The following is a 144,179-nucleotide window of genomic DNA, read 5'->3' as shown; positions in this document are numbered from 1 at the left end:
ATATGACATTTTCTTAACTGGTGTTTTTTTTTCATATACACAACCCACTAACCGAAAAGAGGTTTTTAAAGCATACGACATTTGACTAAAATTTAAAATTAAGGTTTTTTTAAATCAACATTGTGTATCTACATTAAAAATGTGGAAGTTTTGCGAACGCGCCAGCACTAGAAAATCGACCTATGCATATGTGACCAGATCAAATGAGAAAGATAAAATCGTGTTTTTTATCCAAGGGCTTACATCCATACATTTAATACATATTATTATATTTTTACTAATAAGAATCACAGCGAAATTCATACGAACACAGAAGCATCCGGTGTATATTTTAATACCATATCTATGTCACGCTCATAAGCGCTTCTGAGCGCGAGGGAGACAAATATTATATTCACAATGCGTATGCCGTGCGATGTCATACCATACACTATACACTTATTCACAGATACTACACAATGCGTTTGTGTAAGTTTTACGCACGCGCCAGCATAAGATAATCGACCAGTAGGTACATCTAAAGGAGTAGAAAAAGTCGTACCAGCACGCTAGCGTTAAATCGGTAAACGCGCATTTGCGGTCGCAGGCCCTGTGCAGCTGTGGCGTGAAATGCTGTCCCAACAGAAGTCCGAAACTATGAGTGTCAAATAAGATTTCGGCAAAAACATAAAACCAGTATATTATCTAATTCATTTGAATAAATCCTTTATTTATATTTACCACGTTTTATCTACACAAGGCAAAGAAAATGAAATACTGCGTAATATCGTGTTTGATACTGATATTTGATACAATTTATTGATTGAATTTTTTAAGATCCTCATGACTTTTTACTATGTATTTTTTTAACTTGTTTTATTTACTATTTACACTTTTTTTTTCCCTCTTTACCTTCGTTTTTTTTTCTTTTTTAATATACACATATTTTTATTACACAAACAACAACAAACAAAGTGGTAAGCAGAGAGGATAGAACGCTATATCACTTTATCTTGGCATACAGACCTCGCTTCTTCTCTACATTCATACATCTTCTCATGCACGCACGCCGATTATTCCTACTTTTGACATGTCCATCTTCAAGTATTTGGTGGACTTGCTCGTGCCATGTCTTTCTCGGCCTTCCCCGTTTTCTGCATCCAACAACATTCGCATCGTTGACCCTTTTAGCCGTTCTTTCGTTGTCCATTCGCTCTACATGTCCAAACCAACGCAGTACCCCTTTCTTGATTCTGTCGATAATGCATATCTCAGCCTTACATAGTTTTTTTACTTTTTTTTTACTATAACTATAAATATGTTTCTTATTTTATATTTTGGTTTTACTACGTTTTTAACTGGGTTTATAAATATGTTTATTTATATGTTTCATTTCATGTATTCTGTTATTACTACGTATTTTACCGTGTTTTTAAAATATATTTTTTGATAGGTTTTTTACTATGTTTTGGAACTAGATTTTTTATTATGTTTTTCACTATGTCTGGTACCTTTATTATTGTTTCTGTATATTGATTACTGTTTTTTTAAATATGTTTAACTGCCTTAGAACGGGGTAAGTAAAAAAACCCTAGTTAGATAGTCAAAGCACTGTATATTTTTTCATTTATTTTTATGATGTGATAATAAATAAATAAAAAAAATATAATCGTACCTGGCTTGTTCTTTCCAAACGCGCTGACTACTACACCACTTCACCGACATGGTTGCCAAGAAATATTTATACAAAAACGTATTTTCCGTATATATTTCGTATATTCCTGGACTGGCACCTGAAGCGTAAGACTGATCATCTTACCTTCATGTAATTAAAAAATATCAATATACGCTGCAATTTGTGTGCCAATGCAGTGCCATATGCACCATTAGGTGCGGAAAGGGAATGACGATGACGGTGATGTTCTTCTCAAATGTACCTACAAACTCGAGTGAAACCAAAATAATAATATCGAGAAACTGTACGTTATCGGAATAAAGAATATGGACGATTTTCCACTAAGTAGGACTTGAAGTAATCTTTACTTGGCAAATAAAATGCGGGGGTGACGATAAAGTCGTAAGTGGACTCGGCCGTTTGAAAGATCAAGTCTCGCATCTCGGACATGTTATTGTAAATTAAGCTCGGCTTCTGTCTTACACAGGCCTATGATTTAGGAATATTAAACTGCTGCCTACGCTCGCTCGTAGCGCATCTTGCTTCGCTAGTGGCGGCGCGTCACGGAAGGCATTTGCTTTTCATTTTATAAGGTGATGTAAGCCCATCGGATATTGTTAAAGTTTTTATTCTCACAATGACTTACGTGATAATCACTATAAAATATTTTATTTTTAATGGTGAGTATTTAAGTATACCAACACAAAGCATTGGATACAAAGTATATTTTCTTACACGCGGAAAAAATTGGAGCATTAAAAATATTTTTATAAAAACGAACTGCTTTGAATGACGTCACTTGTTTATATGAATCAAGCAATGACAAGACAGTTGTGTAAGATTCCCGGTCTACTTACTGTCAACGGACCAATGGCAGAACTGACCGAGAAGAAGCGGAAAATAACTTAAGACGTCACACGCGGAGTGATTTCAGGAATACAAAACTTTGAAAAATCATAGCGCCGATAATACGATACAAAATTATTATTATTGTTTGGCTAGTATATTAACGAATAATATTTTTTTAACCAATCAACTTCTAGAGAGGCCTTCTCACTAGAATATCCTATTCCAAAGTTTGGTTATTTTTAAGCATAGGTATCTGAACATCATCCTTGAAAAAAGCGACAGTTAAAGTGCTCGGCATCTATGCGTATTATAGTTATTACTCTAGAATTTGTTGGTTGCATCTGTCACTCATTCTCGCGCATATGAATTTGAGCCTTATTGTCGTGATATCAACGATAAATCTGAATAGTTATCGTCTTTAAAAATTTGTGGAATTGCGGCCCGAAGGGCCGATCAACTGAGACTGGTATGACCGGTAAAACGAAGACGAAGGACCGATTATACGAGACCTTAGCATTTCTTAGCATGTAACAGTCAGCGGCAGCCGACTGTCGCATGTCGCCTGCTAGTTTAACATTAATACTATCAAAAATCAAGACTGTGAAATTACATAACATGTATTTATATTACATAACCAGAAAAAAACAGCTACCCCTTCTGAAATTTAAACCAGGCTCTTAAGCCTTTGCACATGTAGAATCATCAAATCTGCTATTTAGCAAAACTTTCAATATCTTCTTGTTAGTGAAAAACTACCAACTGTAGTGTTTATTGCATACGAATTTTACTTTTTTTTTAAAAAAAATATTTTTCTATACATATATTTACATAGAATTTTCATTACAAAAATACACTTTTAAAAATACATCTTAAAATAAAGCTATACCGTAATTTAGAAAAAATGCCCATAAAGACTTCAGTGTCTGAGCATGGGCCATTCCTTTTTTAATAATTTATAAGTTTATAGTATATAAATATGGTATGACATAATTAAGAAAAGAAAATCAAAATTAACATAATATACTGCTATTACAAAAACAGGATTTATTTACAATACGTATTTCATTTTAAGGCGGCCTCCGTGGTGTAGTGGTCAAGACGCTTGACTCACAGACGGAAGGTTCTGGGTTCGATTCCCGGTGAGAATACTAAAATTAAATGTGATTTTTCTCAAGCCTGGGTGTTCTGTGATGTAATTCACCGCTGTAATTGGGCCTCCTGGCCTGTTGTGGTGCAAAAATAAAATAAAATTAAAAAAAAAAAAAAAAATTAAAACATTTTTTTTTAAAGCTGTTTATCTGTTCCTCTTATGCTTATCCAAGACCTCAAACCTACTTCAAACTGTATAAGAGATTTAATGTTTTGTAATTCCTTAGGTAGAAGATTGAATGAAGATAAGATTGGACGATTTCACACATACCAAATGTCCTGGGGTGTATTCTGAACCTCTTAAGCTTTCGTGGCACGAGAAAACAGTTTATTTACATACAAAATACACGAGATAATACGGCCGCGAGAGCGTTTGGAATACCACCCCTGGATAGAGTACTTACGGAGTAAGAGAGGTCCTTCCCTGGTCGGAAAGTAATCTACATACGCAGACACTAAATATTCATAATGCATACACACATTCACACATATATAATAAATATGCCCACGTTCATGAACGATCAAAATTAGACAGCTGAGAGATTATCCTACACTCACGCTTCCGTTAACTGAACTCCATAGTCCTAACTCTAGCGTTCTACATCGTCATGTTTTCTTTGCGCACCCAGTAGTACATAGAACTCTGCATCGAACTATCAAATGCAGCGTTTCTCGATCATATTTACGACAATTTAATGTGATCAGTCTTACGCTTCATGTTCCATTCAAGGGAAAAAAAAGGCAGTGTAGAACCATATTTTAAACCAACATTTCACGTCCATTCTGTCAAGAATCGAACACAGGACCCGAAGTATGGAAGGAAAACGAGACAATCACTACCTACTGCACGAAGAGGACTTATCTTCACCAGCCTGGACACAAAGAAAATATATTTTCTATTCAGCAACTATTTGTATAGCTAGTTTCTTAGTATGTCGAGTTTTAATCGAATCTGACGCACCGCCCTTTGCTGAGTATCCAATTTCTCATCGCTGAGGTAGCGAGAGCCGCCTGAACTCACTTGTTTTTCTTATGATTTTTTAATTATAATTGTCCATCGAACGATTGGTTCAACAAATCATTTCAGAATTCCTCTACACGCTGTAGTTAGGGCCACTCACTACTGGCAGCCTATTCTTGATTGCTATCACTTATTATAAATAATTATATTATATCTATACACACAACTAAATACTTGCTTTAAAACTGTTTTTAGTCAACTCAACCATGGGATCACTAGAGGTAGTTTGTTATTTTTTATTTTTTTTATGTATACGGCCTAAGCCAATTACAACAGTTACATGAAGAAACATAAATGCAAGAAACTAAACAAAAAGAACATAAAACTATTTAACAAATACAAACAAGGGCAAAACAATAATGGTAAACAATTTATTCATAAAAACGAAAGACATAAGACTTTGAGCTAAATAATAGTCATTAAATTGACCGAAATCTCAACAGAGACAAAGAAAATATCATTGATATCTTTATATTAGTCCACAAAGATTTGGACATACTGAAAATATTAAATCCGCCTTTAGTGCAGTACTTTTATCGCTTTTATCTGCATTAGGTATATTGTTCGATCCCCAGCAAAGTTGGCATGAAATACTGCCTGAAAAAAGACTCTGATAGCACCTGAAACGTAACAATGGCGGTCTCCATACTGTAAAGGCTAAGACGTTTGCGGATTTTTAAATTCAAATAAATAATTTAAAATCCTCAATTTTAAAAACAAATAAAATGATCTTACCATCATGCCTTCATGTGACGGATGATTTGGATTCACTACATTTAAGTCGTAATTGAAAATTATCCACGGAATATTTATCAGACGTGAACTCCCGACGAACTGTCAACCGTGGAAGTCTAGGACGACGAGAACCCGATGCCTTGTAAATAGGCAAGCATGGTCAAGTCAGCCGTTAGGACAGTCACTGTTAACATCCGAATACTGAAATAACCGTCAAATGTATTTTAGTTCAACACCCGCAATCGGTTAGACCATCGATATCGGATCGGTCGCGCAAGGATGTTTGCCGCCTCAAGCAGATTATTATATTTATTATACAGATAGGTACCCAATTTTCAGAACGGGCCCCACGATCTAAAACACGGTTCAGACTTTAATTTTTAATGGCCGTTGTTCTTGCAGTTTGATAGTAGGGTTACGCGGTACGAACATACATTCGTACGAAACAAAAACCCGTAATTTTAAAGGTTTTATATTAAACACCTTGAATTTTATTTTAAAACCAACCAACGTTTCAAAATATAATACAAACGATAGATATGCACATTTGTTTTTGTATTTTTAAAAAGTGGTTAATTTTAATAATACCGCTTTACAGAACACAGGAACAATGTTTTATTTATCATTGTATTACTTACACAATACTGTAAAATGAATATATCCAACAAAAATAGTACAGTAAATACAATTTTATTGTTTTAAACTGGTCTTTTCTGGTCAAACAACAAAAAGGTTAAGAAAATACTATTTAACTTCGAAGAGAAAAACTTTTAGAAACTATTCTTACAAAATATGTACATTTATAATTTACCTAATCTTATATATTACTATTCTAAAAACGGTTGATAGTGTATGTCATGTACGGGTCCATTTCACACGTATCATGTCAATCCACTCGATCCGGTAAAATAAGGGTGGGCGGATATTTATTTATTATTTTCATTTTTGGTTTTTATGTATTTAGTTTCTTCTCGCGGGTGAATATTTGGCTATGGGAAATCGAGTGAACATTAGTCGGCCTCATGGTGTACTGTTTCGTATGTTCACCTACCTATTGGGATGAAATAATGGTTAATTAATCCAGCCTTTGTTATTTCATAGTGCCGTGCTATGTTGAAAGTTCGACTAATTTGGCAAATAGGAGTTATGAATAAGACCTCTATTCGTAAATCGTACTAATTTTCGTCTGATAAACTTTGTCGTTTGAAGCTTATTCAGTATTGCACCGTCTAAACACTGTCTATAAGGAAGAAAGAAGTTTACATAACTCCAACAAAATTCATTTAAATTTTACAACATATTGAAAAAAATCACATAATTTAAGTAATATATATCATTTTGCTCGAATTTTAACTGTACACCGTTTAAATGTCGCATTGTAAAATTTCAACCTTTGAATTCAATTACAAGTTTCGCGTTTTGAGGTTACAAAGTTTCATCCGGCTGTCAATTCTCGAATAATTAGCCATATTAATATTTTAAGGGGTAAGTAGTTCCTTTTTTCTGTTTGTATATTATCATTTATGAGATCTCTTGAATGTAATATTTACATCATACATTTTTTACCCGTTATTCTTTTTTTTATTTCCACAAATATTTATATTCTCAGGGACCACTTGGACCTTTGATCTGTGAGTCCGCCCAGAATAGCACAACCTAATTCTGTTTTAAAAAAGGAAATATCTTCAATAGTGTAAACAATAAAATGCTTTTTTGGTTAACATATAAAGCGCAATTTTCGTAATTTAATTTACTATCTACAGTTTCAATTGGTTATTTATTCGTATAATAAGTATCCTAAATAATTTTACTGGCCTTTTTAGATTTCCTTATACTAAGCTTATACCACGGAGTAACTAAACCCGGTATAACTTATTTACACCCGGTATAAAAAAAACGTAACATACAAAAACATTTGCTACCTAGAATAACTATACCTACTAAGCTTATTTTATAATTTATTTTTTAACCGTGCATCATTTTAGCGTACATTTATGAACAAGCTGCGTGCGTATGTGCAGTTACAAATATTAACACGTTATTCGCATTAGTACCAAAGAAAACAGAACAAACTAAACTAAGTTCCATTATTTTAAGAATTTCCAAATAAACCAACCAGCCGCGTGATATCCGACGGAGAATAGCCTTTTTTACACATATCCTATTAATCTAAACGGCAAGGTGAAATTATAGAGGTTTGACATTTATTAGATTCATTTGTCTTCTTCTTCTTCTTCTACTTATTAGCCTGTTTCTCTCCACTGCTAGATATAGGTCTCTTACAAATGTTTCTATGTTTTTCTGTCCTGGGCACTCTGTTTCCATCCATGGCCCACGAGTTCGAAGACGTCGTCAGTCCATCTCCTCTGTGGTCTGCCTACTTTCCTTTTACTTTCATGGGGTCTCCAGTTTAGTGTTCTGGGGGTCTACCTATCGACTTGTTTTCTCGCCACATGACCCGCCCACTGCCATTTTTGTCTTCCCACTTTTTCTGCGATATCGGTCACCTTTGTACGGCGTCTTATCTCCTCATTCCTTATTCGGTCACTTAAGGAGACGCCCAACATTTGTATTTCCATAGACCGCTGAGTGCACTTAATTTTGTGAACACTTCTAGCAGTGAGTGACATGGTTCAAGACCGTATGTTGCCACCGGCAGAACACAATTGATTCGTTTGTACCTATTTAAATTAAATAATATTTATATTTTTCGTGTTTTTTTATAAAACTCCGTAGTTAAAAAAAAACACCTCGGTAATATATTATTCTTTTAAATATATATATATTCATTAGCGTTCTTATAATTTACCAAAATATTAAAAAATTTAGGACCATTTTCAACGAGTTAAAAATAACTCACTATTAGAAAATGGAAATCCAGTTGGGGTAGAGTGGGGTTCGAACCTCGGACCTCTGATCCGTGAGTCCGCAACACTAGCCACGGGACAAGAATCCAATTTAAATAATATAGTAGAACTTAACAAAAGAGATTTTAATGATAATTTTATCAAAATCATTATTTAAATTTAGGGAGTACTCTCAGGTAAAAATCCTGCATAAGGAAATCGACTGGAGATTAGTCGGTCTCATGGTGTACTGGTTATTGCGTTTGCCAGGCATGAAATAAACAAATAATTGTAAAACAATAAATATCTCCCACCGCATTGTATTTTATCATGCCGTGTAGATTTTTGCCGTGGTGTGAAATGGGCCAATCATGCGATATCACGCAGTGGACTCGTGGTTTGCACGTGCACAGCGGTCCAGTCTCCGTGAATGTACGGTATACGAATTTATTTACACTCATAAACAATATTTTACTTTAAAATCTCTGGAAAAAGAGCATGTGTTATAAATGGTTTACATTTGAGATAAATACTATCTATTTTACAAAAGAAAAATTTGACAGATGACGGATCGCGGGTTTATTCCAGCGGTTTACCACGCTGGACCCAGGTATAAGCGTGGAATAAATAACTATGGTTGCTATCACAGCTTTAACCGAGTAGAACTTTATGAAAGGTTTAAGAAGTTTTACTTTATCATCCTTATTCTATCACTATACCTAGGCGTTATTTTATACTTGGTCTATAAATAAGACCCTACACACTTCTTTTATAAATAATATTATTATGGATAACGTGTATAGCGCCATTTTCGTAATGTAATCCCTCGAGGGTGCTTTACAAAGTGATTAATAAAAATGTGTTTTTTTGTATTATGGATAACTTATACAGCGCATTCAATAAGTTATCGATCCTAATTAATCAAGGCCTTTTTAAAAATTTCATTAAGGCCCGCAGGGCTAATTATCTGAGGCCCGATGGGCCGAATTAATTAGCATGTAATAGTCAGCGATGTGACAAATTTAGATTGCTCTGAAAAAAAAAATGCAAGACCCAAATGGGCGATATTTCAAGGTGCTTAAGATCCTAACCAACCGAGGCCAGAATTCCCCATCATGGAACATTCTGTTGCCTGCTAGTTCTGTATTATTATTATTATTCGGATCGAAATAGCACAACATTTTTCAGCAATTTATTTTCTGTTCAAGGTGCTAGACTTTGGAATGAGCTACCTCTTCTTACAAAAATGCACCTTCTCTGGCCGCTTTCAAGAAACGCCTGACACATGACTATATATCTTAAGAAACCTGACCTCCCTTCATTTTATTGCTTTTTGAAAAAATATTTTTATTTATTTTCTTTCCCCGGTTTCTCTTTCTCTCTCCTTCTAAACTCATCTGATTCAAGATTCCTCATCCTTTGTTTGTACAACAAAATGTACTTTTTTTTAAATTTACATGTGCAAGCCTAGTCTCCCCATTAAAATACAGCTGTAATTTCGAATTAATTGGGTGTTTTCATGTATGTATCTTTTGATGTATATTTTGTTTTTTAGTACAAATTTGTGACCAACTCTTCTTTTAGACAGACATTGCTTTTGGCAATAATTTCGCACAAACTTCTTATTCTATGTTCTCGAGGATTTGAATAAATATTAATTATGGTGCTTTCACGTGTACATATTAGGTATACAGAAAGGTTCCAAGCTTTATTATTTTTTTGATAATTTATACTAAATTTTAAATAATATTTCCAAGCAGTCTTTAGGATGAAATTCATTTGGGGACAGGCATTGCATGGGGATTACAACATTCAAACTTTTAACTTATCGAGTTGCACAATTTTAACCTGCGCTGTGCTAGCGGGTATCCTGCGAGACAACGAACCCTCGAACTAACAACAGTCACATGCTTCAGATATTTATACAATTTTTATAAGAGTGAAGTCGTCTTACCTCTTACAGGGATTTGGTAGAATGAACCTTTCTGAAACTTCCAGATGTAGGTTCTGCAGTGCAAGTGATGAAACACCTATTCACATTTTATCGGAATTTGATGCTTTATATCACAAAAAAGCCGCATCTTCGGTACCACTGGTTAAACCTGAGGATGGGAGAGCACTGCCCTCTACACAATAGTCCGATGCTTTTAAGAACTGAGCTTGGAGGAGGGGATTTAGCCATATATATGAGAGCTCTCGCCCTTCACTCAGGCTCTTTTAAGACTCAGTCATGGAGGACCAGAATTAATTTACGAGGATTCGTCACAATATATTCGTATCTACACAAGTCGCAGTGATATCAGTAGCTTATTTATCTCTGACCCCTATATACAATAACAATAACAATAACAGGGTTGTTTTATTGTTTGTCGACATAATTTCTTGAAAGAATTACGTTACATAATTATTATGTAGTTTTACTAAATATTATTAATTATTTACACTGAATCAGAAAAATCACATAATTTTCGTTTTATAAATGAACCATTATTTATTTAACTCTTACTGGAATCACACCTGATATCCCCGAACAAAATGCAAGTTTTTTTTACCACTGCACCACGGACATGCGACCCACCTACTCTCGCAAAGAAATCAATATGATAAAACAAAAATTTAGAAAAATTGTTAGGGTTTATGATATAACTGTCTGATTCTGAATATCCTTATTTATCTTCAATAATTTTGTTAAGTCCATGACCGAAATGTCGTACTTTCCAAATACTTTTCTAATATTACCCTGTATTGTTATCGGACATACAAGTGGTACATGTTTCGTACACTGTACTTCCAATGTTTAGGGTTCAGTCTCCAGAGCGGCGAGCGATGTTAAATGTCCATCGAGCACCTTTAATAAAATCGATAAATTCCACCGGCCACTGTCAAAATAAAGTACAAAAAATCCCGACAACGATACGCAACGCATGGACATGAGGAGCTTTTTAGCTACCGGCGTTTTATGGGTCACGCCTCTACCCCATTCGGTTGTTCGTCATCACTACTCTTTTCCCGGTGTATTATTTATTTGTCGTATATATTAAATAAATATGTTAAATAATCTGAAACTGAATATTCTATTCTTCTTCTGATTCAAATGAAGCCACTTTCTAACATTTAGTCCAATCTGCATACATAGTGTATATTTGTATGTATATTGTTCAATGGACGCTCAGTGACCTTGTGTTATAGTGTACTTTATTTTGTATATTATTATATTGGTTCTTATTTTTGTATTTTTTTATTAAGGTAATCTTAAAATAATCTGACCTGTAAAATCAACCATGACTCCTGAGTCCTGAGTGGATAGTTGTAAACTGTTGTCAGAAATAAGAGGAATTAGAAAACTAATATTTTGAAGGGTGGGTACGTAGAGTGATAAATGTATTTAGTGTTGTTTTATTCTCCTATTTACGTGCTATCCTCCTAAACAGCTTTACCTATTTACGTGCGGTTTTCAGTTAAATGTAGATCTTTAAGCTGCGCGAATCTGTAAAAAAAAAGTTAGAAGCATAAATCTTTTTTTCATCGACCTACCGGGTTCGACCAGAATGCATATAAACAAAAAATGGAAGGATGTTGTTTTTTGTTAAAAAAAAAGTTTGTTTTTGAATGCTTATAAATAACATTCGCTTTTATGGATTCCAATCAGATTATTTCCTTACATTCCTTATAATTTCTTCCCATTTATTTCATTTTACTGGATTTTTAGTAACAGGTACTAAAATAATATTGACTGACATTCAATACTTTTTTGAAAATCACATTCATGAATAAAGTGCACCCCTGTTGGTAAGAAGAGCCGATTGCAAAATTATTTCAATATTTGAATGTTAATAATTTTGCATTTTGGAATTCAATCATATACAAGAACCTACGTACCTACATATTAATGAAAAGTCTTTTTCCGAGGTAAAAGCAGGCAAGCCAATGTTTGGGCAGGACAACGTCTGTCGGGTCCGCTGGTAGACTCTAAATATGTGAATTTGGGATACGTTTCAGAAATGTTGATGTTCAATATCTTGAACAATAATACGTTTAAATTATTGATATTTATTAATATTTAAAATGCTATAGGGTATACTTTATCTAAGGTGCTGATTTCAAACCTCGCTTTAATTCTCAAATAATCTAGTGCAGTATATCTACCAAAACATATTTTAAAATGTAACTTTGTATATGTATGATACATATAAATGTTTGTATAAGTGTTCGAATGTTTAATAAGCCTATTTTAATGTGGTAGTGCCTTTCTTAAACTAAGTAAACATATAATTTTCGCTTGTGTAAGCACACACAATTTAAAAACATTTTATTTTATTTTATATATTACAATAATTAAGGTAGATTTATAACTGTTTCATTACAAACATAAGTTTAATATATACACATATATTTTTAATGCTGATAACCGTATTTGATTGATTTATGTGAAAATATTGTACTGGGCACACATATGAACGTCAAGTTTATGAAATATTTGAATGGACTGAACCAGCTTTCGATGTGTTCACAAATTAATATTGTTGGAAAAAATATAAATTAATTATGAGTGTGTCCGAATGTGCGTGTACACAATGACAGATTGTTTGAATATAATGTTATAATATTTATTTACTGTTTTAAATGTATTTTTTAAAATATCACTAAAACTCTAAACTTCATTGTCAAGTAAAAATTTCAAAAATGTAAATAGGGGCTAGATTTCTTACTGTCCATGAGCTCTGTAGCTGCAAGACGTACTGTAATCTATCTCCTATATATCATAATTAGAGACGAGGAACTAGAATCCCAACCGTCCATGCGCTCTGAAGCTGCAAGATGTGTTGGGATATTTATTTATTGAGCAGCGCCCTTGGGGTGATTTTCACAAAAATGGCGCTATTTGAATTATACAAATATATATATACACAATACGTCCATTTTATGGGCATCAACAAAAATAACACGGGTAAGTAACATAGTAAGTAATCATTTTTAAAAAAACAACGTAATTTTTTTTTTTAAATAGATGTGTAGGAACTAAAAAAGCATGCTTCAATCTGCAATGCCAATGAAAAGTAACTCAGCGTAGCAAAGAAAAAGAAAACAAAAAAAAAATACAAACACATAATTAAAAATGTACAAAAAGATAATAAATTAAACAACAAAAAAACAGTATACATATAAAGCGAAAATAAAAATGTTCAAGAACGACGTAAAAAAAAGTAATAAGAAATCATTTTTTTTAATAATCATTTTAACACATATTAGCTATCAAAAATAAAAATTGAATTACACCTTGTACTGTTTACAAATAAATTTTAAAAAAATGTTTGCACTGTTCTAATTTCTAATACAGCGATGGGACGATGTCGGTTGATGATGGTGGAAGGAGGAAGGACTGCGACGCGCGATCTGCTCCACCGGGTCGGCCCCGCGACCGCGCGCCGACCGCGGGGCGCAGCCGGCCCAGGCCGCAGTAATTTAATTCGGAAGGCGGCGGACTGTAATCTAGCGGCCTCCCGCGCCTCCGGCCGGGGCCCCCGCCCCGAGGGGGGCGAGCGCCCATCGCTCAGGCCGCGTCCCCGGCGAGACCACCGCTCTCTCCAGCCCTCGCAACGAGGTAAAAAAAACAAATCAGAAATATCAATCTCAATAATATTTCGAGTAAGTTAGTAGACATAACATTTTGTAACAGTAGGTACTGGATTTACCCTTAATTGATTTTTAAAAGGTATTTGAAAAGGTAATCTATGTTAGCGTAGTTGTAATATTCTAGGGTGTAGGGACATAAATGGCAATTGTGGTACCTAAATTATTCCAAACAGATGTAGGCATAATGGTGAAGCGGGTGAAACAAAGGTCATGAGCCCTTAAATGCCTAAATCCATCCACCCTCCTCATAAAAGTTCGTACATCACAGTTGAGGTACATTTCATGTTATTCGCTTTTGATTAGTTGGTCTGAATTTAATTTTTACTGTCCACTCGCCATCGCCAACTGGTCGCTTCATCCGACAAATCGTACGGCATTCCGGTGATCTTATCCGATTCTTATCCGAAGGTCCCTTGTATAATCGATCTAATTACGTATCTGCTTAATCTCCTTGCACGCTCCGTTAAATCGACACCCGTCTCGGTGTCATAAAAAATGTAAGCCATAATAATATATATAAAGTTATTGGTTCAATTCGTACTGCGCGTTGGAGCCGATTTCTCTATGTCTTCCTCAACAAATTATGCTTTGTGCTTAGTACAATTTTTATTATTTTTATTTTCTTTTATTTAGGAAACATACAGTACAGTTACAAAGTTTAATATTTTGCACAATTAGACTTAACTCTAATGGACCAGTGAAGTTTCCATATTATATAGCAATTATGTGTAAGGTTAATTATGAAAGTATAAAAAAGAGAAGGAAAAAAACATAAATGAGGTGGTTTAAAAATTAAAATTTAAGTAAAAAAATATATTTTAAAGTTTGTAGTTTGTAGTGAGTATTTACAAATGGAAATAATATTAAAAATGAAGAAAATTTGTAAGAGTAATTAAAAGTTAAGAATTGAAATAAAGAATGAAAAACATGCACAGATGTAAAAATAAAATAAAATAGTAATAACATTTAAAAAAAAAAAAAAAAACATAAATATACACATACATATTTTAAGGGACACATTATAGTAAGAGCAGCAATATATTGATTTTATATTTGTACATATATAATGTAAGTAATTAAAAGTAGTTTAAAAGTATAAAGTTTAAAACTATATCTCGCAATAAAGTCATCCGTTTTACGACAGCAATAAAAAAACATCATCATCAGCACGTCCTTATCCGTACTTAGCCGTGCATAGGATACTTCGCTGGTATAATATATACTATAAATTGATATTTTTCTGTGGTTCTGTGTGATACAACAACTCTCATCCACGAAATCAACTCAAACTATGTAACTTTGTTATATATTATATTATATAGATATATTATCCAGTATTTTAATATATAATTCATTTTTAAAAAATACCACTATGAATTCAGTCGATATTAGGTATTCAATTGAAATGTCAACTAGCTGCATTGTTCTAGTAATTAATAGTGCTAAAAAACGGCCGCGTGGAGCGCTATATGTCCTGCAATATGACACATGAAAGTAATTATGGTCTTATGTCAAAAGTACCATCTCAAAGAAAAATAAGAATAATAAAAGAAAAAACGTTTGAGATACTGTTTTCCAAATCAAGAATCTTCAAATAATTTGTGTAATCTGCAAGTTTAATCTAGAAGAAAAAACCCGCACTGGGGTTAATACATTCTATAGTATACTTATTTGTATAAAAAATAAGCTGGAATAATCGGCGAGTTTCTTGGCTTACCGCAGGTGCTGGGCGCGCTTTATTAAACTTTATATTTATATTAGAATAAAAATACAAACGGTGGAAATGATTTAAAATAAATATTAATTATTCATTTGTTTTTCTGTAAATAAAGTAACAATAAAACATCATTACGATAAGTCAAATATAATGGAAAGCTGCGCATAATCGCTTCTATACACGGTTCGCCCCTGGTATCTAGATCATTTGATACATGAACATGAAAGCGAAAAGAACAACGCTTCAGATCCATCCAAAGTCCATGAAATTTCACAATGAGAATCATCCTTTTAAATACATATTTCATATTGACGTTACCGGAAATCGAACCCGTGACCTCAAGCATGGTAGGCGAAAGCCCTAACCAGTAAATCACCAGGTGGACTCAAATAATCTCCATTCGATTTCATTTTTCTGCATATTTACCCGAAAGAAGCCATCGAGTCGAAAATTCTCATTGGGGGTTTTGGTTCTATTTCATAAATGGCACTGTAGTCTTTACTCCGCTCGGACACGGAAATATTAAACATGGTACCTGCATTATTCAAAGTAATAAAAATTACATTGGATATTATTAATTATCTACGTTTGTGAATCTAACTGTACACGTTAGCGTTGTTCAAAAACGGAAACACCTAGGGGGGAATTATGAATCTTCTCTATCCCCTGAAGCAGTGGTAGGCAATCTCATTAGTCAAAAGAGCCAAAGATCAGCGGTACAAGAATTACGATTTCTTCAAATTTATTTTCGTATTAAAAGTATTAAAATTCCTCAAAACCAACGGACCTTATTATGTAGTAGAAGATGCACGTATTTACTTTCTGTTTTAACTACGAATTCTTTGAATTGGCCATAATTGACCGATTGTATTGACAATCTTGATTACCAATTCCAAAATATAAAAATTCTTCTGGAAATGTCTTCGGACAAAGCGCTCCTTGGTGTATGTTGCAACGATAAACAAGTAATCCGTGATCATTTTTTCCCTCTAAAATAGAAACCAAACCTATTTTCGTTCCGGTCACACTTTTTGTCCTATCTGTTGAAATTGAAACAATTTTATCGAGTGCAAGATGATGTTTCTCTGTGCATTTAATGCAATATTCTCGCCACGTGTTTGGCCTTTCAGTAACAATAATCCTAAAAGTTCTTCATTGGGATCCGTTGACAGAATAAGAAAAGAGAGAAAAGAGAAACTTGGGTTGTGCGAGCCGCTCTCAAGTGGCTAAAGAGCCACATGCGGCTCGCGAGCCGCGGTTTGCCGACAAAGTGGTTAATTTGGGGATTTTTATTATTTCCATGAGCTAATTTTTGCTTCACGTATGGCCACACTGATGATTAAAACGTCAAAAAATACGTGAAATCAAACATGATGATCTTCATCTAGAACATTCTTGCGACCTTAAGCATTACCCAAAACACTTAATTAGGTTGAATTGACGAACACCATTTGACGTTTAATCATCAGTGTGGCCATTATATGAAGCAAAGTGTTGGCGCATTGAAAAATTAAAAATCTTTAAATTAATCAACAATATTTTGGGTTTGTCTAAATTTTTGTAGACATGGACTGGATTCAACTCCCTGGGGAGCTGTTTATATTAACATATTTTAACAGAGATGAAGAAAATTTAAAAGAAGGTAATATAGAAGTCCTTGTCTACAAAAAATCGGACAAACTCAAAATGTTGTTGATAAATTCACCTGGCCCATGAAGAAGTATAGAAATTGAAAAAATAACGTTTTCAGGCGTTGCCTAGTATGTAGGTGAAATGATTCAATTACACGAATCTCCCAGTTCCGGGTTCAATTCTCGGTGAGATTATAATTATAAAGATATGATTTTTCGCAAGCCAGTGCTGTAATTTACTACTGTAATTAGGTGTTTTAGTCTTTAGTGTTGCAAAAATTGGTATAACGAAATCAAGAAATTTTTTTTATATAAAAAGATGTTCCTGCCTAAGCACAGAAACTACCTAGCTCGTCGGAAGCTGAACCAAAAAACAAATTTACGTTTTAAAACTGTAAAAAAATATGTTTAAATATAAAATAAACATCACGTATGCTTGGCGTGTAGAGTGTACACATTTCAAATATGTCATTCTCAAATCTTGTGTCCTAAAACAATGATTTAACAATAAAAACAAAGATAAACTAAAACAGGAAGTATTGGTGGTCCTTCGTGTTTTAATAGTTTTTGAATTATTTATCAATGAATAATTTTGTATGGCTAAATAAAAGTGGCCGTATTGTCGCTTCTGTGTGTGATCGTAACTTGGAGATTGTCGTAACACATTTTGTTAGTAGGGGGTGGAATAAATCAGAATACCAAATGTGTGATCGTACGTCTATCAACGTAATAAATATTCCATAATATCAGTGACCAACAAATCAAATGTCACATCGGAGATTATATCAATCCTTGCCTTAGGATTTTGTGTAACGACGTATTCACCGGGGTTCATAAAATCACGAAACATTTATGTTTTTGATAAACAAATCAGATAAAATAACATAAAGACAATGTCGGGATTAAATAACGCAATGCGTATTAAATAAGATGAATAATAAATTACATTGACGAATGACAATTGAGGAAGTTCAGTGGTTTAAAAAAAAGAGTTTGTTAAAAGACCTTCTAACTAAGCCAATTTGTTATTTTTTTATTTGTACTATCGTTGCAATGTACGCAATGACTCAATCAGTTTTGGAATATAGGATAATTGGATGGGGATGTGCAAATGACACACTGATCAAGCAAATAATAATTGCACAAAAAGCTTTAATAAAAGTTATCTTAAGAGTCCCAATCAGAACTAGCTCCCTCGGTATATTTGAAAATCTTAATTTAAAATATATAAAACAACTTTAGGTTAAAACTTTGTTACTATACGCACATAAACATTATTCTCTACCTTCCGTTACAAATACAAGAGTTACTAGATACTCCACCCTGATGCTGCAAAAAAAAAATACATCGTTCGGTCAAAGAGGATTGGCCTACAACTCGGTTAAAGTGTACAATCTACTTCCATTATCCATAAGGACACAATATAAAATTGCTATTAAGAAATGGATAGAGGAGGTGGGTTGCGCACGGATCGTTGAGTGGATCAAGCCAAATAGGTAAAATGTGTGTACTGTTTATGATTTTTTTTCTATTTGTCTATATAAATTGGTTATGTTTTTTACGATTATTTTGGTTTTTTGTTGTTTTTTATGTTAATGATAATTAGGTTAATTAGATTAATTACGTTTTTTTATTGTTATTATTATGTTAACTTTGTTAAATAGCTAATCTTAGGCATGTTTCACATTTTGTAAAATGTTTCCCTTGGCACGGGACACCCCAGTGTAAATACAAACAATGTAAAAGTATAAATAAATAAATAAATGATTTTTTAAGGTTCTGTAATTTTAAAATTACTTCACCCGTGACATCACGAGTTGTCGTCGGTTAATTAACCTGAATTTTAAAAAGAGAACCTCGTACGTATAAAAACACGCTAAACATGGCTTCCCGGAAACCAAAATGATTGTTTGGCTGTACAAAACAACTGCTGAGCAGAACCTATGACGTTTTAAAGTAGTTCATTTGTATCAAAACATTTTTTTTTCCTTAGTTTTCGAGAAACTTCACCGTACAATTAAATGCTCAATTTTCTACTGTGTGTAAGAAAACATTTTTTGCATCCAATTTCATCATTCAAAACTTCACTTACATTGTTCTTATTGTTAAAAAAACAACTTTTCAATAGAAGGTGAATCATTTTTGCCTTTAAGTCACCTAGAATTACGAATGTCGGGCACGATAAAGATAAAATAATTAAAATCATGCATGTTCCTGAGTTAGAACTCAATCATTTTGTCACCAGCAAATAACAGTCGGCTTTATACTTACGATAGCCTTGTACAGTGCATTCGAATGTTTAGTGTTTAGATTACGTTCGTAAATTTCTTACGCACACTAGAATATTTTGTTTTGAAACTTTCTGTTAACCGCACAAAAACAAAAGCTATTAGAGATTCGAACCCCTGTACTAGGTCTAGGTGTGCAACGCGTTGTTATTTTATTTTAAATGTCTTCACAGGGGACATAACATTATCTGATTGTCAGTACACAAAAAATAAACTGCCAGGCCGCTTCCCTCTATGGGTAGATAGAGAGGATAGAACGCAACGTGACTCTGTTTTTCCATACAGACCTCGCTTCCTCTACATTCATACATCTTCGCATGCACGCACGCCGATTTTTCTGACATTTGACATGTCCTATCTTTGATATAGACATGCCATCTTTCTTGGTATTCCTACTTTTCTGCATACATCAAGTTTGTTTGATATTGTCAGTGTGCCGGTATTTATGTATTTGTTTCATTATTTTTAAGTCGATATAACGTCTAATGAGAATGAAATAAAAAAATATGTACCTGAAATCAATTGGGTTATTATTTTATAGTATATTTATTTCATTCAAACCTGCAACGTGTATTCCTACTATGGAATATATACGCTTACACTCTGTGTCCAGAGGAATTAAGAAGTTCTGTGAGTGAAACAGAACCAGAACTCTGGACGAGCGCTTTCGACTCGATAGCTACTCTCGAAAAAGAAAATCGAGCGGAAAAAAACCCGTATCATAGGCTAGAGGTTCGCCTACCGTACTCGAAGCCCCGGGTTCGATTTCTTGGATGGTCGAAATGTAATATTGATTTAAAAAGTTGGTTCTACACTGATGATGTGTGATGCTTCATAACTACTTTGGTGCTACTTGTGAAAACCTGTAATTGGTATATTTGTAATCTGTTTTGTTTTTTTTTTTATGTATGATAAGTGTAGCTGTTTGTTATCCGAATAAATAAAATAAAAATTTAAACTTTGTAAATTTTTATAACATTTAATTTAACAATATTGATTTTCAATAAAGGTGTGACGGAGGCATTGAGGCATTGGGAGACTAGGGTAGAGGAATCGTATATTGTATTTTTTAATTGCGTATTATATTCTGTTCTGCCCTAGTTAAGCAAGAAAAACATTTTTCAAAAAAAAATGTGTGTAGAAATTACATTGATTGAAATATCGTAGCTGACAGAGAGTCCTTTAGGACTCTATAACGGCTGCGGGTGGAGGAGAGTTTTTTCCCTTACTTGTTCTGCACTGCAATATTTCACGTTCATGGACTGGCGCCTAAAGTGTTAGGATGATCACTTTACCTTCATTCAACAGATGATCAATATACCCTGTATTTGGTACACCAGTACAGTGCTCCATGCACCAAAAAGCGCGGATAGGGAAATGATGATGATAAAGTATAAGCATAATAGTATAAGTTTCCAATATTAAATTTTATTGTGTGACGTGTGACTATTGTATCAGTTGAATTATGTTTATATCTATTTATTTATTTGTGCGCTTTAAAACTTAACTATTTACACATCCATGGTATGCATGAAATATACATTTTTATGTGTGATAATATAAACATAAATATAAAAATACATAAATATGTAATGATGTTATAACTCATATAATATAAGTTATTAATTTAAAAATACTTGGTACACTTCCACTTATTACCCCACCAACACATTTCAATAATTTGTCTCACTCTGTTCTATTGAAATATTGCGTATTGAATCTTTTTCAACTTATTTTTAAATGTACCTACACTTAAGATAATATTTAGTTTTATATAATTTATCCTTACTCTGTATAATATTCACCAGTCGGAAGATGCTCATTAGAGGGTGAAAGCGCTAATTGGTCAAATAAATAAGTAACTTATTTGTAAATACAAGTTATTACATCTTTACAATGGAATTCTATCAAAAATTGACAATAAATAATTTAAATAAAACATAAATATGTATTTTTAGTACAAAGCCCTTTGACTGGTACCTGAGGCATGAGATAATCACAGTGTTATCAAATATACCAATGCGGTACTCTTTGCAATAATAGGTTCGGAGAAAGGTTTGAATTAGACGAATTAATTCATTTGGTTTCCTTCATTTTTATTGCTTAAAATTAATTGAGATTAACTTATGCATGTTGGCAATCATCGAGATGTTCACTGTTAAACGACTGAACTCCCTACTGTCCAACTTCGTCAAGTCAAAGAGCTTTGAGTTTATAGTAATTTATTTATTGTATTTACGATCTAAGCCAACTACAACGGTTATATGAAGAAACATATGTACAAGAAACTGAACAAAAAGAACAAAACTATGTTGCGGAAACAAACAAGGGCAATAAAATAATGGTATATAATATATTTAAAAACACGATCAATATTGCGCTCACCCAAGCCAATTTATCTTCATCCCGCGCTGTTTTAGGGGCGAAGAGATCTACGAAAAGCCGGAAGATCTATCCCGACAAAAGACTAGTTGTGGGACTAATTAACTAATCTTCACATTCTGGACATTGGGGCATAAAAACAAAAGTTATTATCGGAACATTTAATGAGTGTCCTGCGCTAATATAAAAAGAAATTGTCGCTTTTTCTGTACATACTGTTTGTTTACCCAATAAAATAAATAAATTGCAGATTTTGACTACTGGTGACACGGTTAGGAACACGAAAAGAAAATCATTGCAACAGAAACGGGACATAACTTGCAGTAATGACAGAAGTTTTAGAAGTACATGCGCTTGTCCAAGCCACAACTTAATTTCGTATACTTAATTGACTGCCAAGAACACGCTAAAGACATTATAGTGCCCTATGTGAAACATAGACAGAGAACATTTTATTCCCCTTCATTGAATTATCCTTTTTTCCTCTTCCATTATTAAATTTTTCCCATTGAAGACTAGCATCGATGTTAAAGTATTTTTTAGATATTTTTTCTCATACCCAGGTATTGTATTTTTTTTTAAATGGCTGCTTTTATTTTATTCATCGGTCGGAATAAATAACCATTTGACAATAAACCTATCAATGTGCAAATTTTAGTAAATACTGACAAAGAAATAAAACTATAACTTTTGTTCCGAACGCTTCTACTCGTATGTACCGTACCTACTTGGCATTTTTTTTTACTATAGAAAAAACAACATGGCAATAGTTTCAGTTAGTAGATTTGATCTAATCGTGTCAGTTTATTGATCATCCATTTGAAAATGCGATCGTTTGATTAAGCTCGATAAAGCAATTTTTTATAATTGATTTAAAAATATTCATCGATCCCGAAGGGTTTTATTTATAGCCGAATCTATTTTTAAAACAATGTTATCTGATTAAGTTCTAATTTCTTACGAACAGGGTGTACCGTAACATATAGTTCCCAGAGAGTGTGTTGAATGAATAATTGAAAAGGTGATGGTAAGTAGATGTATCTGCATCGTGTTTACCGAATACAAATTTGTCTCTGTTAACATACATTAACTTTATCGCCACCCAATTGAATACGTTAATATAAAAATGTTGGAGAAAAACACAGTGATACCATTTAAAATCTCATGAATAATTCTTGTTAAGCATTTTATAAACGTAGATACTCAAGCACTAACATACGTAAGAGAATATACATTAGGAAGTATATGTGTATTGATATATTACTAAATGTTATTACATATTTGCATATTTTTTATTTTATTTTTTATTTAATTCACATAAAACTTTTTATTTTTTATTTTCTTCAAAACCACTTACCGTCTTTTCTATGTCTACTGGTTGTGAGACGTACCCGTCTCTTCGTTAACACACCAATTAAACCAACATGCAAGACCCACTATACATCTTCACATATACTTGAAACAAAATAGGTTCCAAACGATGAGTTTATACCTATAGAGTTGGGGATACGTCATTTTTTGTAATAATTTTGTAATTTTGTGTCCTTAAGTATAAGAATAAATAAAATAAACAAATGTTGTATAAAATCATTTAACATGTACGTAAACACACGTAATGATGAAACTAGCATTAATGTCTATATTGTAATACTCAATTAATTGATAAATAATATATCTAAATGCTCTATGCTCGGGATCGAGTTAAACTCGATGCTAATCGTTATAAAAATATATTATCCTGTTCTGTGTGTGAAACAGAACCAGAACCCTGGACGAGTATTTTTAACTCGATGGCTGCTATCAGGTAAACATCCTGAATAAGAAAATCAATCGAAGATAAGTATAATAAAGTACTCGTTCGGTAATTAACGCGTTCGTCCACATTCTTGATGTCCTGCGTTTCATTCCTGGCAGCGTGGACTATTAATTATGATTCACTGTTTTTGAACTACAATATTAATTGTTCCTGGACTTGGAGCTGAAGCGTAAGACTTTATTTTCATGCGGCAGATGATCGAACTACGCTGCATTGAATTTATATATCTTGTATTATATATCTAATTCTCTTCATCGACGATTTACCAAACTTTTTTCCTGAAATTTTGAATGTTATTTGAACTACAATAATTATTGTTCTTGGACTGGACCTGAAGCGTAACACCTTACTTTTATGTTACAGACAATCGAACTACGCAGCATTAAATTTGGTTCCCGATGCAGTGCCAATTGCGAATGTTGGTATTATGATGAGGATTGTATAGCCAATATTCTCCATCGACGTTTTACCCAACTTTTTTCGTGAAACTTTGATAATAACATTAAAAATAATAAAAAGATGGGTAGGCAGTTAAATATCTAAATTATATCATACATTCATTCTCTAATTAATTTATTTTTATTGTTTCTAGTCAGGAAATGAGAATAAAACAATTTTTAACAGTCCGTTTCGAAGTCTAGTGATCAAGGTGTTTGCCTACCATGCAAGACATCTCAGTATTGATTCCCGTCACGACATGAAAGAACTATATAAATTATGTTTTATGGCACCTGTAGCGTAAGACTGATAATATAGCCTTTATGTTATAAAAAATATCGATATTCGTTGCTGTTGAAGTGAGTAATAACCTTGTGCCCTATGCACTATTAATTCTATTAAATGAAAGAATGAAGGGAAACTTTATAACGTTAATAAAAAATAATGCTGACGTAACACTGTCCGTATCTGGGCAGATGAATGTAATTTCGTGTGCTAAATAGAACCAGAATCCTAAACCAGTGTTTTTGACTCGATGATTGCTCGTAGTGTAGTGGTTGGCGCGTTTGTCTACCAAGATTGAGGTCCTGGGTTCGATTCCCGGGAGGGACATAAAATATTGATTTTAAGGATGGTTCTACACTGCGATATTTCATAGTTCCTGGACTGGCACCTGAAGGGTGAGACTGATCATCTTACTCTATGAAACAAAAATGTTAGAGATACGCTGCAATTGGAGTACCTATCAATTCAGTGCCCTATGCACCATGAATATGGAAATTATGAAGGTAATCCAATAAATGTATTTTAGATTTTTCATCGTTGATTTTATCCAATACTAAAAACTATTAAAATACTGTATATAAATTGAATCGAAATTTGATAATCAATTTCTGAAATTCTTTTAAAATTTATTTTTCAAAAATGCACATTCATTAAATTGTTTTATAACGGTATACAAAAATGACGATTTGTTAGATAATGAGTTTTTGTTTGGAACCGATGATTTATTTCCTTTTATGAGTAATTTTTTTGAACGCTTTTAATTGATTGATCAAATCGTCGAAATTGTTTAGAGCCTACGGCTTTAGTAATACCCTCAACCTAAACAATGCCGTTATTATTGTGTGAATAAAGTGAAAAGCGACGCCGTTACTCAAATCAAATCACATGTCGATATGAACAAAAGCGTCACTTGAAATAAATAGCCCATCATTAAAAGCGAAAATAACATCAGGTTTTGAACGTTGGCACGCGTAAGGGAGGACATACGCCCGACGCGACGCCGACGCGCGACGCTCTTTAGTGCAAGACATACGCCAGATTAGTTTTTCCGTCTTGCTGATTTTGAATTATAAACCGTATTTGACAGATGCAGTGATTCGAACAAACGATCGGTTGAGAACGCTTGACATTGAATAATTTTGACACCGAAAACGAAAAAATATTTGATATGCTTTCCCCTAAGTAAAGCGCCCAATTATCAGTACTTTAAGGCATCGCCTTACTTCAGAAATTTTTCGAAAAAAAATAATATTTATTTATTTATACTCTTACATTGTTTGCATTCTTTTTTTTATTCAGAATAATGTTCCCTCACTGGGGTGTCCCGTGCCGAGGGAAACATTTCAAATTAGTTGTTTAACAAAGTTAACATAATAATAATAATAATAATAAAAACCTAATTAATCTAATTATCCTAATTATCATTAGCATAATAAACAATATAAACGAAAACAATCATTAAAAACATAATCAATTTATATAGACCAAATTTCATAAACAGTGCACACATTTTACTTATTTGGCTTGATCCACTCAACGATCCGTGCGCAACCCACCTCCACTATCCATTTCTTAATAGCAATTTAATACTGTGAGTACTTATTAATTGTCCTTATGGATAATGGAAGTAGATTGTACACTTTAACTGAGTAGTAGGCCAATCCTCTTTGAACAAAGGCTGTATTATTTTTGTGCATAGGGCACTACATTGGTACACCAATCGCAGCGTATCTTGATATTTTTTTTACATGGAGGTAAGATGTTCAGTCTTACGCTTAAACAATTTATCAGTAATAAAACTTATGGACCAGAAGAAATAATAAAATATTAAAAAATAAATTGCTTCTCCACGGAGCTTTTCTCCCTCTGCAATGATTGCATGTTATCATTTTGAAAATCGAAAACAAATATTTTCTTTCAAAAGAATTCTCAAAAACTCACCTTCTGTTTTTAACATTTCCTTCAGCTCTGTTACAGCGTAACTTTTTATAATGCGTTTTGAAATCTTTCCCAATATACTCTCAATTTTTTCTTAATTTATTTTTCATTGCATTTACATTCACATCACTCAAACTTACAGAAGTCGGGTATTCTTTATTCATCTCTTGATTAGGTGCCCTTGAAACATATTTTAATAATATCTTCCATCAGCGCGTTCCCCTGTTCTATTTAACCATTTTTTCAATAAAAATTTTTCGTCTGCACATAATACATATGTTATATTGTATCTCTTTCCGCTTATGTTATTAAATGTTTAACCTATATTTTAGATCAATGTTCGTTTTGTATAAATGATCCGCACACAGTATAATATTTACCAGTCTGAAGATGCCCATTAGAGAGAGAAACGCTAATTGACCAAATAAATAAGACGATGTGTACCAAGTATTTTTGATTTATAACTTGTATTTGAATATAAATTATTAAATAATTACGATGGAATTCTAACAAAAATTGACAGCAAATAACTTAAATAGAAACATGTGTTGTCGTTTTGAACATCGCTAAAAATGAAATTATTTTGCATACCGATTTTTAAAAAGAAAACGTCGTATTAATTTTGTAATTTAGTTAACTGCTTGCTTCCTGCTTGTGCTCAAAATATGTTTAGGCGTAATGAGAATCATTTTTTAATTTTATGTTTTGGCATCGACATATTAGCATTAATTTTTGTTTTATTAAGTCACTTGAAATATATGTGTTCTCTGCCTCGATACCTGACTCCCTTTTTATTATCATTCCATGTCTGCTCCCTAGTTGGAGCATATGGTGTCCACAAAGATCCTCGTGGTACTCTGTAGGCTGTCAGCACCTGCGTATCCTTCCAAGTCTGGTTCGCGTCCCTTAGTTCTGACATGAACTCCGACGAACTGTCAGCAGTGGAGCAGTGGGGAACCTGATGCCTTGTACAGTAAATAATCCCGGTTGAGGCTCTCAGGAAGCATATTGTAGTCACTTTATTACTTTGCAAAATGTTTGAGTATTCGAGAATATCTTAAAGCACATTAAAAAAACGTGTTGCCTATGCGTAATAAAAATACTTTATTTAAATAAAACTTTCCAGAAGTCGTCCGGTTCTTCCATTAGACAATTGTTTTAAAAATATCATGTTCAGATATAGTTTTAAAAAGCTAAATCAAGTTTCCGTAGTGAATTAAAATTAAATAAAACATACTAAAATATTTTACCGAGTGATGCCTCTTTTCTAATACTAACCGTCCGGGTATTATACTTAACCGCAATCTACACTAACCTACACAGCCGACACTAAATACGGAGTATTCGAAAGTATGTTACACCAACGTAAGAAGATCACTCTTACGCTTCAGGTGCTAGTCTTCATACAATGAAATACTGCACTGATATATTGCATGTCTACCATGACCAGAATAGAACTTGAAACCTACTTAAAACCGAAAACGTGTGTTTTCTTTAATTTATTATTATAAAAGAATCAATAGGTATTTTATTATGTATATCCACCAAACCATATATTGAGCCTTACTCATAAACTTGGCATAAAGTTACGCCTAGGTATAGTGGTAGAATACGGATGGGAATACCAATACAATCCTTATTATAGTGGTAGAATTAAATTATACGAAAATCTTGTTTGTGGAACAATAAAATCTAAATATTTTAATGGTACCTGTTATTTAGGCGAGGGTGCCGATTTAATTTAAAGAGTGTGATAAGACGTGATTTTTGACAAATTTGAACGTCAGCTCGGGACTAAGGATCATGTAGAGATGAGTATCGGGTGATTCCCGCGTCCTGCTCACCAACCGCACCGCGCAGTATCGGCTCCTCGTATCAGGAATATAATATACCTGCAGGATATTAATGTCCCTCAGTAGGTTCCTGTAAACACGTGTTATCAGATCCTCTCATCTCGCGGCAGACCGACCCGGACTACCGTCACAAAATTCTTTCATTATCCTTTGAATCATTTACATTCGTAATTTCTGCATTATTCTTATTATTTTTTTCACCAGAACAGGCCAGGAGGCCCAATTACAGTGGTGAATTACAGCACAGAACACCCAGTCTTGAGAAAAATCACATGATTTTTTTTGTATTCTCCGGAGCCTTTGGTGTATTTGTAATTTTCTATTACATTAATATTTTAATCAGAGGCCCAGATGATGTTGAACTTTTACACAAATAACGCCAAATGTCCATTTTTGTATGGTTTCTTCTAATATCTCCCTGTATTAGCTTTTATCTGCTTATCTGGGCTCATCGCTATCTATTGAATTATCGTATTGAAAAAAAATAAAAAAATACAGTTCTATAAAAAAAGGTTTTAACTAAACTATTTCAAAATTTTTAAATTTTTTATGGTATTACTGATTGCATAATTTTACGTAGAAATAAAGGAAAAATTTATGTGATTTAAAATGCTTATATTTCTTTTCAAAAACAAAAAAATAAGATTCTGCCGCGGCCATCTCCTTTTAAAATTTATTATCTTCAAATCATCGTTAAAAATTTAAGTTCAATACTTAGTCTTTATTGAGATCCCAGATTAATAAGCTTAGTCTTAATTTGAAATGGCGTAATCTGCCGGTCTAAAAGTAACTATATTTTAGTTATATGAAACTTTGAAGTACATTTTTTGATAGAAATACCTATAAAAAGTATTGTTTTTATCTAATATATAATTTTTAATTTTTTTTATTGCGCGATTTTTAACAAACATTCGTTTTAAAATGGCAAAATCGTATGATTTCTTAATTTTGCGTTCGTTTTACCAGACTACAGCCTTAACATCGGCTCGAGTCTAGCTAGAGTCTGCTAATTTATTACGTCAATCCGTGTTATATGTAGATATATTATCTATAAGTAGGTTTATAACATTATATAGGTATTCATATTTTGTTTGAAATAATAGTTCATATCCCAGCGTAATAGTGTCCGAATATACAAGAATTGATTTAAAAAATAAAAAATAACCTTAGGCAAAACCATAGAAGAATCGTGATAAAACTATTAATGTCATATATGTATAATAACCTCAAGTTTTTCGAACATGGTGGTTTCAAACATCTTGAATATTTTGTTGCTTTTTTGATAGAGCTATTGATATATTTTTTCTATACTTTTTTCAATAACACTACAAATTCGATTCATTGAGAACACTGGTCAACGTGATTTTTGCCTCATGAGTATCAATAGGTGCACGTAATTCAGTTTTTTATCCGGTTTTCAAATACGTTTTCGGGATTTCTCCATCACATACAAAATTTCGTCTAAACCGTGGACAATACTCCTGGTTTCATGTACCTCATACAGAAGTTTCCTAAAATTGGGCATGCAAAAATTAGAGGGAATATTTGTGGGTCCAAAAATACGATCACTAATGCATGATTAAAAGTTTAACAAACTATTGAATCCACTGGAGAATGCAGCTTGGAAATCATTCAAAAATGTTACTCACAGTTTCTGGATTAACCAGAATGTTTAAATATTGTGCAGTTAAGAAGTACCTATATATTAAAATGTTTGAAATTATAAATGTCTGTATATTGGAAACGTTGTGTGTGGGTGATGGGGAAAAACCAATATCATATTTGAATTTAGGAGAAAAAATACCATCAGAATCACATACTTTTCTTTTGAGACAAAAAAAAGTTACTACACCACTCATACAATCTATTTATATTTTCATTTAAAAAATGACAAGCATTTTGTATAATCTTATACATTTTTATGTCGTCGACAAACAATTAAATATAAAAGTCTTTGAAAATTTTTATTACGTCATTTTCAAACATACGAAACAATATGGGTTCAAAATGGGATCTTTGAGGAACCCCGCTTGTCGCCAAAAATAATTGTGACACAAAATCATTAACTTTTACTGTCATATAGTCATATTTTACTTTGAAACCAATTCGGAATATTTCCACTAACTCCTAACAAATTCAATATCTTTATCAAAATTTTAGGACAAACCTTATCAAAAGCTTTACTAATATCGGTGTAAATGGAATCTACTTGTGATTTTTTGTGCAAACCATTTATTATATCATTTTAGTAAATTATAAAATTTGTCAGAGTTAAACCATGTAGAACTGGTAATATTGTGTGTCTTATTTGAGAAATTATCTTTTCGAGTATAAGACTTTCAAATCGTTTCATAATAGTCGATTGAATGCACTAGGTCTGTAATTTATTTTCATTTTTGCAACCCTTCTTTTATATTGTAGTCAAATAACTAATTTTTCATAGATCAAAAAATATATTTAACGGTCATCAGCGATTTAAACACAAAACACAATGATTTCTAAATCAATTATAGCTGAAAATTAAGAAAATATATATTTTTAAATATGCATATATTTGAATAAAACAACTTTGTTTTTAACAACAACTTTTTTTTCACCAACCGGTTTCAAAGCTAAACAAGCTTCTTTCTCAGAGTATCAGTTCAACATAGTTTAACTCTGACAAATATGGTAATTTACTAAAATGATATAATAAATGCTTGTTTAGCTTTATTTATTTATGCTTTATTAGGTTAGTTCAACTTTTTAAAATATTACAATTTTTTATCAAAAATTGTCAATAACATATTTTTTCAAATTAATTTAGAATATTTCGATCTTTTCAATCTCCTTTATTTCTTCAAGTAACTCATTATACAACTTCAATCCCTTGTACAATGAGTTTTGATATTCTGTTTTTCTCCTCATTGGTAATCTTATCCTTTTTTTATCCCTTGTTTCATATGTATGACATTGTTGGTTAAATTTTATTATTGTTTTAATTTAATTCATCCCCTTAATTATTTTATGTATTAAAATTGCTACATTATATTTAATTTGCTGCTTTACTGTGAGCAAGCCAATTTCTTTGTGCATTATTTTTAAATTGGAATAGATATTTCTTTTGAGTGCAATCCTAATCACCTTATTTTGAATAATGAAAGAAAGAAGCTTTGAAACCGGTGGGTGAAAAAAATAATTATGGTTAAAAACAAAGTTGTTTTACATATTTTATTATAGTGAATAAACACAAAGTTAGTGCTTCAACTATATAATTTATACATTTATTGATTTAAACAACGACCGAGAAAGAATAAATAGGTATGAAGTCAGTATAATATATTTTCAAGATGATTCGAAAAAGATGAGATCCGTATAATAATCCAGGTCTTCTATTTTAAACACGTTACATTAAATCATTTTATTTTACTTAACTTTAATTTAGGTTTTTTTATGATGACCAATTTTATCCTTCATTATTTGGTTGAAGAAATTCATTAATGTGCAAAGGACCTAAGTCAATATTGCTAAATGAGATCAGACCTGCTGACACAATGGAAAGTGAAGATATAAGATATGGGGCAGTGCTTTCAGCCAGGGTGCTGCGCGCTGTGAGCTGTGCCCCCCGTGGGGCGAGCGCTTTGCCAATAAAACAGACAGCGATAAATACACGCATTTCAAATTCAGGTAGGTTGATGATTAATAGAGCTGCATTCCTAAAATTAAACGATTTAAACCATCGCTACAATATTTAATCTTGTTTTACCATCACATCGTCAAGAAACATAAAAAGTGTAAATAATAAGTAGGTATGTTAAAGTACAATAATAGACGAAAGCATACTAAATTTCAAATATCTAAGTAATACACTTAGGTAATTGAATTCATGTTATAATATGATATCTACCAAGCAAAATATATTTATTTTATAAGATTTTTGGTGCAAACGTTTAACCTATGACATGCGTCACCTAAAAATCATAAGCACCAACTTAATTGTCATATATTCAGCATGAATTATGCATATTTCAATATGTCCGCCTCGTGGTCATATCTTTAGCGTGTTGTTCTACCATGCAAGAGGTTACGGGCTCTTATTTGACAAGGTGTTTCTGAACTGGAATATTTCATAGTCCCTGTACTGGCACCTGAAGCGTAAATCTGATAATCTTACCTTCAAATATTTAATAAACGATCACGATTCACTGCGATTGGTGTACCAATGCAAAGCGAAATAATGATGACCAAAAAATTACAACATAATTCAATAATAACGTCAATAATTTTACTTGCACCAAACAAAATGTTTAGTTTGTCCAAGTGTTTGTAGACATGAACTGGATTTCACCCCCTAGGGAGTTTTTAAGATTATCGTATTACAACAGACATAGACATAGAGAACATTTGAGCAATGGGAATATGGAAACCGATAGGGCTAACGATCTTTCGTTGGCTGGTTTAAGTAGCCTTTTAAATAATATGTAGCATTCACCATTATGTCTATATTAGAACATCTATATTTCTTCGATTCTTTCATTTGCTGATTTCTTGTTAAGTCAAAGAGTTGAAACCTTTATTGATGTGGGTGCGATTCACCCGAATGAATAATCTTACATATTAGGCAACGCCTGATTTTTTTTTTAGTTTTTATAGTTATTTATTCTTGGACAAGTTGGTTTGATCGATAATATTTTAAGTTTGACAAAATGTTTGCAGCTAAGGGCTGAGATTTACCCCTAGGGAGTTTTCAAGATAAACATATTACCACAGAGATGGATAACATTTTTGAGAAGGGGATATGATAAATAAATAATATAGATAAATGAACTCTAACTGAATTAATATAAATGAATATTTAAGTGTAAATTTGTTACCATAGCTACGACACTAAATGAATTTTTTTCTGTTGTTATTTATGCTTTGAAAATGTACTTTAAAATATATCTAATAATCTCATTATCATCATCATCATTCCTCTTTCCGCACCCTAATTATGCATAGGGCACTGCATTGGTAAACCAAATGCAGCGTAATTCAATCGTCTGTTCCTTGAAGGTAAGTTAATCGGTCTTACGCTTCAGGTGCACGTCCAGGAACAATGAAGTATTACACTTTAAACGACCTTTAACATCAATAGTTCACGTCCATCCTGCCAGGAACCAAATCAAACCTGCTCCTGGCCTGACCTCAAGTCTCAAGAATTTTTCCTTTGGCAGCCGTAGTAATTAGGTGGGTAGGTACTTACTCAGTAAAAGATTCAGCAAAATTACACAGTAAATTAAATTTGAACAATATGCCTGGAGATAGATATAATATTTTATGTTTTGTTCAGTTTATAGTATCTGCGGATTTAAGTGTTAATATCATATATATATATAAATATATATATATTTATATATTTTTTTTAAATGTTTTTAATAAATACGTTCATTTTATTGACCCAAATATTTCATTCTGAGGGCCATTTTTAACGAGTTGTAAATAACTCACTATTAGAACATAAAGATCAAGTTAGGGTAGAGTGAGATTCGAACCACTTGCATGGTAGACTTTTGAGCCGTGAGTTCGAGACACTAGCCACGGGACCACAATCCGATTAAATAATAGGAATAAAGATAATATACATTGTAATTAGTATCAATGCCATTTTATATTTACTCAAAATATTGTAGTATAAATCAGAAAAATAAAAGGCACGTTATAAAATGAAAACAAGAAACAAACATAATGTTGATGTGCCACATTGATGGCTAATTTATTATTATTATACAATTTTATTAAACTGGCTTATTTATTCATCTAACGAAATTCGAAGTTCGCGGCAGTTAATGAATTCAGACGCGACACAGGAAAGTTACCACTATAAAAAAATATATCATTTTAGGTAAATACATGTAATTCGGGGCTTGTAGTTACATTTTAAAACATAAATTATTGTAAATTACGATTATTTTTTTGTTGCAGTTGTATTTATTTTCATTCATCATGTGCATTTTTTATCAGTACCTTTATAAAAAGAAAAAACTAATGTCAACAAATGTAAGTAATACAAATAATTGCGTAGGTGTTTATTATTTGTGAAAAATTTCATATTTCGGTATTATCGACATTTAACTAGGCCTGCACTGCAGACTACATGAGATTCGTACAAATATGCATGTTAGCGTCAAGCGCCAATTCTATTATTTTGTATTGTAAATAGACATTACTTTATTTTGAATGAATCTTATTTTTTCAAAAAAAATTTTCTTTTTCACTTTAAAAATACAAACTAAAAATATTTTTATGAATCTTTGTAATCCTTGTAATTAAGGTATCGGATTCTACCCTTGATTTCCTACTAAAAAAATATCTTGAATTTTTAGTTAATACAGCAAACTTTCATTAATAATTTAAAATTTTCATTGCTAATCACTATAATCACCTAAAAAATACACAGAAATAAGTAGAATGAATGTAAAGCATTGTATTGGTGCTTACACTGTTGTGATGGTTCTCACCTGTTCAAAATCCATATCCGGGAATCGGCCATGTGCGAATGTTCTCTTGAGGAGGAAAATCGAAATCGTATTTTTTTTGTATGCTCCATAATTGTCATCCTGTGTTCCTATCCGACCTCTCCGATATTAACGTCCCATTCCTTATTCATATTGTTACTCTCCTGTCTCCACCCAAAAAACACGTTTTAAATTTTTTACGTAAATTTGCTGTTATAAATTGTACTAGGTTGTAAATTTAGAATAAAGATACTCTAAGGTTGTAAATAAGTTGAATATGTATAGAATATGTTATATTAACACATGCGTAAATATTTAACTAAGTATAATTTGAAACTCGACACTGGTTAGAACACCCAGTTGGCAGGTGAAAAAGCCAATATAAAACTAAAAAGAAGAAGAAGTATTGGTACCTACTTTTGAATTTTTGTTTATGGCAAGTATTTTTTTGTGTACATCGTTCTGTTTCCGTTCATCCAAATCTCTTTTCCGTTTGTGTTTCCAAGATGGTGAGTGACAGTTTGTTATTCATAAGAATCTAATGTAATCTAACTAGTATTTGAATATTTCGAGTCATTGGCATATTCACAAAATAATTTATGATTTATTTCTGTGTTCATTTAGTGTATTATCTTCGTCAGCGGTGTAAAATAAATATTTTGACAGCATGCAATGTTTTCTGACATATCCTCGTAAATGTATTAAAATTCGCTCTTCGGAAGTTTACTTTTGAAGTTAGATCGAAAAGGCTTGTAAAGAAACTTAAAATGTTATTTCATGTAATTTTCAACTTCCGTATCTTCATTTCGCTCAATATGTTTTTGAGGTTATGTGACTGTCGGTCACTTTGTCGGGGAAAAATAAAAACCTAAAATTTATACACCGCCCTTAAACAGTGAGTTCTTCTTGTGAAAATACGTTACAATTTTCAGTCTAAGTTTTCTTTATGATCCGGAGTTCAAAGAATCGCACGACAATTCAGATTTTATATTATGGCGGTTTGTGGTAATTGTACAATATAAATCATTGTGGTGTAGAAATAACTTTTGTCTGAGAACTATTTTTCTATTGAAGAGCGTGTTTATTGGTAAATTCTAGGCTCGAGGCCCAAAGAAGCACTTGAAGCGTCTGCACGCCCCCAAGGCATGGATGTTGGACAAGTTGGGGGGAGTGTTCGCCCCCCGGCCGTCCACCGGCCCCCACAAGCTGCGGGAGTCCTTACCATTGGTCATCTTCCTGAGGAATCGCTTGAAGTATGCCCTGACCAACAGTGAAGTCACCAAGATCGTCATGCAGCGTCTTATTAAGGTTGACGGCAAAGTCAGGACTGATCCTAACTACCCCGCCGGCTTTATGGGTGAGTTTATTTTTAACTTATTTCCTCAATTTACTGTGTAATCTTTTAGATATGATTGGTGCTCACTTTTCAAAAATTGTGTTACTTCTAATTTTCATTATCTAAATATTCTACTTAAAGTGCTCTGTCTGCAACTTTATTACGTACTTTTCGGAAAAGATCTTATAAGCATCATGTTTTAAAAAATAAATAAATATCTCAAAATTGTCAACAATGCTGTTAGAATAGGGCATGTCACAATATGTCTTCTACCTGATGCACTGGCTACTTTTTTTTACATATTTATCTGAGAATGTAGCCAGTGATACTTAAAGTGCTTTACATTTATCATCAATTAAATTCAACGATTCAAGAGTTTAAAATGTTTATGGTCTGTTGAACAATATGAATTCACAGTGATATTTTTTTTTTCATCTTTTATCTGTTTTTTAAAAATGGCCATTCTATTTGTATCAAACTCTCTTTTAGTCCAATAGCATTATTTGTGTAATTTAACCGGTTGTCTGCTGATTACGTGTTGGTGCATGATGGTTTTTTAGGGTTAAGAGTTACAACAGTATGTTATTCATATTCGCTTGAACGTTATATTTGTCGCTATTAAAATATTTGACTTAAAACGACATCATTTACGCGGCATTCCCTACCGCTCCATCTCTGGCGGAGCGGCAGTCAACCTGTTAATAAACACAATTGGATGCATTCCATTTATTAAAAACCCGGATGTTGAAATCATCAGTGTAACTGTAAACCAGCGAATGACAGGTCATAAGCCCTGTAAATGCCTATTCCCTTCTCAAAAATATTTTCCCTATGCTGCAACAAATTTCAATATGTAACGTTAGAATTTAAATTCCCACTAAAGATAAACCATAATTTGTGTATTTGTACTAAATGTTTTATTATAATTATAGATGTTGTCAGCATTGAGAAAACCGGAGAACTGTTCCGTCTTATCTATGATGTCAAGGGACGTTTTACAGTTCACCGCATCACTCCAGAAGAGGCCAAGGTAACATAATGTTAATTTTATTTTTATTAAAAATTAACATTTGCGTTATTGTAATTTAACCGAGTAATATAATTTTATGCGCTGTTTTTTTAACCAGTTGTAAATAACTCACTATTAGAAAATAGGAATCAATTTGTAGAAGAGCCAGGTGTAAACCTCAGGTTTCTGATCCAAAAGTCCGTGACCACAAGCCACGGTACCACGACCAGATCCTGATCTAAAATAATTGCTAATTTTTCTATTAGTACAAAACGTTGCGAAGATCTTAAAAATGCATTATTCTAATGTTCATGTAAAGAGAATATTTGAAATTACAAACCTTTTGTCAAAATTGACATGAAATTAATGTAGAGGCTTCACTGACTAATTAAAACAAGTTTCGAGATAATCGCATTTGAGGCTTTTTAATTCTTTCAACGCATTATTCCTCCCACAATTTTCTTTTATTTAAATTTGTTTTAAAGCTTCGAAAGAGTAATCTTCATTCTAGGCATAGCATAAAATTTGAAATCAACATCTTGCACCTATATTTAAAAATGTTTGAAATATATAAAGGCTGTCGACTTAATGCTGTCTGTCAGTATAGCCTCGATATATAAGTACTGCAGTTCTATGCTTTTTTTTACAATTTTCATACGTTAATCAGTTGTCCATCAAATTATGATAACCGATGAGTTCCCTTTTTATGAAATGTCTCAAAAGGCCTATCTTTTTGGCCTTCTTGCAATCTAGCGATAAATCGGATGTACTGACAAACATCTTAAAGTCATCTAAACTCTTGACAGCTCACATGTTTGTTCTAATACTCTCATTTTTGTAATCTCATGGCTCAATTTAAAGTTTACTTTGCTTTACATAGTATAGAGCATTATCAATGTATTGCGTTAGTTTTGCAAGTGTTTCAATTTTGTAAATATTTCCTGAAGCAGATATTCATAGGCTGACTTAATATACAATTATCCATTTTGTAAAAAAGTTAAGATATAAGTGGACTTGTTTATTTTCAGTAGAAGATAACATCCAGCACTAATTCTTGGTCAAATAATCTCACTGCAAAATTTCATAGGGCCGCTTTTCGCTTTATTACTTTATAATAATAAATATATTATTTTTGCTATTTTTAGTACAAGTTGTGCAAGGTAAAGAAGGTACAGATGGGACCCAAGAATGTTCCATTCCTTACCACCCATGATGGACGTACCATCCGCTACCCTGATCCCCTCATTAAGGTTAATGACACTATTCGATTAGATGTTGCCACATCTAAAATCATTGACTTCATCAAATTCGATACAGGTAACTCAAAATATAAATTTCCCTTTAGATGTAGTAATCTTTCAAAATGAATTTTCAATACCTAGAATTCATCGTCATCATTATTATATATAGTGACATTTTTATTTATTTGTTATTATTTACACCCAGAGGGCTTTTACAATTAAAATTCAAGGCCTTCATGGCATAACCAGACAATATGTAGGTCTAAGTAATACAGTTTTTTTTTTTAAAATTATGTATCAAATAGCATTTTGCTTTATAGATAGATGTATAACAAGACAATATGTAGGTCTAATTAATAAACCGTTTTTTTAAATTATGTATCGAATAGCATTGTGCCTTATAGATAGATGTATTTATAAATAAGATTACTGAAGGTAGATACATATATAAATGTTTTTTTAAATAATTATAACAGTTTTGGGCAAAGAATTTAAGTTTACGGTTGGTATTATTTAGGTGTAGATAAGTAAAATACAAAAAGTCAAAGTGATTTTTACAGTGTTCTAATAATTTGGTCATTTTGATTTTATCGCCATAAAAATTTTTGATCTATAAAACGGATGGTGGAGAATGAAATATATCAATTTCTCAATACTCACTTCTGAGCTAGTGTTGTATGACAATGAGGAAGTTCAGCCCTACGGAAAATTGTATTCAAAAATGTTTTCTTACGCATGGTAAAAATTCGAGCATTCAATTGTATGGCAAAGTTTATTTTAACTGTATGAAGTATGTTAATTGTTTAGAGGGGGAAAATAAAATATTTAAAAAAAATGTATTTTCTAGTTGGTACATACAGAAAAAGCTATTTTTATAATATAATAAATATAAGTATATTAACAAAAACTAGAATTATGATTATTTTCAACTTTCTTTTATACTTGTAATGTGCATATATTTTATGAAATGCATGCACAATAAGAGCCCAAATTTCACGTCTTTGTAAAGTGATGCAATGGCATTCTTTAAGTGTCAATAAAAAGACTACGGGTGAGGGTTTTTAATTGATAACATGACAAGAAGTGCTTGTGCTAGGAGGTAACAGTTTTAATGTCTCAATTTAGAAAAATTGTGAGTGTTAAAAATTTGGTGAAGTTAGTATAGGTATCAAAATTTATGCTAAATCTCTTGTCTATAAGAAAATATCGTCATTGGGCTTGTAATATCTGTAAGTAATCTGTAATAAGTAACATTTTTTTAATGAGGAAGTTCAGTGGTTTTTTTTTATTTGTTAATAGACTGTTAAACAAAGCCAACTTTTTCTTTTTTAATTTCTATATATCCTATTATCAGCACTTTGATTTTTTAAAGTTTAATATTTCTCAAATTACTCTGCGTGTGACGTCTCATTCCGCTTCTTCTCAGTCAGTTCTGCCAACTGGTCCGTTGACTGTAAGTAAAACGGAAATCTTCCACAACTCTCTTATCATTGGTTCACATTGTTCAAAGTAGTTTGTGTATATTAAATATTTTTTCATACATTTTCAAGAAACTGCTGTATAAATGCTCTAATTTATTTTTTTAAAAACAATTTTTGTATCCAAATTCCCATGGGGCTGAAATTCCTCATTGTTCAGGAGATAAATAAAACAATATATCTTTTGATGACAGATATTGATTTTTATTTGATTGATTACAAAAAGGAAAATAAAATTATAAAAACTCCAACGAGAAAATAAAAATACTTCATTTGACATATATTATTGGCACAACCACGAATACTGAATAATTAACCGTATTCCAAACAAAAAAAAAACTTCTAAAGTCATAAAAAATATGATTTGATAAGTTTAATGGAACTTATTTATTAATTGAACCAGTATAAGAACCATTGTTTCAAATATACAATTGTATTCTAAAATTATTAAACTGTTACAGAATTCAAATACATGTTCATAAACCATTAAAACAACATAAAAAATTTCTAGGCAACTTGTGCATGATCACCGGAGGACGCAATTTAGGGCGTGTGGGCACCATCGTGTCCCGTGAACGTCATCCAGGATCCTTCGATATTGTCCACGTTAAGGATTCTCAGGACCACACATTTGCAACCAGGTTCGTCACTTTCATTTAATTATATCAATTGCGGAACAGAAGAACTAACTTATGTTTTTAAGTTATAAAAAATCTCAAATTTTTTAAAATTTTATTTGAATTATGTAAGAGTCACACCAAAATAATATGCATGTTTGAGATTTTTTTATTCATTTAAATAAAAAACAAACAAACCTGCAATTGGCTCTTCTGTAAAGTTGCTACATGTCACTTAAGAACATTTTCTTTAGAATTTCTTTCTTTTCTTAAGAACCTTTCCACCGTCGATATATATACTAACACTTAAATAAATGCCAATCCACATACATAGGGTTTGGATACCAAGATATTGATATCTTTAAATTGCTGGATTTAAATTCTGCACAATTTTTAATAACTGAAGAGAAAGTTACGAGGTGATGCCTATTTACATCCATTTATTGTATGTGTGCATGTATCTTTTATTTTATTTATCAGTCCACGTTATATGCATATACCGTAGAACTTGGTTATTACGAGGAAGGATGGAACTGACTGAATTTGCTCGTTATAAGCATTACTCGTTATACGGCGGCCTCCGTGGTGTAGTGGTCAAAACGCTTGATTCACGCACGGAAGGTTCCGGGTTCGATTCCCGGTGAGAACACAAAAATTAAAATGTGATTTTTCTCAAGCCTGGGTGCTCTGTGATGTAATTCACCACTGTAATTAGGCCTCCTGGCCTGTTGTGGTGCAAAAAAAAAAGTAAAATACCTGAAAAAGGTTTTTTTTAATCCAATCGCCATTGCATATTGGCACTAAGTAAACAAATAAATATACGTACTTATAATAATATAGTTTACAATTCAAAGGTTAGGTTTTAACTTATCTTCAGCATCATCCGCTTGTAATATTTATTATACATTGACCATAGAACGTAAAAATAAAACATAGTAAAAATCCCGGAAATAAGGATGTCATTCATAAACCACAAAAGAAGTTGTAAATTAAAATTAAAAAAAGCCTGTACTTGCTGAAAACCTTAGATTTTTTACACACAATTTCAACCGTACGTGTGATCTTTTGTCAATGTTGTCCCCGAAAACACCAATTACATAGCATCATAAATGTAATCAGATCCCAATCCCCAGCGAAAATAATACCATTATAGTCCCCCATTTGGATTTTATTACTTAGGTTCTTATTTTGAAAATTATGTTTTTAAATGATCAAAGAGGTTTTGCTCAACTGTGACAATATGTTTTTTCGGTATGTCCGAGAAGAAGCTCATTATAAAAGTGAATAAATGTATGGAAAACCACTAACTACAATGTCAACTAATATTTCCTCATTATATCTGAGATCTCGCCATTTCCGTGATTGTTCGTTAACCAAGTTCAACCTTACGACCTTATTCCATTCTGTCAAATAAAAGAGGACTATTTTCAAAAATAAATAATTTGTTTTTGAAAAAATGGTATCTTAGTAGAGTAAAAAACAAGTACAGTAAATCTTCAATTATCCAGATAAACGAATGCCAAACTTGATTGATTTTGAAGTAATATAGCGAATTGGAATCACATTAAAAACTTACCTAAACATGTCCAGCGACGGTAATTGCGCAATGAAATGAAAATGAACATCTCCTTTATTTTGTTTTTTCTGATAACAATCTGGATATTTGGCAATCCGGATGACTGAAATTCGGATAAATTGAGTTCTTCTGCACTATTAAAATGAACAATTGTGCTACATTTCATTACTAAATTTAAAAACATTAATGTTTCTCTTTTTCTTCCCTTCACTCTTCATGTTTATTTTCTATGGGTATGTGGACATTTTCAGTAACATTTTTTGTTCCTGTTATTACATTTAATATGTAACACCAAATAATAATTTCCAGATTGAACAATGTGTTCATCATTGGCAAGAGGAAGAAGGCTTATGTGTCCCTGCCAAGAGGAAAGGGTGTGAAGCTGTCCGTGGCTGAGGAACGTGACAAGAGACTAGCAGCCAAGACATCCGCTTAGTTATGATAAACCTATATTTACATCAATAAAACACCTCAAATATATTCTTCTTTCATTTTAGTAACCTTTCTTCACTTGAATATTTTATAGCCTTATATTTCAAATGTGCATGTAGGTACTACACGTTTGTCTCCATTCAACGTAAGTCACTAAAGCATTAACTTTATTTGCTCTGCCTATAAAACCATTAAAGGAGCATACATGTATACATATTTATTATTTTATAAAATTAAAAAATACAGGTTTTTTTATTAGGTGTACAAATAAACAAAAGTTGGCGCCACCAGTAAATTATGGTTAAAGTTGTCAAACTAAAAAGGCCATTAAACATGGCCATCTGTCACATTACAAAGAAATTGCGTGCAATAATTATGAGTTTTGAGCCGAATAAGAGTCATTGGAAACTTTTCATTTACTTCTTCAATTTAAAGAAATCCCCAACTGAGGCGCATCAATTGCTTGTAGAAGCATATAGTGAAACTGTCATTAAGTGAGAGAAGTTGTCATGAGTGGTTTCTAAAGTTTAAGAACCCTGAATTTGAAATCAAAGAAAAAAAACGTAGCAGAATGCCGAAATTGGACCAAGATTTGCGCCAAACTCGAGAAGAACTTGCATTTCTATTATGCATGACTCCACAAGCAATTTCACATCGGTTGAAATCATTGGGAATGATTAAAAAACAAGGAAATCGGGTTCCATAACTGTCGCCAAGAAACGTTGGATGCCGATTTTCCACATGTGAAATGCCTCTCACCAGGTATAAACGAATGGCTTTTCTGCACTGTATAGTCGCTGGTGATGAAAAATGGATCCACTATGGTAATCATAGTCCCTGGTGATGAAAAATGGATCCACTATGGTAATCCAAAAAAGATGAAATCATACGGACCACCTGGCCATGCTATAAGATCTATCTGAATCAACTCGTCTTTATTGAACATTCAGTACTTAGCTTACAGATACCGGGCACTATACTATTCAATATCCGTCCTACAAAACAAATTATAAACATGCAAGAGAATAATAATATAAATGGCGGCTTTTAATTCATATCTAGCACAGCCGGAACAATGGGCAAAACCTGCGTTGAAACAAATATGCACAAAAGTAAACACTGGAACCTCTTTACATGGTTTCGAAATAACACTACAAAAATTCAATGTAGGGAATTTCAAAAATGAATAGTGTAATTATACAGTATCTACTCCACAAATTAAGAAAATGAGTGTTGGTTTTGGATTTTGCACTTTAACGCAAGTAAATTGTATGAAATTAAGATTTTAAAAAACATTAATTGTTTTTAGATATCTAGATATAATAACAGTAGAACTCCAGTCACTCGGGTTGCCAAATATCCAGATTGTTATCAGGAAATAAAGGGGAAGATTTAAATTTAATTGTGCAATTAACTTTGCTGGACATTTTTAGGTAGAGATGTGAGGTGTAAGTTGGATTCGTTTTGGCTACCGCTACAGGAGCCATCTTCAGGGTAAACTGTGTTTTGTAAAAATAAAAATGTGTTTATGTAATCGTAATTGATGGTTGCATAAAAATATAAGGATGTTGAGTGGATTCAAGAGATTCTAAAATTTTAAATAATTTTGGAGCTGTTAATTTGCTTCATGTTGCTTTTAGTTCATAGAACCATTTACAAAATATAATGGGCCGGGTCCTTGGCTCCTAATACACAACCATATCATAATAATTAGGAGGTTGTTTTCCTGTTTTTAATATGAATGCTTCATCATAACATTTGTGTGGTTATCTGTGAACATATTGGCGACATTCTATTAGAGCTTTCAAATGTGATCCATTGCTAAAAATGAAATACAAGCAAGATTTTTTTAAATATGTGCATCAGGAAACAATCACTTTTCCTTTTTTCAGTTTTTTTTATTACCGTTTGCTAATCCTTAACAGTACTTATACCGTTAGCTCTTAAGCTATACGTAATTAGCCCACTGGAGCCTATACTATTTCTTTATTTTTAACTTAAATTTGGGTTTTTTAGCCGGCCATCTGCGCTTCATGATCGCCTGTAAAAATTTCTTATTGTGGGCGTGGCATTAGTAGATCTTCAATGAAAATTAAAAAAATAATTTTACAGCAGCAACCAAGAATGGCCATTCTTTGGTGATTATGTTCTGTTTTCCAGTAAAGATTATGATCGCAAAAAACCTTAAAAAATAAGTATCCACGGGAAAAATGCTCGGCAGTTGGGGCGCATTTTGCGTCCTGCTAAGTTTACATTTAGTCGGTTAAGAGGATGCGCGGTCTGACTTTTCTTCATACAAATATATTTTCTCCCTTGATTCTGGCCCTAGAGTGGTGATTTTTTTAAAATACCGGATATGTACCATTGGTATGTCCCTATGGTTTTTTTAGTCTTATAGAAACTAGGACCATCTGAAAATACTTATTTAAAGCGCCTAGTTTTATCTTCCATCTTCGGACTTATGGTCAACAAATTATGATAACTAATTTTGAAAAAAGCAAAACGTTTCGACAATTTCTACCTAATAATTTTTTTAAATAAATTGGTTCGGTTTTTGAGTGCGGAAAATGGGATTATGAGACCTCTGTTTTATCTATTTTAGTTACGCATAATCAGTCTGATGTGCAGTTTTCTTTTTTGCACAAAAAAAGCCCCACCTACTTACCCGGATCTGTTTTAAAGGTCTTGTGGCCTCTTCTAAGATCCGCACATTGCAAAAACAATTATTTTTTTAGCTGTAATGAACGGTAAACTATTTTTTAATTTTTTTAATATTTGTTTACACAAAATTTTTATTTTTTGAATTTTCATTTACTGCTTTCAATGCCCCTAACGCCGTCAGAGCAACCAAAGTATATACAGTCAGTTTGTCTGTCACTCTCAATGAAATTTTACCAATTCTGACAGTGATAGGGTATTGTTTTCTTTTCTTTTTTTTTAATATAATTATATGTTTTTACAATTTTTTAAAAATTTCAATCGTTATATTTTTACTAAAACTAAAATCCCACCAAGCCACTTTCTGTAGCTTGTTGGTGGAGATTATATTTATACTAACTTATATAATATTATTTACTTTTATAAATACAATGAATAATATATATAAACTAACAGCCGGAAAGATCAGAATATACATGTATATACAAATAATAATATATAAAATTATTTTTTAAATACAAGAAAATATATGAAAAATTAAAATGTGTGTTAGTTCATTAGCTTGTTAATAAACCGGAAGAATCAAGTCCGATCATATGAACCAGAACCGTTACCACCCCTCCACCGGCCAATAAATTCATACCTAATAAGACCAAAAAAGCCCATAAATTCTCTCTATTCCTAGCACCACCCTTATTCAAGACGAAAACCTAGCATCAACCTATTCAAAATCTAGCATCCTAATCAAGACCTAACTAATCTATCAACTGACCTATCATCCAACCTTATTAACCACATGCAATATGAAAACCCAATCCTACCTAGGACAGCGTCCCCAATAACCCACCACGGCGGCGAAGGAGCAGCCCAGCCCGACCCACGACCGATACACACCTCAGCCCGACTCGTTGATGTCAGTTGATGTATTAGTAGATAAACCCTCTTCCCTTTTACGGAAATAGACAACTCATGACTTGAATTCGGTTCGGCATTGCCATGAAGATCATCATATTTAAAATCCCATTAGAGCCAAAAAAAAAACAATGCTTATTTAGATTCCTCAAAGGGCATCCCACTTTTCTACCCATGCGCTAGCAAATTTTGCAAGTTTACTAAAATTGTTCCAATTACAGAAGAAATCGAAATTCAAAAGTTTAAATACCTGTTCTTATAAAAAATCATATTCCTCCTGAAGGTCATAAATTAGATAAACTAGATGCAGAAATACTTCAAAAAAATTATCAAATTTAATTACTATTATATAAATTTGAATTCTTCGGGTATCCTAGTGATTTTTATGTTAATTGATTTTTACTTGAAAGAAAACAATCTTAAAGGTGTTATCTAAGTAGTAAAACCACTTACTGGTTATTTGAAATTTGTAGATTTCAGTATCACTCTTCTATACAGTAAGTTTGTTCCTACATACACACTAGGATTTCTGAGTGTAATGTGATGCTTCTTCTTCAGCTGTTGCATTTTATAATCGAGAGTATAAAAATAATACTGTATAAATATTAATCATTAACTACAGGTATATTGGAATTAGAAATAACTTCTAACATCACCAAACTTACCGAAACAATTAGGGGGAAAAAAAAATTGTTTATTTTTACTCTTCATGTTTTCACAACAGTCAACTTATTGTCGCATTGGGGAAACAAAGTTCTATGTAGATTCAAGATTTTTTTGAGAAATGAAAGTTTGAAATGAAGATATTGTTTTATCTTACATTTTTTATGAATATTGTCTTAATAATAATCAGAGATTGATTTTGTTTTTCTTTGAAATTTTGATGCGAATAGAACCGATATTTGAATATAAATACTATAAAAGTAAAAAAACATATTTTGTTTGATAGAACCTTGTTTCCCCAATGCGATGTTATGTCCAGAGGTTGTTTATTTTGCGCATGGATACACAAGTTTTAAAAGGGGCTTAATAAGTTCTCGCTGTTTCCTGGCAGATGGTGTTATCTTCGTCTTTTTACATATGGCAATATCACGGCCAACTTTATCGTGAAGCTCACCATTGGGCTTGAAATTACAGTGTATGTTATTTTTCCCAAGTGTATACAACATATTTCTTTATAGCGATAAACATGTCGAATTTCTTGCCAATAAAAAAGTATTTGTGGAGAATTTTACTGCATTATTTTTTTCAACAAAATTTTGCATCTGAAACACAGAATTCTTGTGGAAACTTATGTTGACCGTGCTCTTTCTGAACATCCCCAAACACCATCATCATCTCTGCTCTGCACCATTATCAGCTGGATGTTGAGTATTTAGAGCTACTCAAATCCAATGAAACTATCACGTGAGATTGTTATTGACTACAATTGATGTGTTTGAGCTGAGAATTGAAGGAAAAACGGCCAGATACGAGGAGAGAAATGACAAAGTAATTTTGCAGCATGTCAAAACTCTACCACACGTTGCAAGGCCAGTCAAAACATGCTTCAAAATGCTCAAATGGGAGGTTTGAGCATTTTGAAGCATGTTTTGACTGTTTTGACCCCACCTGCTGTGTTCGCCAGACACTGCTTCTTTTGATTACCACTTGTTCCGACTGCTCAATTCGTGGATAACCTCAAAAGATGAGTCGTTCTTTCGAGATGATATTCGTATGCTGCCGGAAAGATAGGAGAAAGTAGTCATTAGCGATGTACAATCCTTTTATGACATGTTCTTTACAAATTTGAAATATAAAGCATTGATTTTCATGAAAAAACAGCAAGAACTTTTTCATGTCCTTAATAAATATATGTATAATGCCCTATGTACTGTATAAGATATTTCATATTGATTTATGTAATTGTTCATTAAAAATATATCTTCATTGAAATATTTTTTTAATAAAATATTTATTACTTTCAAAAAATTCTGATCAAAAACATAAAGTGACTCAAAAATGCTTTAAAAAATATTATCTAAAATTATCAAATCCTATTTACCAATTACTTTTTAATAAAAATATTTGTGTAATTAAATATCATCATCATCCCCCGTTCTGGACCCAGTGGTGCATAGGGCACTACATTTTCAAATCAATTGCAGCATAGTTTGATCATCTGTTATATTAAGGAAAGATTATCAGTTCAGGCGCCAGTTTGGGAGAAATTAAATAGTGCAGTTCTTTTTTATCAAAGAAAATTTCTCTGTAGGTACACTTAATTTTAATAATATATTATAACAATATTTTGAGCATTTCACAAAAACCAACAGATGGAAGAACTGAACAAACAGAAAATAAAAATATGAAACATATGTATGCAACTTTGTGAATGTTAAAAAGCGTGTAAAGTTATCACTTAAACGAGCCAATGACTATATATATGTCTATACTTCTATATCCCTTCTCAAATTTTTTCTCGTTCTCTGTTAAAATATTCATCAGTCATGTACGAAAAATAATGTACTTGTGTATGTCTTCAAAATAAAACATGCGTCTTAAATATTATATTTTATACAAATTTATTGATTACCAAATACACATATTTTTGAATTACAAAAGATTGAAATCAATATGTTGACCTAGGTTAATGACTTTTTCTTTTAATCTAATCAATATCTATATTATCACTGGAATAACTATCATCGCTTCCGTGATGCGACTTAATGTGCCTTTCCAAGTCCCGTTTCCGGACTAAAACCTTTCCACAAAGAGAACACATGTAGGGGGTCAGTCCACTAGCATGTAATCTCACATGCTTGTTGAGGTTACTCGGGTCTCCAAACGGCCGCTGGCAGAACTTACATTTAAGGGGCTTATAGCCGGTGTGCGTTCGGATGTGGATCTTCAGCCCGTACTTTCTCGAATAAACCTTCCCGCAATATAGACACATATGCCCTTGCTTCATCTTTCCCCAGTTGCTCGCAAACAATTCAACATCTGCCGCATAATTGCTTGTTAACTCTTGTAAGGAATCCGTAACTCGTAATTCTGATACTTTATTAGACAATAGGTTTTGAGTAATATCTATTTGATTATGTTTGTATGTAGGCTGCCCCTGTGACATACAAAGGTTGAGTGGTTGTATTCTTCCCAGAAGTAGCGGAGTTTCTGTACACTTTTTCATTTTTAACATATCGTAGTTAAGGGAACTGACTGCAGATTTTTTATATGGTAAGAATGCTGATATGGGCGGTTCTGATAAACATCTGATATTTTCATTGCCTGTTACGGAAATGTGCGGAACGTGCGCACTGTTTGGTCGCTCCACACAATGTTGGATGGATTTTGATTGAGGACTGGCCGTATTGTGTTTCCTCCACATAATTTTGGCTATCTTCTGCCACAATTGTGCCATGGATTCACGTTCACATAGTAACAAAAGATGAATCTTTAAAGGATTGGGGTATTCACACGTATGGTCGCAAATATGGCAGGTGTACTTTTTGTGTCCTGAAATATTTTTGTAACATTTTAATTTTATGTTATGCTTAATTAATTTTAACATTCAATTGATTAATAAATAAAATAAACATTGTGAATATTTATATTTCACTATGGCAACTGATTGTAATAAATAAATAGATTTGTGTCTATTTATTATATAATATTTTGGTTATTGATGAAGAAGTTTTATGGGGGAATAGGTTTTACTACATAATAATTATATTGTTATATTTATAATAATGCATAAGCTTTACCTGATATATTTTTTGGAGTCAAAAAAGGCATGTCAATGATAGCTAATATCTCCTCTGAAAACCACAACAGCATTTCACCGCCTTCCTGTACATCTTTAATTACTCTCAATACAAAATGATTTGCCTTCTTATTGTCTCTGGTAGGGCAAACTTCTACTGAGATATTGGAACTCTGTATATCTGGTGCAAAGCTAGGTAAATTCTTCCATACTTTTGGAGATTGCTGTCCGTCTTCAGTTAGCATTTCGAGGAAGCCATAACTACCCACACTAATATGCACCTAAAATGATTATGGTTAATTAGTTGAGTGAAACTTTTTGCCATTAAGTTACAGGTATTATTTATGTCTCTTATAAATATACTATCAAAATACATAAGTTTCAGTTTGGCGGTCTTGCCCTGTCCAGATATGTATGTTAATCTGTTTTAGTAAATTGCTAAATAAATAAATTAAATACATAGCGACGGTCCCTACGTATACTATCGAATCTGCATTTTGCGAGGTTACAGGAGAGCAAAAACAAAGTTTGATATTTTTTAAAGAAACTATCAGATAAAATAAATGTAAAATTGCTAAACATGTGCCTATTGAAATACAGTAGACAGATTCGACAGTATACGTAGGGGCCGTCGATTGGTTCATCTCAACTCGCATAATGTAACTCGCATGCGCCAGCAGTATCTGTTAGGTGATTTTTCTTTTTAATTTTTCTCATTAAGGTTACCCTTTTTAAAAAAAAAAATGCACTTAAATATTTTTTCAAAATCTAATTACGCATTTTTCATTGTCAAATAAAATAATATATGTAAAAAATTATGTTTTATAGTGAAATAAATAAATTGTTTCAGCACTAAGTTGTTTCGCTTTTAAAGGACAAAGGACATCGTCAAACTTATAACTTTTAGAATGTAGAAATTAGAAACACTTAAAGATGTGCTTGATGTGTTTTCATCGTAGAATTAAGAATATTCCAGAAACCGCATACGCGCATCAAACAGAAGGCGACTAAACTACTCATAAATGAGAAGGTTTACGTTTTGACCCATTAGTTTCTTTGTAGACGTCGCTCAGTACGCAACTCCTGATTTGAATTTAACTATGCCGTGTTGTGTCCTTTTAAAGTGTAGAAATACTGCTAGAATCTTAAAGAAACAGGATGGTATCACATTTCATGTGTAATTAGCAAACTAATGTTTAAGTAGCAAATGCATTACTTAAAAATTGAATTATTTTTCCATCTGTCAGATTGTCGAAGAAACAAAATGAGAATTTCGTTAGTGTTGCCAGGGTTCATTAATTCAATTACTCTTATTAAATGACCCTTTGCTTATCTACTCTGTTGTGTCAATCAATGTTTCCGCGTGCACAATAAAATTTTAGAGAAATTAACCGATCGCTTTTTTTATCTTACATTTGTGTTATGATTAGTTTTTTCCCATCAAGCAACATTACGCGGTGACATCACGAATGCGTGCGGTGAAAGTAAAGCATAGTGGGGGGATTATTGGACACAGTCCGATGTATTCAAATATGATTCTACGCTCCTTCTGGACTATTTTTAATTCTATGGTTTTCATATTTTAGGTGTAAAAAAGCCTGAATTTTATTGGAAAAATACGTTTTGAATTTGGCTCGTTGTTTATGGCACTGCTCCGAAAAACAATAATCGGGTAGGTACCTAATGTAATATTGGGGATAAAACCAACATATTTGAATTAGTTATTTAAATATGCATATTATCATTCCTTGTTTTCTAATATATTCAATAAAATACAATACTCTATTAGTCATTGAACATTATTATTATTGCGATTTACACTCGATTTTCATCTACACCAATTAAAAAAAAACATACAAAGTCTTAATAAGGAAATTCAGCGGTTTTTTTTATTTGTTAATGGACTATCAAATTAATCCATTTTCAAAATAAATATTTTTATGAATCGTATTATCAGCGCTATGATGTTTTTAAGTTTTTTAATTTTGAAATTACTCAGTCCGTCACGTCACAAGTTCTCGTCGGTGAGTTCTGCTGATGGTGAGTTGGCTTTCTGGAAACCGGAAATCTATCACTATACTATATCATTAATTTATTGAAGAACTTGTGACGTAGTTCAAATTTGTTTTTTTTTTCATACGTTTTCGAGAAACTTCGCCGTACTATTAAATTCTCTAATTATTACCGCGTTTAAGAAAACATTTTTTGTTTACAATTTTCCATAGCACTGGACTTCTTCATTGAATATTATAAAAAAACTCAATCGTAATTTTAATTAGCCTAAGAAACTATTCGCGTGTTTTAATTTTTAATACATAAAAATATACTCACTTCTTGAAAAAGCGGACCCACGCGACTGTTCACCAAATCACTTACTCCGAAAGATTCTGACCTGGTCCCATTCGCCAAGAATTCGGAGGCCACAACTCTAAACTTAGGAGACGAGAACCTGCTGTCTCCCGAACCACATCCTATCACCTCTTTCTTGACCGTAATATTTGATACATTCAAAAACTTCTCCATCATTCTTACTTAACTCCGAGATCACGCTACCAATTTTTCTGGTAAAAAGACTAGTCAATAGATCAACCTGTTCGTTTGCAGGTTTTATGAAAACTGCTCCGACGTATGTAGCTGCAGGATGTATTTATAATGTGGGGCTAGGTTTGCCCACTGAATTAGAGTGCGGACATATCGCTTTACAATGTGATTAGGACATTGTTATTGAAATTGTTCGCGGGGGATGCTGTAAGGGCGCCACCCTCCTGAGGCCTTCTCACAATACAAGCCTTAAACAGCGTACTTATTTCATTTTTAGCAATTAACTAGTCGTTAAATCAATCTCTGGCAGTTTTTTAAAAGAATCTAATTTAAAAAGACGAATAATCAACTAAATTTAATGAACTTAAAAAGGGTAAAAATGTCATTCACTTCATTTTTATTTAACCTGATTTATTTAAACAATAATTGATATTAAAACTCCTAAAATTAATATTTTGAGCATTATTAGAATCTGTTTGACTTCTGAAACAAATATGCTTGTTTAATAATGCGTACATATATGTTTTTTTTATTTAATATTCTATGGTTGTAGAACTGATGCTGATTGATTGAACTGGAGTGATTTGGAATTAGAAATGATTTTTTAGTTAAAAGCGCTAGAATTATAAAAAAAAGTTTCCGACCGAAAATAATGATCAAGATACTCTACAATGAGGAAGTTTAGTGCTACGGGAAATTTGATATAAAAAATGTTTTCTTGCACTCGGTAAAAATTAAAGCATTTAATTGTATGGCGAAGTTTCTCGAAAATGTATGAAAAAAGTCATAATAAGGATTTGAATAAAAATTAACTACTTTGAGATATGTCATAAATCTGAACAAACCAATGACATAGTGTTGTAATAGATTTATTATTTTCTGGAAACTATTTCACCAATCAGCAAAACTCACGGTCAGAGTAATTTAAAAATTACAAAACTTTAAAAAAATCATAGCGCTGATTATACGCTACATAAAAATATTTTTAAAACACTGAATTTCCTCGTTGATAAATCTACCAATGCAGTGTCTCGTACAAGATTTAGTTGAGAATACGAGAACGACGATCATCAACAGAATACATCAAAGAAAAAACATTTCAATTTATTGCCTGTTTTTCTTTATCTGCGGACAGAAGCTCGCTGTTTGAGTTATGCCTTTTGGGGTCGGTGGTACTCAGAGCCGCTTGCCGCGAATCATCTGCTAAATGTCCCACAATATAATATTATTATAAAAGTGTTTGTCTAACAAGTGCCGCCTCTCGGTCACCGTGTCACGCGCACGTGCGCTCAGCACATTACACACAGTATGAGTCAATGGCGGGCGCGTGCAAAATTTGGGCTCGTATGTACAAGAAACAAACGATTCATTCGTTATTAGATACATCAAAATCACAACGAAAAATACTTCTTCGGAAATTTGTGTGATGTGAAATTCACTGGTCGAAAAAATTCGCGCCTTTGAATAACATGTTTTTAAAGGAGCATTGATGAAAAAAAATCAAATGCATTTGACTTTAACAACATCTCACATAATACCAGGTTGTGGTCCCGTGGCTAATATCTTAGTGATCGGAAATCTACCACAACTTTACTTGATTCCCATTTCCCAACAGCGAGTTATTTAAATCTTCGAGATTTACTGCTAAAAGGAATATCTTCTAGCCAACCAAATAAAACAGACTGGTCAAAATTAAAATTTTTACTTTAAAATAAAAATTTCAAAAATACATGTAAATTTTTTTTTTTTTTTTATTTTTATTTAATGCACAAAATACACAATTTTACATAGACACAATTATATGTTTTTTTAAGTCCCGACTTGTTAGAAAATTCCGTGTTAAGTCGGGACTCTTCGATGTATAAATCAAAAATATTTATTTACATATTAAAACAATATACAGGTAATCAAAACAATATGCAAAATAATCAAAACAATTTATAAAATATATTTAATAATATAGGGATAATACAAATAATTTTTTCAATGACAAATATTTTTTAGTTGGCAGATAAAACTTGCTCACATAAACTCAAATAATATAAACACATATGTCATAGAAATTAAATTATTAAGAATGAGGGATCAAGTAATGAGTTTGAAAGGAGACAGGAAGAGGATTCAGGAAAGAAAATGACCCCAAATATTTGGGTAAATAATAAGAACGCAAATATTTCTCGTTCAAAAAATATATCTCAACCGAGAAGAAGTAATTAATGATTGTTAAGATATCGATCTATTTAGATAAAATCCTAAGAGAGTGAGTTCCAGTATTGATCAACAATCATTTGAACAAACTTAAAATATTTTTTTTAAATATCGTTTCTTCGTCTTGATCCTAAAAATCTGGCCCACAAGGTTACAGTTTTGAGAAAAATTACTTTTAAGTTAATGAATTTTTAAAATCGCACCTTTCTTCTATAGTACCGACACTAAATTTATTTAGCTATGTTATGTAACATTAAAGAAGTACAAATCTCAAGAGAAAACGTTATGATAATGTTTTTTTTGAAAGAGATATTAGGTCATTTTTTCTTTGGTCTTTTCACCGCGATTTTTTTCTTGTAAAGTTCATTATTTTAGGATTTTATACCTATTATTAATAAAACCTCTACCTTGCCCTCCCCTGGATCTCTACCTTGTTCTGGTGAGGAGGTTCGAGTATTTCAATGATTCACCGAGCTATGCTGGCGGTAGTAACTACCAAAAGGGCCCCCCATGCCAAACTGGTTGTTGTTGAGAAATCAGACGAAAGGAGATCGAAAGGTGGCCCATGCCTAAGTGGGTAGATAGAGCCAACCTCAGGGGCTACAAGGCATTTGCCCGCAGACCTCAGGCCTCAGGAGCGTAGGGCTAATCACCTTACTTTCTAAAAACAATTGATTACTTAACCTCCACAAAATGCCTCGGACACCGGAATCCCTCATACCCGACCAGCAACGTAAAAAGGACAATGGTTTTGAAAAAAGCACTCCTACCCAATAACTTTTTCTTGCGCATCGGTACATATAACGTGCGGATAATGCAGGTCCTCGGAAAAGATCCACGCAAGTCTTATCATGGACAAATATCAACTAGATATTCTTGGTATGAGCAAGGCGCGTTGGAAAGGATCTGGAAAAAGGCTATTGGAACAAAATACTTGTATACACTCTGGTCAGCAGCAGTATCACCGCCAAGGTGTGGCAATTTTGCTTTCAGAGAGAGCGGCTAAATGCCTTGTCAAATGGGAGCCCATCTCTGAGCGTCTTATATGCGCCATCCTCATAACCGCTGATAGTTTGATCACTATCATTGAGTGATATGCATCCACAAAAACTGCAGATACTTTTTGGAAAATACTAGAATCATGTGAGGTGCCTATAAAACTAGTCGAACTTATCAAAGTCCTCCACTCAAGTAGCGAATGTTGAATCAGAATCAACGATGTTGTCACAGATTGGTTTGAGGTCACCACCGGCGTTCGTCAAGGTTGGTCCTTGCACCGTTCCTTTGTATAATTCTCATTGACTTCATCCTAAGGAAGTTAATTCCACTAGATCGAAGAATATCTATTTCCCCCTCCCAAAAAGCCTGCGACCGGGAGAATGCCGATGATGCGGTTATAATTGACGATTCAGTCACGGGTCTTCAGGCCACTGCAGATAGCCTAAATAGGTACTCCGCTTTAAAATTCGATAGTGCAAAAACCCATGTGTCAAACCAAGTCACTGAAAAGGTCGAGAGTTTAGAATACCTGGAAGTATATGTTACCAGCTTTCAAAAATAACTGGGAGTGCGGCTAAGAATAGCAGGCGCCACACTCAACAGTATGAAGGTTGTCTGGAGATCGGATATTAACTCAATGAAAACCAAATACCGTCTACATAACGCCTGTACAACCTATTCTCCTCTATGGATGCTAATTGTCGCACCTTACTAGGCCCCGAAACAGCAAAATTCTGAGTTTCGAGAATAGATGTCTCAGAAGAATCTTGGGTGTGCGGTGGTTTAGCTTTGTAAGGAATAAAGTAATAAGAGAACGGACTTGAAAGGATGCACAGGAGCTGGCAGCTGACAGAGATGTCTGGAGGATCTTCGTGGACACGATATGCTCCAACTAGGGAGCGGACATGGAATGAAGATTAAAAAAACAACTTAACGAATACTTTTAAAAATCGCCATGTGTAATTTAATATAATTTGACAGTACCTACCTAAGAAATGTAACGTTTGATAAGTAGTCATGAATGAAGAATAAAAAAAATTATCTGAAACGTCTGAGATATAGGTATTATGTATGTGGTTGAGTATAATAACCAAGAAAATAAATAACAAGATTCATTATTTCAGGTTTCAGTGCTCTGCAGTTTGCAGGTGATATGTTAATATAGGCGTATCTATAGTCCAACAATGTCTAAATATATGTCCAAATGCTTGCAGACTGGCTGGATTTCCTCCCTAGGGAGATATTCATATTTGAATTTATTTCAACATTGAGGGAAAACAATTTTGAGAAGGGAATATGGAAGTCTAGGCATTTACAGGGCTTATGACCTGTTATTGTTAAATTAATTGTTGAATTAACTACCTGGTAAAAGAAGAAGTATAAAAATTGGAAAATTGCTTTCAAGCGTTGCCTAGTAGGTGATTTAGTTCTGCCGGATAAATCTCAACCACGTGATAAAGGTTTCAGCTCTTTTACTTCACAAAAGTCAACCGATGGAAGAGTTAAGGAAATGCGGATGTTCAAACATGGGCAGAATAGTGAATGTTACACAGTGTGTAAAGTGGCCACTCAAAGCAGCCAGTGACAAGTCATAAGCCCTGTAAATGCCTAGACTTCCATATTCCTTTCTCAAAAATGTCTTCCCTCTCTGTTGAAATAAATTTAAGCATCTATGGTCCTTGACTGACAAACATGTCGCTTTTCTTGTGCTGTTATTCGGAAAATATTATTACAGTACAGGCATATTGTATATAGTAAAACATATTCACCACAGTTTTAGTTAATGGATTTTGAATCACTGAATTTAATTAAGGTAATTTGTACAGAAGGACAAAAAAAAAACACTAACAACCCCAACCGCGCACCGCTTTTTTTTAATAAATTCAATCATACGGATTAAATATTTAAATACATCAAAATTTTGATTATATCGATGGGCTTTTAGTTTGATGGATATAGCCATTTTGCTGGCCCATAGACACTTCATGACCTACTCTTACGCGATCTTATTTCAATTAAAGAAATGTTATTTAATCTGAAGTTCCCCTATCCAATAATTATTTGGCAACTAGTAATAAAGCTAGTCGGCAAGTGCAGCGCGAGTGTTGGTAACAGATGCACCATGGACCCATAGGATGACACAGAGTGCACCTTGCACCACCATTGGTTCTGCGGCTCAATCGGTCGCGGTGTTTAATCAATTAATCCACCGTATCACAGTGAATGCCGCATTATTGCGTGGCTACAATGGAAGCGACCGCCATTACTGAAAACGTGCATAACTAACGCTACAATAATGTATAATATACGTTTTGAATTAGAAAATAGTATGCGGGGAGATTTAGTGCGCGATATGCAATGTACAGGGTACCCACTTCTAGTAATGGCAATGTTGCTATTTTTAACGTGCTCAATTCATTAACATGCGAAGTTTTTAGCTTAACTTCGAAAATGCTTTGCAAAACTGACGAGTGATAAAATTATTATTTCATTTTGCTAAGGTATGTCAATCTTTCGGGATTTAACAAATATTTTTCATAACCATTTTTTTGATTTTTCCGTCTATGCCGCTAGCTTTTTAAGATGAGATATTAGTTTTACAAGACGGTTTTATTATTTCTCGTTACCATGTTTTCCATAATGGGATTTTTTTATTATTCAGCTTTATTCCTCATATTTCAGACTAGTGAGCTTTATGTTCGTTTTTCTTCCGATTACCATTATTTAAAATAATCAGTTAACGTGATAATCAGAATATATCATTTCGACGATATTTTCATAATATGCAGATATATGTATGTACATAAATATTATATGTATATTATCATAACCATAACAATGCTGAATAGAGAAATAAAACATACTACGAATACCGTTAAAAATATTTGAAAAGGATTTAGAATAAGTAATTGTATTTTCAAAATCAATTTGGATAATGTGGAGAAATGTTTTCATACATAAATGTAAAAAATAATTTCAAAAAAATACGTTCGTAGAAAAACGCGACTTGTTTGGCCTCGGTTGTTGTGACGTCAGGATTCGTGATAATATTCTGAACTAATTTCAGTGGCCAGGATCAAAAAAACACGAATCGTGACGTATTAGTGGCGTGGTCAATGGAATGACCATTTTTGTTGTAATTGAAAATTACTAATTTAAAAATATTTTTTATGCTGGGTACTGATAATTTCTTTTTTTTACTGGACCGTATTTTATAGACTTTAGAGATATATAACTTTAAAAATGTAAAAAAAACATGATATTTCCCTATTTCTAAATAGAGATTTAATTTAAATTTAAACTTTCGGATTCATTGAAACGTTTTTTTAAGAATTGCTATTGCTAATGTTTTCACATTGCTAATGCGATTCATGATATCACTACTCACTACCCTCCATCCGGTGCGCCAGCTTGGCACCCTACGTTAGTGTTGGTGGTTTTACTCAATGACCGAGTTAGTTCAGGCTCGTGACACGTGCACTATGAAGGAAAATGAAGCTTCTCCGTGGAAGAGTGACAGATTTTGTCGTATTATAAATGTTAGAACTATAGAGGATCGAATACCACACAATACGATATAAATAACGACTGATTTGCAAAACCCACGACTTTTCTTTTTTAAATAAATATTTTTTGTAGCAATAATAATTATTGTTCTTTTAAATTGAAGAAAAATGGATTCCAATGTAATCAATGATAACTTAAATCAGTCAACGACAGGACATATATCTTGAAAATGCCTTCACTATCCCTCCTATCCGCACCCGAACCTGTGCAAAGGGCACTACATTGGAACAGCAAATGCAGCGCACCTCAATCACCTGTTACATGAAGATAAAGTGATCAGTCCTACGCTTCGGGTACCTGTCCCCAGATAGTAAAATATTTAATTAAGCCACCTTTTAAACAAATGTTTCACGCCGAACGCCAGGAATTTAAACCGGGACCTCAATCGAGGCTGACTTATCCCCACTCGATTATCGTTTTCAGGATATTGTACCTGAGAGTAGCCATAGAGTTGAAATCACTCGTCCAGGTTTCTGGTTCTATTACACACACATAACTATATTCTTCATCAGCCTGGACACATCCGAAATCTAATCTTTTACTAGTGGACTATGTAATAATAATTACGACTCCTTACAATATAGCCTACCTGTATAATATGTGTCTGGTCATAGGAGACACACCGTTTGTGTTACCCCGGCGTAAAATCTAAAGTAAAATAACGACGCACATATGAAAAGATATATTTTTTAACAATTTCTTATTATTAAAAAATATATGGGTAGGTATATAATTTAGTTTTGGATTACATTTATATTGATTTATAAATTTGGGTAACTAATTTTTACATATTCCTCTGTTGAAAATAAAAGCCTCCCGATAAGCCGGTCATATGGTTTGACGGATTTTTCTTTTATTTTCATATGTTTTTTTAATATTATATTTTTTTACGAAAAAGTTTTATCAAATAACTTGTTTTCACTTCAGTCTATACAGATTCGGATATATCATGTACTCAAAATAATATTGATTATAAAACGTCTTAAGACTACACGAATAGTAGCCCAAAATATGGATACTCACATATATTTCCTTGCTACCCTACTGCCCCACTAAGTAGATAGGTGCACACGTCACGTGGTTGAATAATTTAAATGCTATTGTTAAAATATTACGGACCCCTAGCATCAAAGGGGGGTTCTGTGTTAGGGGAGAACAATATTGGCTTATTTCTTTTTAAATTTTATTTACCTCCCCCATATTAAAATAATATTTTAAATAGTTTATTATAAACCCGCGATTAATATGATTGGGGATGCAAACACCTATATATATTATGAGAGTAGGGATAATTTATTAAAAATAAACAATATGTAGTGCTCATATACCACCGGAGTTCATCAAGGTTGCGTCCTCGCACCGTTACTTTTTATAATCTTCATGGACTACATCTTAAGGAAGTCAATTCCACTATATCGAGGAATATCCATCTCCTCCAAAAAACTCTGCGAACTAGAGTATGCCGATTATGCGGTTATAATTGAGGATTCAGTCAGGGGTCTTCAGGTCACTGTAGATAGCTTAAAAAGGTACTCCGCATGCATGGGTTTAAAAGTCAGAATTGCAAAAACCCACGTATTGTGTAACATGTTCATGATACCCAAAATCCTCTGACTGTCAAACCAAGTCGAAAGTCAAATACCTGGGAGTATATGTTACGGAAAATGGCAGCTTTCAAAAAGAACTGGGAGTGCGGCTAAGAATAGCAGGCACCATGAATATGGTGGTATATGGCCTTCATACTGTCGAATGACAGTATGAAGGCTGTCTGGAGATCGTATATTTACTCAGTGGTAACCAAATGCCGCCTTTATAACGCCTGTTTAACCTATTCTCTTCAATGGATGCGAATCGTGGCACCTCACTAGGGCCCAAAACAGCAAAATTCTGAGTTTCGAGAATAGATGTCTCGGAAGAATCTTGGATGTGTGGTGGTTTAACTTTGTAAAGAATGAAACAATAAGAGAATGGACGAGCAAACTCCGGTGACAATTTTCAAAAAGCAGAGGGAATACGGTTGGCTTGGCCATGTGCTGCGGATATCTCCTGAGTGCCTAAACCACGCTTGCCTACTAAACAAGACATCAGGTTCTCGACGTCCTGTCCACTGCTGACTGTTCGTCGGCAGTTCGTGTCAGAACTGCGGGACGCGAACCTGACTTGGGGGGATGCACAGGAGCCGGAAGCCGACAGAGATGCTCGGAGGGTCTTCTTGGACACCATATGCTCCAGCTAGAGAGCGGACATGGAATAATGATGATGATGAGTGCTCATATATACATTATGTACGTTGTACACACATACAAATTATACAATATACTGTACATACTCGTAAGATGAACCAAATATTCGGGATTTGATTATAGGTACAACATATTTTATGTAATTTTTACACTATGATAAATTATTTTTCAGATACCTAAATTTGTTTCGCATTTTAAAACTATGTACCCATCAACAACAAACCATCACGCTATTTCCCCATTATGGTAGACAGAGAGAATATACTACCATATCACTGTCTTTGCATGCAGACCTCGCTTCCTTTACATTCATGCATCTTTTCATGTGCGCGCGCCGATTATTCCGACTTTTGACATGTCCACCGTCGAGTATTTGTTAAATTTGGTCATACCATGTCTTTTTCGGTCTTCATCGATTTCTGTATCCATCAACATTTGTATCCTTAATCATTTAAGCCGTTCTTTCGCTGTCCATTTGCTCTACATGTCCAAACCAACGCAAAACTCTTTTCTTGATTTTTTCCATAATGCTTGTCTCATCCTGATAGAATGCACGGATCTCGACATTTATGCACTTATCATATTTATTTTTACCCCCTATTCGCCTGAGAGATCGCATTTCGACAGCATTTATCCTACTTTCATATTTGATTTCCCAATTCCATACTTCGCTCCCATATATAACTATGGGTCCGCACTGGTGCTCCATTCCAGTCCTAGGACTCCATTGAGAACTACTAATTTTGCCTCCTGCGACAAACATTAATGTTTTGAATTCAACAAGTAAAGCGGCCATTTAAACCAGTCAATGGACAGGTCATAAGCCCTGTAAATGCCTTGACTTCTATATTCCTTTCTCTAAAATTTTCTCCATCCCTGTTGTAATTTGTTAATCTTAATGACTCCCTAGGGGGTGAAATCCAGTATTTTGTGTACAAACATTTTGACAAACAAAAAATATTGTAATTAATGTGTTTGTCCAGATTTCTGGCACTACCCTCCGTTCAACGTCTTTTTTGGTTTTCTATACCTAGTAAACATTATTTCCAGATACAAAAATTCTTCTTCCTAATTCAGAAAATCTCCGTTCACTGTGATATCACATTTAGTCACTTTCATCCCTTTCAAAAACCATCTCATTCATTTATATGATTATGAATAATAGTTTTACTAACACAGCAGGTGATGGTAAAAGATTTTCAACACAGCTTACCAAATTATTTTTCTGCGCGAAAATATTTTATCGATAGTTACGCCCGGCCTGTTTTGAACTACAACCTGTCATAGAAATAAGTAAAATATAAATATATAAGTTGACGCTTTAAATACTTGTCCAAGGACTGCGAAATGTTAAAATAACGTTTCGTTTTTTTTCTAAATCAATATTCTTTCATGTCACCTTTGAGAAAATCGAACCTGGGCCTCATGGATGATGGCCGAAAGGATTAACTAATACACTACGAAGCAGTCGCGGATATAGCTAATTATTTTTTTTATTTAAAGTAACTGTTTAATTCTTAAATGATTTTTTTATCAGTTGCGATCATTAATTGAATGGAAATGTTATTTTTAAAGTGAAACTAACCCCCGATCAAATCATTCTGCGCCCCTATCCGTCAGCTGCGTCAACAGTAAGAGATCTGCTCTAAAACAACCCCCAGACTAACCTGCCCCAACCCCAAATAAACCTGTGCCATGCGATCTGTACACTGCGTTCTCCGTACTTATCTAGTCATCTTCAAACCTGTGCAGAGGTATTCAATTCTTCCACATTCTTTTTTATGAATTATTTTTAATGTTAATATTCAAATATGAAGTCATGGCAGGCTTTCACCTTTGCCTTTGCATTAAAAGTTTCCCAATCTCGGGACCATGCTTTACATTTCTATATACGGAAAATAATAAATTCAAGGTTTTTAAAAGGTTTTTTATTAGGAATTGATCATATCCACTCAATTAAATCCAAGTCTATATCAAGATAATACATATTCTGTAGTTATGAATTTCGTTTTTTTAAACAAAGATACCAAGGCTACCCCAGATCACAGAAAACTCTTTTAGGCAGCTTTTATCGTTCGGTAACGAGATATTTTTTCCTTCTGTGTGGGCACCGCCAAAGAAAATTTAGTGTGCGGTATGTGATGGGCAGGCTACTCTCTTACATCGAGCTCGAAGCCCCTATGTTGCACGCTTGGGGTAGTATTCTGAACGCTTTCGCGAGCTTAAAAAATGTTTTTTTCGCGCGTATTTAGTACATAAAAAGGCGTTAAAATGCGCTAAAAAGGCGTTATCTACACTCGCGAAAGCATTCAGAATACCAGAATACCCTGGTGTCCACGCTGTCGAAACTGTCCCTAGAAGTTACGCAAGCTGGGTTAGCTATCGAAAGTTGCGTCTTGGGTTGCTGGAAAGTGTAAACGGGGTTATCCGTTCGCGAGTACTTCGCGGCTTGGGGTTATTATTTATAGTCCCCACATTACGATCCCCTGCCTAACCCCACTCGGTGAATTCAGAGATTCCATATCTTGTTTGGCCGAGTGTTTGGATTAAAGTTATCAGATTTGACGGGAATCAAACGATTGTTAGTTTTATCGAACGCACTCATCGACACATTCAGCGGAGCGGGCTGTATAAACCAATTAGAAGCCAAGTGAAATGTAATAAGTCTCAATTGTATTACCATGTGCTTCCACTTTACGACTTTCCATAATAATTTTACCTCCATATACTTTGTTATATGTTTATTATTTATACATACGACATCATTTTTTATTTAATAAAATATTGCTATCATTGTGCCAATTCTTATTAACTTCATTACCACGCACTAACACTGTGATTTTTATAAAGGTACTCGTGTGTCATCAAAGATGTTACTACATTATCTCTGTTTATATCACGTCTGAAGAAACATCTCCTTTCTCTTCCTTAATCTCTCCTCCTTTCCTCTTTCCTCTTTACTCTTTTTCCCTTTTTCCCATTGAGTAATAGTTTTGATTTAAGGTAATTTATAAACAAATAGGTTTATTTATATTTTTATATATCTTTAGCTTTTCAATCTTTATTTTCTATTGAATATGTTGTGTAACTTGAATTATAAAAATAAAACTATTATTTTATTACAATATTTGAGTTTGTCCAAATGTTCGTAGACAAAAGACTGGATTTCACCCCCTCGGGAGTCATTAAGATTAACAAATTACAACAGGGATGGAGAATACCTTAAATAAGGGAATATGGAAGTCTAATAATGCCTAATAAGACTTCCATATTCCCTTATTTAATGTATTCTCCGTCCCTGTTGTAATTTATTATTTTATTACTTGGTTAATTGGAAGAAATTGCCATTTGGCAATAAGCCCGCCAATGTACAAAAAGTTAAATATATAAATAAATATTTTAGTTTACTGACTTTAAGTTTTCACCAACAATATAATATATGTATTGAAATAATTATATTATGATCGATATTATCTACTAGCATTAGGGTCATATTGTTAGATTGACGGTAAAACTCATAATGTAATTTTTTTGGGAAAATTAGTTTTTTCGTTTTTACTAATATTTTTTACGATATCTATGAGAAAATAAAAATCATGACAATCGCCTTCCTATTTATGGAAAAACATTAAAGATTTATTATGAGCCGTAATTTAAAAATTGTGTTCAGGAAAAGGTCATCATGTACATACAACGGTGAGTGCCGGGAACGGAGTTAACGACCTGTTTGTATGAAAGCGAATTATGGAATTGGAAGAACAAGGATAAAGGTAGGCTGAATGTCGAAATGCGATCTCTCAGGTGAATGAGTGGTAAAACTGAGTACGATAGGTGCGCAACAATTGAGATCCGAGTGTAACGTGAGGCTGAGATAAGCATTATTAACAAAATCAAGAAATGAATTTTGCGTATGTTTGGACATGTAGAGCGAATGGACGGCGAAAGACCTGCTAAAAAAATGTATAAAAAACTATGCGAATTTTGATGGCTGCAGACATTGATGAAGAACGAGAAAGGCATGGACAAATATGACCAAATTTAACAAATACTTGAAGATTGACATGTCAAAAGTCGGAATAATCGTCGCGCGTGGGTTAGAAGATGTATAAAAGTAGAGGAAGCGAGCGGCAGAGCTATATGGCGCTCTATCATCTCTGCCCACCCCTACAGCGAAACGGCATAATGGTTTGTTTGATCATAATAGCGATGCACAGTCATTAATTTTAATAGTATAAATTTAAGTCAAAATAAAAAAAATCCTACAATATACATTTTTGAACGACTTTAAATTATTGTAATGTTAAAACAATAGTGTAGAATCACCAAACTATTAAGATATTATCATATTACTATTCGTTTTACTAACAAACATGTGCCAGGTAAAACTCTATTTTTTAAATAAAAATAAACATTTGCGTCCTTTTAAACAACCGAAAATTATATTTTAGGGGCATTTTATTTTAGTCATAAATAACCGTATCAGAAAATGGGAAACAAGATGTGGAAGAGTGAGGTTCTAACCAATTTCTTCTTTTTTAAGCTATCTTTAATTAGTAATTTGTCAACAATCGGAGTGATAAAGTGGTCCAGTATTATTGTTTTTTTTTTATATGGTGTAAAAACTTGATATTATGTGTTAAATACAAAACATTACACTTCAGTTAAAAAAAATGAAAATCTAATATTTTTTTAAACAAAACTACAATCATTTTAATTGAAAGGACATAAATAATGATATTATCATTGTACTCGTATAGGGTACGCGTACCTTCAGCTGGGAGGTTGTACTCGTACATAATAATAATCCACCCATTGAAATGTGGAAATGGTACTTTAAATACTTTTTGATGGGTTGTGCATTAATACCCTAATTCCCCTTCATATTATTTACTCCCGACTAAATGTCACTCCATTTGCAGACACGACACGTGCAGTACGTCATTTGGTCGGCTAATATTAAAATGACGTGTTCTTTTTGATTATGTTTATATTTCCTATGATTTTTTTAATTTGGCCACAAATTAAAATATTTGGGTTAACCATAAAAACGAAAATATTTTCCTTTTAATAAAAAAAAATTTTAATTGACGTAGGCACTTTTTTCAGTGAAAAAAAATATTTCCTATTATAAATATAAGTCCCATATTTTGTTTAAAAATAAAGACCCGACGTGTCTTTGAATATTGTGGATAATGCATATTATTATTGCGATTTATGTTTTATTTCCAATTGCTGTAATTTTAATTTTAAGAAAAGATATTGAAAGGAGGGTGAGTGCCGGGAACAGGGTGAACGGTGCACTGAAATCTACTTTGGCAAACAAATTTTTATCGCAGGAGGCTAAACTAGCAGTTCACAACGGAGTTCTAGTGCCAACTCTTATGTATAGGAGCGAAGTATGGAATTGGAAAAATGATGGTGAAAGTAGGTTGAATGCTGTCGAAATGCGATCCCTCAGGTGAATGTGTAGTAAAACGATTTTTTTACATTTTACATTTTCTTTTTGCACCACAACAGGCCTGGAGGCCTAATTACAGTGGTGAATTACATCACAGAGCACCCAGGCTTGAGAAAAATCACATTTTTAATTTTTGTGTTCTCACCGGGAATCGAACCCGGAACCTTCCGTGCGTGAGTCAAGCGTCTTGACCACTACACCACGGAGGCCGCCGAATGATAGGTGCACAAATGTCGAGATCCGTGAAGTGTGTAAGGTTGAGACATGCATTATTGACAGAATCAAGAAAGGGGTGCTGCGTTGGTTCGGACATGTAGAGCGAATGGACCGCGAAAGAACGGCTAAAAGGTCTACGACGCAAATGTTGATGGATACAGAAAACGAGGAAGACCGAGAAAGACATGGCACGATCAAGTCCATCAAATACTTGAAGATGGACATGTCAAAAGTAGGAATAATCGGCGTGCGAGCATGAGAAGATGTATGAATGTAGAGGACGCGAGGTCTGCATGCCAAGATTGAGTGTTATGTCGTTCTATCCTCTCTGCCTACCCCTACGGAAAAACGGCGTGATGGTTTGTTTTGTTGTTGTTGTTAATTTTAAGATCTATTATGTTCCATGTACCTTTTTTAAAAATGTTTAAGGTTTATCTGTTTTTTCTGTCTTGTCTGTAATATTGTTTTCTGTTTTGTCTGTAATATTGTTTTCTGTCTTGTCTGTAATATTGTTTTGCTCCCATTTAACATTTGTAAACACTGTTTGTTTCTGGCTAGTATTACCAACAATGGTAAAAGCCGTAATAAATCGGGAAAAAACTTCTCGAACGTTAGTCGCCATCCTGGAATATATTCATATTCTCTTATACATAAAAATAAAAAATAATATAATGAACCAAATTGTATAATTTATTTCGTAAACTCTAACTACATAACTGGAATTTCAATACTGTATTTCAAAAGAAGATGCATATCACATTATTATTTTATAACTTTTAAGTACATACATAGAATTTCTACGTACTTTTATATAAACAAAATTTAATTCATTATAATTGGCATTAAACAATAAAAATATACCTCCAATAATAATTTAACATTTTGGTATTAATAAATTATATATATTTCCTGAATTTGTTTTTTTTTTAAAGTAAATAATTAAGATAATCCCGTGAATTTTTTTAATCTAAAATAATGCTTTTAATATACTGAGACTGACAAAAAAAATTCAATTAATTTTAATGGAATAATAAATATTCCTCAATATTTAATTATATCAATTTAATCACATAATAATTATTAATAGAATATTGAATGGTAAAGTAGATTTTGAATCGGATCAAGTATATGAACATTTAAATAAACGAACCTATTTTTTAAACCCTTAAATTAATAAAATACATAACTTTTATCGGGTAATGAACTCAAAATTACAAATTATTTATCTAATTCATTCCAATATTTTTTCATTCGAGGTATTTTAATGATAAACTTACATAATACATTTTTTATAAGAAAAAGTTTAAACCAAACAATCGCATATTTTATTCCGTTGATATATATGTTTTAAAGCAAAGTGTTCGTATCCCTATTAAAAGGCATTACCAAAATTGAAAGCCAAATTATTTTTTTTTCATTTTACGACTAAATTTATTTAGATTTTTTTTTAATTTTCCCATAAATTTAAAAGATTTTTTTCAGATATTTACTTTATTTGGATTGATTTGAAATAAAAATAGTATTTCAGTTTTAATATCATATTACTTTTCAATAGTTGTAGAAACCTTCACCCAATATTCAATTAAGTAAATATTGATTAACAATTTATTAATTATAAGTAATTTATTATTTTTTGGCCATTCTCGGGTAATGCATTAAACCCGTTTATTTTCAAATCCAATTCCATAGTCAATCGTATTTAATTTCACGAAGGTAACAAAAACTTATTCATGAATAATCATTTTCCAATTAAGGTGGTAAAACTAACTATATAATGAAGTGAATTTAGCAATGATTTTGCATAATAAAATCCTATATTTTATTTACATAATAAAAAAGCATGTTTAAATTTGGTGTTAGATCGCGCAGTGTTTTCATTAATTTATAAACTACAAGCAATTTTGTTTTTTACATCGAATTTACAAATAAACATTCCCGAAGTTTATTCACGGTATGGCAAAAGTCGCATACTCCTCATACTAACGTTTTTCCTAACTCAGTAGTTACCATATCTTTGATATTTATCATTTTATATAATTTTAAGAGACAGAAAGATATTTTAAATGCTACTAATAAAAAAAGCTTCGTTTGTCAGTCCCAAGTCATGAAAGGAAAATGTTCCTATTTTATTATTAAAAAAATATTCCAAATGTTTTCTTTAACAAAATGCTCATGTTATTCTATTCTCGATAATCTCAATACAGATCTTATATACTCGTATATATATTGGAACTGAGTTTTATAAAATATAATCTAGAATGGAATTATATAAAGGTTAAACTGCATAAAAATGTTTTGCCAAAACATGTATACATTACAAATATTAACCACAATATCCATTTTGACTTAAATGCAAGAATATAAGGCATTCATTATTGTTAATGTGTACAATATTTATAAAAAATAACTATATTTTTTAAGGATATGCAACTATGTGTTTAAGTTATGTTTATTTTCAAAAGTCCAAATATTTAGAAAAAGAAGGCACGATAATGTGTTTTAAAGGCTGCTTTATCGTGTTTCACGTAATTGGTCAAAAATTTTAACTTTTCATCCACAGAATATTTCACGCAACACATGGAGTTCCGAATTGGCAATGTTTATGGGTTTTATTTTCAAATTCTTTCTTGACCATTTGTAGATAGCTTTTTTTGATTCCATGAGGAAAATCATCTCATAAAAAAGCTAAACGTCAGAAGGATCCACTGACTGAGCTTGACCTGTGAAATAATAAAATCTTAAGAACAAATATAAAAAATAAAACCTTACGCTTACCAATATTTACTAATGAATCCTAAAATATTGTTGTATTCATTTATTAGAACTTCAAGTACTAAAATATACGAAATATATCTTCCAGCCATCCAAAAAAACAGAATGGTCAGGAAAAGACGAAACACACACATTATATTATATTTACTGTGTTTTTGAAACGAACCCAATAAGGCAGTTCAGTGCTACAGGAAATTATTTTATTGACAAAAATGTTTTCTTGCATGCGGTAAAAATTAGAGCAATTGTGCGGTGAAGTATCTCGAAAAGGTCAGTATAATTTTTTTTATAAAAATAAACTATTTTGAACTAAGTTGGAATTTCATTCGAATCAAACAATGATGGAGTGTTGTGGTAGATTTCTGGTTTCTGTGAAGCTAACTTACCAATCAGCAGAGCCCACAGACTAGAACTTATGACCAAAAATATATTTTTATTTTTTTCGACTTTGCTCGCTAGTCAGATAATACAAATAACTTTTTTTAAACCACTGAACTCCCTTATCGTTAAAGGCAAGCTAAGAAAATCTTCATTATACTTTAATTTTGTGTGTTTTGCCAAAGATAATTTCAAAAGTAATTATAATGTACTGTTTATTGTTTCAGAATTTACTTAGTGGAATAACATTTGAAATATATTTATGCACTGTATTTTTACGCCACACACGACTAATATCGATTAGAACACAAGTTCTACATCGCTTTATATTTACACGTGATGATCGATAACTCTGAATACCCAAGTTGTGTTCTGAAAAATAATATTAAATTCGTGTGTGGCGTAAAAATATGAAGTGATTTATTCATCTAGGTACTTATGTAGCCACTGACGTATCTATAATAAATAGACACGTTTCTCCTAAACTAGCTACATCTAAATAGGTGCGAAGGTTTTCACGGTCACTGTTATCAATATGTTTCTTTTTGGGTGATACCGTGTGTGTTGGATTTGTTCGGACGTTTTAGCTACCATTGCAGGAGCCAATTTCAGGGTAAACTTAGTGTTTTGTAGAAAAAAGTATGTGTTTAAGTACTAGTAATTTGTACCGTGTCGCAGTCAGCAGTAGGCACATTTCTATTCATTTTTGTAGTATGTAGTGCTGGGAACCATGTTGAGTTTAACGTCAGCCCGTCGTCTTTGTTTATATTATTTGGGTGTCTAATAAGGGTGTTAATACACAGACAACAGACAAATGTCTAATATGGGTGTAAATAAAATACACAGACACCCAAATAAAATTAACGCCGACTGCGACACGGTACAAATTACTAGTACTTTAACACATACTTTTTTTCTACAAACACTCAGTTTACCCTGAAGATGGCTCCTGCAATGGTAGCCGAAACGACGGAACAAATCCAACACACACGGTATCACCCAAAAAAGAAACATATTTTTAGCTACATCAAAATATATCAAATATTTCGTTGCTCTCATCAGTTTTTAAAATAAAGAGATAGCGTATACACAATATATGCAATTTTTCATGTAAAAAAGAGATATACATATTTTTTATTGTAACTCGTTACCGATACGTAGAAAAATGTGTGCTTAAAAATATAATGAATTGTCTACTTATTTCAAATACACAATTGTATTTAAGAGTGAAACTCTATATAGAGATATATTTTTATCGATTTCCCACCATTATAGTGATCGGAGTGGTCATCTTCTTCTCCACTGGCGGTACTCGGCCTGCCGCTGCTGCTCCCACCCTCCCCCATGGCCCGGTACACCTCCGCCCTGGTCTCCAACACCTCCCGTACGATATCTATACAAAAAGTGAAGTTGGAAATCAATGTTTTTTTTTTCCTTTCCTTTTTATTCACGTTATAAGTTATGCAGCGAGTTCTCGTGTAAGCTCCACGAATGCCCATTTCCGAGAACCCGCTCTCCGTAATAAATTAGAACGAGTTATATTTGTACAACGTTAAAAAAAGTGTATCATACAATACCACGTAAATTCAACCAAACAAAGTAAAGACAGTGCAGACAGTTTTTCCTCTTCACACTTTCGTTTTTAGGGCTAGTTGCGCCGAAAACAATACCACTTTATTTCTGCAATTCGCCCTGCATAATTAGTCGAAAATATTTTTTAAATTTTGATACATATTATTTAACTAAATATTTCAATTTCGGGGAACGTTTCCAACTAGGTAAATAAGTAACTATTAAAAAATTGAAATCAGCTTGTGGCAGAGCGGAGTTCGAACCTCGAACCTGTTCTGTCGTTTGTTGTTTCATTCAACTTTTCAACCGGTAACAAATTATGTATTTTAGGTCCTTTAGATTTTTAGAAAAATAATCTAAAAGCCCCCTTGAGTCCTGAAAACATACTTTGAGCATCTACAAATATTTGTAAACATAATGCGGATTTAATATTTGACACTGATAATATGTCCCAGGCGGAGGAATTATTTATTTTTATAAGGAAATAATTGTTTATGTGGAGTTTTAAAGTGATTAAATAAACCAGCCAATATTATGTTTGTGCCTAAACCCTCATAGACGAAAATATTTCTGTTGAAACATATAACTAAAAAAATATTTTCATTTATTTATTTGTTCCGAAAAACGTGTTCATTTTGACAACCGCCTGGTTAAAACTGACACATATTTTTTGTACAAATATAACTGCCAAATTATATCACAACTCTGTTATGATACATACTTTTGTGCATCAAATAAGCGTAAACCTATTTTTACATATTTATAATATATTTAAAAAAAAAAAAAGAAATTATGGTTTTGAAATATTGCACCTAGGAATACCGTTTTCTGAAGGCATAGGGAACTCAGTGACGTCTTATTTTCCTTAGTTGTATAATATATATATATATATTATAATCTTAATACGTGATGGCCTCACCTGCCAATACATCCCTGCTGGTAATCATACTCTCCACTTCTTGTGCAACTTCACTGATTAGCCACGGCATAAAGTTCTCATCCACTCCTGAAAATAGTCATTTCAAATTTAAATAATTTTATTTTAAATACATTTAAGTATACCGAGCTAAGAAAATGAGAAAAAATGTAATTACTCGTTCGTGTTAAAATAATTTATGATGAAATCTGATCCAAATTATTGTAAAAAAAAACCCATAAATTTTCTAACCTTTACTATATCCATTATTCTGTTTAATGTTTGTTTAAATAGTCACATGTTATTTTATATCGATTTTAAAATCCTTGAATATTTTCCCCATTTACGTAAAAAATTGAACACGCGTTCTCTTTAGATTTATGAAAATGCTTCTTTTAAATGATATAACGAAAAATTCTAAAGCTCTCCAAGTTTATTGAAGCGTCTCCCGTGATGTAATGGCTAAGACGCTTGCCTATGCATGGGACGTTCCAGGTTCGATTCTATGTGATATCTCAAACTTGGGTGTCATACGCTGTAATTAAACCTTCTGTCCTGTTAAAATACAACAAAAAAAAGAAAAGCTCATAAAAACATGAATAACAATAAAATTTGACGTCATTGAAATGTTTAAATATGTAGGTACATACTTATTTTTTAAACCGTAGCGTGCTTGTAATAAATGTGACTTAACAGAGGTAGTCTTAAAAACCCTTGAAATTTAATTAGGTTAAGCAAAAGCTTGTCCAGAGGTAATGTAAAATTCAAAACATTTTTAAGTAAATGGGTTGTGTTTTTTTACTGCTTCGAACAACTTGACGTTGTAATGTCCGCTTGAATGCACCAAAACAATATATAATTCAGCGATACGCAAGTACATTGGTAATGGGTAGTGGAACTGTTAAGCCAAGCTTATCGATTAAGAGCTGACGGCTATTATTATTATTAGCCACTACTTCCTGAATTATCGCCGCTAGGCATCACTCCCCGCGGACGTGAACAGTCGTTACCTCTGATCCAACATACCCCATAATATGCGAATAAATCAAATGCTATCCTTCGGGTGGATCAACCACAACTCTTGATAACGATAATGGATTACTCGCGCGACACCGACAGCCGGAAGACCAATATTTTAACTGCGTCACATAGTTACCTACACTTTACGTAGATACTCATTATGGCAACTGAATGCAAATAAGAAATCGATAACCTAGATAAAAATCACCATACTAATTTGCACTTGGCAAAATTCCCAAATAAATAACTCGACGCGACGTCCATCCGTCTCCAACATTCCAAACTGATGTTTTAAAGACTTAGTTTGCGTTCGACACTAAATAGTTATTTAATCGGTTCACTCCTTACAAATATATTTGAAAATCGCTCTCGGCAAAACCAATAAAAAATAATAGATTGTATTTTTGTATCGCTTTAAAATGTTCTTCATATTACTATATTCAGTACTAAGAAAAAAAATCAAGTAAACATCCTTGCAGTACTCTTAATTGTACCAACAGTTAACGTATTTTTTAGCGTATTAATTTAGGCATGATTATTTATATTCATAACACTTAGAAATAATAGTTTTTTTATAGTAAATTTTACTTCTTTTTCCTAGCGTACATATTTTTAAAATTTTCTACATGCCAGCAGTTACGCCCGCAGTATACCCTGTTTGCCTTAATATTGGTCAAATAACCATGCATACACCTGTTTTGATATTTTGTATTTATAACCATTTTTGTATGTCCACCAATAACTTATTGTAAATACAAGCTTGAGAAATTGAGTTTTAAAAAAAAAACTCTAAAAAAAATTATAGTAATCCCAATATACAAAAACAAAGATAACGAGGGACTTACCAACTATCGTCCAATTTATATTTTATTAAATACTGCCAAAAATTGTGAAAAAGTAGTTAAAAAACAACTGCTAATTTATCTCAAAGCAAATAACATAACAAGTATGGCTTTAGAGAAAATATAAGGACTCGAGATGCCATAGCTCAATTAACGTCAATAATATATGATTTATTGAACAAGGGTAATAAGGCACTTGCTATATTTGTGGATTTAAGAAAAGCTTTTGACAGTGTATCGCACTTCAGACTGATAAACAGGCTGAACTTTTATGGGATAAGTGGAACGGTTCTTGTTTGGTTAGTAGAATTCTTAAAAAAACAGAATCCAGTACACTAGGATAAATAAAACATTTAGCGATTCAGCTTCCTCCTGCTTTGGCATCCTTTAAGGTACTATTCAAGGTCTAATACTATTTATAATATATGTTAACTAATGTTCAATTTACCACTTAAGGGCGAAGTCATTTCATGCGCCGATGATACTGTGATAATTTTCAATGAAAAAAATTGGAATCATATGAATAATGTGGCCAATATCGACTTAAAATTTTTTAAAGCGTGGTTGGATCAAAGTTACATGACAATGAATTCAGAAAAATACCATTTACCTTGCATTTACATTAAACAATACAAATAGACCTATAATCTCATAGACCATACAAACTGTCCTTCTCAATTTGTTACTCTGACCGAATAATCTAAAATAAAATACGAGTATCTGGAGAACAAATAGATTCGATGTGCAAAAGACTAAGAAAATTATCCCACATATTTTTAATAAAGTGTATTTTTTTGTTAATAGTATTGTTGTTTTTTATGAGAGTTGTTATATATTGTAAACAAACAAATAAAAACATATGTAAAAATTGCGTATTTAGTATAAAATATTGCAAATCAAAATATATGATTCTGTATTCTCCTATAACCAAAGGTACCTAATTAGAACTACATACCCTTTAATAAAATCATAAAGAAAACAGCCAACGAAAGCGAACTTATATTAATGGTAATGATCCTCGGTGACGTAATAAGAAAAATACTTGACCCACGCACGGATGGTTTCGGGTTCGATTCCCGATGAGAATATAAACATTAAATCTGATTTTTTTCTATCCCGGGTGTTCTGTGCTGTAATTAATCACTGTAACTGGGCCTCCTGGCCTGTTGTAATATAAAAAAATATATGCTGAAGTCTCGTTTTACACGGTTTCGAAATAACACGGTCCAAAAATTGCTTTCAAAGAAATGGTTCAGAATTCTGACTGCTGTTTAAATATTTATGTTAATTTGTAAAAAGAGAAAAAAAAATTTAAACAAAAACATGTTAAATATATATATGTGTAATGTGTACGTATGACAATATTTTAGATTTTCATAATATTTACTATCATTTTATTTTTTTATGTTTGCTTATTTTTTTAAAAAGGTTTATTATTTAATTTTCAATTTTCGTTATATTTTATATTTAAAATTGTTGTGAACCCCTGAGCTCATAGCACGAGACAGTTTGTATTCTAGAGTACACATGAGCGTTCGAAATATGTTTCCTCAACCTGTGGCCAATTGGCATATGTTTGATAGAACGGACTTAAGTCTGTTTCGAGCGTTCACCGGCTACTTAAAATGCTTATATGCACGCCAAGGTACTGCACAAATAGATCTGGAAAGGCGATGGTATAACCTTTCACCGGTTAGTAATGTTTTTATCTTAACCAATGCTTGTTTAAAATAGCTATTTTAATGTTAAAAAACGTTTTATTAATATGTTACCAGCTGTCTCCTGTCTCAGTCCTGCTCAGTTAGTCAGACGTATAGTAAAACGATAAACAAAGGTGACGCGTATGTGGAAGGGAGCGACATACTGAACAGAACATAAAGTAGACCGATGTTAACAGTCCGCGCTTTTTACTGTACTACTTGTTTTGCTTGTCAAAGTCGACGTAATATGACGTGACGATACTTGCTTCCTTTGCTTTGAGGACGACTTTTCAGTTCGGATTTGTTTGGAATGTTATCTCTTTATATTATATCTCAATGTTTGTATAAGGACATTCAATATTCATCGCAACAATACCAACAAATTAAGAATTTATGATTTTGATCATTTCTAATTTACTGCGTTATGTTTTTTTTTTTATTACCCTAAGAATTTTAAGTGTAATCGTAAAATATTATAATTTATGTATAAATATATTATTTCTGTATTATTTTATAATTTTGTAATAGAACACTGTTACGTTTAAATGTATTTATGTTTATGTTTATGGAAGGCATTTTTGTCATGTACACCAATAAAATAAATTAATAAAACACGTGTTTAGTATTACATGCCGTGTAACACAAAAAAATCTCATTAAATTAAGTAGCTTGGCTTAAATTCGTCTTCAAATGCCCAAAGGTAAAAAAATGAGATTTCCAGTGTCCCACCGTTCACAATTATTTAAATAATAATTACACATCGACTGTTCGGCTGTTGCTTACGAGCGGTAAAATAAAATAGTTCTATATCATGTTTAAAAATGAAATTTACTGTTGTATGAATTCTGATGACATAGTTCAAACCAAAAGTTGGTCAAATTCTGGAATCAACCACCAGTCACGACGGAATGCCCCTTACCTTTTTTTCGCGGTTAAAAGATGTTCCAATGTACAAATACGGTACATTCAGTTTCTACTTTGATCTGTCCTAACCTGGTTCTCGGTCCGGTTGCAGGTAGCCCTGATCCTGCAGCACCCTCAGTACTGAGGGCAGCAAGGCGGGTAGGTGAGCTCGCACGAGTGTCGCTGCCGCCGCCCGCTGTGCAGCGTCGCGAGCCACCTCTTCGCCTAGAGTCGCTTCTTCGATTCGTCGCTCCTGGATAAAATATCCCGTATGTACATATGTCCATCCTTATCGATTAAATACATCCCCCAATTCCATTAATCTAAATCAAAGTCTGTTATTGTTTATACATGTCATACTAAATAACTTACGAAACAAAGCTCAACAAAGCTTGGCAGTAGGTCCTTGGAAAATATTGGCCATTCTGAATATAATAAACTGCCTGATGAGCTAAGACACGAAAAACTGAATAAAAAATCCAGAACTGTCGCAATTAAAAAACATTTCTTAAGTCTTTTTGATAGTGATTATTATTAATGTAGTTTATATAAGATGGTGTTTTATGTTTCTTATACCATAATGTTTTCTTTTTATTTCGGATGTTTTAATTTGTATGATACTATGTATTGTCAAAAAAAATATTTTTCTTATGTACGGTCCCAAATAAGTTTCTTTAATAACTCCTGGGAGTGTAATATGTAATTTTTGCATTATATGTTTTATTAATAATAAAAATATTTATTTTTTTTAAAATTACTATGACATGCATGATTGAAGTTTTAGTCGTCGCGTCGGGGCTGATCTTGACCAGAACACGATAAGAAGAAAATAATTCCCCATTCCAGTTTTGAAGCGAGTCAGTAAGATTATTCATTCTTCTTCGGTTAGTTTCTATTGAGTATCGTTAACAGCAACAAAAAACCGTTTCGTCCACAACACCGACTCAGAGTCAAAAAATGTTTGAATGCTATGACGATTATTTACGAGTACGTATCTAGTAAGGATCCAGGCCAATAATTAGCGTGTAGCTATATCCATATTATTATTTTTTTTTAATTTACGTATTAAATCTATTCTAACACGAGTTCAATTCTGTTCCTAAATTTTAGATTAGATTATCTTTAGATAGCCGGAAAATAAAGTCTACTCGAGGAAAATGTACATTGACACGGTCAATAAATAATCGTACACTCTTCTTTCTTAAATATGAGATCCACATCCCGTCAATACGTGTTTAGCGTTTAATTCCCCCACCAACTTACACCGACTTTCTCACAAAAATCACAATTCGTTACCTTCTGTTTGTGCATACGCACTAGGTGCCGCTGGTGGTGGGTGGCGCTGGCGGCGGCCGCGGCGCGTTTCTCCGCCGCTGCGGCCGCGGTCCGTCGCGCCGCGGCGAGTTCCTCCTCTTCCAAAACTTCTATCAGCGCCTGTTCTAGAGTCTTTCCCACCAGCACCTCCAACAAGGGCTCCACCTCTTCATCGAAGTCGAACAGCTAAAATGCAAGTTGAGATTGATGATGAAAATGTGAGTTGGGGCTTACTCTTCTTCTTATTATTCTTACCCCACCCTCAGGGCACTGCATTGGTACAGCGTATCTTGATCATTCGTTACGTGAAAGCGAGATAATTACGTTTCAGATACCTCGTCTAGACTCGAAATAACAGATTTGAGCTAAGAGAGTTATTCATTTATAATTTTTTATTTTAGAAGTAAAAGAAAAGAAAATAAAATTTGGGATTTACATAGTTGGGTATGTGAAGAGACAGAGAATGGGGGGTGAATCTGACTCCACACTTTTCCAAGAAAGCAATGCATCAGGTTTTCCCAATGGACCAGTACATTCCTTGTTGCTTACTTCAGCTTGCTATGGCTAAGCTCAAGACCAGACATCCCAAAGAAAACGGTCCTTCTCCGAGCTCCGTTCAATTGAAGGGGAAATTTGAATAAAAAGACGGGAACTTCAAATTTCTTTACTTTCTTTTCTTTCTTACAAATTTATTGTTAAAAATAATTATAATGATCTACGACTAGATACCAACAGTCTGTTCTTGATCAATGTCGATATAAAATGTTATAATATTAAAAGTTATCGTTATTTCTTAAGACATTGTTGGCGATTTAAGTATCACTATAAAATTACAGTGAACTTCAACAAATCATGTTCACTAACAAACTGGAATGTTTCCGATTTACCAATGTTTGTCAGTATTTTCTACTCGAATTTTAAACTTTACATATTTGCATATTTCTTTCGTTTATTTCCTTTTGTGGTACTTATCGTGTTACTGTCAAAATATATATTGCTAGTTTTTAGTAGAAAATTCCAAATGACAATGCTAATGACCATCGATAAACCTTCCCAGTTCTAATGGTAAAATCAAATAGTCCCTTGTGTTAGTTAGGTAAAATAATTTGTATTTACCTGTTAGTATAATTAATTATAATAACTTTAATAATATTAAAAGAATTTGATCAAGCTAGTCAATTTTAAAAAAAAAGTTTTTTTAAACTTATTTGTGCATGTTGTGTTCACATATAATTGATGAACAATATCTAAACATAAAAAAATCGTGATTATTTTACCAATGTCCTATGTGTTGTTTATTAAACAATACACAAACGTGAACCGTAATAAATAAAATGCCAGGGACTATAAAACATTGCAGTGAAAACCAACTTTTACAATTAATATTTAATTTGACCTTATCGGAAATTTTACCAGACCTCAGTTTAGTAGAAAAAAATGTGTCTTATGTACAAATGGAAACGCCGGAGAACCTAACATATTATTGACCTAGTTGGATATAAAAATCGGAAAAATAAATATTGTTTTCTTGTGATCATACTTTTATAGACATGTCGATACTCGGCCTTGTGCATATCATCACCCTAACTTGTAAAACTCGTAAATCCACAAATGGTTAAAAATTATACTTCGGCGTTTTCTGTTAGGACTTATTATATTTGTGTAAAACCTGTTTATCCGAACAGTGTTGCATTATTTCATTTTTTTTTACATAAAAAAAAACTTCGCTACTGAAGTTAAAACTGTTTAGGATTTACGAGTTTTACAAGGCCGTTTCAAGGCCGAGAGTTTCCTTAGGCCGACCCTTAACGCATTACATTGTATGACGAAAAGGGATGTAAATATTTCTCACGGTTAAAAAATATAAATCGCTAAATATGACATAATGGATATATCCTTTGAGGGATTTCATCATGATAGAACCTCATCTGACGCGGATGTTTTTTTCTTAGATATGTAAGTTAAGACCTATTCAATAAAGGTGGCAACTTTAATACTCAAAAATAAACAAAAAACGGAGTCAGGAAGTCAACGGAAAATTTCTGGAATTAAATTTTGTTTTATGATGTAAGTACATGAACATTAACTAGCACAAAAAAATGGCACACGCCTAACAGAGAATCACATACACAAGCCAATCACAGGTTATAAATCCTACCCCCATTGGTAAATTCCTTTGCTCTAGATATTCATATTCCCTTTTCAATTGAAATACATTTGTTCGCCATGTCGTTAAAGGTCAGCGTGTTAATTGGTGTGATTCTCAGAATGGTTAATATTCAAAGTTTTTTTTTAAATGAAGATGATTTTACACTGCAATATTTCGTAGTCTCTAGACTGGCACCTGAAGCGTAAAATCGATCACTTCGCGTCTCTTAAAAAAAGATCGAGATGCATAAGATATATGCCCCGCCCCCATAAGAAAAATAAAGTCATAATGCATCCCCCCTCCATCGCCAAACTTCGTCACCGTCCTCTAATTTAGATTGTAGGTACCCGTTGCCCTTTCCACCATTGGGTGCGGATAAGCGAACAGTGATGATAATTTAAATGCACTTGTGACGCGTCGGCCTCGTAGTGCAATGGTCGGCGCGTTTGCCTACCATGCGAGAGGTCTCGGGTTCGAATCCCGACATGGTTGAAATGAATTATTATTTAAAAGGGTGTTTTCACACTTGAATATTTCATAGTCCCTGGACTTGTACCTGAAGCGAAAGACTGATGACAAAAATGATCGCTGCGATTAATGTACCATAGCAGTGGCCTATGCACCATTTGGTGTGGAATGGGAGTGATCTTAATGTGACTTGCGTGTAAAATGGCACTTTCTTATGGTATTATGCATAAGCGAAAACGCAATAAGTCATAACAAAACTTTATAATTTGTAAAAAAAAAATGCACGAAAGAAAGGCTATTTTTTTTTTTACAAAAAACTTTTTTATTGTTATTGATAGATCAATTTAGCAATGTAGCTTATAATAAGCTTAATATCGTTTAGTCAAATTACACTAAACCTTGAAAAAAATGGCTACCTGGAAACCGGAAATCTATCGTAACACATAAACAAAACAACGCGATAATTGATTCACAAGAACCTGTGACGTGGTACAAGTAAACAATTTTTATTTTTTTTCGTGCATTTTCGGGAATTTCTCCGTTTAAAAATTAACATAATTGAGTGCTTTAAAGTTTATCGCTTGAAGAATATATTTTTCATATCCAATTTCCCGTAGCACTGAACTTTCTCATTCTGCAATAAATTTTAAAACAAACAAATGATTGTTTAATCATAAAAATATGTAGTATAAATGTGATTATAAAATTTCACTTCTTGTGAAAAATACGAGATGTTGGTCTAAAGCATTTACTAAAATAAATATGTAGGCTGTTGAACATCGATATAATGTACAGTAAGTAAAGATAAAATACATAAAAAATGTGGCCAAGGAAATTTATGTCTTCCGATATTGACTGCCCTCAATACATGCCCCAGACAAATGCTCCCAATCCCAAGCCATTGAGAAAATTGATTTCTTGTGATCAATCTATTGACTTTAATAATTCATTAAAATAACGTCAATATAATCAATACTTGTGGCATTATAAACATGTTCCAATTTTACAAAATAGTTCAACTTTTTATCTGTCATTTTTGTACTTTTTAAATGGATGTCAATCGAATCAAATTAACAAATGGTTTCGCACCGTGTAGAACCAAAAGAAAGCTTTCGAATTTACATTATGAATTTCATACATTTCAGTGTGTGTAAAATAGTCAGCGCATAATTTGATCCGTTTATTTTATTGACCTTGCAAAGCTTTAACTTACTTCCTTATGATCTCATTACTTATTTAAAAATCACAAGTAATGACAGCACTGAGTATCTACGAGTATTTCATGTAATCTTACTGAGATTATTTCATATGAATAATATGTCTGCCTCGTAGTTTAATTATTACCTTCTCGGGTACAATTCCTGAGATGATTGATATGAAACATTTACTCAAAAAAAATATTTGCATTGCAGTATTTCATAGTTACTGGACTGGCACCTGAAGCGTAATACTGAACACCTCACCTTCGTGCAACAATAAATCGATCGAACCTTTTGAAATAATTTAATCTTTGGAGAATATCAGGCAGGTTTTCAGGTTTTGTCCGTCAAATTCATCTGAGGAACTACAGACCTACTGGAAATTCGATACAAAGAATCTTTTCTTGCGCGCGGTAAAAATTTGAGCATTCGATCGTACAGCAAAGTTTCTTGAAAAAATTACGAAAAAAATAACTAAAAATATTTTAATAAAAACGACCTACTTTGAACGACGTCACTAGTTCACATGATTCAACCAGAGAGAGAGAAAGAGAGAGATAAGAGAGCTGTGAAAGATATCCAGTTTACTTACCGTCAACGGACTAATCGGCAGAACTGACCATGAATAAGCGGAAAAGAACGTCTGAGGTCACATGCGGAGTAATTTTAGAAATACATAACTTAAAAAAGTAATAACGCTGATAATACGATATATAAAAAATAAATAAAAAATAAATTATCTGAGTTTAATAGTCTATTAACAAATAAAATATAAAATAAAAAACCGCCGAACTTCCTCATTATATAACGATTTTAAACAAGCCACAGACCGGAAGAATTTGTACGAAATGCTCTTACCGTTACGTATCCCGCCTAAACTAATAAAGCTGATGAAAGCAACAATGACCAACACAAGAAGCCAAGTCAAGGTAGAAGGGGAACTCGATTACTCGGAGACTGAAGCAAAAGGATAGCCTGGCCTATTCTCTTAAACTTAGTGCTGGAGCATGTCATCCGCAGAACATTAATTGATACTGGCTCCCTCATATGTTTCAAGAGTAGTCAGATCGGAAGATTCTTAACAACTATCAAGGAAATCTTCAACCCTCTGGAAATCGTTGTATGCGAGGTGAGCTTAAGAATCAATGAAGGCAAAACAAAGTTTATGATTCAAAGCCGAAACCCGTCCGACAGAGCGCAGTTAGTGTGCAGTTAACAGATAATTACTGTTATTCATATTTAAAGCTTTAACTTTGTAGTCAAACATTTTACTAAATGTTATTAAATATTTGTTTACAACCACTTAAAGACTTGTCTATGTCTACCGGTTTCGAGACGTACCAGTCTCTTCGTTAATAATAGTAAATTATTTTTTAAGAATAAAGATTAATATAGTTTATCAAATAATTCAGGTGCTACCAATTCAAATGCATTTCTTGTCCTTCAGTTTATGTTAGAAGAATATCAAAAAATGTTGATATTCGTGTTAAAGAACACATGACAATAATTCACAGTTCACAATAACAATTTCTCGGAATTCGTAGGAAAACGAAGTTTACTTTATATAAGACCATCTAAAGAACTGTATTGGCGTACAGATGAAAGGCACTGACGCTAACAGTAAGGACCGCTGACATTTTTGAAAGGAGAGTTCTTCGTCGAATCTGTGGTCCCGTAAAAGTGGAGAAGACTAGCGCATTATGCAAAATGTCGAATTGAATAGCATTTCTTGAGCCCCTATCTCAACACACATCAAACTGCTCAGGGGGTTGAGATGGGCTGCACGTGTAGTACAGAGAATGCCGAATGCCCGAGTTCCCAAGAGAATCATGACTGGACATCCAGGAGGTAAAAGGAGTGGAAGAATGACGTAAAAAAAGATGCGACACAGCTTTTACAATTATAAAACGGCTGCTGAGAACAGGCGGAGTTGGAGGCTAAAATTGAAAGAGGTCATGGTTCGATTTGGACAGTAGAGTCATCGTAGAAGAAGAATAACAAGAAATTTTATTATCTATTATGTTATAAGTATGGAGATATCGGTAAGTAAAATACATGAAGGGCCGTTTACATGCGGACACTCCGAAACGTGCCCAAGGCAGGGGCGGATCGTCAAAATAAGCGACTATGCACAGCTTACCATTATATTTGACTTTCGATAATAATGTTTAATAGTATATATGATTATGCAAAAATCAATAAAATAATTGGTTTTTATTATCAATTACCACCACCGCTTATATCTTCCTACATCTATGATGTGCGCCCAGCGCCCAGCCCGTTCTCCGTGACTAGCCGATTAGCGTAGCTTATTACTCCATACAAAAAGGTACACTATATTTTACATATTTAACCTAAGTCAGCTTTTTTAGTACTAAAACACGCTTGCAGACTACAAATATTATTTGAAGATTCTCTATTTGGAAACTAGTATTTCGAATATTATTTTCGGACTATTTTTCTTTGATAGGATACCGTTGACATATTATGTATCGTATATGACATGTGGCGTTCGCGGTGGCCGTTTTTGGTTCAGTGTTGACAGTTAGGTACTGCAGAATGTCATTGTGGTATTTGATAATAAACTTATGTACAAGTATTGTACTAAAATAGTGTAGAATAAAGCTACGTACGTATATCGCGTGGTTAAAAATAATTGTTGTTTGAGTTGATTTTCACAGAATCACAGAAAAAATATCATTTTTTAAATAATTATATTACTTACATATTATGTACTTATAAGTAGGTACAAATTAATATATATTTATTGTAGATTGCCTATAAAATAAATCACGGCTCGCCACGGGGCTAAGGGTCAACGGAGTGGGCACATTCACGAAATAAAAATTATATTTTTTCAAGAATACATCTGTATAATAATAATAAAATTAAGGTCTGAAATTTCTAATACTTCATATAATAACTAAGAAAAGAAGAAATGTAAATTTTGTAACTTTTTATATATTTGTATTTATTTTTTGTTAGATTCTTATCAATAAAATGAAAACTTTTTTTAAAATACAGGAGGTTATCTTATACAAATCACATTTTTGTAAGTTAATTCATATCCGTGTTTTAATACTCAAGAAAAAATATGTGTGTAAGTCAGGATAAATAAATAAAAATAGTTTGTACTGAACGACCCATGTGTTGAATCAAACACTTATAAATAATTAATATGCTATTACGTTATGTAGAAAATAGTTATAGATTAAAATCATACAAACTTACGTCTCCAGGTAAGATTTGTGTTGCCACGTCGTATCCAATCTTGGCAGGTATAAATTTAGGAGTGCTGGGTCGTTCTACGAGCATGTCTGTCTGTACTCCAACGTCAAACTCCTCTCCCTTGTCAAATAACTGCACAAAATATTTCAATAATATAATTAGATACAGTCCATCGTTATATTATGCACGGTTCTATCGTAGTGTCATCAGGGGTGGTTTTCTGGATCTTCTCTACCCCTAGAGAGTGATTAATTTGAAGAATTTCATTCTTTTAAAGTAACCAGACTTTGATTCACATAATGATGATGATCAAACTGCTGCAAAAACAGAAATGAAATTAATACAGTTTGGTCAATCCAACTAAATTAAGTGTTTTGGGTAATGCTTAATGTTCTAAATGAAAGTTATCATGTTTGATTTCACGTGTTCATATTTTTGACGTTAAATAATCTCTGTGGCCTGATATTTTAGTAAAAGAATACTTAAGGTACTTAAATAAATAAAAAATCTGAATTCGCAAACCATCTGACATTATTTATAATTTTTGCAAAGATACTGGCTCTTTATATTGAAAATATAATATTAAAATTAGGCAAGTTGAAAATCTAAGAAATTACAAACGCGATTTATACTGAGAAAAAAAAACAAATAAAAATATTTACTTTAGTCCACTCCTGTCTAGTTTTAAAGGTCATATTCACCTCACCCCACACTGTCCACATTGACAAGAACAACATGACAAAAGACCTGACTTATTAGCTTCATATGTTCCGATGTTATATTTAATAATCACTGTTAAAATACAATAGGATAAGATTCATTAGTTAAGTATATCTTGATAAAAAAAACTTATGTTGCTTAGAAACCGGTCGGTAGAAAAAAAAGTGGTCAAAAACAAAATTGTTTTAACAAATTACAACAGGGATGGAGAATACCTTAAATAAGGGAATATGGAAGTCTAGGCATTTACAGGGCTTATGACCTGTCATTGGCTGGATTAAGTGGCCACTTTACACACTTTTTGCCATTTTGCCTATGTTTTTTTGCCCATTTTGAAAATTGTTTTATATTAATTTTATTATTTAGAAAACTCAATAATCTATTTCAATTGATCGAAAAAATCATCCTCGTAGGTAGCTTTAATCTATGAAGAATCCAAATATGGCTTTGTTCTAATTTGGAATTCTTCTAACGCCAAGCGACTGGAAATAACCGTTTTCTGTTTTTATTTTAATTCCGAAATTATTTTTTTCAATACACGTTATTTAGCAGCAATACTTTACGAAAATGTTAGTTTAGAAGGTCAGACAAATAAATATAATTTTAGACCCCGTAGTAAAAATCTCTATTAAGGCCAAATAATTATTTCAAGGCTCGCGTTCAGTGGCGTGTTAAAAGAAAATCGACCAGAAACTTAAAAACCGGAATACCGGAATCGGAATTTACCAAGAAATTCCTTTATTCCGGGAGTGTTTTTATGATATGTATTTTTTTTTAATCGTGGGAAGAAATGAGAAATGTATTTAAAAAAACTACATCCATTAACCTATTAATACACATAGACATGCCCTGAGCAAACGCTCAGTCATGCCCAAAGCGTATTTAGTCATTCTTCTGCCACCAGCCAGGCTTGACGTTTAGAATCGAAACCAAAATGCTTGCTTGTGATGAAAGCACGAAAAAACCTTTCGGATAAACATTGTACAAATAATTTCGTAATTTTTCATTGGTATATATTTGTTCAAGGGTGATTGACAAAACTCAAAACAATAATTATTCAAATATAAATAAATTTCTTTGAAAACGTCAAACTACGCTTACTGGCGCAATTGTGAAGCTCTTCTTATTTACATGGATGCATGATAAGAATACGTTTTAAAAATTTAATAAAGGTGAGTTAATATTATTTTTGCATTCCCGAAATCCAGCGAAAAGAAATAAATGTGTCGAAATTATAAGGAATTTAAAGAAAGAATCTGATTGGGAATGCAGCTCAGGTATAAATAAACAAACATAGTAACTATGGGTACGTTTTCATGTCACTACTTTGCTCCATAGGGCGCTTGTCTGTGTTAATATGTCAATGGTTACATCAAATTAATTACATTTAGCTTTACACGGCATCGTCTATTTTTTTTGCTGTTGGACAAACTCCGTGTGTTTATGAGACATCAGTCATATGGGTTACGTTTTACGTACCATCGTTCCTTCATATTCACTCATAAATGATTCTGCAGATTAATCCTTCATAAATAAATTACCTCCTCTAGGTAGGGCTCCGTTTGTACAGCCTTGTAGGGAAAGTTTTCCGGGGGCGCAGTGGAGCGGGGGACTCTCCTTCGGGCGAGGGCACGGCGCCGAGCCTCCGCGGCCCCATCCCCGCCAGCTCCGGGCCCTATGCTGCCGAAACTCTAAACGACGAAACCAAAATGATTTTTTAATGGAAGTCTTCATTCGAAATATAATCATTTTATTCAAGAAAAAATCGATATGGCGATGATCGAACCAGCGTGTTATTTTTATAGAAGAGTGATGTGATAATCTATGTTTGAACAGTCGAACAAAATATTTTGATCATTGGACTATGGTTCAGATCACAAAACAGTTAGTAATTATTCGTTCTGTGGTTCAGTTAAATATAATAGTTGAACGTTATGTTGGCGTGTGAAGGAGATATAGGAACACATCTATGCATATTTCTGATGATATTTTATTTCATTTTTTTTATTTTTAGGAAACAGAAGCTAATATTAGGTAATAGAAGATGATTTAGCGAGAAGAGCATCGCATCCACTAAGTTATTTTATTTTTAAATTATTCCATTAAGAAATGTAAAGCTTTCTGTAACTCGTTTAATTCTAAAGAAAATACATAAAAATGTAATATTCTAAACGATAGAAGTAGTTTAAAAAAATTATTCGCATTGCGCGAGGGCTATTTTAGGTATACAATGAAATATCAACAAATTTAGTGCCAAAAATTTGTATTAATTAGTACCTTCTGTGGAGTTGCTGTTGTCATTTTTTAAATGTTTATTGTCCTACTTTTTACTTGTATATTGTTTTTATAGCTTTTATAAAAAATGCCTTATTCTTACCATATTACTTCCCCGTAAACCTCTCTTATCTCCATGGCTGTGTGGCATAGGGGGACATCCGCTGCAAAGAGAAAAATATAACTATTATTAATATTTTTTAATAATGCTTATAAATATCATAATTTACCAAATTCCATCCTCTCCCTTCATTTTCACTACTGCAGTCTCTCATTTTATTTTACATCCACAGCCCCCTCACATACTTAAGAAATTGAATTTCCTTTAGAAATAAAATCAAATAGCACATATTTTTCGCAGTCTCGATCCTAGGGATCGATTTACAGCAAAGAGCTACATCTCGACCTTCTCTGCGCTCTATTATCTGCAACCCTTTTAGCTCAACATATGAGGCGGAGATCAAGTCCTCGCACTCTTGTTCCAAATATTCCTGTCGGCGTCGGGGGCGGCCTCTGTGATTCGTCCCCCCAGCCGTTCCCTCTATTATGTTATGCAGGAGACCCTCATGGCGCATGATGTGGCCGATTCATTGGGCTCGCCCAAAGGGGATGGTTTTAATTAGGTGCCTCCCTTCTTCGATTTTACTGAGAACCTCGTCATTAGTAATGTGGCCACTCCAGGAAATTTCTAATGTTCTTCTGAAGCACCACATCTCAAAGGCCTCTGATCTTTTTACAGCCGTACATCAATGTGCTCCATGCATATGTCTTGGCAAGTTGCTTGCTGAGCTTTCGGTCTATGTTGTTTGACTCAAATATCTTTGATTTTTTATTAAACGCAAACCTTGCTTAATATACGGTTGTCGACATTTATTTTTGTTCTACCATCCCCAGGTAAACCAAGGTACACAAACTCTTTCCCGTTCTTCAACGTTGCTCATTACATTACTACATTAATTTGCTGCTCATTACGGCCATTATAACTTTAGTTTTGTTTCTGTTTATTGTCATGTTGTATTCAATATTAAATACATTCTCCGTGGCTGTCAAGAGCATCTGTGAGTTCTTCTTCACTTTTAGCAATCAGAGCGATGTCATCAGCAAACCTTAACATATCTTTATTTTGTTCGTGTATTACACCCTCTTTATGACCCATTTTTTCTGATTTCTTTGAATTTAACTGAAAATAACTTCCTAGATGAACAAAAGTGTCACTCGACGTCAAAGATTACCTTATGTTTCCTATATATTATAATCAAAGAGCTCCTGATTATACCTATTGAAGTAGGCATTTGAATTAACTAATTTTATATCCGCCGAATTTTGTAGGTATTTCTCATTGAGAAAAAAATATAATAGGTGGCATTTTCGAATTTATCTTAAATCAGTTTGTATTATTACAATAGCTACGTAGATAATATTATTGATTATGAACACACCCGGGGTTGAGAATAATTTGGTTGACCTCCAAAAAATAATAACAGTGGGGTAAGGTGGGGGAACAGTGTACCAAAAAAGTTTTAATTAATTTCAGAAAAATCTGCAATTATTTAATAAACACCTTTCTTACAGTCAATAATTAATTTATTCTTTAGCTTGGCTTTACTAAAAAGAAGCGACAGTAAACATCATTAAAATAATAATACACGTGATTTTCTAAAGTCACTTGTTAAGCTAGGGTTTCCTAGGACAGCGATGTCCGTGGTATGAATCATAAACGTATATAATGCTGGCTGATGCAGCAAACTTCCGTCGTCATCACCAAAGTTCTTTCGAAACGAACCAAATTTTTACCGGACACGGAGCTATGAGAAGTTACCCATATAGATTTAAATTAAGGAATGATTACTATTGTCCGTGCGATGATATTTCTTCACTGACTATCGAACATCTGTTATTTCAGTGCCCATTTTTCAGTTAACAACGTCATAATCTTGACGCAGAATGCAGGAAAGATTGAATATCCTTAATAGATACCCACACTGTCGTTAAAAGAAGTTATCGCGCACCATTGTTCTTGGACTTTGCAACAATGGTGATTGGACTCATAAAGGTAATAAACCAAAATCAGTGATTGAACAACCCATTTCCAAGCCAAACAATAACGATTTTTCTCGAGTATCTTAGCCTTGTACATGACAGGTAAGGTACAGGGGTCCAAATATATATTTTAACGTATATATAAATTTCATTCACATGTTTTTATATTTTGACAAGAGCTACTGCAAGTACTTTAAATGTCTGATTGAAATATCACATTTAAGCGTTTTTCCCGCCACTCCCCCTTAAATGGTGAAGAAAATATTCAATAGCGCCAACGAGACAAGTTATGAAAATATTTATTTTATTAGCACATTTATATCAAATCCCTCGCAAATAAGTGGGACTAAACAAAATAATACGAACAATATTTATACAAACGTAATTAATATTATTTGTTTTCAGTTTTAATTTTATCTGCAGTTTTAATTAACTTTTATTGATTTATTGAGTTTCGCCTCATCAATTGCTGTCATGATGTATTATTATTTATTCAGTCCATAAATATATTTTAGGACTATGCCATAAACATTTGTGGTGATTCTGCGGATAAACTTTAAATATTTAAATACTACTTGAAGCATCCAAACAAGAAATAAATCAATTGCATACTTGAGGTAAATTCACAAATATATGAGTATGCGAGAAGCACCGAAAAACATGTTTATTATCTGCACAAATTTGAAACGCTTTAAGGGACAAAGTTCAAATTATTCACCAGAGATAAATAATGTTATAAAAAATCATATTTCTCGTTGTTATCCATACTAATACCCAATTATAAATGCGAAATTGTGTTTGTTTGTGTTTCTTTCACGTCTGAAAGGACCGACCAATTGGCATTTTCTTTCGTATAGAGATAGCCGGCGAGATAAGAAGTCAAAAATTGTATTTATTTTTTATCCCGAATTTCAAATAAAGAATACAATGAAAAAAAAGATATGTCAACAATGAGCAACATCATCTGAGAATTAGTATGCGGCTCAGAGTAATACTGCGTGAACCTATAGAGAAGCCCTATCACTATGTTTCATAAAACGCAAGCGATGTTGGTTTATTGGTTAGCAACCAATTGGTGGCCATTTTGTTTTATTTGCCAACATTAACATAACAGTTCGATCGGATGCTTTCGTAGCTGTGCTTGGCTTTGTTTGTAAATAACTTGGATATTTACGTTATAATAAATAAAAATCGACGTGGTTAATCGAAATGGTGAATTGCAGTATGTTTGGTTGCAGCAGTAGGAGCGTCAAATGTGTTAAAGGAGACAGTTTTCAGAGGTTATTGATTTCGAATATTTGCCCATTATTTTCATTTATTTTTGGCATTTATTGTTCCGACACGTGTATTATGTTGCTTAAAAACTTTCCTTATATCAACATATTTACTCCAAATACTATTTTTTCTCAATTTAGGGGATAAATTTGTGAATTAAAGTATGTTTACTGTTGATAATGACAGTTGATTATGGGCAATATGTCAGGACCGCACTAGGTATCCATATAAAGTTTGAGTTTTTTCAAATTTTACTCGAAATGAGTAATGTTAACTTTGAAATCGCATCTAAAATGACGTGTCCAAATTTCAGGCCGCTACGACTCGCCGTTTCGGAGATGTGACGGACAAACAAACAAACTCAACACAGGACTTAATCTCAATAAATGTAACATAAGTATATTGTGAATAAAATAAATAAATAAATGAAAAAATAAACACACACATGTATTTTCAGTTTTATAAAATAAATAAAGGCGAATTATAGAAAAATAAATTGGAATAACCTTGCAATAATAAATACACAGGTACATATTTAAAAGTATTTACAATGAAAATTAATATTTATTTGGCAATTCTCGACCCGAGTACGGCTCATTGTTTTGCTGCGAACTGTAGCTAACTTAATACCCAATAGTAGAATGGTTTTCCCACGTTTGGGCTCCTCTATAGCTTGGCGCATTATTACTCTGAGGTAGGCGGTAAGGCGGGATGTCAAAAAGAACCAATTTGAAATAAGTTCTTTAAATTTGTATATTTAATTAGCTTTTTCTATGGTTAGTTTGGTTTGCTTTTCGTTTTGATTTTGCTGTAGGATTTTGGCTTTGTGAACAGAATAACGATGCTACGTCACTATAAACTAACGGGGCGTATTTCTTTCATGGCGATAGTTGGAAGACCAAGCTACTGTCAATCCCGATAATCATTCCATGGGGAAAATTCTTATTGAATGACAAAAACTCTTATTGATAAACGACACAACTAATTAATTACCTAAATAATCTCTCCCTCATACCACGCGAGTGATGCCACGGGTAAAAACTAGTAATTATATACCTAAATACTATTTTTTTAAATGCATCAAAATGTAGGTACCTATTTGTAAACCTTGGTATTAATTGATGTATTATTGAAAACAAGACGTTTTTCAACAAAATGCACCCTTTGTCCCATAGCCGCACCCGATTGTGCATAGGGCACTACATTGGAACACCAAATGCAGCGTACCTCGATCAAATATTACATAAAGGTAAGGTGATCAGGCTTACGCTTCAGGTAACAGTCCAGTTACAGTGAAATATTGCAGAATGAAACCAATTTTTCTTATTTATTTATTGGAATAGCCAATGGAAAAAAAAGAACCCGCCTAACCGCGAAACCGGCTTGTCGACAGATAAACAAATATTTCGCGTCAACCCTGCCAGGAATCGAACCAGGACTTCAAGCAAGGGCTAGCTGTTCCTAGATATTGAAATAAATATGGCAAAAGGACATTGCAATACAGTATACCTAAAATATTTAACATGTTACTAAACAATATTAAAAATACTGAGTTATATACAGGAGTGAGACGTTTGCTCAAATTATGGTTATTAGAAAAAAAAAATGTATTAGTGATAGTTTTTAATTTTTAATAATGTAATATGTAATGTTTTTCAAGTAAAATTATTGTTAATGTAGGTTAAGTGTAAATAATCGATGTAATTTATAAGAACCTGCTGACGAGTTGTATGTATGCAACTCAGCAGGACTTTAATTTAAGACTATTTTGTAAATATTTTTGAAAAATAAATAAAAAGCATGGCGGGTGAATTCGCCAACTACACTAAAACGCTGACTTATCCCAACTCGATTTCGTTTTTCAGGATTTTTACCTGAGAGAAGCCATCGAGTCGAAAAAACTCTTCCAGGGAGCTGGCTAATACAGTTTAGTACAGTTCTTATACCTTTTGAAACTGCGCAAGGAAATAGGAAGAGTAATCCTAACCCGCCAGGAGATTCGGAATGCAATACTAGGTACCGCATTATAACAATCTAAATCGATATAAATGTAAAATAACGACGGATGGTTTCGTGTTATAATAATAACCGTTAAATAATAATCGACTTAAGTAAATATTATTTAGTAGGTAATTACATAGATACATACTATTCCTTTTAAAACATATGGATACCTACGCTATATCGCGTGACCTAGAACTATTACACCCCGTTAGCGTTATTCTAAATAATATTCACGTCTTCTATTTTAGATCATCCCTAGCTACCTCCTTCGCTTCCCTCGCTAGCGACAGTCATACCAAAAGACCAAATAACAATAATTACCTACCATTTTTTAAAAATACAACTTTTTGCTTCGTTAAATTTAAATGAACATTAGTGAGATCTTACCCGGGGGCGATCCCGGCAGTCCCGGCTGCCAGGGAGACGAGGGCTGTCAGGGCCCGGGCTGCGCCCCCCAGTCCGGGTCTGGCGGGAGCCGGCGGGGGCGCGACTACCTTGGGCCTGCTGGAGTACGAGTACAGCATGGGGGAGCCCCTCGCGCGCCTCCGCCCCACGCGGTCGCCAGGGAGCTCTCCAGATACCCCTCGAGCCCCAGCAGACTGGCGATCTCCGGCGGCGGGGGCAGAAACTGGCCCTTCTTTACAGTTGTTATAAACAGCGGACGGTTGTTCACTATACTCTCGTGAGACAACGCCGTTTTCCGACTCGATCCGAGTTTCGTCATCTCTGGTAGTTTTAGATCGTATCCTCTACTGGTAGACCGCTCAGATCTATTATCTAAATTGTTTCCTTCTTCGCTCGACTGTTTCATTTCCAAGTTGACTATATTCGGTTGCAAAACACTCACGTTAGGGTTGGACCGACTGATTTTTTTCGTATTCGGGGGAACGGACCTTATTTCGATTTTCGGTACTGCTTTGGAACGTTCCCTGGTGCGCCTCGATATTCGCTCGGCGATGATCTCTTTCTCTTTTAAACGTCGAAGTTTTAAATCTAAGTTTCTCGAGAATCGAGGATCCAGAATCGTCTGCGAAGGAGCTAGAAGTTCCATGGTTTTAAGGCGCTTCCTCCCCTGGTTCGAGGGTTCATCCAGGATATTATCGGATTCCCGAACTACGTCAGCGTTCATCCGCTGTTGTGTCGAGCGCGCGCTGTGTTCTTCATTTTGTGATTTTCTCTGTATCGGTTTGACGATATTCACGTTTCTGTACTTGGGCGCCACTTCAACTTGCAGAGTGTGTCCGAAAGACATTCGTCCGGCGTCGGTCGGACCGTCAGACAGTGACGGGAGATGATCCTTATTGATGACCGCGAAGGATTCAAACGGCTCTAACAAATCATCCGAAGGTGCCGTAGATATCGAAGGCATATCGTCGCGCTCGTGTGTTCTGATTTCTACTCTTTAAATAAATTTTCGAAAAGGTATTCGGCAAAAATCATTCACATAACACGCTCGATGAGCCCATGTGCCTTCGATCTTCTAAAGTGTTGTTTTGTATTGCAGGTATGAAGCAGTAGTAGTTCCGAGGTATGAAATGATCGAGACTTGTATTAGTTTGGATAAGGAAACTTGAATCGTGGATTATTAATGATATGAACAGTAAGTGGTGTGCAGCGTGGACGCGAGAATCGATAGGCGGCGCAAACGAGCGGCTGCGGGCGGCCGCCTCGCGCTGCCCACTGGCCACTGCACCGGCCGCTGGTGACCAGCGCCCCCCGCCCGCGCCCCCACCTGACCGCCGGCCGGCGCGGCGCAGGCGCCTCCAGTTTCCGGACGAGGATGACGTCAAGGAAACCGCCACTTTACATACCCTCACCGTTCTCTCCTAACTTACAATAGTCTAAGTGAGTGACCAGAGTGGTGCCTTTGACCTCCAGAAGACTCCGCTGCCAGGAAACTGCGCCGAACGCCAATTTATATTCTATTGATTATTTATCAACTTCTAAAGGGTCCGAAAAATCTAACACGTTTTGCTCAATATTTTTTTTTAAAAAGTGTAAATATGAATTAAAAGAAATAAACATTTATTTTAATGTATTAAGAAACAAAAAAAAACACATAAATACCTAATAAATAAATGATAAGTAACGAATAATTTGCTCAATCAAAAGTTTTCATTTTTACGCATTAAAAAACCACCGCAATACGTAACGGAAACCTCACTACCTACCTGGGGTGCCATTCTGAATCTTGTGTATTTTGTATGTAAATACACGAGATAATACGGCCGCGAGAGCGTTTGGAATACCAACCTTGGTCTAGCTAGAGCGCGAAAGTTAAGTTTATTTCGAAAAAACCCTTCGCGTCCTAGCGATCAGCTTCGATGTATTTTGGCCTAGCTCTGTTCGACTTTATAAGGAATAAAGAAAACACGACAACGCAAACAACAAAACAAGCAAACAACAAAACAAAACAACGCCAATGACAACCATCATCAAGCGAAGGTGATACGATTGGCTGAGCCACATATGTTCTGCGGTTCTCGACGTCCTGGACGTCCGCTGCTGACCATTCGTCGGCAGTTCATGGCAGGACTACGGGACGCTGCCTTGACTCTAGAGCATGCACAGAAGCTAGCAACCGACGGAGATACCTAAAAGCTATCTGCGGACATCACATGCTCTAACTAAGGAGCGAACATGGGATGATGATTCGTTGGTTGTTTTTTAAGTATATCACAATTAATAGGTAAATGCCAAAAAATCATAGAAGTTACGAATGGGGTTTTCAAAATCGAAAAAATATCTAGTATAAACTACTTCGATGGGGGCTTTGAACCTCCTAAACCCCCCCCTTGTATTCTTCGTTGTTTGACTGCCATATACGAGTATAAGACAGAAGATGAACTTCAGCTCGTGAAACATCGCGATATAGGTACCTATACGAGTGTATTATATATTTAAAACATCCGAAACAATAAACCTTAGACGTGATCTACCAATATTTTATACTTCTATACTATGTATAATACATCTCTACGCCGTTTATTATTTTACCAATAAATAATTTATCATTGTTTTGATTATTTTGGGCACAATAAATCGTTTAATAAAGAACGGAAGCTTTAGAAAGTCATATCGAGGATATCATTTCCCAAATAGGTACGTAAACATTATTACGTCATTGAGGGGAGATCCTTAAGCCCACCATTCATCCGCAGCTGTTATAGAGTCCTGAGGGACTCTCTGTCAGCTGCGCATAGAGGAAAGTTATTATAAATACTCCTGAGGAATACAAACTTTATGCAGATTAGGGACGGGGGAGGAGGATGTATAGACAGAGGCCAACACGTCATCCCCACCCCTCAGGATCCCCTCAATGCCTCTGTTTTTTTATTAAAAAAATATGTATTTTCACAAACAATTAACATAAATAAACGTATCCAAATATACAAAAACAATTTCTTAAAACTATAGTAACACAACAAACATAACTTACACAACAAACATAATTATAAACACGGATATTTACAATGAGAGAACGGCTTTGTGGTGAGAATGGTGGTCAGAGGCAGAGGATCCGAATACCACTCCCGTAAGGGGAAGACAAAACAAAAGAACGCGTGCGTTCCGCTCGGAAGGAAGCACAGTCCCAACCGAATGAGCATCCCACAGGAATAGTTGCTTGTCCCACCACATTTTACTCCCCTAGGCTTCCGCGCATCTGAGGAGCTCCAAACGCGATACTTAAGTCCAGACAAACTGACGGAAGAGTGCAAAATTCTGATCACATTCCACGCTGGTCGCATGACCCCTGTCAGACCGTTCGGCGTCTCATCATCCAATAGCACACAGTGCCACAGGATGTCCCGAAACCATTTGTGCGGTATGATGGTCAAACACCAAGAACTTACTACACATCCTGTGTCTGATGGAAGGTAAAAAAGACCACGTTCATCTCCCCCTAAATGCCATGTCCCATCTATTCTGCCATTAATTGAGAGTTACGCCTCGCATAATATCACACAGTACGCTAAATCTTGTCTCGGAAGGGCGCAGCTCAACACCAAAGTATTTCATATTCTCTCCTCTCATAGAGCGTTTTGCTACTGCCTCTCTTGTCTCAAAATCCTTTTGTTTCAAAAAACATTTACAAGAAATTTCTAGTCCCTACATGAAATTCTCTAGCATTTAATGAATTCCAATTTTCAGATTCTATGAAAAGTGACGCACTCTGTTTTGTCGATGAGTTCATCGCTTTCTTCAAAGATTTATTAAGCTGATTGTAAATATACGGCGAAAAATAATTCCACCCCATCGCGTTACTGGCCCTGCGAACACTTCAGGTTCAAAATCTGAATTATAGACTAACAAATCTCAGTATTATTTATCTTCCCTTCAGGCCTTCAGAAGGCCTATTATGTCACGATTTTGTTTCGTAAGTTCGTTCGTCGTATTATATCCATCTTACTCTAACGCAATCAAGGTCGTATTCCGCTTTCGTTTCCTCTCATACGATTCGAATGAATTCACGAAACGAATTAGTTACAGAATAAGGCTACTGAATAAGCAATGAATCGTTTCTTTATAAAATATTAATAATCGTAGTGGCACGTAGAATGAGAATGTTCAGTGCTACGGGAAATTTAATGTAAAAATGTTTTCTTAATTAATTAGAGCATTTATTGAACGGCGAAGTTTCTCAAAAATGTATGACAAAATTAATAAAAATGAACTAGTTTGAAGTCGTCACGAGTTCTTCCAAATCAACTAATGATAGAGTGTTGTGATAGATTTTACGGTTTCCGGGAAGCCAACTCACCGACGACCACTAATGACGTCACGGTCTGAGTAATTTTAAAAATTAAAGAACTTTACAAAATCGTGGCGATAATAATAATACGACACATAAAAATATATTTTTTTTGCTTTTTGATAGTCTATAAACAAAAAACTGTAAAAAAACCACTAAACTTCCTCGTTACGGGGCTGCAAGGTACCTTATTAATTATATTATGTTTATACAAAACCTGCAAATTAGGTGGTTTTTTAAAAATTATTTTTTTAATCCTTTTATTTACTTTAAAACATACATTAAGATATAAAAACGTAACAATTCGGGTTGAACTTGCCAAAAAAGAGCCAGGCTCTTGTGTTTGTTACGTGTACAAAATAATATAAAATAAAAACGAAAATGCGTAACAAATAAATAAACAATTAAAAATGGGAAAAAAAATTATATAATACAACCCTTTTTTAAAAAAAACATATAAATTCACATTCACAGGCATATACGAGTATGCACGTAATATGCATATTGTATTCATACTTGTAGCTGCATTGAAGCAAGACGCTCTGGGTCATACGTCTTAATTTATATTATTTTACATTATTTGATTAATATTATTATAATAATTGACAATTCTTGATGGAATTCCATTGAAATTATGTAATAACTTATATTTACATATAAGTTATTAATTAAAAATACTTGGTACACTTCCACTTAATTGTTTGACCAATTAGCGCTTTCACCCTCTAATAGGCATCTTCAGACTGGTGAATATTATACAGTGTAAGGATAATTTATAAAAAACTAAATAGCCGGAATAAAAATATTATTATAATTATATTTCTGGATGAAAAATAAGTTTTTGACATTAATTTTTAAAAAAACATTTCAAAATTGATTATCTACCCTGCAAAATAATAACTATATCCAACTTTATGAACACATAAATTATAATAATATTTTTAATGAATAACAAACCTGAACTTGAATAAAGTATGTATGTATTTAAAAGGCAAAATTGAATTTCTAATACCCTCAGCTTGGGGTTTTGAAATGGAAAGTTCCCTTATCTGAAGGTCATCTTTATGTGAGATTGCGGCAAGGGGGTAAGTCACTGGAGGGGTTGTCCGAAGCCAGGCGACGCGGCGCGGCGGGGCGGTAATATAGCGAGAACGGCAGGGGGTGGGGGAAGGTAAAGTTTGTAGAGAAAAATGGCGTGACAGGAGACGTGCGTCAAGGGCAAGTATTTTTAAAAGCTACTATTTTATAACATTCATACAAAGCCAATATAAACATACATACGTATTCGAAGAAAGCAAGCTGAAGTTTCTAGAAAGCCTTAGATTTTATTAAATATTCAATAACGGAGAGAGGGAGTTTAACGATTCATCACCATCATACACCCATCCACACCCATCCAGACCCATCCACACCCGCCCACATCAAAGATATATGGATGGTGTAATGCAATAATCATTTTAACGCCAGCATAAACAATTAAAGTTCAAATTTGTTTATTAATCCAGAATATTGATATAATTCTTCTTCTTCTTCTGATATATACGCGGTTTTATCATTATTTTGAAACTTCAACTGTTTATTACACAATGAAAGATCTTTTTTAAAAAATCTCTAGAATTTGGAAGTGCAGAGCAACGGGAAATTTTATATAAAAATGTTTTCTTACGCGCGGTAAAAATTAGACCGTTTATATTGGTGTTATCGGGTGCAGTAAGGTCAATTCTATATTCTGCTAAAAACAGCCAGATCGGTTTCTAACAAAAAAAAACTGTAATAATCACCTTATGAAAATAGTGTCGAGTGAATCAAGTTGTGGTCCCGTGGCTAGTGTCTCGGACTCACGGCTTAAAGGTCCGTGATTCGAATCGAGTAAATCATATAAACGCAAATATTTCTTTAAAAAAAAAAACGGTATTTTTCAATTTGCTGAAAACACCCACAACACTAGAAAAATCTACCAGGTACTTTAAAAATTTATCAAAACTGGTCAAATACATAATTAGATTCTTGTTAGTAATATGAACGAATGTATTCAAAGTTTATCATTTGTCAAACTCATAAATATTCTAACTGTTTTGTAGATTTTATTATTCACTCTATTTATAAAAGTGCTATTATCTCAGTTTCACTTTTCTATGGCTGGCTGCTTTCTGCCTACGTTCAATTGTACTGCGAAGTTTTTCAAAACTCTATGAAAAAATAATAAAAGTTCTCCGAAATCAACCAATGACAGAGTGTTGTGGTACATTTTTGGTTACCGGGAAACCAACCCAACAATCAGGACAACTCACCATAGAGAACTTGAGACGTCATAGGCGGAGTAAATTCAAAACCACTAAACTTTAAAAAATCATAGCGCTGATAATAAGATACGAATACCATGCATACTAATATACTTACTAATCTATACTAATATTATAAATGCGAAAGTGTGTTTGTTTGTTTCGTTCACGTTCGACTGTCTATAAAGTAAAATCCAAATTTATGTGCGGAAATGCGTATATCGGAAATTCAAAGTTTGCTTCTCGGTAACCTGTAATTGAACATGTTTCCCAATCACAGGAGTAATTTTAGATTTTAAAAAAGCCTTCGATACGGTACATGTTGAGACCATGAAAAAAATAAATGATGTTGGAGTAAAATTTCAAAAATTTAAACTACTAAAATTATACTTAGCAAATCGGAAGCAGTATACACATGTAAATGAAAAAAAAGCCAAATACAAACAGTAAATTTTAGAGTACCACAAGGATCTGTTTTGGGTCCACTATTATATATTTTATATATAAATGATTTATCACTGTACAATTTTAAAGGAAAACTTATTGTGTATGCCGACGACATTGGACTATTCTATAAAAATCAAACAGACGTATTAACAAACAATCACATAAACGAAGACCTGACTATGTTGACAAAATTGACAAACACAAACTTACTTACACTTAGTGAAAAAAAAAAGCAATATTAATATTATTAAATAGATGCTCACATAAATGATGAACGACTAACTGAAATTAAACATGTTAAATACTTAGGACTAACAATAGATAGACAATTGACATGGAAAATTCACATCAGCAATTTAATTAGCAAAGTGGCGACATTATCGAGTCTTTTTTTTAAAATCTTTTTTTTCCAAAAACGGAAAAAATTCTAATGCATGAAGCCTATGTAAAAACTAAAATATGTTATATGCAACTACTATGGGGAACAGGATATCAAAATGACATAAACAGACTACAAAGACAACAAAATAAAATAATTAAGTTAGTTTATGACCTTCCCTATCCAACAGTAGCCAGATAATTTTTAAAGAAACTAAGCAATCAAATATAACTGAACTCTTTCAAAGTACAGAATCATTAAAATTTATCCATATATTAGCCACTGACGAAGAACTAAAACTTGTAAAAAAATGTAGTAAATATGGACATAATACGAGAATATCAGAAAAATATCGTACACAATTTTCTAAAACAAGACAAGGACAGTCGAGACTAATAAACCAGGGACTGAAATTATACAATAAACTACCAGACAAAACTAAACAAACGACTTTTTAAAAGATTTAAAAAATATTGTTTTGAACAACAGAGTATGAATAAGAAATGTATATATTATTTTTGTAAAATGAATGTAATAATCCGTAAGGGTTAATAAATAAATTTTTCAAATAAAATAAAAAATTTAAAATGTTTAGGAAAAAAATGTATGGGTAGGTACATATTCCATTTTAAAAACAGAAAACTTCATTTTACTTTATAGATAAAATTGGACATAACTGTTAACTTTCCATGTAATATTGGCCCAGAATATGTTCAAGAGATTAGATTAGTCGGTAAAGATAAGCTCAAAAATATTTTGGATTATATTTTGTATCCGCCATTCCGTGATTCTGTGGAGTTTGGCCATTCAAACATTTTAACTATTAATCTTTGCACGCTTTAGGAATAATAAAGATATTTTCCTTTTTTTTTAAAATATTGTTAGCGTTTGTGTTTTGATACGGCAATCCAAAATATTTCAATGATTTTTATATAATTATAAATAAACTTATCAATAAAACTTCTTGGTTTAGTTTTATAAATAATATTAAAACTAATGTTATTTAAATGATATTTATATATAAAAATGCACAATCAATCAATGTGATGCCAAACTCGAGCCTTTGTTCTCTCCCGAGTTCCGCTGAAGATGCCTACTTAGGCGAAAGCGCTCGTTGGTCAAAAAATAAAAAAGTTAAACTAAACCAAGAAGTTGTATTGATAAATTTATTTATAATTTTATTAAAATCATTAACCATGGAGTTTTATCAAGAAATATCAACAAAAAACATCAAAATATTTCAATATTTTATTACATTTCCAAGTCAGGTCCTAGAGTTAATAAAATTCATACATTTTGTTTAAAATTAAATTAGTAAAAATAAACTAGAAAGCAACTATCGGCCTCGTGGTGTAGAGGTCAGCGCGTTAGCCTCATACAAGAGGTCTCAGGTTCGATTTCCGACATGGTTGACATGAAATATTTATTTACAATTACGTTTTTACAGTGTAATATTTCGTAGACCCTGGACTGGCACCTGAATCGTAAGACTGATAATCTTACCTTTACGTAACAAAAAAATGATCAAGATACGCTGTGATTGGTATACCAATACGGTGCTCTATGCACCACTAGGTGTGGAAAGGGCATGAAAATACATTGTTTTTAGTTTATTCCTATCTAGGGGGTAGGTTTCTTTTTTTCTTTTTTTTAAAGGAATAACCCGCTCAGCCTCTATTTAGAGGCTTGTCAGCAGGTGGGATAGAGGGGATATTGAAGGAGGTAATGAAAAATACACTACAACACCCAGACCAATTGAGAAAAAAAAAAAACAGATTTTTTCTTGCAACTGGAAGGAATCGAACCCGCGACGCCAGTTTCGCAGATGGCCGTCTTAACAATTGCGCCACGGCGCCTATCCTTACAATACGAAACGCGAAATGCAATCCCCATACAAAGCAATATTTATAGATTTTCTACTTTTTAAGATTATATCATATTACTATTAACTTCGTAAGAAAATGCGTGGAAAGACGTAAGGGATTGTGCTATTTTCAAATCAGTGCACTTCTAGTACTAAGTACTACTACCCTCCATACTCATCGCGCATTATCGTGCGACGCAACGCCGACGCGACGGTCGTCCTTCGTTCTATACCTATATATACATATCTGCACATATTATAATTGTACTTTTGTAGGTAATATACTACACAAATATCAAATACAGGTATTCTAAAAACAAGATCGGTATTTCTTTTAGTTTTGGTAGGGGAGTGTCCGGCAGTACCGGCCGGCATCCAGTACCAGCCAGTTACTCTTTCTGAAATTCTACAAAAGATGGCGCTAGGCTGTTCGCGGCGTTTGTGAAGATCGCTCCCGTAAGTACATGCCCCACGCGGCGTCAACTTGTCGCAACCAACTTGCTGTCAGTGTGGAGATTTGCTTTGCGTGCGGTACCTTTGGTTGCGTAAGTAAAGTTCGGTGGGTTATCGATGGAGATTATTCGACTTTTTTGACAAAAGTAAAACGTCGTATGTATTGATTACTCATTTAGATATAATGTTTAAATCACACTTTATGGATTATATTTTATCATTGACTGAACATTATATTTTTTTCCGTTTCCTACAGAACCGGCCACAAAATTGTCCTCCAGTACGGCCACTATTTGAGTATACTTTTAAGTGATTTAATTTATTTGTATGTATAACTACACAAATGATGTCTACAAGGTGATGATGGTGAACAGAAGAATACGAAGGGATCCTGCCAACATGTATAGAGGCGTAGAAAAGGTATTAAGTAAGAGATGATGTACAAATAACATTATGTACAAAAAGTTAAATAAATAAAGATGAGTGCGTGTCAGGCTGCAGTCAGGTATAAGGTACCTAGAACGATATTAAATAATAGAATTGGTGCTATAAAAAAACAAGAAAGAGGTATATGTTAAGCCTGTCATGGGTCGTTTCCACAATACATATTTTATGTTTATTTATATTTTATTTTATTTTATTTTTATTTGGGAAATCAACAGTTCTACATACATATTTTTAGTGAACAAACAGATATAGTGTATAAACTCAGAACTAATAACAGATTTCCACATAGTATACAAAGTTAGTAAAGAAAATATATTACATATCAAATAAATACATACAATTTATTCATGTAAAAATGTTATTCATTCTCACCTAAATGCGAGCAAGTGTAAGCAGAACATGTCAAGGATTCGGCAAATAGGCTAATGCCCTTAAACAGGCGGGAATGTCTTAAACTGGCTTTCGAACTAGCTGAAAATTTTTAATTACCTCACAAATTCAATAAGGAGATGTCTGCGGGGAAGTAATATTATTATTCTTTTATGAAAATACACAGCGACTTTGCGGATCGCTGAATCAACAAGTTTAATGAGGGCCGTAGGTTTTAATAAAGTTCAAGTGGATCTTTTCTTGAAAGCTTGGCACAAAAGTATAAATTTACTCTATAAAATATGGAACTGCGAAGAGACTGGTGTTAGCATTCTCCAGAAGCATGCAAAAGTGATAGGTACTTAAAACCAAAGACAAGTCGGAAAACTTACTTCGCAGAGCGTGGAAAAAATGTGACTACTTTTTCCAATGAACGCAGGGGGTCAGTTCTTGACTCTATTTTTCGTATTCCCGCGGTCACAAATGAATTACAGACTCGTGATTAACGCTCCACACGAGAGTATAGCTGAAGCTCAGCCAAATGGCTGAATGGATGCGATATGTTTTTGAGGTGGATGCATCACTTCACAAAATATACGAGTCCAACAGAACGGAACCCAGGTGTGCTTGTTTCTCGCATGGATATTGGCGTAAATGGCTTTCGCTGTACTAAAATTCACCCATTAAATAAGAATGTCAGTGATTTAGAGTTTATTGCTTCGGATATGACCAACGTTACAAAAACTCATTAATCAAACTCATAACCATTGCTTCTATCTTAACAGTCAGAACCGATAGCTTCAACTTCTGGACAGGCAGAACTGACAAACTTGTCCACTCAACAGCTAGAATCATCTTCAGCTTCTCAAGAAGTTGGATTACCAAATGCTTCTTCGGCGTCCGATTTTCAAATTGCTTATTCTTCTCAACTATCAGAATCGTAATTTATCACTGTTGTTGACAACTTCAAAGAAATCGTTTCAGAAATGTCACCGATTCCTGATGCTTCGAAAAGAAGAGCCACTGCAATAAGTTGTAAAGCTGAAAAAAGTACAATTTTAACAAGTTCACCGTACAAAAAGATCCTTGAAGGGAAGATTGCAGAAAAAAACAGTGACTCAGTTAAACGAGGAAAAATTTGCTGTCAGGTAAGGACGTTTGCAAGAAAGGCAAAAGTTTGCTTTTGGGAAAAGAAGTCAGCAAGAAAGGCAAGAAAAAGATAAATGAAAACCAAAGTCTCCCTCATATTGTTCATGTGGAGGCAATTTGCCCTTTGTGCCTTGAATCTCACAAAGAGGATTGGATACAATGTGGAAATTGCAAAATTTGGGTCCATAAGGCTTGTGTTTATATTTCGAAATTATCAAATCAATGTGTTTGTGATTGTTACCTTTTGCGACATTTTATACCGACTGGTACTGGAGGACTACTTTTTAAATGTATATTTCTCATTGTCTTCTAATTTTATTAATAAAGTTGTATATTTCTAAAAAAAACGGTTTTTATCATTTCTATTCAAAGTCTAAGAATTTTTTTACACAAATCAGCAAATATTTAACATTTAATTTAAGTCATTTTATTCTACATAAATCTTAGGGTGGCGGTACTGCCGGACTCTCCCCTTTATTGGCCCCCACCCCGACTTTCTACCTTCGCCCCCGCCACCCTCCGCTGACCACATGAGGTCACGAAAGCCGTTCACCTCGTTCAAACGTTTATTATTACAACACCAACTTCTTAATATTACATTTACCTACAATATGGTGTACCTTGTTGTAGAAGGGTCAAGCATCTCATAAAGAAAACTCTAGACTTCTAAAGACATTTTATTACGGGTAATAAATTAATGTATTGTCTGTATTGATATAATGATGTAGGTTAAATAAAATCAACGTCCAGAAAATAAAACCCAATCGAATGTTCAAAAATATGAAGTTATAATTCAAGGCTAAAATGATTACTATTGGCGAAATAAAGTCTGGTAAAGATAACAATATCATATTTAATTTTTTTAAATATGAATGTAGATATAGGTACCTACAACCTACTTACAACACATGTTTTATACGTTTACAATATTTACACAGCATAATTCCCGGGCCGGGGTGTGTAGGTACTCTGTTAAGTTCAAAATTGACATTTTGAGATCCAGCAACAAAAAGTTTATAAAATCCCTGCATTGATATAATTATAATTATGTTTGTTCATATGAAACAAATAACGATTTGTGTAATTGAATTTTAATTGTAAGTCCAACATTATTACATAATATATTTCATTACATTTTTGAGGGTTTGAAAAAAAGTGGTGAGCTTGTCTGGATTGGCACAAAATTTAACTGAAAGGACTTAACTTGCTGCGCGCTTTATCGATTTATTATTTTTATTCAGTCAAACACGAAAACGATGTAATTTTTTTATTTGAACTTTATTTATAAACTCTTACAGATTACGTTAATTCTACAAAATATTTATTTTTTTTATTCATAAAATATTATATTGTAGGAAAATGATAATATTTTTAACATCTTATGTGAAGGTTGTCTGAGTCTTCTGTTTAGTTTTGTCTGGTAGTTTATTATATAATTTCAGTCCCTGGTTTATTACTTCTCGTATTGTATCCATGTTTACTACAATTTTTCATCCAGTTCCCCGTGGGGCTGAACTTTCTGGTTATCGCATTACGTTTCTACTTCAGTATGAGCCAATTAAACTTGAAATAATTGTTACGTTTTCGTCAAAGTGGGCAAACGAATTATTTTATTATATTTTTTAAAACCTAATCCAATATACAATGTTTTAAGTATGTCCAAATGTTTGGAGACTGGCTGAATTTTCTCCTTCGGGAGTTTTTTTTATCTAAATTTGTTGGAACAGGGAGGGAAAACATTTTTGAGAAGGTAATGTAAAAGTTTTTATGTCCTGTGCCTTTATAGCTTGTGCTATGTTTAATTTTAAAAAATTAAAATGGATTTTATAAGCAGAATGTTACACATAGTAGTAGTAAGTAATCGGCAGCGTCGTAGCTAGGGGCTGGCCAGGCGGGTGACTGCCAGGGGCGCAACCCTCGGAAGGGCGCACTTTGCAAACCCACAGCCTTCTTTTCTCTTTCTCTTCCTAGAAAATAAATCTTGAAGGACGCAAAATGCAAATCTTGCCTGGGACGCTTATGACCCTAGCTACGACGCTGGTAATCCGCAATCATTTAATCCCGCCAAAAACAGGTCAATTCAAGTTGGTGCCTAAATGCTAAGACTTCTTAAAAATTATTTTCTTGGTTTCCATTGAAACTTTTATACCTTGAAATTTTCGTTTCGCATTCGTCTACATTAGATTATTACATTTTTGAAAAATATTTTTGACATGACATTTAAATTATATTTTTAACCTTATTAACTCACCAAGTTAAGGGTGGTCTTTTATGCATTTTCATATTGCTGTACAAAGCCCGCGGTGTGCTGTTATAAGTATATGCTTCTGATGGTCCCATCGACACTTCGGCAGCTACTGATACACTCATCTCTTCTCATTAACTCTATAAATCTTTGCTCTTCTATTGAATATATTTGTCATTTATTACCGATATGTAAATTGAGCACTTTTTTCCACAAACAATTCGTTCTCGTATGCACAAAACAAAAAACTGTAAATCTGTGAAATAAAATATTTGCAAGTGAAACAATACTTCAGCGTGAAATACGTAGACAAATAAAAACAAGCTTCCCTATAAAATACAGTGAATTAGATGACAACATTATTTTTTTAACATTTCAATGTACAAGTTTTTGTATGTACCGACATACACACATACCTATTCAATTATTTGTTTGTAATCTTGATTTAATATAATATGCCAAACTCGGTAGTTAATTGTGAGAATAAACAAATAAATATGTTAGTTTTGTTGTTTCTTTGTGTTAGAATATTTATTGTAGATTTGTACTTTTGCATTTAATAACTTATTCATTAAAAGTATTCCATATGCTACGTACCTTTTCAAAATATTGGCTTTATTTCGGAAATAAATTTAAAAACAATTTTTAATCCATATTTTTTTCATAGCAAAAATAACTGAAAACAATGAATGATTCGTTCACATGATACTGTTTTGTTATATTTAAATACTCGTATCACCATAGATACATAACAACTTTTATTGATGTCTTGTGCCATGTCATAATAAAGTATTTCCACATTAAAAATAACATCGATAATGTTTATTTTTATTGAATTGAATTTATAATCTTTGAATAAAAATTAATCAGTAAGTTTGAATTTTTTGAACATTGTTTAGCCTTGAAATATTTATCATTCGGGTAAGAACTTTTAGTAGTAACTTACAAATGTAATTTCTGTATTTTTATTAACTGACCACATCAGGATTCAGGATGACAGTTAATTCAAAATGGCCTCTATGAGAGTTTTCAGTCGAAATTTACCTTATTTCAAACAACAATTTTCAGCATTATTAGGCAACACATCTACTTCAGTGAAATTAATATGTGTAATAGTGATATTCAGTTATTTTCTCTCATTCTCAGAGGGTGCTGTAAATGTATTGAGCGTGACCCCGGGATATTTAATGCCCCCATCTTTCTGGTTATGGTCAGCTTTTACGTTTTGCTTTTTAGAACTTCACTTTTGGGAAGTGATTGTGGACGTTGTTACTGTAGGTTTGTGTGGAAAGTTAATTGAGCCTCTATGGGGTCAATTCGAAATGTTAACATTTTTCGCGATTACAAATTTCGGTGTCGCTGTTATGACGTCTACGTACTATTTGTTTTTGTACATGTGCACTAGAAATACTGACTATTTATTCAGCGTCCACATACATGGCTTGGCAGGATACATCGCTGCCGTAAGTGTGGCGGTGAAGCAAGTAATGCCGGATCATCTTCTCATCAAAACATCTCTCGGTAATATTATCATAACTCTCATATGTTAAATGACAACATGAGGACTACAAAGTTCCCAAATATCATCTGGCATTAATACTCTTAAATTGTTGACCGGGACTTGAAAATCAAATGCCAAAGCGTGACCTTTGTCATTTCGATAATTTCAAATACTTCACCTACTTAATTTCAATAAAGGTAATTAGAGAAAAGTCCAAAGTTAATCCTTCCTTTACCACAACTCGGTCCATACTCCAAACTTGTTGTTTATTACTGGTTCAAAATAGTCTATAAAACCAAATTCTTATTCAAAATCAAAACTCTTCTGCTAAAAATGTTATGTCATTTTCCCACCGAAGTTTATATAATATAAAATATATAACACCAAACATACTTACTTATATTGAAATCTAATTTAATATATTTATATGTTCTGTGGTTACGTAGACCTATTAAATATTTGCTTAATTTATTTATAAAAAGTCTTCCTTTTTCGTCCTTGACCATTCTCATTCACACTTGACATAATTCTATTACATTTTATTTGTTCAGGTACAAATTAAGTCATTATAAACTGCTCAAACAATAATAATCCCTAATTATTTCATTATATCCCGAGTAATTTCATGCCAACTATTTGTAAACTACCTTTGTAAATTTAAAAGAAAAACTTTTTAAAGTTTAATTTAGATATTTTCATGACAAATCAAAACAGATTTAAACATTTTTTTGTACTCAACTAGTTTTTTGGATAAGAGAAATCCATAAGTTTACTTGCTGTCTCAGTGAAAATTCCTTTTAGTTGTAATAATTGTATTATTCAATGTCAAACCAAAAAAAATCTTATATTTTTACAACCTTCACAATGTTTAATTAGTTATCTTATAAGACAGTAGACTTTTATTGTTTTGTCGATTTAAATTATGAAATCTCTTCTGTTTGTTTTACCTTAAGTAAATCAAAAGGAAGTCAAACTTTGTTTATTTTAAGTAGATATGTCTAGAATAATATTAATTACAAAAACCAAATTGAAATACCTAGTTGTATTTTTTCTTAATTCTTAAACAGTTGTACCTTTTGAATTTACATGGATATTTTCTTCTATACTTAGTTTTTCACAAAATAAAATTCTAGCAGCATCAATTTTTTTTATTATTTTGAAATATATCAATTTCGGTAAGATGGTCAATTTTTTTCTTCCGCCTTCAATCTATAAAACAAATACTTCATGTACACTTTTGCTGCGAAAACTCTACCAAAGGGTTTAAAACAGTTATCGAAGAGTAGTCTAGTGTGCACAGTATAATGTAATTACCCTTTCAGGCAAGATGACCAACAGGATAATTCCCTTACTGGTCCTGTGTGTAGCCCTCATCCTGTGGGCGGTGGGGCTCCTGGAGGGTAGCTACCCCTGTATGTGGGCCAGCGGTACCGTAGTCTCGTGGCTCTACCTTCGCTTCTGGCAATACCATTCCAATGGGACACGTGGTGATACTGCTGACAACTTCAGTTTTGACAAGTAAAACATTGTCGTCTTAGTTTTCAGAAATTATACAGTACATAAAAAAACTCTTATTTTATATAATATTCTAAATTGAGTCGCTTACCTTTCTAAATACGTTTTGAATTAAAAAATAATACTGTATCCCAAATAATACTTAATATAAAAATATATACTATTGAATTTTAATACTAAAATTATAATATAGGTTTCTGAAAAATAATCACCAATCAATTCTATAGCCTTATGTATTTCTTTTTCTAATTGATATCATTTGTAAAAAAAAATGGCAATGCTTACAGTATTCACATACATCGTTTACATTACATTATCGCAGAGATTATTCTTTCATTAGGTATGTCCACTTTCAAATATAAATCGTACTTAATTCAATGTTTTCCTCAACTACTTTGTGAATAATTTCAAAACTGAACGAATTGAAAGTCATTCTGAGTACAGCTCATTATTACCAGAAATGTTAATGCTAAGATGAATAATTAAAAATGAAACTTTCTTTTATTTTAGCTTTTTCCCTCGAGTCGTGCAACCACTAGTCCGCCTTGTATCCAGTCCCATGGAGCGTTGTTTTGTGAAATTAGGGCTCTGCCCTGCCAGTCGACGTCGTGTACATCTTGCCCTCAGTCCGCGGGGCCTCACTATCTCCCTTCCTGGGGTGCAACCACAAGACATGGAACGACGAAGGTTACTATTATTATTTTTAAATTAAAAAAATATTCATTTGTTTATAGACTGTCAAACTAAGCCAAAATGTTTTTTTAAATAATGTTATGCATCGTATTCTCATCACTATAATTTTTTTAAGCACTGTAATTTTGAAATTACTCCACCCGTGACGTCACTGGTTCTCATTGGTTAGTTGTCCCGACATTTAAAAGGAGCCCAATAGCCATTAATATTTATACTGAAAACAAAATACTTCCCGGAAACCGGAAATCTATCACAACACATGTCAATGCTATCATTGATTGATTGATTGACAAGACCTTATGACATTTTTCAAAGTAGTTTATTGTTATTGATTTTTTCATGCATTTTTGAGAAACTTTGCCGTACAATAAGGAAGTTCAGTTGTTTTTATTATTTTTTATCTTTTAATAGACTATTAAACTAAGCCAAAATAATGTTTTTTAAGTATTTATGTATCGTATCATCAGCTCTATAATATTTTAATGTTTTGTATTTCATAGCATCAAAAATAAAACAAATATATGTTCATTAGTTCAGCAAACTCCGGTGACAACTGTCATCAAACGGAGGCGATACGGTTGGCTTCGCCATATTATGTCTGTACTCTTTAATTTGAATCTGAATTAAAATAATGTCTGAACACCCGATGACAAACTATTATTTAACAGTTTATCTGGACTAATATGTTTTCATACTTTATGTTTTTTTTTGTAACGTATAATTCACCCATCCAAGTACTGAACACGCCCAATGTTACTTTACTTCGGTGATCGGATAATATTGTAATAAGTTAATTTTATTGAATAAAGACTATAATTATAACAAGTAATATTTTTTTTAACATGGTTTTTACTAAATTTTTTTATGACCATGGCCCAACTTTCTTCGTGACGTGAATATTAACTATAAACAGGTACAAATTGCTAATCTTGGTCCCAATAATAATGATCACTTTAGAATCTCGGATATTGAAATTGAATAATCATTTTGATAGAATATTGATTTTGAGTATTTCAATTTGAATGTGCATGGCACCAATTAATTTTAGAAACTTATTATTTCCAGACAAATTGCTCTGAAAGCACTCAGTGAGCGACTCTCCAAAACCAGTGAACAAGCTCGGCAAAAAACTCATCCTAAGGCTTCTTCGCCAACTCAACAACAGTCTCTAAACCCGAGTGTCAGTATACAGTTACCATCCAACCTACCAGGTATCCTCGCTGCCGGAGACAGTGCTCCAAATACGAGTAGTCAATTTATGGACAATGTACCTCCACAGCCTGCTGATGCTGTCCTGATCGATGTCGAATCCCCCTCAGCCAATCAACTATTTCAAAGTTAATTTGTTAAATTTAATTTAACTTGAACGAAATTTAATTTTAAGACTAAACTTGCATAAAAGTGTTATACATTTTTGTTGAATGTGAATGGTTTGGATAATAAATTATTATCTTATCTTAGTTGTAACATTATTTCATCTATTATAAGTTTGTATAAATGCATAATGTACATGATATAAAACTTTCTCCATTGTTAGCATACCATATTTTTAAATGATGTTATAATAAATGTAAATATATATTTATACAGGTTTTTTAAACTTACTTTTATAAACATGTAAGTGTTCTCACATGTAAATAATTTACGTATATTATATACTCGGCTATATACTATACATAAACCTCCTACTTACAAGTCAGATCTTGTACTTCTATTTATGTTTTTTTATTTTATATTTTATAGTTTTAAGGAAAATTTAAAATATCGAATGGTGTTAATGTATAAATAAATAATGCTTGTCTAATAAATACAAAGACCAATACATATTTTGTTTGTTGTGGGAGAAATTTTGTAAGCATTCTTAAACTAAACTCAAACCATTCATTGAGCCAATTTTTCCAAATGTATACACGCCCTTATGAAGAATACTGAAATTTTAACCCAGGGTTAGTAAAAACCTACCAACAGTACATGTATTTATTTAACATTAAATTCATAGTCGATAAAAAATATGAATATTCCGATCTCTAAAAACAGTTATTGGATTTCATATTTGTTTATACTAACACATTAGACGCGGAAAACTCGCCCATTAGTCGTGTACTCGCCCTGTGCATGGGCAACTCATATACAAGTCGCAAGTTTCTTCCGCTTAATATCTATCTTTACATTTCTGTAGTCTTGTGACATCGTCTTGTCCAAAATAAAGTCCTTAGCTTATCAAACAAAGCTTTAAAGCGGAGTCCTAATTTGGACAAAACCATCGGCAGTTTCAAATCTCCTGCAGATTCTTAAATTCTATAACAAACTATTACACTGCGGCAGCCAGTACAAGTTTGCAATTGAATTATTCTTTTTTTCTAGTAAATTTTGTCAGATATTTTTATTTTTTTTAATAAATACTATATTCATCATCGTCATCCCCTTTCCACACCCAGTGGTGCATAGGGCAAAAGTATTAACATTCATCCTATCAGTAATCGAACCCAGGATCACAAGAATGGTAGGCGAACATGCTAACCAGTAGAATACTACCAGGCGGACTTATATCCACTCAATTTCATTATTCAGGATTTTTAACTTGAGAGTAAAAATCAATAAAACAGGTGTAAAACACTTGTCCAGGATTCTGGGTCTATTTCATGCATAGAACTGTATTCTCTATCCGCCTAAATGTAAAAAAAAAAGATTATTATTATTATTATAATCATAGAACCAAAAAAAAAAAAAGAATAAAAAATATGTTAGTGATATAATGACCGATATTGTAAATTCTCATCTGAGAAAATGTACAGAATGGTTGGGAAATTACAATAAAATTTTACGTATTGCCCAGGGAGCCCAATGCCTCCGTGTATGAACTAAACTAGTATTTTGTGCCGTCCATTCCCATCAAAGGGAAGTAGTGTTGCTAATCCTTGGCGTTGAAATTGTCAAACATAGTACCTACCTACTAACAATCCTTTCTCCGTGTCTTGATTAAATTGATGTAGTTAATAACCTTTAAATAAGCAGTGCCACATGATTGTGGGATTTATCTTTCGGTGACTTATATGAAGGGCATCGAAGTTAAGAAATTTGAAATTAATCTTAATAATCCAATCTGATGTTATTAAATTTATAAAATTACTACAGTGGACGTAGGCTACTGTGATACAAGTAAATACAGTTTTTGCTACCATTCGTGTTTGCAATATCCGACAAAAGCCCTCCATGTAATTTGCCAAACTCACCGAGAAAGGGGCAGTGAAAGTAGTAGAGTCAAATTCAATTAATGTTGTGATATATAAAATTGAAAATTTTAAAATAGTAACTCGTTTATTGACAAAAAATAACATTGCGTTTACAAAAACATAGATACAAATGAGTGAAACTGATAGGAAGACTTTAAAACGGTTTTGGGTATGTGGAGGGAGTACTTTCACTGTTTTGAGTATGTCTAAACGTTTTTAGACAGACTGGATTTCACTCTCTAGGGAGTTTAATAACTTGAATTTATTACAACTGAGAGGGAAAATATTTTCAAGAAATGAATAAGGAAGTCTTGACATTTACAGGGCTTCTCTGTCAAAATTACCACTAATCGACAATTAAAAATATCAAACAATAAAAAATGTGAAAATATATATATTTTTTAAATATAATATATCTTAATTGTAAGTTGTTTGTTTATTTTTAATATAAAAAATATCATATCGTTAATTATTTATAAAAAATATCATATTCACCATGTGATTTCAGTGGAGCATCCATGATTTAGAATATTTATTTAGATGCTCATTTATATGTATTTGGGAATCTACTTCAGAATGTCAATTATGATTTCTTCAATAATGTTTTTTTGTGTGCATTATTATTATTAAAACCTATAAATTAGATTAAACAAAAGGACTACCGCGTTTGGATGAAGTGTATTAATATTTTTCACATGTTAAGGGTTAAATCCAGTACTTATGGATAAAAAAAGATTGACACTAAATACTTTTTTTCTAATACAAAGTATTGTTAGTAAAATTCTATCAATTGGATATTTCTTAAATGTTATAAGGTCTTTTGCACTTTATAAGGTTTAGTATGTACCATTAAAGAAATGTGAAGTCATTTTTTCATAAATACTTGTTATATTGTTTTATTTTACAATAGAATATAAAATCTGTTACATTATTTACACAATAATAGGTAGGTAACTTTGACAGTATAGTTTCTCTAGTGAAGGCACTATGACATTTTTATATTTGTTGTTTCTCGTATTGGTGAGTCTTTATTTTCGAATCTTAAGTCGTCTTTAGGTGAGACTCTCAAGAAAACTTCCATTTCTTGACTTTTTTCATCTTGTACCTAAAATAAATACATTTATTATCTTAAATCAATTTTCAAAAAATGCATATACGTATTTGGAACACAGGAGTGATATTTTTGGTCAGATAGGATTTTTTTATGAAAAGAAACAGTACAAGTATGGTAAGTTTAGCTCGTATTAGAAGGTACAATAAGTTGTACAATTTCTTTGATTGAAAATTGTGTACAGAGGCATGCGCAGTACAGATTTCCAGAAGATGCAACATTAAGAAACTCCTTAGGGTGTATGTATTTCATTAAATACTGTCCACCTCATGATGTATTCCCGACTCAGTAAATGTAATACCTATTTATAAGTAAAAATTTTGATTCTTTCTAGACCCTTAGAAGTAAGACTAATCATCTTCTTTGTGCAATAAATTATGAAGAAACTGCAATCAGTGTTTCGATTTAATGTTCTCGGTCAAGTAAGAATGAGAAAGGGGTATTGTAGAATATGTTGTTATAATATATAAATACATCAATATTGAAGATTTGTTTCCTAATGAAAATAAAAAGATTTGTATATTAATCTTGAAATAACCCAAGCTTATTCAGCACTTCATCGACGTCAATCTTATAAAACGTGTTAAAAAAATTTTTTTAAGCCAAAGATTTATATTTTTGTTTAGTGTTAAATTGTTCAGTTACGTTACGTACATCACTATTTTCAATGAAAAAAATGTGTTTCTTCATTTATGATTTTTTTTAAATAAATCCTTTATTTGATTAAAATAGAAAGACGCAATATTTCTATGTTGGAATATTGTACAACTTCTTGTACCATTTATAGCACCATGTAATTATAATACCAGGATAGTATTAAAATTTTGAGAACAAACAAGTCCCAGTATGCTTAAAAGGGCAATTCTATGAATAAAGGGTATTATTTGCAAACACAGCTAGTTCCAATACAAATATATTGGAACGAGACGTGTTTACAAATAATACCCTCAATTTTGTATATTGCTGGTGACTACATACGGACTAAAAACCATGTCTGTGACACAGAAAAGTAGCCACTGGAACACAGATGCTCGGTGTATGTCTTAAAGACAAAATAAGAAATAAAGTGCCGAACCGGAGTCGTAGATATAGTAAAAATTAAAATGGCAGTGGGCAGGGCACTTGGCGAGGCAAAATGATGGCAGGTGGATACCCAAAATAATAAAGTGGAGACCGTGGACAAACAAATAATGTGTTTGAAGGCCACAAAAAAGATGGGTCGACGACATTGCCTCGATAGCCGGTAAAACATGGATGATAGAAGCGGGTGATAGAAAGGAATGGAGACGTTTGGAAGAGGCCTTTATCCAGCAGTGGAGAGAACAAGGCTGAAGAAGAAGTAATAAAATCTTTTAGCAAACCACTAAATTATTAGCTAGGTATATGACCGGTTTTGGGTTAGCTGATATATCTTCAGGACTTATAATAATTTTAGGTATGAAACTATATATTTTTTTAATAAGTTATATCATAAATAATAACCCTCGTATGCCTTGATGACTGCAAATCTTTAGTCGACTAGTGTATAACACAATTTGTAAAAAGTATAATTCGCCAGATGAATAATGAGATAAATTACCTCTAATTTAGTTTTCTTAGCATTCATGTCATTCCATGAAGCAATGTTTGAGTCAGCAAAAAAAACATAAATGAATCCTGTAGATATAAGCCAAGCTGCTGATATTAAATACACCTTTTGCCACTGTTCTACTGTTTGCTAGAAGTGAAAAATAATTATTTTTTTATAGGATCATGACATTATCTCCGGTTAATAATAATATATTATGTATATCGGTTCTCTAAAATGAGAATATATTTAACTGTGATTATATCATAACTTATATAAATCAGGATTATGTAAACTAGGAAAATATTAAATTTTTTATCACTGCACGTAATATCATGTTTTTTCAAACTAAATATTTGAGTATGAAAAATATTGTAATATTGAGTTTTCTTGTAGTTAATGTTTGAACTGATAAAAACCTCATTATAATTATAATATTATAATAATAATGCCAGTTGTGAACTTTACAGATATATTCTCATCGCCTTAAAAAAAATCCTATTAAAAGATAAAGTTTTTTTTTTTTATCCTTATTAATTATTCAAAGATTTTAATTGTGTACGTATTCAATAAAATAATAAATAAAGACACAAGTGGAAAAGGCTGTTTTGTGTCAAAAACAAAAAGCAGAGACATCTAGGGTTGAAGTTTTAAACACCAGTATAATTTTATTAACATAACACCTTAATTTACTATCAAAATCAGTTTTCTGCTACTTTTTTATGGTGCAGTTAGCTTTATGTGAAAGGGTTATATACATAAAACTTTCACCTATGTACATATCAAAATATTTGCGACACAACGCCTCTATTTACTCACGCCATCAAATGTTAAAATATTTATAATACCTATTATAAATCTGTCTCTATGTCATTATTGATTTTTACTCACATTATTCAAAGTCAACCATCCTACAATAGCCGGGGATATAAACCCAGGAATGCTTGTTATCATTCCACTAAAACCCATTGCTACACCTGAAATAATAATTTTGATTTATTGAAGGGTATAAAACAATTGTTCCGTTGTTTTTATAAATTAGTTTAAAGTAAAAAAAATATAAAAAATTACTTAAAAAATAACATAATATGTAATATACTTGAGTCTATTCCAGAGAAAAAAACTGAATATATTAATGAAAATATTTTTTTGCAGAACATTATAAATTATTGCTAATTAACAAGGGGAGAAATCTTAGTTCTGATGCATGGTACATTAGTCGTAATCAAGTTTTCTCAACACCATTATTTAAATCTATTTAGGATAAATATGTATCTAAACTGTTTTTTTCCACCTATAATTTTCACATCCTACTAATCCTGAGTATGCTTTTTGTTTTTAAACACCCTAAGAGAGCATTCTAGATCTGATTAAACCATTTAAGTGATTTTATATTATTTCTGTTAAAAATACTATTAGTTAATCTTGCTCTTTATTCCCAAGTCTTAAAACAACCAAGATATTAAGTGTAAGGCGTGCATGTGCAGTCTTACTTCCTACAGAGGCACTCCTATCTAAATTTCCCATATTTTCTCAGTCATTCAGATGCAAATTGAGTTTTTCGGTGGTATCGCTGCCGACATTTTTAATCGCAGCATCCATCATCAGAATTGATACATAAACATCAAACCTGATCATGAATTCTGCTAATGCAATATGACATAAAAGGCAATTTGCATCCCTTCTGATTAGTAGCTCCTCTAGTGACATATTGTCACATTTGAGCAAAATTTCTATGGGCGTTTTATTATCCGTATCTCAAAACATACAACCAATAGTTTTAAAAAAGCTTATTTTAGGCGTGTCTATTAAATTTACCTTTCGTACAAAGCACATATTATTGTATTGTACTGAAAATAAATGTGTTCTTCCTTAATGGGAGAGGTCCCGTAGCAAGGACAAATTGGATTATTTTTATTTACAGAGAGTACAGAAAGAATTTCACATTAAAAAAATTATTGATAACTTACTTGCGTAATTAGGAGTTATATCAATATAAGAAGCCAATGGACCCGTTGAAACGGCACCATTAGCGGCTGTAGCTGCCATTATCAAAATAACTGCTGTGATTTTATCACATCCGACATAAGCCAGAGCCAATGTGCAAACACCTTGTCCAATACAACCTTTAAAAGTATAAATACTTATATTATGTAATAACAGAAATATAGTATTAACATTTGTTTTTCAGTTTATACAATACTTACAAACAATTGTTGCCATTTTCCTTACATTTGTTCTTGATAGTTTATTTGTGTGGAGTAAATAATCTCCAAATTGAGAAAATATTGTAGCAAATCCCATGCGCAGAAGATGAGGTAATCCTGATAGAATTCCAGTCTAGAATAATTATTAATAAATGTGAAATTACTATACAATTGATTTCAAAATATAAAAATTCTGCCATATAATTAATAAGTCATAGAATGGAATAATTTAGAAACAACGTTATATCAGAAATCTATAAATGAATAATGACTGAGTGACATAAATTCCCATTACATTTCTTTGAAATATTGAAAGAAATATTTGGGCAAGTCACAAAACTCCTTCTTAATTATATATTTTTTTTGTGATACACGATAAAATGAAAATAGTTTTGTAATTTTCTCTCAAGTAGAAAAAGCCTCCAAAACAGGGTGTATAAAACAATGTAAATATTTTCAGTTAAAATAATAAAAAATACTTACAGAACGTATATCCCATCCATGTATGTGTTTAAGATAAGTAGGAGCTTGTGTCATGAGTGTAAAGAGGCCCCAGATACCCCCCCACTGAGCCAGAGTGGTGATCCATAGAGAGCGAGACCGGAATATATATCTCCAAGGTGGATGTAACTGAAATATAAAATCTTTCAATGTCAGAAAATCTCAATGCTACTTTTTAAGTTGATCGGATAAAATCTCATTCCTTTTAAATACTGCTTCTTTTTTAAGTTAAGAAAACTGAACAGAATATAAAAAACTTTTGGAAAACAGTAATTGGAAATGAATACCTATTTATTGCATAACTTTTATTACCTATTTACACACCGCTATAGAAATAGCAGTAGGCACCACAAACATATTTATAACTTCCACAAGGAGGGGCTTCTTAAGAAAAATGGAATGGCTCTATAGGAACCTAGTGTCCCTAACTTTGTAAGGAATGAAGAAATAAGAAAGAACCTTGTCACTACCACAGTCACTATATAATTAAATACATAAATATGTGGTAATAATTACATGGGCAGTTCCATGGATATAAAAACTGTACTAATTTGCGTCCTTGTCAGATATATTTATGCTTGTAAAATGAAAAATATGGCTCTACTTTCCTTTCTGTTTCCTCCAATTTAATGCATATTTTTAACAGACAAGACAACTTTTTAAAAGTACCTTTTCTTGTGATATGGAATTTCCAATAGACTTAATAATATAGTCCCTTTCTTCTATGGAGATTCTCGGATGCTCAGTTGGTGAATCATATACTAATAGCCACCATAAAATAAACCAGAGTGTACCGAGTCCACCACTCAAATAAAACACTAATGGCCATCCCGCCCAATGTATTATGTAACCACACAGAGGAAATGTCATCGCTGCTCCCACGGAACTTCCTGAAAAAAATGTATTAGAACTCGTACAGCATTTATAAAATTTTTGGGTAATTATTGTTACCTTTGCAAAATAATAAAAGTAAAAAAAACACTCATCTTAACAGATACAGATGTTTTTGAGAAGAGAATATGGAAGTCTAGGCATTTACAAAGCTTATAAGACGTATTTATTTACATTGTGTAACTTTAATGTGTAATTCTGTTAATGATTATACATCCATATTTCATTCATTTATATAGTTCTATCCTATCTATTATATTCTATAGCTCAATCTATGTTCCTGCCTACGAGGGGATACTCAAAAGAAACTGAAGTAATATTTAAAAAATATATTTTTAGTTAAATTATCAAGTAGTTTTAAATGGAGAGTATTACGATACATAATACAATTATATTTTATTGATATATGGTAGTCTATTTTCACAAATTTTTCAATAATGTAGAGGGTTTAGCTATTCATTTGTGTATGTATATAAATTATTATGATTTATTTATTGAAGCATAATTTATAATGATGCTCCAACTTTTTCTTAACTACTTATATAATGTATATATTTGGAAATAATTTATTTACGCTGTGTCTCTCCAAAAAAGAGGCGAGCTCTTGTGCTTGAAAAGCGTTTTGACTATCTCTATCTCTGGCGATCCTCATAGTTTTGTAATATTTTTTTTTCTGAATTGATATAAAATTGAAGCAATATTCTTGTAAAATATCAGAAAATTGCCGCTATGGTTTACTCGTTGTTTATTCCATGTAATGATAGAAATACATATAAATGGATGGTTGGAAGAAATTGCCATTTGGCTATTAGCCCGCCAATGTACAATTTACATTATGTACAAAAAGTACCTAATGAAAAAATAAATCTTTCAAATTATTTTCCAATTTTGAAGAACTAGTTGTGTTTTAGTGACAAAGAAATTTTGTTCTAAAAAGTGATGCAGTATAAGATATATATTATAATCAGTTATGTGCTGAAAAACTAAATGCAATACAAATAACGTAAATATGATTTTATTGAGTACAAAAGTAGCTGGCAAATCTATGATAAAAATTATGTACCCAAATAAGCGGTGACAAATTTGCTTCTTTCGTTTGGCGGAATCCATCGAGCTGTTAAACTATGCATAGCTGGCCAAGTGAAACCCTAAAGAAACATTAAATAAAAAATATTAAATAGGAGGGAACGGGAAGTTAGGAGAGGAAAGGTGGTGGTGATATCAGAACTGAAGGAGGATGCTCAGCTGGCAGTGCCCGAAAATAGGAACTCAGTTGGGATAGTTATTGTTTACAAGCTCCTAATATTTCTTTAATCTTAATTTAATACAAGTATCAACTTATCACCATAGAATTTATAAATAAACCCAAGTATTTTCATATATTAGCAAATAGCAAAACAAGTATGAAAAAACATCAATCAAGATATCGACGCTGGAAAGGAAAATGTTACCAAGCGACATATAGCAACTTTACAAAAAAGCCAATCAAAGTTTTTTTTAAAAATTAATACAATAATCTCATACATACATAGTATTTTCGCATGATTCTTAGATAACTTAAATGAAAAATTTAAATATGAGGTTGTTTATTGATTAAAAAAAAACTTTAATTGGCTCTTCCTTAAAATTGCTATATGCCGCTTTGAAACTTTTTCCATTCCGGAGTTGATATGTACATTACTTTAAAACAAGATTCTGCATTTCATTTTTCCATGTACATTATGTATCTAATCGAGCAAAATTAGTTTTTTATATAGCATGTATTATTAGCTCATGATGTTCTTTTATGAGTTGACAATGAAATGGGCTTTTGTGATTAAATTTATTTTTTTGTGTATTTGCATTGTTTAAAATCAAAATCACTAAATTATTTATTTTTTTTAATATTCTACTCACACTGAACATTCCTTGAAGACATCTGACCATGATAACTGCAGAGTAATGAACACGAGAAGCAGCGGGTATTAGGAAGCAGCATAATGTGGCTGCAAAGTTTGTCAAGCCAAACACAGTCTTAGTTCCATATTTGTGCGCTAAGAGACCTCCAGGTAATTGCATGAGCCAATTGAGCCAGAAAAATGCACCAAGGATTAGATTTTGCTGACTTTCGTCCCAAGAAAACTTTTCCATCTGCGAAAATAAGTTTTTTTTTTAATTGCACGCATAGAATTAAGAATAATCCAGAAGGAGCGTAGAATCATATTTGAATACATCGGACTGTCTCCAAAGAATTCCCCACTATGCCCCACTTTCACCGCGCGTATTCGTGATGTCAACGCGTAATGTTGCACGATGGGAAAAATAAAATCACAACACAAATGTACGGGTAAAAAAAAGCAATCTGTTAATTTCTCTAAAATTTTATTGTGCAAGCGGAATTATTGATTGACACAACAGAGTAGATAAGTAAAGGGTCATTTAAAAAGAGCAACTGAAATAATGAAGTTTGAACTTAAAATAAAAAACAAATTTTATTTAACATAAAAATGATATCTTTATATCATGTTAAATAATATTTGATGTTTTAAAGATAATGTCGGTCAAATGCCCACCATAGAATTGTTAAATCCGAGGTCCAATTTCCATTAGTTCTCTCATTAGATGAGCAAAGTAGGGTAAAAAAATTTACTACCCTGGCAACACTAGTGAAATGTCCATTTTGATTTCTTCGACAATCTGACAGATGGAAAAATAATTAAATTTTTAAGTAATGTATTTGCTACTCACATATTAATTTGCTAATTACACATGAAATTTGATCCCATACTGTTTCTTTAAGATCCTAGCAGTATTTCTACACTTTAAAAGGACACAACACGGCATAGTTGAATTCAAATCAGGAGTTGCATACTGAGCAATGTCTACAAAGAAACTAATGGGTCAAAACGTAAAACTACTCATTTATGAGTAGTTTAGTCACCTTCTGTTTGATTTGACTATTCTTAATTCTATGATTGCACGTTATATGTATGACAAGTTGTTAAATCATTATTTTTTATTAAGGCAAAAAAAATAACAAGCCTGCAAGTTTTTACTTTGAATGCCAAGATATGTGGTAATTAGGTACTTGTTTAAAAATATGTTTATTAAAATATCTTAAAGTTTACATAAAGCTTTGCATCTTGATTTAAAAATGAAAATGTCTCTATTTGGGAAATGATTACTTAGTATAATTACAATGTTATGCACATTTACTCGCAGAGTTTGACTCTTTAACAAGAATTGCACGAAATTCTTGGTATTATTTTAAGATTTATATTTTGTGTAATTTAGAAACACCAAGACACATGTGCATTTATTTTAGGACCACAAATGACCCAATTTTAGTACATACAGATTACTCAGACATGAGAAACATCGGATTATTATTATGAACTTACGGGAATCAAATTCAGAACCCCCAAGCGTTAAGTTTACCTGCTTTCCTTTAATTTTTGTATAGCAGTATTGAGTAGGAGTGGCATTATAATACTTCATTTATGGATGACTGAAACTTACATTAGTTTCATCTGTGGTGGTTAAGATGGGTTCTTCAGAGGTTCCGTTTTCTGCAGCACATGCGACTGTCGCCACAGGCCCCTGACTGTAAGCCCGCGGCAACACCATGGCCACTATGGCAATATTCAAATTAATCCGTATCATGTAGTTGACGGCAAATCCCCAGAACACCAAACACCAAAGCACTGAACGTGCTGAAAGGCACCCCATCTCATCTGTAAAGAAGAATTGAATAGTCTGTTTTTTAGAAAATTCTTACACTTAAATCACACAAATTAACAATTTACACATACACAATAAGTTTTTCTGGGTTATTATGCCGTGTGTCGTTCGTACTCTCTACCGACGTTTTGGATCGCGTTACAGCGTCCATCATCAGGGTTGATACATCAACCCTGATGATGGACGCTGTAACGCGATCCGAAACGTCGGTAGAGAGTACGAACGACACATGGCATAATAACCCAGAAAAACTTATTGTGCATCTTAACAACCGTGAAAATCTAAGAAGTTTAATCAATTTACACATATCTAAAAAGATACAATTTTTCGTACTAGGGATATTTCATGTATAATGTTTCAAATATAAAGCCGACACTTTACAAAGATCTTATAGGAATCATACTTTTAAAAAAAGTGTTATTTTTTTTACAGAATTTCCCTCACAGCTAAACTCCAACTATCCGGAGTAATGAGTGCCAGATGTTATCACATAAAAACTTAGTTAAATGTGTCCAGCAAAATTCATTACTTTGACGAAGAAACGCGCTGGCAGCCCTTTTTTATTTGTTATTATAGTGTCTCTTTTATTTTTTATTTCTTGATAATGATCTGGATATTTGGCAATCCGAATGACTGGAGTTTGGATAAAAGGAATTCTACTTTATTCGAATTTATAATATAAATTTTCCATTTTATTCGTTTTTTATGTTTAAAATGTTAGCATAGGTACATATAATAATATCTAATAATACAACCATGTACCTACCTATACTAAGATAATGATTAGAATATAAAATAAATCAATTAAAATCCTCCCTTTCGTTGTACTCAATAGACTACATCATTATATTAGCAATTTGTACTTTTTCAAATTATGAGTAAATGCATGGTCTTGTTCAATGAATAAGCTCTCCGCTACAAACGGAAAATGAATCTTATTGATATGAATAATAATTTGCCTTTTTTTATCTAACATTACATAGACTAGCATATTATAGCTCTCACATGGGGGGTGTTCTAGAACAATATGAGTTACTAGATACTCCACCCTGATGCTGCAAAAAAAAAATAAAATTAATACAACCTTCGGTCAAAGAGGATTGGCCTACTACTCGGTTAAAGTGTACAATCTACTTCCATTACCCATAAGAACAATTAGTAAGTTCTCACTATATAAAATTGCTATTAAGAAATGGATAGTGGGGGTGGGTTGCGCACGGATCGATGAGTGGATCAAGACAAATAGGTCAAATGTGTGCAGTGTTTATGAATTTTTTTCTAGCGGTCCATATAAATTGGTTATGTTTTTTATGAATATTTTAGTTTTTTATTGTTTATTATGTTAATTATAATTAGGTTAATTGGATGAATTACGTTTTCTTTAAATTGTTATTGTTATGTAAACTTTGTTAAAAAGCTAATCTTAGGCATGTTTCACATTTTGTAAAATGTTTCCCTCGGCACGGGACACCCCAGTGAGGGAACATTATTCTGTATAAAAAAAAGAATACAAACAATGTAAAAGTATAAATAAATAAATATACCTAGAATGGGTCTATGGGAAGCTAATGTTTCCAGTGACCCATTATGTGTTTTGGCCTAGCTTTATTTTTAAGTATCTCATATATTAAGTTAATGGTCGAAAATTCATAACAGGTACCCATGGCGTTTTTGAAAATAATTATTATATCTACTTTTCAATGGGAAGGATTTCAACCCCCCTTATATACGTCATTGATAACATACACACCACACACCTCTAAAAAATAATAACTCGCATTACATCTTGTCCTTGTTAGAAATTTGTATTGTGTAAGTAATCGGTGCTTTGTAGGGTTTATGTTTTTTAAAATTATTTTTACCTAGGTACAATACCAACGTAGCACTGTTTGCACAATATTACTTTAAATACATATACATAAGCAACTGAAATTCTTATTTATAGGTTTATTATTTAACTAATTACTAACCGCCATATTGGCACTATAAGAAATAATATGTTAGTAGGTATAATAAGTAAAAATCAAACCTATGTAGAGGCTGATGAATTATTTGAAAACTAAATAACTGCTTTAGTTGTACATTTAATTTCGTGACTATTGTTATCTTAAAAGATACGTACATTCATCACATAAGATGGGATGTTGTTAGCTCAGTAAATACTGATAAAATTATAAAACTCTCATCTCGGGTATGTTATGTACATTAGAAGGCTCCCTTCATATCAGAAGCTAGATAGATTTCAACAGAGTCGCATTTCAGCAGTAGGTAGACCGGGTACAATTAAAAATTAAAACATCCCAAATATTTCAAAAACCACGAGTCCTAGGCGTGTGATGCTGTACTTGTTACTCCGTTTATCATTTTTGAATCTTCAAACCAATAAGGAAATATCAGATTTTTTTTTTTTTTTAAGTAATAAAGGTCTATAAAATACTGATCAGTAAAAAAAAAATTGCCAATTATTAGTAGCATAAAAAAATTTTTTCAATTGACCCCATACTGGGGTGACCCCAAAATGCGGCCCGATGATACCGCCAGCCCAGAAACCGCACCAAACAGTCACTCTTTGTGTATGCATCGGCTTTTCAACAATCAAAAACAAGTGTATGTCAATAAGCCAAAAACAATTCAAGAACTAAAGGATGAGATAATTCGGCACGTTAGCGACATTGAACCTCAATAATTATGCCTCAGCATCTTTGAAAATATGGACCATCGGATAGAGGTATGCCACCGAAGCCGTGGTGAGCATTTGGCCGATATTTTGTTTGGCACATAAAGGTCATAGATCTTTCTATCATAATAAAAAAAGTTAAGATAATTCTCTGAAAACTTTTTGTTTTATTTACAATTAACATCGTGCGTTATGGTTGGACCACCCTTTATTATTCTGACATGGAGGTTCCCTTCGTATCAGAAGCTAGAAATATTCCAAAAGCGTTGCGTATTGGTATATACAGGGTGTTCTTTAAACCCTGTCACATCCGAAACCACGATGATCAGTATGGGCAAGAAGACATATTGGCATATTTTAAAAAATATTTTGAACAAAGAAAATTTGTAAAAATAAAATATTAAAAAGAACAAATGGTTGCTTACTTCTGCAGGGGAGAAGCGAGGGGGGCGCGGCCGCGTGGTTAACGGTGTGTCAGACTCTCCCCTCCCCCCTCCTCGTTTCTCTCCTGCAGAAGTTAGCAACTATTTGTTTTTTTTAATATTTTATTTTTCAAAATTTTATTCGTTCTAAAAAAATATTTTTATGTGCCAATATGTCTTCTTGCTCATACTGATCATCGTGGTTTCGGATGTGACAGGGTTTAAAGAACACCCTGTATATACCTACTAATACAGTACACGAAAATTGCAAGTATTAAAAATCTATTTATTTAGATACAGTACTTTAACTCATCATTTCACTCGCCGCGCCCAGTGGTGCATAGGGCACATGGTTGGCTAACGCGCTAACCACTTCATTACGAGGTGGACTTGTCTCCACTCGATTTCCTTTTCCAGGATTTTTACCTGAGAGAAGTCATCGAGTCGAAAACGCTCGTCCAGAGTTCTGATTTTGTTTTACAGACATAACTGTATTCTTCATTTGCCTGGACACGGTTTAACTATTGTTTAACTATAGCAGAAGGTTTTTAGGTTTTTATGTAGGCATTGAATGCGTACGATTTACCTTTTTAAAATTCCCTCTCAAAGTAAGTATAAACTAACGAGGTCCAAGGTGTGACGTCATCATTTATCCCGCGATGGTTGATCCAATACCTGCTAGGTAGACACCACCTAGAGGAGGTGCTTGCTGATCCAGAGATTGGCCGATCACTGGCAGAAAATTACGATATGGAATATTCGCTTGTTTATGCTAGCATAGATAGGTTTTATGTTTTTTTCTTTAATATCAATAACATTTTTCCAAAACAAACTAAATGAATAAATACCTTAGAGCAGTGGTCGGCACACCGGGGCTCGCGAGCCGCATGCGGCTCTTTAGCCACTCGAGTGCGGCTCACACAGCGCAAGTTACACTTTTTGTTCAATTTATTTAGTCTACGGGTTCTATGGAAGAACGTCTAGGACTTTTGCCTATTGTATTATTAATGATATTGCAAAAACTGTGGTGCATGGAGTAGCATCATATTAAACTTGATGAAATTATTTCAGCATATGCAGCTTAAAGTACGACCGAAGTGAGAACTGTCTTTTTCTATTTTCGAACCAAAAATTAATCACGGATTACTTTTTTTACCTTTGCATCATTCAACCAGACGCGAAAAATTTCAACTGTTATGGATTTGGTGATCAAGATTGTCAACACAATAGGGAAATATCACATACTACAAATATATACGTCACTAGAAAAACGCGACATGTTTGGCCTTGATAGTTGTTCTAAACAAATTTTAATGGACAGGAACAAATAAACATGAATCGTGGCGTATTAGGAGCGTGGCCAATGGAATGACCGTTTTTGCGGGAATTCAAAATTACAAATTTAAAAATATTTGTTATGCTATTTTTTAAGCAACAATTTTTTTATTGCGGCACAGTATTTCATAGACTTTTATTACTTTAAACATGTACAAAAAACGTAATATTTTCTCATTGTCGTTAAATTTCATTTACATCGCTAATTCAAAAAATGTTTACTCAATATCAGAGAGTAAATACGGAGAGCTTCGCTGTATAATGAGGTGCGTTGGCTTTTAAGAAAAAACAGTTTAAAACGAAAAGAAATTTGGCTCTCAAAAAAAATCTTAATCGTCATAAAGCTGATTTTTGGCTCTTTTAACTATTGAGTTTTCCGACCACTGCCTCAGAGTAATAATACGCCACCGGCTAATAGTTACCCATACGGACAAAAACCATTCTATAATTATCAACAACGAAGTTAGTTACAGTTTACAACAATACAACGGGCTGTATGTACTCGGGTCGAGAATTGCTAGCGAAAATTGAAACCGTCCGTTACACGTTTGTTGTTAAACTAAAAACCAAACAAAACAAATGTTTTAAACGGTACGCTTTTGTTCATGCAACTTTAAGCGGGAGAAAATTATTACTTTTTGCAAATGCTTATTTCATGTCCTTTCCTTCACTAAGCATCCAAAAATTACACATGATCCGAACGGGGGGACCAAACGACCCCAGCGCCTACTATGCCTACTACTACTATATGGCGTCAGGAGAATAGAACGTTAGAAGTGTTTATGACCGTGCAATAATTTATTCGTGTTTTCGCGTACACATATTTTACTCATTCGTGTATTTTATTAATTTTTGTTAGTTTGCCAAATGTTTATAAACATAAAGTGAAATTGACCCTTGTATTATTTACGTCTTTTTTTGTTTTAATATTTTTAAAAAAACTATTTCAAAATTTAAAAACAAAAACAGGAAAATGCTTATTTCTATTAATTTCACGATTACAAAAAATATTCGGCAAATAGCTTTAATAATACTTGAGTTATTGAATTAAGATCGGTCTATGGGGGGATTCGAATCCTCCCCTTTGGTCCGGCTAGGTTAGCTGAAAAACATTTCATCTTGGTTTGCGCATTAGAGCATTGCTTGTTAAAGAATGTTATTATCCAAGATCGTCTTTAATGGTATGATTGTAATTTTATATCTGTTAATCTATGCTAAAAATCATACCTTCCGTGACCTGCTGGGTCTGGTAGCGCCTATAATGTGTGTATGTAAATTAAGTACCATATTATTATTACTGACGGACAATATTGTAAGTGGCAATTCAGTACCTCACTACGCCAAATAAAGTATTCATTTAACCAAATAGTTTTACAAAAAGCATATTTACATTTTTCTTTGACATTTTCCTTGAGAAGGGATATAGAGCGTCTCGACCCCGCCCCCAGCCCCACTAAAGCTCCTGGCCGCATGGCAGACTCACTCGTCTCTTCGTACTCCTCCATTCGCCGGGTTGACCTGGAAATGCGTTTGAGAATCAGGCGATTTCAAACATAAGCAGAACGGTGAAGGTGAAAGGCCACTAAACCAGCCAATGACGACAGGTCAGCCCTGTAAATGACTAACTTCTATATTCCCTTCTCAAAAATGTTTTCTCTCTCTGTTACAATGAATTAAAATATTAATATTAGCATTATTATGATTTAGCCAAATATATCAATTATAGCGACAATTTCTTTTTTTTGAACCCCAGATTTCTCATACATTAGTTTGCAACACTACCACGGGACTACAGCCCTTTTTTACCATTATTATGACAAACATTGTACAAGAAGGTGCTTCTACAAAACACTTTTCCAATCTGTCTTCAGCAGCCAACTTTTTATCTACAATGGCCTCCAGTTGTCGCGTAAGTATTGCATGCAACTGAACCGGAGTTTTAAAAATATTTTCATATCCAATTCGTTTAAATGTCCTAATTAAAAAAAAAATATATATATCTATTGAATTCCAATTAAGTGAGAAAAGTTCTGTTTATCAAATAATATGGATTTGAAATGGTTCCTGAAGCCCAAAATGGTGGAAAGTTAACAGAGTTAATTGTTTATAAAGTAAAATCTTGTACCTACCTACTCGTAACGCAAATAATAATAATAATATTACACATGACATGGGAAAATTTACCTGTCAATATTTGAATACACCATTAAAATATGATCGTAAATATGAGAAGGAAAACGATTCAATAAAAAATTCATAAACTTAGTCAGTAAAGGCAGTTTTCATAAAATATCGAATCGTGATTTTTTACACGTCCTATTATTGTATTATTCGTATATGTATATAATTCAAAATAACGTATACGTTCATGCCTCGCTGGGTACTAGGTACATTAGTGCGGTTTTAAAAATTAGTTTAAGATTTAGTAGTGAATTAAATTATTTTTTTCCAATTTATGTTTCAAGATGTATTTTAGTAATTAAAATTTTATGTAAATATATGTATGGAAAAATAAACAAATAAAAAAAAATAAGAAAAGCTTCAATATATAATTTTATTGGAAGGTCCAACCTAAACTGCACCTACATATTTTTATTTGTTTATATTTTTTATATTATTTATGAAACAGATTTTTTTAAATATTTTTATCACACAGATATGAAAACTGTAAATATTTATTTTACATATTTTTTTAAACTAAGTACTTATCTATTTTTTGTCATTGTTTTTAATTTATTTCAGTGAAAACCAAAAGTTTTACAGATGCGCGTAGGTAACTGTAAGGACAATATATATTTTTTAATACTAATATTAATTTCACTATTTTCTAAACTTTAATTTAATTTAAATGTCATTTTTATAGATTATGTATATCATACTATGATTTTAGATAAATAGTAAACTATACCAAATACCAACCGTCTTGTTAGATGACATACCGTAAGCACAAAAAAAAAACATTAACACCTTAGCGTAGTTACACGAGCAACCAAATTTACACTGAATTTAAGCTAACGTTATCATTGTATTGATTTACGCTTTATAAAACAATTAATAAGCTAACAAAAAAAAAGAAATTGTATTATAAAGCTCATCCTTTAGACGTCAATGAGCTACTTGTCTGAAGCATGCGTACAAAGGCGACCCACAAGCTAGCGATGAAAAGTCGTCTGCAATATGAAATATAACATATATGATCGCTTCACAAATAAATTATACTTGCACAAGCAACGAGCACATGCGCAATAATGAAAATATAGGGATAGGTAAGGGGTGATCGTCAATACATTCCTCCCCTTATATTTTTTACTAGTAAGCCGTGCGTTAAATTAAAAGGGTGTGGTGAATGTCCAACGTAACTTTTGATACAGACGCACTTCATTGTTGCCCCCAAATTCAAATATTTCTAGTGATAAAGTTGATATAGGCCGAAATAGTCACCAGGACTAAGTGACAAAATTTTATTACGTGGTATTTCTTTTTTTTTTAATGGGTTGATCGGCGAACTCTTTTATTAATTTTTTTTAGTGCCTACCTAGTATAAAACACACTCAAATGTCTGCATAGACAAAAAGCCGCCGACCTTAGCAGCAGTTAATACTTGCGCAATTTTTTCGCACGTCTTGGAAATGGAGTTAGAAAGTTTCCGAAAACAAAACTTCTCCGGTTAAGGGTGTGCGCATGTATGTCGTTCTGTGAGGCACTACTGAGAACCGAAACACATGTTGATTATTTTTGGTGGTATAACGACATTCCAGCCCTGCCAAGTGAATTATTTTATATTCCTTAAATAAAATAAAAAAACAACTAATTCTAAACATAATAAATTCTCAAAATAAAATATCATCATCTAGCCAGAAGACAAGATGACCCGTCTCCCAGCTCTAGGACTCTGAACAGTTCGTTCGTGCTGGAACCGGACGCTAACCTCTATACGACGAGGCAGGCATAAATGAAATAATTTACATTCGCGAGCTAACGGAAGATGACCGTTACCTAGTTATACAGTTCTTCCGTTTAGGTTCTTAATGCTTATAAATAATAATTCGTATATCGTATATTCGGGTGATATTCCAAACGCTCTCGCGGCCGTAGAAAACACTTTTATCTCGCGTATTTTGTATGTAAATACATGAGATAAAATTGTTTTCTACGGCCGCGAGAGTGGTTCAGAATAGCACTGCAGATACCTACACCTTATCAATTCGATAAAATTATATACCCTTGCAGTAGTCCATTATTTTGTGTATTTTGTGTAATGTTGACTTATTGAATACGAATATATTTAAAAAATAAACCTTTAATTCAATTCAAGTTTTTTTAGTAAATTAAAGTTTTGCTAAAAAATACAAGAAATTTTAAAAATACTTATATGATAGGATTACTACTTAGGCCTTTTGTGAAAGACGTAGAATCTTATTTTAAACATCCTATCATAAAACATATTATGATTAATTGAAAAAATTCCAACTCAATTTATTTGTTTTAAAAATACTCCATTTTAGGTTTTCTATAATTATATTCCATTTTTCTCCCTTATTTTAAATTGCACCCTTTATTTTTTTATTGTGTGTTTATCTCATTATAACTACACATTTCTCTATATATTCACGATAATAATTGATATTCAGAAATGGACATATCCAAATCTTATAGAATTATAAGAACAAAAAGTTTGATCATTATGAGTCATGGTTTATGGCACAACCTTAAAACTAGCTTTCGCGGTTCTAAATTCTAGACTACCTACATCTAAAAAGTCAATAGTTTACGACTTGTTCAAGTCAAATAGTAATTTAAACCCGGCATAACCCAGTTCCTTTCTAGTAAGGGAGGTACGCCGATAAGTACCTAGAAGAATAGTAGGTTCGTGGGTTTGCAAATCGCTGATTCAATATCACAAAGTTCTATGTAGGTACCCACAGTAGATAGGTAACATTAATTTTATCGATATTGTTAAAAACTCATTTCAAAATTATGCTACTCGGCTACATGCCATGATAACACTAAATTGAGTATGATTTGTACACAAAGTATAAACCATAACCCAGTATAAATCAAAGGCAGTCATAATCTAATACTTTTTATACCAGCAGTGGGTACTGTCAGTGGTTTTTACACTTTGTATTTTATTTTGAATCTTGAAATAGGGCACACATAAACATATTCTTATGTATGCTCTAATAATAACAATGTACATATTTATATTTTATTTATAAGTTATTTGCCACATATTTATGGATTTAAAAATTCTACCGAATTCCAGGTGGAACCTAACTTCAAATGGCTATCTTTAAATAATAAAAAAAAGAAAAAACCTTCTGAAAACGCAAAAAAAGGTCGCCAAAATTCTCCAGAGGAAAAGCGTTACCCGTCAGCAATCTATCGATTTTTCAACTGATCTACCGAAAAAAATAGGTCCCTATCTACCCAAATTAACATGGTGAAAGCTGGCAAAGTTGAACACATGAATGAATAGGTGCCTCACTCTGTGGAACCTAAAATAATAACACGACTATGGCTAATAGAGTCACCCATGCTGAGAAAAACAATTGTACGAAGATAACTACAGTTTATATCAATACAATGGGCCGTAAGTACTCGGGTCGAGAATGGCAAGCGCAAACCGAAACAGTCCGCTACACGTTCGTTGTTAAACTAAAAACTAAACCAAAAATTTGGAACGCGTTCTATGCAATAGAGATAAAGGGCTTCTCTAGAGAATTTTTACTCTGAACTGTGGATCTACCTCTTTCTTCTATCTACCAAAATCATGGTTATTTAAGAATAATAATAAACTAAACCTTAGTAGCCTCGATATTAAAAAACGTTTAAAAAATACCGATTTTTCTCTTACTGAAACTTTTACCAAATAAATTTCATGCGAATATTTAATATGTAAAATTTGAATTAACAAATTTTATCAATTTTATCAATTTTTATTTTAGCTTTTCTTCATGAAAGATTATCAACAAACGATTGTGTAACGTACGCGTTACCACGATGAAAGTTTCGCCGGTTCGTCACCCGCGTCTGCCGCAGTCAAGCTTCCCGGCGTAAGTGGGAAGCCGCCCTCCCAGACAGAGCCAAAGACAAAGTCGGAAGGTAGGAGCACAGCTGCGCCGACCGCAAGTCAACCTCAATAGCCCTGAAAAGGACTTTCCACCCGGTCCAAGTGGTGCAGAGAGGCGAAGGCAGTCAGCAGGCAGAGCGGAGCGAAGAGCGAAGTGCAGGAAGGCGAACAGGACGGAGAACGGAATAAAACACGTGTGAACTGTTCAGAGTTAGGAACTCAACTGATTTAATATCTCCAATTGACCGCCTTATAAAGCGGTGCGCGTCGGGCTCCGTGAGTCGGCCATCCCACCCGCGCCGGCTGCCTCGGAGTGGTGGGGGTAATCTTTCCCCGCCACTCGCTACATGCCGCCGGCCGCAGGTGGCGTAAATACGGGCGCTCAATGCCCGTACGGGCCATTTCGTCGGCAGCCGCGACGCGCGCAACATGACATTTACATAATATATTTTTGTACATTTTATTCATTTTAACCTAGCTATTTTTCCCCGGTAATACTGAGGCCAGGCTCGAAAGTGACCATTTTATCTTTATTGAGAGCCCAGCCATCAGTTCTATACATTTACCGGGGATCCTTTCTAATTAATGTATTATTTTAATTTATTCGATTTTACGCGTCCGGAACACTCCCCCCGTGCAGCTAGTCTGTACTATTTTCCTGCTGGGCGCGTTGTTCCTCTTCCTTCATTAGTACGGCGATCTTCACCGCTGGTCTGGTGTAGGTGCCGTTGGTGGTCCGCACCTCGACGACTCGTACTTGTCCGTCAGCTGCTGGTTCTGCACGGGTGACTCTGCCGCGAGGCCAAGAATTCCGCGGCAGATTTGGGTCCATGATGAGCGCGAGGTCCCCGACCTGTATTGGAGGCGCGGGCTCGCGCCATTTCTTCCTGTGCGCCAAGGTGGGAAGATACTCCCTCAGCCATCGGCGCCAAAACATGTCGGCCATTTTCTGGGCGATCCTCCATTGCTTATGAAGGCAGGCCCCTTCTTCCTTTTTGTTATAATATGCCAGAGTTGGCTGTGTATTGGCTGACCCGAGCAAGAAGTGGTTCGGGGTCAGCGGTGCTTCGTCGTTGGGCTTGGTTGACACATGCGTGAGCGGGTGATTGTTCACGGTGTACTCTGCTTCAGCCAATATGGTTTTGAGGGTCTCCTCTCTTGGAGCCTGCTCGTTGAGGGTTGCGTGGAGGGCTCGTTTTACAGATCTCACGAGTCTTTCCCACGCTCCCCCCATATGAGGTGATGAGGGCGGAATGAATTTCCACTCAATTTTGCGAACTGTAAGTTCGGCGAGCATTCTGGGGTCCGCCAGGAGCTCGTCTACGGCCTGTTTCAGCTCTTTGTCCGCTCCCCTGAAGTTGGTAGCGTTGTCCGAGTATAACGCGTGTGGGCAGCCTCTGCGGGCGGCCATCCTTCTTATGGCCATTATGGCGGAGTCGCTTTCGAGGGACGACGCTAGCTCCAGGTGGATCGCGCGTGTGGTGAGGCAGGTGAACAGTGCCCCATAGCGCTTTTCTTTTCTTCGGCCGTTGGTGATCATCATCGGCCCGAAGAAGTCAAGCCCGCAGTGCGTGAACGGCGGCGTCCTGAAGGCCAGTCGGGCCTCAGGCAGTTGCCCCATCAGCGGGGGTTGGGGCCGGCTGCGCAGCATTTTACACAGCGGGCACCATCGTGTTATCTTCCTCACAGCCCCGCGGAGTCGCAGGATGAGGTAGCTGGCTCTCAGGTCGGCGATCGTCCTCTCGACTCCCGGGTGGCCACCCTTCCGGTGGCTGTGCGTGATCAGCAGCCGGGTGTATGGGCAGGTCCCGTCCATGATAGGCGGCGCGCTGCAGTCCTCTGCGAAGCTCTGTGCCGCTTGGATGCGCGTTCCCATCCGGATGACTCCCTCTTTGTCTAAGAAGGGTGCCGCTGCATGGAGGCGGCTGTGCGGCGGGATAGGCGCCTTTCGTCTCAGGAGCTCCAGCTCTTCTCCGAAAGCCGTCTCCTGGGACCGCTTCAGCAGCATGATTTCTGCGGCCCGTGTTTCTGAGGCGTGAAGTTCAAAGGTCCCCCCTGGGGACGGTAGGGACTCGTGGCGGCGGCATCGTGCGATGAATCGCAGCACCCATGCCGTCGCCCTGACGAGTCGGGTCCACGACGAGAAGCGCTGCACCTGGGGTAGGGCCTCCGTCCGTCTGATGTGGCCCACGAAGTGGCGGGGTTGTTTCCGCTCCAGCGTCTTCTCGTCCGGTTGTTGTAGTAACTTCTTCTCTTTCGGCCAGTCGGCTTCCCCTTTTCTCAGGAAGCCGGGGCCTCCGAACCATAGTCCCGACCTCGCAAGGTCGGGTGGGCCCTTGTCGCGGGTCCCTATGTCGGCTGGGTTGTCCTTGGTGGGGACCCATTTCCAGTCCCGTACGTCTGTGAGCTCGTCAATCTCGCCCAGCCTGTTTGCGACGAACGTGCTGTACCGCAGTGGGTCGGTTCGCAGCCAACACAGGACCGTGCTCGAGTCCGTCCAGAACACGGTTTGGGTGATGAGAGCTCGACTCTCTTTTTTTTATGGTGGCGGCCATCCTTGCCGCTAGTAGCGCTGCCTGGAGTTCTAGTCTAGGCACTGACAGAGGCTTTAGGGGGGCCACCTTGCACTTCGCCATTGCGAAACTTGTGGTATCGGCCCCCACAAAGTATGCCACTGTGCAGCATGCCTGCTCTGACGCGTCGCAGAACACGTGCAGTGTCACGGGTTCTTTCTGCCCTTGCAGCGAGCATCTCGGTATTGTACAGCCGTTCGCTGCCAGCAGGTCGCGCCATTCCAACCACTTTTCGGCGTGGTCCGGTTGCAGCGGTTGGTCCCAACCTGTGTTTGTCCTCCAGATGGCTTGCAGCAATATCTTCGCCCGTATCGTGAGGCACGCAATGAAGCCTACTGGGTCGAAGATACTCATGGCGGCGCTCAACATGCCGCGCTTGGTGGGTCGCTCCGGGATGGCTGCACTTTCGGCTCCGTGCCGAAATATAAATAGGTCGCTCTTGGGATCCCATACGATCCCGAGGACCCGCTCCGTCATTACTTCTTCCCCTATGGTGACTGCTGTATTGGCCCGGTCGTCGGCCTTTACTTCTTCCAGGACATCTGGTTTGTTTGAAGCCCACCCGGTGAGCCGGAACCCGCCATTGCCGAGTACGAGGGTAACATCGCGTACCAGGCTTGCAGCTGTTTCTTCGCTGTCTGTGGCGTCTAGGTAGTCATCCATGTACATATTGTGCTCGATCGCCTCTGCTGCGGCGGGAAATTCTTTCGCGTGTGCTCGTGCGACTGTGTTTCGCACGAATTGCGCGCTGCTGGGTGAGCACTTCGCTCCAAACATCATGGACGCGAAGACAAACGTGTCGGGCTCCTGCCCGTCCTGCGTCCGCCATAGGAACCGCTGCGATTGCTGGTCGGCTTCCCGGATTCTTATCCGCAGGAACATCTCCCGTATGTCGGCCGCGATGGCTACTCGTCCCTCTCTGAAGCGGATCACGTTTCCGAGGAGGGATGAAAGCAGGTCAGGTCCCGTCAGTAGATGGTCGTTCAACGCCGTCCTCTGGAACTGGGCGGCGGCGTCGAACACGACCCTTATCTTGCCAGGCTTGTTGGGGTTTGTCACCGCGAAGTGGGGCAGGTACCATTTGCGCGAATGGTGGGCGTCTACCTCCTCGCGGCTTAGTTTGACGGCGTATCCCTTTTCAATGTAGTCCGCCATCTTGGCGCGATATGCGATCGCCAGTATCGGATCCTTCCGTAGTTTATTTTCCAGGGAGTGCAGCCGCTTCATGGCTGCTTGCCGGTTGCAGGGCAAAGAATCTCCGTCTTTCGCCCACAGTAAACCGGTCTCCCATCGTCCGGATGGTAGTTGTGTGGTTGAGCTGCTCATGAGCTCCGCCGCTCGCACATCTGCGGCGCGGCAACGTTCCAGGGTGGTTACACCTAGCGAGTCAACGGCGAAGCTCTTCTTTACCAGTTCCGCTAAGTCCCTTTCACCCTGGCCGTCTGGGGGTAATTCAAAGGCGGGGTGCACAGCCCCGCCGTAGGTGACGGCTCCTAGGGCCGTCTCGATGGTTAGCCGCCCGTCCTCTTGTAGGACTGGCGGGCCTGTAGATACCATTAGGGTGGCGTAATCAAGACCGATTAACATCTTCGGCTTGATGCCTGGCCCGTGTGTCTTGGTGCTCTTTCGGTTGCGGTGCGGCAGATCCATGACCCGCACCGTCTGTGCCTGGACACCAAATTCTCTGTTTCCTTTAACGAGGATTACGGATACACGCTGTGACTGTAGCGTGTCCGTGTTCCCACTGGCACCGATGAGTCTCAACTCCTCGCAGGCCCCGGTGGCGCCCACTGCACGGGCGACATCCTCCTCGAGGAGAGTTACCGATGAACCCTCGTCTAGTAGTGCGTGGATCTCCATTGACCCACGCGGGCCCTTCAAGGTTACTGGCACTACCTTGAAGGTCACTGGGACTTCCGTTCGCCTTGTCAATAAGACTTGCTCGTTCGGCGTACTGTCCACTCTCTCGCGGTGTAGTGACCGATGATGCCGCCCGTGGCACTCGTCGCACTTCGCCGCTTCACAGGTGGTCGTTTTGTGTCCCGGTTCTAGGCATCCGTAGCACACGAACTTGGCACGCACAATTGTCCACCTCTCCTCTACCGTTTTCCGGAGAAACTTCCGGCATTGTCCGAATGCGTGTCCACTCATGTCGCAGAACAGGCATTTTTTGTCCTGAGTGAGAAACACGTGCCTTTCTTGGGTACGCCTTTTCTCCACTCGGGCGGGTTCCGTGCTGATCCCGATGCAACCCGCATTCGGTATTGCACCGGTCAGTCTCGCTAGCCACAGTGCCAGATCCCTGGGGGTAGCTTTTCTCACGGTATCCGCTCGTGACATAATCCACATCATCCTCTCGACTCGTGGCAGCTTCTGAGTCATCTCGGACAGAAGCTTCGGGGAGGAGAGGTGGCTTCCATCGAGGCCCTCTACGGTCGATACGACGTTTCTTATCGCGACCGCGTAGTCCGTCAGGGCCTCCAGGGATGCGTTGTCGGCCAGTTTAGGGAGTTTTCTTATCCGCTCCAGTACTCTGTCCACGACGATCTCCGGGTGTCCAAAGGCGGCCTCTAACATCTTCACAATGTCCGGCACATTTCGGGGATCTACCAGCAAAGACGACACTGTGGCCTTGGCCCGTCCTGTGAGGGCTCGTTGCAGACGGAGAATGTTCTCCGCGTTTGTAAGGGAGCACATCTGTGTCGATTGATCAAATTGCGCCTTAAATATTCGCCATTCTAGCGGGTCGCCGGAGAATTGCGGTAGATCCCTAGCGCCGGTTTGCCTCGCCATGAACGTGTGCCACTCCGGCGGCTGTCTGTATTTTGTCACAGGCTCGCCGGTGGCACCCGGCGGCATGTATTCCGTGGGTAGCCCCTCTTGTACCCACGCGCTCACCGGGTCACGAAACTCGTAGCCCCCCAGTGGTATAGTACGTGCCGCTACGGGCTCGCCTGGCCCGGCGGCGTAGCGTACGTCGGCGTCCTCCCTTCGGCTGTGTGCGGGTGGCGCCTCATTGTCCCGATGCCGCTCATTGTAGCGGCCTTGTAAATGTGCGTTTGTCGCTCCGGCGTAGGCCGGCTCAGCGGCGTAGCGTGTGTTGGCGGGCTCCTTCATCCTGGAGTCCGTCTCTGCGACCGGGTGCCTCCGTGGCACCCCGTCTCTCACCCGGCCGCTGTCGTAGTGGCTCGGCGGAAATGTGTACGCCGCTCCGGTGTCCTCCGGATCAGCGGCGTAGCGTGTGTTGGCGGCCTCCTTCGTCCTGGAGTCCGCCTCTGCGACCGGGTGCCTCCGTGGCACCCCGTCTCTCACCCGGCCGCTGTCGTAGTGGCTCGGCGGAAATGTGTACGCCGCTCCGGTGTCCTCCGGATCAGCGGCGTAGCGTGTGTTGGCGGCCTCCTTCGTCCTGGAGTCCGCCTCTGCGACCGGGTGCCTCCGTGGCACCCCGTCTCTCACCCGGCCGCTGTCGTAGTGGCTCGGCGGAAGTGTGTACGCCGCTCCGGTGTCCTCCGGATCAGCGGCGTAGCGTGCGGTGGCGGCCTCCCTTGCTCTGAAGGCTGCTTCCGTGTCGGCGACAGGGCGCTTCCATGCGGCCCCGTCTCTCACCCGGCCGCTGTCGTAGTGGCTCGGTGGATGGATGTACGCCGCTCCGGTGTCCTCCGGATCAGCGGCGTAGCGTGTGGTGTGGCGTGCGGCGGCGGCCTCCCTTGTGCTGAAGGCTGCTTCCGCGTCGGTGACAGGGCGCTTCCAAGCGGCCCCGTCTCTCGCCCGGCTGCTGTCGTAGTGGCTCGGCTGCTGGATGTACGCCGCTCCGGTATCCTCCGGATCAGCGGCGTAGCGTGCGGCGTGGCGTGCGGCGGCAGCCTCCCTCGTACTGAGGGCTGCGTCGGTCCTAGACGCGTCTGACGTCAGCGGCAGCGGCTTGTGAGCCGGTTCCGACGTCCCGTGCGATGTGAGGTCCCTCTCGATGGTGGGCGTGAGGGGGGTTGCCATGTCTCGTCTGGCGTCCTCTCTCGCGTTGGCGGCCTTCAGCGCGGCGATGATCTCGTTGAGGCTGCTCACCTGCCTCTCGTGATGCGCCTCGCGTTCCTCCATCTGTCGGCGAAATGTCGCCGATGAGATGGACCGCTCCGAGGGTGCGGATCCCTCGTCCGAGTCCTTTTGTTCCTCCAGAAGTCCTTGATGAGGCTCCTCCTGGCAGTCGTGTGAAGGCCCTGGCTGGGGCTCCTCCTGATGTGCTCGTACAGACCCCGGTTGGGGCTCCTGAAGCTCCTCTTCGTGCTCCGTGCCGGCGTCTCGACGCGTTCCCGAACGCGTCGACACAGGCGATCTGTTGACCGGCATGCTGTAGGTGTGTTGTAGACTGGAGACCACTGGCGACGATCCTTAGCTCCGAAGGACCAAATGTAACGTACGCGTTACCACGATGAAAGTTTCGCCGGTTCGTCACCCGCGTCTGCCGCAGTCAAGCTTCCCGGCGTAAGTGGGAAGCCGCCCTCCCAGACAGAGCCAAAGACAAAGTCGGAAGGTAGGAGCACAGCTGCGCCGACCGCAAGTCAACCTCAATAGCCCTGAAAAGGACTTTCCACCCGGTCCAAGTGGTGCAGAGAGGCGAAGGCAGTCAGCAGGCAGAGCGGAGCGAAGAGCGAAGTGCAGGAAGGCGAACAGGACGGAGAACGGAATAAAACACGTGTGAACTGTTCAGAGTTAGGAACTCAACTGATTTAATATCTCCAATTGACCGCCTTATAAAGCGGTGCGCGTCGGGCTCCGTGAGTCGGCCATCCCACCCGCGCCGGCTGCCTCGGAGTGGTGGGGGTAATCTTTCCCCGCCACTCGCTACATGCCGCCGGCCGCAGGTGGCGTAAATACGGGCGCTCAATGCCCGTACGGGCCATTTCGTCGGCAGCCGCGACGCGCGCAACATGACATTTACATAATATATTTTTGTACATTTTATTCATTTTAACCTAGCTATTTTTCCCCGGTAATACTGAGGCCAGGCTCGAAAGTGACCATTTTATCTTTATTGAGAGCCCAGCCATCAGTTCTATACATTTACCGGGGATCCTTTCTAATTAATGTATTATTTTAATTTATTCGATTTTACGCGTCCGGAACAGATTGCATACCTACTTTTACGTGGTTATAAAATACTTAGCGATAAATAAAACAATGCACATACAACCTTGTAATTTGGAAATAGTTGGGGTTGCGTCTGCGCGGGATATATGACGTCACAAGAGTTTCCCGTGAGAGAATTTTTCCATCTTTTAACGCAAGATGGCCATGCGCAAATTCCGCGAAACTTAAATCGATAAGTAAGTAATACACCTATTAAAACTGACCTACAATCATTTTGTTGGATTGCTTTATCGAAGAATTTGACGGAACCATAAAATCCATTAACCTATTTTAGGACCCAACTTTTTTGTGAAATAACTTTTATAATACCTAGGCCAAGAAACTTGTTTATTTACCGTAATTTACGGAGGTTTGATTTAAAGTTTATTCAATTGAATTCAAAGAATCAATCTATTCAATCAACTTGTATCTAAAACGAACTTATTAAAATAGGATTTGTTTTGCAAATAAAAACATTTTACTAAAAAAACAAATTGTTTTTAAAAAATCATACCTACCTACTAAATTTAGGTATAATTCGCCTAGGAAAAAAATATTTCGCTTATGCGAAATAATCTTTATAATTACCTATATTACCTATAGGTACACAACAGTCCCGTTTAACCGAATCTGATGGGATCATGGGATCATGAGACCGATGAGGTTTCGATTAAACGAAAATTTGGTTAAACCGGAAAATATGTACACAGCGAAAATGTACGGCATAGAATGAATAAAAGTATTAAATTTCTAAAAACACATAAAAAGGTTCCTGCATGATGGAATACAAAACTACATCTCGATTTATGTCGAAAATAGTCACCAGGATTAAGTGACAAAAACAATAATAGGTTTTATTATGTGGTACCGCAATATGGGGTGAAGTGAACATGCTGGGGTGAAGTAAGACACAGAAGCATTAGTGGACA

At 34.4% G+C, this 144,179-nt stretch overlaps 6 protein-coding genes and 2 long non-coding RNA genes across 12 annotated transcripts; 4 read left to right on the top strand and 4 right to left on the bottom strand.

Annotated features, from left to right (window-relative positions):
* The first annotated feature begins 35,194 nt into the window (after positions 1–35,194).
* RpS4 (ribosomal protein S4) lies at positions 35,195–42,447 on the top strand. The gene is made up of 6 exons (XM_088231927.1): positions 35,195–35,221; positions 35,811–36,069; positions 36,981–37,078; positions 38,203–38,374; positions 40,288–40,417; positions 42,279–42,447. Exons 1-6 carry the CDS (start codon positions 35,219–35,221, stop codon positions 42,403–42,405), a joined length of 789 nt encoding a protein of 262 aa, XP_088088053.1. The 5' UTR covers positions 35,195–35,218; the 3' UTR covers positions 42,406–42,447.
* A 6,174-nt stretch (positions 42,448–48,621) lies between these two features.
* Prdm13 (PR/SET domain 13) lies at positions 48,622–52,239 on the bottom strand. Its single transcript, XM_088231925.1, has 2 exons — positions 52,041–52,239; positions 48,622–49,466 (listed from the first exon to the last, which is right to left on the bottom strand). Exons 1-2 carry the CDS (start codon positions 52,237–52,239, stop codon positions 48,622–48,624), a joined length of 1,044 nt encoding a protein of 347 aa, XP_088088051.1.
* Positions 52,240–69,551: 17,312 nt separating this feature from the next.
* Positions 69,552–95,187, bottom strand: Rsph3 (Radial spoke head protein 3). The gene is given in 10 exon segments (XM_088231926.1): positions 69,552–69,665; positions 71,363–71,488; positions 72,587–72,673; positions 77,139–77,301; positions 78,345–78,548; positions 85,410–85,538; positions 87,668–87,817; positions 88,504–88,564; positions 94,107–94,234; positions 94,237–95,187. Coding segments are annotated over 10 exon segments (1,935 nt in total). The 5' UTR covers positions 95,089–95,187; the 3' UTR covers positions 69,552–69,630.
* On the top strand, positions 78,453–95,768 carry LOC148278069 (uncharacterized). 2 transcript variants are annotated; one of them, XR_015823294.1, is made up of 2 exons: positions 78,453–78,580; positions 95,224–95,768. It is a non-coding gene; the product is annotated as an uncharacterized LOC148278069 (long non-coding RNA). The 2 variants fall into 2 exon arrangements; XR_015823295.1 differs by lacking the exon at positions 78,453–78,580 and adding an exon at positions 93,588–93,731.
* An 8,185-nt stretch (positions 95,769–103,953) lies between these two features.
* Positions 103,954–106,155, top strand: LOC148278068 (uncharacterized). Its single transcript, XR_015823296.1, has 3 exons — positions 103,954–104,053; positions 104,154–104,317; positions 105,698–106,155. It is a non-coding gene; the product is annotated as an uncharacterized LOC148278068 (long non-coding RNA).
* Positions 106,156–109,102: 2,947 nt separating this feature from the next.
* LOC148278067 (transmembrane protein 115) lies at positions 109,103–113,399 on the top strand. The gene is made up of 4 exons (XM_088231922.1): positions 109,103–109,628; positions 110,931–111,126; positions 111,634–111,810; positions 112,882–113,399. The coding sequence occupies exons 1-4, from the start codon at positions 109,118–109,120 to the stop codon at positions 113,156–113,158; spliced, it is 1,161 nt and encodes a 386-aa protein (XP_088088048.1). The 5' UTR covers positions 109,103–109,117; the 3' UTR covers positions 113,159–113,399.
* A 2,518-nt stretch (positions 113,400–115,917) lies between these two features.
* On the bottom strand, positions 115,918–132,704 carry LOC148278066 (sialin-like). Of its 4 annotated transcripts, XM_088231917.1 has the most exons (12): positions 132,400–132,704; positions 130,871–130,998; positions 124,825–125,039; positions 123,223–123,456; positions 122,390–122,474; positions 121,105–121,325; positions 120,418–120,564; positions 119,935–120,067; positions 119,698–119,853; positions 118,619–118,704; positions 117,740–117,877; positions 115,918–116,154 (listed from the first exon to the last, which is right to left on the bottom strand). In XM_088231917.1, the coding sequence occupies exons 2-12, from the start codon at positions 130,983–130,985 to the stop codon at positions 116,035–116,037; spliced, it is 1,650 nt and encodes a 549-aa protein (XP_088088043.1). In that variant the 5' UTR covers positions 130,986–130,998; positions 132,400–132,704; the 3' UTR covers positions 115,918–116,034. The 4 variants fall into 4 exon arrangements, with proteins under 4 accessions (XP_088088043.1, XP_088088044.1, XP_088088046.1 ...); XM_088231918.1 differs by lacking the exon at positions 132,400–132,704 and having other exon boundaries at positions 130,871–131,161; XM_088231920.1 differs by lacking the exons at positions 130,871–130,998; positions 132,400–132,704 and adding an exon at positions 127,076–127,202.
* A 3,489-nt stretch (positions 132,705–136,193) lies between these two features.
* LOC148278065 (uncharacterized) lies at positions 136,194–142,470 on the bottom strand. The gene is made up of 3 exons (XM_088231916.1): positions 142,002–142,470; positions 138,155–141,257; positions 136,194–137,979 (listed from the first exon to the last, which is right to left on the bottom strand). The coding sequence occupies exons 1-3, from the start codon at positions 142,468–142,470 to the stop codon at positions 136,194–136,196; spliced, it is 5,358 nt and encodes a 1,785-aa protein (XP_088088042.1).
* Positions 142,471–144,179: the final 1,709 nt, after the last annotated feature.

Source organism: Micrasema longulum, unplaced genomic scaffold, assembly GCF_059751315.1.
Source record: "Micrasema longulum isolate JH-2025_06_02 unplaced genomic scaffold, ASM5975131v1 h1tg000932l, whole genome shotgun sequence".
NCBI lineage: Eukaryota > Metazoa > Arthropoda > Insecta > Trichoptera > Brachycentridae > Micrasema > Micrasema longulum.
The sequence above is the reverse complement of the archived record's forward strand: the minus strand, read 5'-3'. Positions and strand labels throughout refer to the sequence as shown.

Bases quoted from the DNA above. Each gene is read 5' to 3' on its own strand.
- RpS4 (XM_088231927.1), top strand. The intron at 36,070-36,980 runs GTGAGTTTATTT...TTATAATTATAG, and splicing joins CTACCCCGCCGGCTTTATGG to ATGTTGTCAGCATTGAGAAA. The intron at 38,375-40,287 runs GTAACTCAAAAT...AAAAATTTCTAG, and splicing joins CTTCATCAAATTCGATACAG to GCAACTTGTGCATGATCACC.
- Prdm13 (XM_088231925.1), bottom strand. From the start codon at position 52,239: ATGATGGAGAAGTTTTTGAATGTATCAAATATTACGGTCAAGAAAGAG. The intron at 49,467-52,040 runs GTATATTTTTAT...AAAATATTTCAG, and splicing joins TCCGCTTTTTCAAGAAGTGA to GACACAAAAAGTACACCTGC.
- LOC148278067 (XM_088231922.1), top strand. From the start codon at position 109,118: ATGGCCTCTATGAGAGTTTTCAGTCGAAATTTACCTTATTTCAAACAA. The intron at 109,629-110,930 runs GTAATATTATCA...TTACCCTTTCAG, and splicing joins TCTCATCAAAACATCTCTCG to GCAAGATGACCAACAGGATA. The intron at 111,127-111,633 runs GTAAAACATTGT...CTTTTATTTTAG, and splicing joins GACAACTTCAGTTTTGACAA to CTTTTTCCCTCGAGTCGTGC.
- LOC148278066 (XM_088231917.1), bottom strand. From the start codon at position 130,985: ATGGAGGAGTACGAAGAGACGAGTGAGTCTGCCATGCGGCCAGGAGCT. The intron at 125,040-130,870 runs GTAAATATGCTT...TCTTCTTTACAG, and splicing joins GGAAAATGTCAAAGAAAAAT to ATGAGATGGGGTGCCTTTCA. The intron at 120,565-121,104 runs GTACTTTTAAAA...TTTATATTTCAG, and splicing joins ATTCCATATCACAAGAAAAG to TTACATCCACCTTGGAGATA.
- LOC148278065 (XM_088231916.1), bottom strand. From the start codon at position 142,470: ATGCCGGTCAACAGATCGCCTGTGTCGACGCGTTCGGGAACGCGTCGA. The intron at 141,258-142,001 runs GTACGAGGGAGG...ACCCGGTCGCAG, and splicing joins TAGGACCGACGCAGCCCTCA to AGACGGACTCCAGGATGAAG. The intron at 137,980-138,154 runs GTCAGTGCCTAG...CGTCGCAAACAG, and splicing joins GTGGCCCCCCTAAAGCCTCT to GCTGGGCGAGATTGACGAGC.